At 41.4% G+C, this 144,179-nt stretch overlaps 1 protein-coding gene and 1 long non-coding RNA gene across 2 annotated transcripts; one reads left to right on the forward strand and one right to left on the reverse strand.

Moving 5' to 3' along the window:
• Positions 1-4,844: 4,844 nt before the first annotated feature.
• On the reverse strand, positions 4,845-97,525 carry LOC140126864 (uncharacterized). The gene is made up of 6 exons (XR_011854915.1): positions 97,431-97,525; positions 10,615-10,678; positions 10,120-10,348; positions 8,219-8,281; positions 6,189-6,344; positions 4,845-5,604 (listed from the first exon to the last, which is right to left on the reverse strand). It is a non-coding gene; the product is annotated as an uncharacterized lncRNA (long non-coding RNA).
• Positions 97,092-120,563, forward strand: LRIG3 (leucine rich repeats and immunoglobulin like domains 3). The gene is made up of 19 exons (XM_072146817.1): positions 97,092-97,449; positions 105,741-105,812; positions 106,073-106,147; positions 107,775-107,909; positions 108,042-108,185; positions 108,579-108,722; positions 110,098-110,241; positions 110,447-110,590; positions 112,973-113,053; positions 113,173-113,244; positions 113,391-113,462; positions 113,650-113,813; positions 114,902-115,222; positions 115,317-115,598; positions 115,826-116,278; positions 116,623-116,775; positions 117,047-117,190; positions 117,275-117,517; positions 119,806-120,563. The coding sequence occupies exons 1-19, from the start codon at positions 97,289-97,291 to the stop codon at positions 120,033-120,035; spliced, it is 3,234 nt and encodes a 1,077-aa protein (XP_072002918.1). The 5' UTR covers positions 97,092-97,288; the 3' UTR covers positions 120,036-120,563.
• The last annotated feature ends 23,616 nt before the right edge of the window (positions 120,564-144,179 follow it).

Here is a 144,179-nt window from a genome sequence, read left to right on the forward strand (position 1 = left end):
TTCAGCAGGATAATGCGCCATGTCATAAAGCTGGAATCATCTCAGACTGGCTTCTTGAACATGACAATGAGTTCACTGTACTCAAATGGCCTCCACAGTCACCAGATCTCAATCCAATAGAGCATCTTTGGGATGTGGTGGAACGGGAGATTCGCATCATGGATGTGCAGCCGACAAATCTGCTGCAACTGTGTGATGCCATCATGTCAATATGGACCAAAATCTCTGAGGAATGCTTCCAGCACCTTGTTGAATCTATGCCACGAAGAATTGAGGCAGTTCTGAAGGCAAAAGAGGGTCCAACCCGTTACTAGCATGGTGTACCTAATGAAGTGGCCGCTGAGTGTATATAAATATATATATATGTATATATATATATATATATATATATATATATATAATTTCTTCTTCTGATGCCTCCAGCACCATTGACGAATCATATTCTGTGAATACAACAAACTCCAGTTTCCAAATGCCTTAAGGAGTTCTGCTTCACCTGAGGGTGAAAGTAATGGGCATGCCCATGTTCCCAACTCCTGACTGGTACCAGTATTTTAAGATATATATATATTTTTTGACCACTATTTCCCCATTTATTGTTTTAATTTACATTAGTTTTTTCACATTCAGGGTTCACAGAGAAGCAAAACTAAAAATTAAAAAAAATAGTCAACCTACTAGAGTAACCCAGTCCATGGTAATTTTTCAAAAGGCATACATTTTTTTTTCATTGTCTGGAGGAGAAGATCAGATGAAGAGGATAACGAATCTCTTTATTTCTTAACTGAGTAATTAATCAATTTATTGGGAGCCTGCACCAGTTTTGTGTATAACAAAGCAGAAAATTGTGCATCTAAAGGGGAATGGTGGTGCTTAGTCAGAGTTTGCACCACTTTTATTACTGACATGCGCCACAAAAAAATTGTTGTGCAACATGTTGCACACTTTCAGAGCATTGCAGGTGGTGACACATAATTGAAGACCAAGCAACAGTATTCAATAATGTTTTCACCATACAGGTATAGTAACAATTTTATTTTATTGCACGGGTTGTTACTGACCCGGCATACTAATTAAGTAGTGTTTTGTGATGATTTTCAATTTTTTTAATGTTATGTGTGATTTTTATATTGTATGGGGTATTAGAGGACCCAGTGTGGGACATCTGATCACTTGTTCAGAGTAATATACTGCAATACTGATGTATTGCAACATATTACAATAGTCAGCCTATGTAGATGCATGTTTCACAATCCCAGCTATGAGTGCGGGAGCGCGGCTGTCAGATATAGCTGGGATCCTGTGTTGATCACATGGGCTCTGCTTCTGAGCCTGGGCTATCACCATGACGTAACTACCGTATATTCCGGCGTATAAGACGACCTGGTGTATAAGACGACCCCCCTACTTTCCTGTTAAATATAGAGTTTAAGATATATTCACCGTATAAAGCCCCTTCTACACTGGCGTTTTTCACGCGCGAGTTCTGCGCGTGCATTTGACGCGCAGAACTTGCATTGCACTCTGTCCCATTGTATTCAATGGGTCTTTCTCCATTAGCGTTGTTTTTGACGCGCGTGCTTGCGTTCATTTGCACGCGCGTCAAAATCGCAGCATGCTCTATTTTTGCGAGTCACGCGCAATTTTCACGCCCCATTCAAGTCTATGGAGATGCATCAAGAACGCATTGCACTCGCAATCATTGCAAGTGCAATGCGAGTGCAATGCGTTTTAAACGTAAGGGTTGCTAGGTGACCAGAATAACAGTATTTCCCCTGCTCGCGAACGATCATTTAATTAAAAAAACACAGTGAAGAACAGTGCAGAACACAGTGCAGAATAGATTACAGATGTTCGGCACATCTGCTTACTTGTCGGAAGATACGCGCGGAACGGTGTGGCCAAAATAGCATGTGAAGAACAATATATATGTGTGAAGAACACATTGCAGATGTATTTAAACATCTGCAATTTGTTCTTCACACACATATATATTGTTCTTCACATGCTATTTTGGCCGCACCGTTCCGCGTGTGTTCTGCACTGTGTTTTTCTCTTAAATGATCCTGTGGTCACTGTTTTCACTGTGTTCACTGGTTTTATTCTATTCTTCACTGTTCTTCACATCTGCTAACTTGTCGGGAGATAATATACACGGGGAACAGTGAAGAATAGATTGCAGATGTTTGCAACTTATCAGAAGACATTATTTTTTAATTAAATAACCCATTTTAATCCCAAACCATGGTCCCTTTGAAAAATGCTCGATTCTCCCATTGACTCGCGCGTGAAAAAAACGCAAAAAAACGCAAAAAAAACGCTAACAACACGCGCGTAAAAAACGCAAAAACGCTAATTACTCCAAGGAAAAATGGAACAAAAACGCAGCCAAAAACGTCAGTTTTTCACGCATTGCACCCTGACGTGAAACGCAACGCTAGTGTGGAAGAGGCCTAAGACTACCCTTTTTCCAACGCATACAAAACACCAGTAAAAATTTTTAAAAAACAGATTTGAATTTAACATGGTCCTTTTTTAATTTAAATTCTTATGACATGCAGGTATATAGCAGGAAAACTGTCGCTCATAAACATAAGGCATACAACAACAACATTACCATCGTCCATTTTACTGTAAATGTTACCATACTGTACCTTAAATTTTTATTTTATTAAATATTCCATGCCATGTACTCAGAAGCGGAAAAAAAATTCCAAATGCAATGAAAATGGTGAAAAAACGCATTTGCGCCATTTTCTTGTGGGCTTGGATATTACGTCTTTCACTGAGCGCCCCAAATGACATGTCTACTTTATTCTTTGGATCGGTACGATTAAAGGGATACCAAATTTGTATAGGTTTTATAATGTTTTCACACAAAAATGAAAACCTCCTGTACAAAAATAATTTTTTTGATTTTGCCAACTCCTGGAGCTAATAACTTTTTTATACTTTGGTGTACGGAGCTGTGGGTGATGTCATTTTTTGCAAAATTTGATAATATTTTCAATGATATAATTTTTAGGACTGTACGACCTTTTGATCCCTTTTTATAGATTTTTTTATATTTTTCAAAATGGCAAAAAAGTGCCATTTTCGACTTTGGGCGCTATTTTCCATTACGGGGTTAAACGCATTGAAAAACCGTTATCATATTTTGATAGATCGGGCATTTTCGGATGCGTCGATACCTGATGTGTTTATGATTTTTACTGTTTATTTATATTTATGTCAGTTCTAGGGAAAGGGGGTGATTTGAAATTTTAGGTTTTTTTATTATAATTTTTTTTTAACTTTTTTTAATTTTTATTTATACTATTTTTCAGACTCCCTAGGGTACTTTAACCCTAGGTTGTCTGATCGATCCTATCATATACTGCCATACTACAGTATTGCAGTATATGGGGATTTTCCTCCTCTTTCATTACAATGGGCTATCAGCACATTGTAATGAAGGGGTTAAAACAAAATAGCCTCGGGTCTTCGGAAGACCCGAGGCTACCATGGAGACGGATCGCCGCCCCCGATGACGTCACGGGGAGCGGCGATCCCAGGTAAGATGGTGGCGCCCATGCACCGCTATCTTTTTGAGGCTGCCGGCGGTTTTGCCGGCAGCCACCGCTGTGAAAACACCCGCGATCGGTGCTAGCAATATGCACCCGTGAGACCTCTCCATGCAGCGCGACCCGTTACCGGCGTATAAGACGACCCCAGACCAGACAGAAGATTTTTCTGTCTTCAAAAGTCGTCTTATACGCCGGAATATACAGTAAATAGCAGGGCACCATGACTTACAATTATTTCAAGTTGTGGGGGTTAAAGGGATATTCCTGTTTCACAAAGTAAATGTTATTGTTTAGATTTTTCAAAGTAATTCCATTTTCCAATATACTTTCTGTATCAATCCCAATCCAGTTTTCTAGATCTCTACTTGCTGTCATTCCATAGAAAGCTTCTATGTTTACTTGCAGTGGATAGAAATCTGTCCATGGTCACACAGGTGCACGGCTCGTTATAACACACAGCTCTGATTACTCTTAGTGATTATAATGAGCTTGCACCTGTGTGACATGACCATGGTCAGATTTCTATTCCTAGAAGCAGATATAGAACCTTTCTATGGAATGACAACAAGCAGAGATAATAAAACTGTGAAGAATTGATGTTGGTGTTGGAAAATGGTATAACTCTTCATTACAAAAACAATAATATTTATTTCCTATGATATTTTAATTTAATAATCTAAATAAAAGTCCATGAATATCACAGGTGAGAATATCATGGACTAAATCATGTGCAATATAAAGCCAGCTGTTGTGCTGGAACCGGCTGCCATAAATACCCTATAGTGCACTCACATTTGAATAATGCTTATCTCTATTCACGTCTAGAGATTGTTCCACTTTCTTTGTTAAGCATTCTCCTGGGTTCAATCAGCATATTTGTATAATGTGGCAGCAGAAGTTTTAAACAATCTCATAATTATTTCCAATTTGGAAAAGAGCACTCTTTGTCTTTTTAATGGCAGGAGTATTGCAAGTTTTTGTTAGGAGATATAAATTATTTCATAAAATCGGAATCAGCATTCTTGTTATATAACTAAATGGCTGTGCAATTATTTATTTTATAGCAATTTTTTTATTCTGCTTAATACATATGAAAACTGGATCTTGAAAAATTGTGGAATGTGTTTTGAGGTGTTTGAAGACTCATTTAAAGACAGACTATTATTTTTTTCAACCCAACCTCTTAACAGATATTCAGTTTGGTGCACTGAAAACTTACAGAGCAATCAGATTACAGCTCTCCATATAAGTATATGAAAAGAGGAGGACAAAGAGAAAGAAGCACAAACACAATGCATATACATGGAAATTTATTGGGGAGATGTATTAATTTGTAGGTCTTTAGACCAATCTAGTTTGCTGCACCACAATAATGAATTTTCTGGCTCACAGACTGAATTTTCTAGCGCACAGGCTATTTTATGGTGTGGCCAAACCCCTGTTACAGAGGCCATACCCCTTTTTTGGCCAAAAATAGTCAAAAATCCTCAATAAATATGAAACATGGCATTTTAAGTTCAAATTACTCCAGTATTCTGGTATACACAGCTGGATATATCTTCCCCACTGAGTTTCAATGTGAACTTACATGCTATATTCACATCAATGGTAGTAACACTGTGAGCTGTTGAATAGAGTGCTGGTGTTCTTTTTTGAAAACTTGGTACCTGGTCCCTCCCAGGTGTTTTTTGTCATGATGTTTTTAATCATGACAAAAACTATTCCATCCCCTAGGCAACAGGATGAGTGGGTAATTTAAAGCAGTCTACCATCAGTAAATTTGATGGTAGATGTCCTATAAATAAAATCAATCACTGAACTGAGTATGTTGCATATGGCACTGTATGTATGTGTATATGCACATGAATGTATTTATATGTGTGAGTATACTGATATGTATATTTTTTAAGTGGGAAGGGGGACCTCATGCAGTAGCCTGTCTCTCCTAGTTACGCCACTGCCTATAAAGATTCACCTCCGCTCATCTTCATCTTCATCCCGGTGTTGTCCATCGCAAGTCTTGACACGCCGGGATCACCTAGAAAAGAAAGTTCTAATTAGCATGTTGGAGCTCCAGGCTGCTAATTATGAACACCCCCGCACCTGGATGGGAGAGGGAGGTGACATCACACAAAATTGTTTTTTCCTCAGTGATATGTAATAACACACAGCTCTGATTACTCTCTATGCTACTAACAAGCTATACATCTGTGTGACCATGGTCAGATTTCTGTCCACTGGAAGTAAACATAGAATGAACAAGCAGAGACCCAGAAAACTTGAAGATGATCCAGGCAGAATTGATACAGAAGGTATATTGGAAAATTGTATACATTTTTATCATGCAAACAATAATATTAATTTGCCAAAATGGGCATATACACACACGTATATTTACATACACGAGTACATTTCTACACTCATATACACATGTATGTCTTCTTTTTCCAGGGCCCACTAGCTGCTGATCATTTCGGTGAAGTAGACAGCAGGAATTAAAGATAAGAGACCTGCTGTTCTGTTTTCCCATCCCCTTCCCCAAGCATTTGTTATCTGAGATGCTCAGGTGGGTACTTTAGAAAATGTGCACTTTTATAAACATTTTGGGGCACATTTACTTACCCGGTCCTGTCACGATCCCCGATCCAAACTGACCGACGAGTATGAAGTCCGGGCCGATTCACCAAGATCGTGCTCCTGATATACTGCATGTACCGCTTCCCCGCTGAGGTCCACCGGAGTTCACCTTCTTCTTCCCGGTGTATGTGAGTGGATGTCCTGCAACACAATTTGAATTTCAAATCCTGCGCTTAGTCCAAATCAGTTGGGTTGTCCGACGGCCACGCCCCCCGTTTTGTGTCACATGAAAGTTGACGCAATTGCGCCAAAATCCAATCGCGTGCGCCAAAAACCCCTATTAAATGCGGTGCAAATAGAAATAGTTGGGAAACCCAATGGAAATGCGGTCTGCAGACCCTTAGTAAATTTGCCCCAATATGTGTATAACAGTGTACCTCAGCCATTGTGTAGTGTGGCAGGTCAGGTACAAGGCCCCTTGACACTTTGGGCCCCTGCCATGGCTGCTACCCCAGTTGCTATGCCCCCTGGAAGCTAGTAAGGGCCAATATATCTCTCACATGACTATTCTTCAGTGAAAAATATCTGTAATATATTATGTTTCCAAAAATAATACCTAAAAATAAGCTATAACATGATTTGTTTAGGATTTGGGAAGTGTGATGCAGGCATCCAAGAAAAAGAGGATTCCTCCAGCGAGCCCAACTTTAAACTTTTAAACTTTTATTTCATATCAAGATAAAAACAAAGTGGTGTGCACAGCATCAATAAAAGTTGAAAACTGTTACTGACCTCTAGGAAACAGGCAGCAAGAAGGGTGGCATCTTTTTGTGAACAATGTTAATGCATTTTCACCTTGTATTACTGGATCTTAGCTATTTTTATAGTTTTTTTTAATAATATTTGTTTTTCCACTAAGAAAACTAGACTTCTAGATGTTTACCAATTTGCCAATCCTTGCCATTATCCTTTGGCAGTATGCAAAAGTCCAATAAATAATTTCTAAGGACATCTGGATTATTACTCTCATTGTAGCTTGGTAATTTCAGTTTTGTGGAAAGTGTTTGGAGACTGATTTAAAGCCAGACTATTTTTTTCAGTGCCCAACCTCCTAAAGAGATATTCAGTTTGAAATCTTCACAGGATTCCACTTTGGTGATTTGAAAACTTACAGAGCAATCACATTACAGCTCTCCATAGAAGTATTTGAAAAGAGGAGGAGAAAAAGGAAGAAGCACAGAAACAATGCACATACACGGAAACTTATTGGGGGAGATGTATTAATATTTTGGCCTTTAGACCAATCCAGAGCAGAACTGGACAGAGGGATAACTAGCTTAGTTTGCTGCACCACAATAATGAATTTTTTGGCTCACAGGCTGAATTTTCTAGCGCACAGGCTATTTTGCGGTGCGGCCAACCCCCTTTTATAGAGGCCAGAGGCCAAAAATTGTAAAGAAAGCCTCAATAAATATGATACATGGCATTTAAGTGAAAATTACTCGAGTATTCAAGCACATACAGCTTGATATATCTTCCACATTGAGTTTCAATGTGAACTAACATGTTATATTCACATCAATGGTAATACCACTGTGTGTTGTTGAATAGAGTACTGGTGTTTTCTCTTGAAAACTTGGTACCTGGTCCCTCCCTTCCAGTTGACGTCACAGACAGTCTGCAATACGGGCGGGTGGAACCAGCCTACAGGGGTGCACAGTGCCTCCTTTCACCTTTCCTGTCTGTACAGTTGTCTTCCTCCAAGAATGCAGGCTGTGGCAACATCAACCGGACAGGAGGGACCTGTTACATTAAGAGACTGGCTACATTAAGAGACTGGGGTCTCTGTATATAAGCAAGCCGGAGAGCCATCGGCTTATTTACACATTTGCATAATTTGTATATAATTTCCGAAGAATTCTGATGTTTCTAAACATGACAAAAATGATTCCATTCCCTAGGCAACTGGATGAGCGGGTAATTTAAGGCAGTCTACCATCAGTAAATTTGATGGTAGATGTCCTATAAATGAAATCAATCACTGAAACAACACATCAAAACCTATAAAGATTCACCTCCGCTCATCTTCATCTTGATCCCAGTGTTGTCCATCGCAAGTCTTGACAGGCCGGGATCACCTAGAAAAGAAAGTTCTAATTAGCATGTTGGAGCTCCAGGCTGCTAATTATGCACACCCCCGCACCTGGATGGGAGAGGGAGGTGACATCACACAAAATTGTTTTTTCTTCAGTGATATGTAATAACACACTGATTACTGTCTATGCCACTAACAAGCTGTACATCTGTGTGACCATGGTCAGATTTCTGTCCACTGGAAGTAAACATAGAATGAACAAGCAGAGACCCAGAAAACTTGAAGATGATCCAGGCAGAATTGATACAGAAGGTATATGGAAAATTGTATACATTTTTACCATACAAACAATAATATTAATTTGCCAAAATGGGAATACTGCTTTAACTCACTCTCACTCATTTCTATCTCACTCAGAAATAGCAGCACCATATAGGGTGTTGTAACGAAAGACAGTAATGATGCGAATAAAGCTTTAAAGGGGAATTAAAATGAATGCGGGACTGTTATCTGCACTCATACAGCATATACATAAACACACACAGAGAGCCTATTCACACATACAGCATATACACACACATACATTCATACACACATATACATTTATACACTCATATACACATGTATGTACTCACTGTCAGATAGTCTTCTTTTTCCATGGCCCACTAGCTGCTGATCACTTGGGTGAAGTAGACAGCAGGGAGTAAAGATAAGAGACCTGCTGTTCTGTTTTCCCCTTCCCCAAGCATTTGTTATCTGAAATTCTCAGGTAAGTACTTTAGAAGATGTGCACTGTTATAAACGTATCATGCTGTACATTGTGGCGCATAATATGTGTATAACAGTGCACCTCAGCCATTGTTTAGTGTGGCAGGTCAGGTGCTAGGCCCCTTGACACTCTGAGCCACGTAGAACCTGCTATGGCTGCTATTCCTGTTGCTATGCCTCCTGGAAGCTAGTAAGGGCCAACATATCTCTCACATGACTATTTTTCAGTAACAAAAATCTGTACTGTAAGATGTTTCCAAAAATAACAGCTGCACTGAAAATAAGCCATAGCATGATTTTTTCTGGATTTGTGAAGTAAGAGGGTTCATCCAGCAAGTCCATTAAAAACATTAAACTTTTATTTCATATCGAGATAAAAACAAAGTGGTGTGCACAGGATCAATAAAAGTTTAAAATTGCGACTGACCTCTAGGAAACAGGCAGCAACAAGGGTGGCATCTTTTGGTGAATAATGTTAATGCATTTTCACCTTGTATTACTGGATCTTAGCTATTCTTATTGTTTTTTTCATAATATTTGTTTTTCCACTGAGAAAACTAGACTTCTAGATTTTTACCAATTTGCCAATCCTAGCCATTAGCGTTTGGAAGTATGCAAAATTCCAATATATAATTTCCAAGGATGTCTGGATCATTACTCTCATTATAGCTTGGTAATTTCAGTTTTGTGGAAAGTGTTTGGAGACTTATTTAAATCCAGACTATTCTTTTTTTAGTGCCCAGCCTCCTAAACAGATATTCAGTTTGAAATCTTCATAGGATTCCACTTTGGTGAACTGAAAACTTACCAAGCAATCAGATTACAGCTCTCCATAGAAGTATATGAAAAGAGGAGGAGAAAGAGAAAGAAGCATAGACACAATGCACATACACGGAAACTTATTGGAGGAGATGTATTAATTTGTTGGTCTTTAGACCAATCCAGAGCAGAACTAGACAGAGCAGATTACTAGTCTAGTTTGCTGCACCAAAAATGGTAAAAAATGCTCAATAAATATGACACATGGCATTTTAAGTGCAAATTTATCCAGTATTCTGGCAAAGACAGCTTGATATACAGTATATTCCCCACTGAGTTTCAATGTGAACTTACATGCTATATTCACATGGTAGTACCACTGTGTGCTGTTGAATAGAGTGCTGGTGTTCTTTCTTGAAAACTTGGTCCCTCCCTTACAGTTGACGTCGCAAACAGTCTTCAAGATGGGCGGGTGGGACCAGCCGACAGGGGTGCGCAGTCCCTCCTTCCACCTTCCCTGTCTGCGCGGTTGTTTTCCTCCAAGAATGCAGGCTGCCGGCAATATCATCTGGACAGGAGGGACCTGTTACATTAAGAGACTGGCTACATTAAGAAATAGGGGTCTGCATATATGCAAGCCCGAGCGCCACCGGCTTATTCGCATATTTGTATAATTTGTATATAATTTCAGAAGAATTCTGATGTTTCTAAGCATGACAAAAATGATTCCATTCTCTAGTGGATGAGTGGGTAATTTAAGGCAGTCTACCATCAGTAAATCTGATGGTAGATGTCCTATAAATTAAATTAATCACTGAAAAAAACACATAAAAACCTATAAAGATTCACCTCCACTACATCTTCATCTTCATCCCGGTGTTGTCCATCACAAGTCTTGACACGCCGGGATCACCTAGAAAAGAAAGTTCTAATTAGCATGTTGGAGCTCCAGGCTGCTAATTATGCACACCCCCGCACCTGGATGAGAGAGGGAGGTGACATCACACAAAATTGTTATGTATGTCCTCAGTGATATGTATTAACACACAGCTCTGATTACTCTCTATGCCACTAACAAGCTATACACCTGTGTGACCATGGTCAAATTTCTGTCCACTGGAAGTAAACATAGAATGAACAAGCAGAGACCCAGAAAACTTGAAGATGATCCAGGCAGAATTGATACAGAAGGTATATGGAAAATTGTATACATTTTTATCACACAAACAATAATATTAATATGCCAAAATGGGAATACTGCTTTAACTCACTCTCACTCTTCTATCTCACTCAAAATTAGCAGCACCATACAAGGTATTGTAACGAAATACAGTATTGATGTGAATAAAGCTTTTAAGGGGAAATAAAATGAATGCGGGACTGTTATCTGCACTCATACAGCATATACATAAACACACACAGAGAGCCTATTCACACATACAGCATATACACACACATACATTCATACACACATATACATTTATACACTCATATACACATGTTTGTACTCACTGTCAGATAGTCTTCTTTTTCCAGGGCCCACTAGCTGCTGATCACTTGGGTGAAGTAGACAGCAGGAAGTAAAGATAAGAGACCTGCTGTTCTGTTTTCCCCTTCCCCAAGCATTTGTTATCCGAAATGCTCAGGTGGGTACTTTAGAAGATGTGCACTGTTATGAACGTATTATGCTGTACATTTTGGCGCATAATATGTGTATAACAGTGCACCTCAGCCATTGTTTAGTGTGGCAGGTCAGGTGCTAGGCCCCATGACAATCTGGGCCCCGTAGAACCTGCTATGGCTGCTATCCCTGTTGCTATGCCCCCTGGAAGCTAGTAAGGGCCAACATATCTCTCACATGATGCAGGCATCCAAGAAAAAGAGGGTTAATCCAGCAAGTCCATTAAAAAACATTAAACTTTTATTCCATATTGAGATAATAGTAGTGTGCACAGTATAAATAAAAGTTGACATGTTTCGGACAGAGCACGATCCTTAATCATAACTAGATACAAAGTAAGTGGAACACATTTATACAAACAAAAGGATATGACGTGGAAAGGGGAGGAGAAGAATGGCGGGTTGAAAATACAAGCACAAGTACGTGTACAAAGTAACACAGGTAATACGTCATGAGATGAACATAATAAAATAAAAAAGTAAATATCATCAGCGATGTAATAAATCTGTTTTATAATTTTGGCCGTGAGGGGAGCTGGTATTTGAAGTCATAATCCAGCAACCCTCATGAGATAGAAGAAGTTTTCTCAAATTTCCACCCCTAATAGGACAATTAATTCTTTCTATGGCTTGTACACAATCATGGAGCAGAAAGAGGAAGAATGAACATCATGAAAAGGTTTGGATACACTAGATGTCTTATTCTTGGCCATTGCGTTTAGATCAACGTTTGCATCATTAATATGTTCCATGATTCTTTTTTTCAGTTTATGTATGTTGCTACCGATGTATTGCATATTGGAGGTATTGCAGGGAATCAAGTATACTACATAACTAGTGCTATAGTTAATGTATCTAGTTACAAAATATTCAGATTGACTGGAAGAAGAATAAAAAGACATGCAGTGTATGTGTTTGCACATGCTGCATCTGTTTTCACTGCAGGGAAAATTTCCCTTGTGTTGTAGCCAAGCGTATGCAGGAGGAGATTTAGAAGAGAAAACGATATGCAGCAATTTGTTATCTAAAGTAGTAGCTTGTCTTACATTCTTGAATCTTGGGTCTAGCATTTACATTCATAGATGCTAGTATTTGGGCAGTAATGGTGTCTTGTTTAAGTATAGGTAAACAGTCACGTATAATGGAAACAATTTTATTCTTGTTAAAATCAATCTGAACTTTTTGTAAGTTGATATATTAAGTTGTAAGTTGATACACTACTTATGTAGTATGTTTGAATACCTGCAATATTCAATAGATCGGTAGCAACATACATAATCGGAAAAAAAAGAATCATGAAACATATTAATGGTGCAAACGTTGATCCAAACTCATTGGCCAATAAGACATCTAGTGTATCCAAACAATCCATTTTCATGATGTTCATTCTTCCTCTTTCTGCTCGATGATTGTACAAGGCATAGAAAGAGTTAACTGTCCTATTAGGGATGGAGACTGGAGAAAACTTCTTCTATCTTGTGAGGTTTTCTGGATTATGACTTTAAATACCAGCTCCCCTCATGGCCTAAAAGAGATTTATTATATCTTTATTGATATTTTCCTTTTTATTTTCTTATATTCATCATGTATTACCTGTGTTACTTTGTACACGTATGTACTTGTGCTTGTATTTTCGACCCGCCTTTCTCCTCCTCCCCTTTCCACGTCATATCCTTTTGTTTGTATAAATGTGCTTCATTTACTTTTCATCTAGTTGCGATTAATAAAGGTTTATGTCCATAATGCGGCAACTTTTCTTGATCCTGCACACACCACTTTGATTTTATCTTTATGTTGACTAAACGTTTCATGTTTTTAATGGACTTGCTGGAGCAACCATCTTCTTCTTGGATGCCTGCATCATACACTCAGCATCCACTCTCCATGCAATGGCTTCCATGCCTACAGTCCACATCATCATCTTTACTTGGTGAGCTGTGCCCATTTTTTTGTTTTGGATTTTTGATTTATGAAGTATGTTTGAAATATAAACCCTACTCCAAAAATAAGTGAAAATTATTGTTAATTAAAAAAGCGTTCAAACAACTATACATATCAAACTGTAAATTGAATATAGAAGGAAAGATATAGTAAACTCTTCATCAAGGTAAGCAGATAACCCTAAAATAATTGCAGTCCCCCTAGTAGAATTGCATTCAAATGACCACAGAAATTTGGCTTGGCTAGTTCAACACTCTAACACACAGATCGTGTAATCCCACTTGTATCACTTAATTCCTGAGCATTGTTTCTGGTCACCAGGGGGAGCCATCTGCTACATATGGCTGCAGTAAAACACATAACTGCATAAGGACCCATTCACATGAACGTTTGGGGGACGTATGTATGGCCGCAAGCTCTCGGCTGCATATACGCCCCCCACAGAAAGCAATGGCGCACTGAGCGATACAGTACCGCCTGTAGACAGGGAAAAGATATTACACGTCCTATCTTTCCCTGTATTACTTTGCCATGGAATGTTATTCATTGAAAAAAATAAGACATCCCCAAAAATATTGGAGCCAAAGTTAATATAAGACTTAAGCTTTATGCACACGGCCTGATGGAGGAGGGATCAGGGGTGAGCACAGGTTGAAGCATGTGTGCATACGGGGGCAGGAATTCCCAATGCTGGCCCATTCCCTCGACAGCCATGTCCCTTTCACTCACCTCCATGCCCATTTGTCATGGAGCTGGAGTAAGGGGGTAAATAAGGGCAATTCTGGCCGTGCACCAGGAATTACACCTATTTCAGGGCTTGTACTCCAGATTTCAAGTGTACATATCCTGATAATTCTGACCCTATAAGTTTATATTTAGTGTTCTATATAGATGCAGTACACAATGCTTAGATTTCAAAATAATATTCCATATGTGACATAAAAAAACTTTCACCTCTGCCAGCAGTTTTAGGGAGAAAACTATAGCTTAACTCATATAAATCTTTTTACAGAACTCTGTGTATGATTGTTTGAATAAAACCAGTAACCACAAAGCATCTTATAAAACATCCCGTTTCTTTTAGCACACAGATATAGCATACACCAATGTCATACAGATGCATACAAATGTATGGAAACCACCCCAGGTTAACATCATTGCTATACACAATTTAAAAACTACTGTTGTAATACTTGTTCATGAGGCATTTATTTAGTAATAAGACAAATAATTATATGAAGAATTGAAAAGAAAATCAGTAATAAAATAATAAATACATAAATAAAATGGCAAAAAAACCTGAGCAAGACACACACTGTATATCAGAGTGGTATTCATAAGGCCGGGTTAATATGTCCTTGTTGAATTTCTGATCTCATCTTTGTTCGTTCACACAACTGGCTCACTTTCATCTATATGTATTTTCCTTCTTTCTATTCTGTTGTGCACAGTAACTAGAAATAGGTAAAATATATTTATTTTTATTACAGGAGGCATCAGCTTTGACTTGGCTTGACCCTTGTGCACCTTTGCTTTATATTAACCAGAGATGAATTTGTTCTTGAATAAAATTCCTGTTGTCTTTTTCTTGCTTTCCTAGTGCAGCACATAAAATTTTCAGACACATTTATTTCATCCAATATAATATTTTGGTGCCTGGAGCCTAGGTGGATAGTGACTTTTCCAAGGTCACGCTCAGAATTGGCATGAGATTTGAACAGTCAGAGTCAATACTCTTTGCTAAGATTATTATTATTCTAAAACAGTATTTCAAATATGTAAAAGAAGAAAAAAAACTAAAGAAATGTAAGACAAAAAAGATGTTAACGCAGATAACTATTTGTCTCAGTGCCACATGCAGTACAGTATTTTATTCTCTTGCAAGACAGTAAGTTGCCCAATTATGACTATCCCCGTTCTTATAAAACAAAGGTGGCACCCTGGTTTGGTACAACAAAGTTTTATCTCATGGCTGAAAATACAATAAATGGGCATTACCAGAGCTTCATTATCAAGCAGTAATATTTATTATGTCCATATTTGACAGAACAATATCATTTATCAAATCAAATAAAGACAGTCCAACGAAGATGAAATCCGTAGCTCGTGCGCCAGAGTTCCTGCATCTGTCGCTTCCTTGCCGAGGTCCGCCGGAGTTCACCTTCTTCTTCCCGGTGCTTGTAAGTGCGTGTCTTGCGACACAATTTGAGATGTTAAATCCCGTACGTAGTCCTAATCCGTTCGGTTGTCCTACGTCCCGCCCCCCGATTTATGTCCCGTGTCGCTGATGCACCAAAATCTGATCGCCTGCACCAAAATCCCCTGTTAAATGCGGCGCAATTCGGAAATCATCAGGAAATCCGACGAAAATGCGCTCCGCGGACCCTTAGTAAATGAGCCCCATTCTGTATGCAGGGGACTGTAACAAGTAGGGGGTATTTTATTACATGCTCTTGTAGATAAAACTTGCAGTTATTTGATCATCTAGGATATTGTGAAACCTTCTTAAAGATTTATACCTGACCACTGTATATACCAGACAGGAGTATTTGCTTTGAGCTAAGATGGTTCCCTAATAATTATAACTGGGACAGGCCACTAATATCTTTGAATAACAAATATCCCTTAACAGCAGCAGTTACAGTATGTTTGATGCTGCGGAGCATTCAACGAACATGGAGATGCTAATCTTGCATTTAATTGAAGGTCTATGCCATGGGATGGAAGACCAACTCAACTCTGTACAGTGGTTTTGTTTTGACATCAAAATATTATGGACAGATATCTGAATATTTCAATGGTATCACATTGAGGGAGGTTTATCAATGCTTTTAGGACAGACCTTTATTGGGATATGTCTAGTCTAACTGTGTACTGTGTTTTACCTTACTACATGTTTTATAAATATGCCCCATTGTATTTTGAAAGTGTATTACATTGAATGATGTGAATGAGTCTTCTTTTTGAATGCACCTTTTACTTTATATTCATGTTATTCTTCTTGAAGTATTTAAACCTACTTATATATTTGACACTTAATGTATCGTCCCTTACACACCATTTTAGGGTTGTGCCTGAAGGGGTTGTCACAGATCTCAGATGGACAGGTATTGAGAAAGATTGTAAACCGATCAGGGGGGTGACCATCACAAAAACTATTAAACAGAGAATCCTATTGGATTTTTGTACTAGATACTAGGCAGCCAAGAGGATGAACTCTCATAACGATCTTATTGTATTTATGTATCTATATATCTATGTATTGTAAGGTTATAGCCTATATTCCTCTCATGTTAAGCAAGAATCAGTCTTGGTTTTTAATGGGTTAACATTAGAGATGAGCGAACACTAAAATGCTCGGGTACTCGTTATTCGAGACGAACTTTTCCCGATGCTCGAGTGCTCGTCTCGAATAACGAACCCCATTGAAGTCAATGGGAGACTCGAGCATTTTTCAAGGGGACCAAGGCTCTGCACAGGGAAGCTTGACCAAACACCTGGGAACCTCAGAAAAGGATGGAAACACCACGGAAATGGACAGGAAACAGCAGGGGCAGCATGCATGGATGCCTCTGAGGCTGCATAATCGCACCATTATGCCAAAATTATGGGCAACAGCATGGCCATGACAGAGTGACAGAATGAAGCTAGATAGCATCTAAAACATCCAATAATTGACCCTGACACTATAGGGGACTTCATGCAGAGGCAGCGGCAGCAGCGGCAGGCTAGAGAGTGGCATGGCGACATACCCTAAATGGACTCAGGCTTCAAACCAATGGGTGGCAGAGAGGAACCAAAGGAGGTGAGCAAGAAGCGCTCAAATAATATCGGTACATGATAAAAGTTTGCCAGTATATTTTGTGGATTACACAGCAGGGTGGCGACAAAGTTAACATGGAAGCCATGAAAACAACCCAAAATTCTGCCTGACACAGCTCGTTTGATAAGGGGACCATGTATGGAGGCAGTGAACTAGTAGTAGATTAAAGGTGCTGCAGTTAAAACTATGTTAGTTGGATCTTGGCATGGAGCTGGCGCTCCGCTGCCAGGCGAGCTTTCGCCAATCCAAGCCCCTGTCTCTAGGCTACTCCCCAAACAGCACTTCTAAGAACCTTTTGTATAAGATCAAGTGTAGTAGCGTTCTTATAAGTTTAGGATATGCCGGGTGAGGGGAATGTAAACAGATGCGCAAGAAGCGCTGAAATAATATCCCTAAATGGTAAAAGTTTGCCAGTATATTTTGGGGATTACACAGCAGGGTGGCGACAAAGTTAACAACTTTGATGTGGAATCCATGAAAACAACCCAAATTTCTGCCTGACACACCTCGTTTGATAAAGGGACGATGTATGGAGGCAGCTATATGGACGACTTTTGGAGGTAGCAATGGAGACAACGTGTGGAGGCTGCTATGGAGACAATTTAATTTGGATAGTGCCTGTATGTGGCAGTCCCAAACATTTTTCAAACCAGAGGAGCAGGTAGGTGGCCCTCCAGTAAAATGGGATAGATTGAGTGCCTGTATGTGGCAGTCCCAAAAATGTTTCAAACCAGAGGAGCAGGTAGGTGGCCCTCCAGTAAAATGGAATAGATTGAGTGCCTGTATGTGGCAGTCCCAAAAATTGTTCAAACCAGAGGAGCAGGTAGGTGGCCCTGCAGTAAAATGGAATAGATTGAGTGCCTGTATGTGGCAGTCCCAAAAATTGTTCAAACCAGAGGAGCAGGTAGGTGGCCCTGCAGTAAAATGGAATAGATTGAGTGCCTGTATGTGGCAGTCCCAAAAATTGTTCAAACCAGAGGAGCAGGTAGGTGGCCCTGCAGTAAAATGGAATAGATTGAGTGCCTGTATGTGGCAGTCCCAAAAATTGTTCAAACCAGAGGAGCAGGTAGGTGGCCCTGCAGTAAAATGGAATAGATTGAGTGCCTGTATGTGGCAGTCCCAAAAATTGTTCAAACCAGAGGAGCAGGTAGGTGGCCCTCCAGTAAAATGGAATAGATTGAGTGCCTGTATGTGGCAGTCCCAAAAATTGTTCAAACCAGAGGAGCAGGTAGGTGGCCCTGCAGTAAAATGGAATAGATTGAGTGCCTGTATGTGGCAGTCCCAAAAATTGTTCAAACCAGAGGAGCAGGTAGGTGGCCCTGCAGTAAAATGGAATAGATTGAGTGCCTGTATGTGGCAGTCCCAAAAATTGTTCAAACCAGAGGAGCAGGTAGGTGGCCCTGCAGTAAAATGGAATAGATTGAGTGCCTGTATGTGGCAGTCCCAAAAATTGTTCAAACCAGAGGAGCAGGTAGGTGGCCCTGCAGTAAAATGGAATAGATTGAGTGCCTGTATGTGGCAGTCCCAAAAATTGTTCAAACCAGAGGAGCAGGTAGGTGGCCCTCCAGTAAAATGGAATAGATTGAGTGCCTGTATGTGGCAGTCCCAAAAATTGTTCAAACCAGAGGAGCAGGTAGGTGGCCCTGCAGTAAAATGGAATAGATTGAGTGCCTGTATGTGGCAGTCCCAAAAATTGTTCAAACCAGAGGAGCAGGTAGGTGGCCCTGCAGTAAAATGGAATAGATTGAGTGCCTGTATGTGGCAGTCCCAAAAATTGTTCAAACCAGAGGAGCAGGTAGGTGGCCCTGCAGTAAAATGGAATAGATTGAGTGCCTGTATGTGGCAGTCCCAAAAATTGTTCAAACCAGAGGAGCAGGTAGGTGGCCCTGCAGTAAAATGGAATAGATTGAGTGCCTGTATGTGGCAGTCCCAAAAATTGTTCAAACCAGAGGAGCAGGTAGGTGGCCCTCCAGTAAAATGGAATAGATTGAGTGCCTGTATGTGGCAGTCCCAAAAATTGTTCAAACCAGAGGAGCAGGTAGGTGGCCCTGCAGTAAAATGGAATAGATTGAGTGCCTGTATGTGGCAGTCCCAAAAATTGTTCAAACCAGAGGAGCAGGTAGGTGGCCCTGCAGTAAAATGGAATAGATTGAGTGCCTGTATGTGGCAGTCCCAAAAATTGTTCAAACCAGAGGAGCAGGTAGGTGGCCCTGCAGTAAAATGGAATAGATTGAGTGCCTGTATGTGGCAGTCCCAAAAATTGTTCAAACCAGAGGAGCAGGTAGGTGGCCCTGCAGTAAAATGGAATAGATTGAGTGCCTGTATGTGGCAGTCCCAAAAATTGTTCAAACCAGAGGAGCAGGTAGGTGGCCCTGCAGTAAAATGGAATAGATTGAGTGCCTGTATGTGGCAGTCCCAAAAATGTTTCAAACCAGAGGAGCAGGTAGGTGGCCCTCCAGTAAAATGGAATAGATTGAGTGCCTGTATGTGGCAGTCCCAAAAATTGTTCAAACCAGAGGAGCAGGTAGGTGGCCCTGCAGTAAAATGGAATAGATTGAGTGCCTGTATGTGGCAGTCCCAAAAATTTTTTAAAACAGAGGACCGGGTAGGTGGCCCTCCAGAAAAATGGAATAGATTGAGTGCCTGTATGTGGCACTCACAAAAATTGTTTCAAACAGAGGACCGGGTAGGTGGCCCTCCAGAAAAATTAAATGCATGAAGTACTATAGCAAGAGCCAGTGGGCCCTGTCAAAAAATAGCCATTTTCCTCTGCTTTACTGTACAAAGAGGAGGAGAAGGAGGAAAATGAGGAGGAGGAGGAGGAGTGGATCAATTATTCAGGTTGAGCTTCCTTCACCTGGTGGAGATTGGAAATTCTGAGAAATCCAGCCTTTATTCATTTTAATAAGCGTCAGCCTGTCAGCGCTGTCAGTCGACAGGCGTGTACGCTTATCGGTGATGATGCCACCAGCTGCACTGAAAACCCGCTCGGACAAGACGCTAGCGGCAGGGCAGGCAAGAACCTCCAAGGCGTACAGCGCCAGTTCGTGCCACATGTCCAGCTTTGAAACCCAGTAGTTGTAGGGAGCTGTGTGATCATTTAGGACGATGGTATGGTCAGCTACGTACTCCCTCACCATCTTTCTGTAAAGATCAGCCCTACTCTGCCGAGACTGGGGACAGGTGACAGTGTCTTGCTGGGGTGACATAAAGCTGGCAAAAGCCTTGTAAAGCGTACCCTTGCCAGTGCTGGACAAGCTGCCTGCTCGCCTACTCTCCCTCGCTACTTGTCCCGCAGAACTACGCACTCTGCCGCTAGCGCTGTCAGAAGGGAAATACTGTTTCAGCTTGTGCACCAGGGCCTGCTGGTATTCATGCATTCTCACACTCCTTTCCTCTCCAGGGATGAGAGTGGGAAGATTTTGCTTGTACCGTGGGTCCAGGAGAGTGAACACCCAGTAATCGGTGCTGGAATAAATTCTTTGAACGCGAGGGTCACGGGATAGGCAGCCTAGCATGAAATCTGCCATATGCGCCAGAGTACCAACGCGTAAGAATTCACTCCCCTCACTGGCCTGACTGTCCATTTCCTCCTCCTCCAACTCCTCCAACTCCTCTTCTTCTGCCCATACACGCTGAACAGTGAAGGACTCAACAATGGTCCCCTCTTGTGTCTCGCCAACATTCTCCTCCTCTTCCTCCTCATCCTCCTCCACCTCCACCTCCTCCGATATGCGCTGAGAAACAGACCTCAGGGTGCTTTGGCTATCAACAAGGGAATATTCTTCCCCCGTCTCTTGTGACGAGCGCAAAGCTTCCGACTTCATGCTGACCAGAGAGTTTTTCAACAGGCCAAGCAGCGGGATGGTGAGGCTGATGATGGCGGCATCGCCACTGACCATCTGTGTTGACTCCTCAAAGTTACTCAGCACCTGACAGATATCAGACATCCACGTCCACTCCTCATTGTAGACTTGAGGAAGCTGACTGACCTGACTACCAGTTCTGGTGGAAGTTGACATCTGGCAGTCTACAATCGCTCTGCGCTGCTGGTAAACTCTGGATAACATGGTCAGTGTTGAATTCCACCTCGTGGGCACGTCGCACAACAGTCGGTGAGCGGGCAGTTGGAGGCGGCGCTGCGCTGCCCTGAGAGTGGCAGCATCTGGGCTGGACTTCCTGAAATGCGCACAGATGCGGCGCACCTTCGTGAACAAATCAGACAGATTGGGGTATGTCTTGAGGAAACGCTGCACTATCAGATTTAACACATGGGCCAGGCATGGCACATGTGTCAGTCTGCCGAGTTGCAGAGCCGCCACCAGGTTACGGCCGTTGTCACACACAACCATTCCCGGCTTGAGGTTCAGCGGTGCCAGCCACAGATCAGTCTGCGCCGTGATGCCCTGTAATAGCTCTTGGGCGGTGTGCCTTTTGTCGCCTAGGCTCAGCAGTTTGAGCACCGCCTGCTGTCGCTTAGCGACGGCACTGCTGCTGTGCCTAGAGCTACCGACTGATGGCGCCGTGCCCACGGATGGTAGTTCGGAGGAGGAGGTGGAGGAGGGGTGGGAGGAGGAGGAGGCATAGTAGGCCTGAAACACCTGGACCGAGGTAGGCCCCGCAATCCTCGGCGTCGGCAGTATATGAGCAGCCCCAGGGTCAGACTCGGTCCCAGCCTCCACCAAGTTAACCCAATGTGCCGTCAGCGATATATAGTGGCCCTGCCCGGCAGCACTCGTCCACGTGTCCGTGGTCAGGTGGACCTTGTCAGAAACGGCGTTGGTCAGGGCACGGATGATGTTGTCTGACACGTGCTGGTGCAGGGCTGGGACGGCACATCGGGAAAAGTAGTGGCGGCTGGGGACCGAATACCGAGGGGCGGCCGCCGCCATGAGGTTGCGAAAGGCCTCGGTCTCTACTAGCCTATAGGGCAGCATCTCCAGGCTAAGCAATCTGGAGATGTGCACATTAAGGGCTTGGGCGTGCGGGTGGGTTGCACTATATTTGCGTTTCCGCTCCAGCGTCTGGGGTATGGAGAGCTGAACGCTGGTGGATGCTGTGGAGGATCGTGGAGGCGACGATGGGGTTTTTGTGCCAGGGTCCTGGGCAGGGGGCTGACTAGCAGCTGACACAGGGGAAGGAGCAGTGGTGTGCACGGCCGGAGGTGAACGGGCTTGTTGCCACTGAGTGGGGTGCTTAGCATTCATATGCCTGCGCATACTGGTGGTAGTTAAGCTAGTAGTGGTGGAACCCCTGCTGAGCCTGGTTTGGCAAATGTTGCACACCACAGTCCGTCGGTCATCCGGTGTTTCCTTAAAGAACCTCCACACTTCTGAAGATCTAGCCCTCGCCGCAAGAGCCCTCACCACGGGAGCTTCACTAGTTGACAGTGGCGCTGATGCACCAGCTCTGGCCCTGCCTCTCCGTCTGGCCCCACCACTGCCTCTTCCAACCTGTTCAGGTCGAGGACTCTCCTCCGTCTCAGAAGCACTGTGTTCACCCGGCCTCTCAACCCAGCTTGGGTCTGTCACCTCATCATCCTCCGATCCCTCAGTCTGCTCCCCCCTCGGACTTCCTGCCCTGACAACAACTTCCCCACTGTCTGACAACCGTGTCTCCTCATCGTCGGACACCTCTTTACACACTTCCACTACGTCAAGAAGGTCATCATCACCCACAGACTGTGACTGGTGGAAAACCTGGGCATCGGAAAATTGCTCAGCAGCAACCGGACAAGTGGTTTGTGACTGTGGGAAGGGTCCAGAAAACAGTTCCTCAGAGTATGCCGGTTCAAATGCCAAATTTTCCTGGGAGGGGGCAGACTGGGGGGGAGGAGGCTGAGGTGCAGGAGCTGGAGGAGTGGCGATTTCGGTGACATGGGTGGACTGCGTGGAAGACTGACTGGTGGTGGACAAATTGCTCGAAGCATTGTCAGCAATCCACGACATCACCTGTTCGCACTGTTCTGGCCTCAACAGTGCTCTACCACGAGTCCCAGTAACTTCAGACATGAACCTAGGGAGTGTAGCTCTGCGGCGTTCCCCTGCTCCCTCATCAGCAGGTGGTGTCTCACCCCGCCCAGGACCACGGCCTCTGACCCCTGCAGTAGTTGGACGCCCACGTCCCCGCCCTCGTCCTCTACCCCTAGCCCTCGGGTTAAACATTTTTAAAATGAGAGTTATAACTTTATTTTTTTTTTTACTTTTTTTTGTTTTTTTTTGTGTTTTTTTTTTTTTTTTGTGTTTTTTGTTTTTTTTTGAGTTTTTAAAACCAAACAATGCTATCCTATTGCTATGGCTATTTTCTAGCCAAGTATCAAAGGAAGCACAGTACTATGCCAGATGAGATGACACTGAGTTATTGCCTAATAGAAATCCAACCCCTACTGAATTTTGCCACTTCGGCCTTTGCTATGGATATGTGCGCCACTAAGCGCAGAACACAGCGGTGGCAAGTCCCACTACAAATTGCTCAGAATTGGCAAGTACATGCACTGCAGAAACTACAGCCACCAGCAGATCAACCAGAAATCAAATATATAGAACGCTACTGTAGGCTTCAAGATCAAGAAGCTGTTTGTATTCTCCTATGGCTATTTTCTAGCCAAGTATCAAAGGAAGCACAGTACTATGCCGGATGAGATGACACTGAGTTATTGCCTAATAGAAATCCAACCCCTACTGAATTTTGCCACTTCGGCCTTTGCTATGGATATGTGCGCCACTAAGCGCAGAACACAGCGGTCGCAAGTCCCACTACAAATTGCTCAGAATTGGCAAGTACATGCACTGCAGAAACTACAGCCACCAGCAGATCAACCAGAAATCAAATATATAGAACGCTACTGTAGGCTTCAAGATCAAGAAGCTGTTTGTATTCTCCTATGGCTATTTTCTAGCCAAGTATCAAAGGAAGCACAGTACTATGCCGGATGAGATGACACTGAGTTATTGCCTAATAGAAATCCAACCCCTACTGAATTTTGCCACTTCAGCCTTTGCTATGGATATGTGCGCCACTAAGCGCAGAACACAGCGGTCGCAAGTCCCACTACAAATTGCTCAGAATTGGCAAGTACATGCACTGCAGAAACTACAGCCACCAGCAGATCAACCAGAAATCAAATATATAGAACGCTACTGTAGGCTTCAAGATCAAGAAGCTGTTTGTATTCTCCTATGGCTATTTTCTAGCCAAGTATCAAAGGAAGCACAGTACTATGCCGGATGAGATGACACTGAGTTATTGCCTAATAGAAATCCAACCCCTACTGAATTTTGCCACTTCAGCCTTTGCTATGGATATGTGCGCCACTAAGCGCAGAACACAGCGGTCGCAAGTCTCACTACAAATTGCTCAGAATTGGCAAGTACATGCACTGCAGAAACTACAGCCACCAGCAGATCAACCAGAAATCAAATATATAGAACGCTACTGTAGGCTTCAAGAAGCTGTTTGTATTCTCCTATGGCTATTTTCTAGCCAAGTATCAAAGGAAGCACAGTACTATGCCAGATGAGATGACACTGAGTTATTGCCTAATAGAAATCCAACCCCTACTGAATTTTGCCACTTCAGCCTTTGCTATGGATATGTGCGCCACTAAGCGCAGAACACAGCGGTCGCAAGTCCCACTACAAATTGCTCAGAATTGGCAAGTACATGCACTGCAGAAACTACAGCCACCAGCAGATCAACCAGAAATCAAATATATAGAACGCTACTGTAGGCTTCAAGATCAAGAAGCTGTTTGTATTCTCCTATGGCTATTTTCTAGCCAAGTATCAAAGGAAGCACAGTACTATGCCGGATGAGATGACACTGAGTTATTGCCTAATAGAAATCCAACCCCTACTGAATTTTGCCACTTCAGCCTTTGCTATGGATATGTGCGCCACTAAGCGCAGAACACAGCGGTCGCAAGTCTCACTACAAATTGCTCAGAATTGGCAAGTACATGCACTGCAGAAACTACAGCCACCAGCAGATCAACCAGAAATCAAATATATAGAACGCTACTGTAGGCTTCAAGAAGCTGTTTGTATTCTCCTATGGCTATTTTCTAGCCAAGTATCAAAGGAAGCACAGTACTATGCCAGATGAGATGACACTGAGTTATTGCCTAATAGAAATCCAACCCCTACTGAATTTTGCCACTTCAGCCTTTGCTATGGATATGTGCGCCACTAAGCGCAGAACACAGCGGTCGCAAGTCTCACTACAAATTGCTCAGAATTGGCAAGTACATGCACTGCAGAAACTACAGCCACCAGCAGATCAACCAGAAATCAAATATATAGAACGCTACTGTAGGCTTCAAGAAGCTGTTTGTATTCTCCTATGGCTATTTTCTAGCCAAGTATCAAAGGAAGCACAGTACTATGCCAGATGAGATGACACTGAGTTATTGCCTAATAGAAATCCAACCCCTACTGAATTTTGCCACTTCAGCCTTTGCTATGGATATGTGCGCCACTAAGCGCAGAACACAGCGGTCGCAAGTCTCACTACAAATTGCTCAGAATTGGCAAGTACATGCACTGCAGAAACTACAGCCACCAGCAGATCAACCAGAAATCAAATATATAGAACGCTACTGTAGGCTTCAAGAAGCTGTTTGTATTCTCCTATGGCTATTTTCTAGCCAAGTATCAAAGGAAGCACAGTACTATGCCAGATGAGATGACACTGAGTTATTGCCTAATAGAAATCCAACCCCTACTGAATTTTGCCACTTCAGCCTTTGCTATGGATATGTGCGCCACTAAGCGCAGAACACAGCGGTCGCAAGTCTCACTACAAATTGCTCAGAATTGGCAAGTACATGCACTGCAGAAACTACAGCCACCAGCAGATCAACCAGAAATCAAATATATAGAACGCTACTGTAGGCTTCAAGAAGCTGTTTGTATTCTCCTATGGCTATTTTCTAGCCAAGTATCAAAGGAAGCACAGTACTATGCCAGATGAGATGACACTGAGTTATTGCCTAATAGAAATCCAACCCCTACTGAATTTTGCCACTTCAGCCTTTGCTATGGATATGTGCGCCACTAAGCGCAGAACACAGCGGTCGCAAGTCTCACTACAAATTGCTCAGAATTGGCAAGTACATGCACTGCAGAAACTACAGCCACCAGCAGATCAACCAGAAATCAAATATATAGAACGCTACTGTAGGCTTCAAGAAGCTGTTTGTATTCTCCTATGGCTATTTTCTAGCCAAGTATCAAAGGAAGCACAGTACTATGCCAGATGAGATGACACTGAGTTATTGCCTAATAGAAATCCAACCCCTACTGAATTTTGCCACTTCAGCCTTTGCTATGGATATGTGCGCCACTAAGCGCAGAACACAGCGGTCGCACGTCTCACTACAAATTGCTCAGAATTGGCAAGTACATGCACTGCAGAAACTACAGCCACCAGCAGATCAACCAGAAATCAAATATATAGAACGCTACTGTAGGCTTCAAGAAGCTGTTTGTATTCTCCTATGGCTATTTTCTAGCCAAGTATCAAAGGAAGCACAGTACTATGCCAGATGAGATGACACTGAGTTATTGCCTAATAGAAATCCAACCCCTACTGAATTTTGCCACTTCAGCCTTTGCTATGGATATGTGCGCCACTAAGCGCAGAACACAGCGGTCGCAAGTCTCACTACAAATTGCTCAGAATTGGCAAGTACATGCACTGCAGAAACTACAGCCACCAGCAGATCAACCAGAAATCAAATATATAGAACGCTACTGTAGGCTTCAAGAAGCTGTTTGTATTCTCCTATGGCTATTTTCTAGCCAAGTATCAAAGGAAGCACAGTACTATGCCAGATGAGATGACACTGAGTTATTGCCTAATAGAAATCCAACCCCTACTGAATTTTCCCACTTCGGTCTTTGCTATGGATATGTGTGCCACTAAGAGCTAAACACAACGGTAGCAAGTCCCCCTGCTAATTCCTCACAAAATGGTAAAATATGCAAATTAAAATAAAAAAAGTAGAACGTTATTGTAGCCCTAAGAAGGGCTGTTGGGTTCTTTGAGAATCACTCCTGCCTAACAGTAAGCTAATAGAACACCCTAACGCTTTCCCTGAGCAGCAGCAGCTCTCTCCCTAGCGGCATCCAGAGACAGAATGATCCGAGCAGCGCGGCCAGCGGCTAGTCTATCCCAGGGTCACCTGATCTGGCCAGCCAACCACTGCTATCGACGTGTAAGGGTACCACGTCATGCTGGGTGGAGTGCAGAGTCTCCTGGCTTGTGATTGGCTCTGTTTCTGGCCGCCAAAAAGCAAAACGGCGGGAGCTGCCATTTTCTCGAGCGGGCGAAGTATTCGTCCGAGTAACGAGCAGTTTCGAGTACCCTAATGCTCGACCGAGCATCAAGCTCGGACGAGCATGTTCGCTCATCTCTAGTTAACATTTTTTAGTTGCAAGTTTTCTCCTCTGTCAAAACCATGTGAGATTGATTGGGGGCTTTATTTAAATGGCTCTAGAGAGAAAGTCAGGTTAGATCAGGAATAAGGCTTTCAGCCGAAACGCGTCGGTCATAACCTGTGTTTTACGCGATGTACCATTATGCTGTTTTACGAATAAAGAATCAAATTTTAGAAGATCCAGGAGCCTGCGCTGGAGTTTTTTCTTCTTCTGTTTACTTATATATTTGTAGTATGCAAAATATTTTATGGATATTTATCTTGTATATGTAAATTAGGATTTTTAATACGACAGAAAATGTATCCCACAAATGATCAGTAGATGGCAGCACAGAGCAGCATAAAGGCAATTAAAAGAATTCTTGCCTTACTTCACAGTCATTACTGACCTGGATAACTTTGTTAACTTTGGTTTTTCTGCTTTGCAAGTGTCTATGAGTAGAAACAGCTCAGCTAATAAGTGGTAGACCACACAAGTTTACAAGTATTTCCAAAGTCAGACCTACCTAGTTCATTTTACATCTCCAAACTTATTCTTGATATAACACCAAGACAAGAGCTGTTACTGGAATGAAGCAGCCACATGTATACCTAGGATTGGCAATGACCAGAGTCAAAAGGATTGGCATCAGTCGCACCGCCACTGGAAATGTAAAGTCATACCCAAATTCATAGATGAGCCTGGTTAAAATTGGAGATACACATGGGAGATTTATCAGAAGCATATGAGAGCAAAACTGTTCTAGTTGTTCATGACAGCCAATCAGGTTTCATTTTATATTCTGCTGTGGGAAAATTAAAGTTGAGCTCTGATTGGTTGCCATGAGCAGCGTGAACCATTTCTGAATAAATTCTTCCTTTAAACACTGAAACAATCTTCTTTCTTCAAGAATACAAATGATTGTTGGAAGGATCTCAATAATGGTAATCTGTTATTTTTCTTATATATCCATAAGATACATCTTAGGGGCCATTAAATCCCTAGACTTGTAATATGGAACATATAAAGCATACGTAATATGGCTATGATTTCAGGGTTACATATGTCAGATACATTTGGATACATATGCTTCTATACGTCATGAAAAGACAAAAGGAGTGTTTATACCACATTAGACACTTTCACTGAGACATCCACAATTCCCTGATTTTCTGATGATTGTGGCTGCAAATCCCCTTCTTGTGAGGAGCTTACACTCCCTGAAAATGTATTATCACATAAAAGACAAAGGAGACAATCAAGCACAATGCTGGACTAGAATTGCAGGCTTAATCCTTTGAGGTACTGCTGAGCTTTTATGGATTGTTTCTAACAGTCTCAACATTTCAGAGGACATTTTCATTTGTAAATTAGCAGATAAAGAAGAGCAAAGAATTCTATGCCCTGGCCTCATCCATATGAAAAGGTCTCATGAACTGAAACACTGAGGTAATAATTGGGATCCATAGGAGGCAATTAAGCTTCCTTTACACTTGTACCTTATTTAATGACCAAAGGGCTTACTAAACCCAGGTAAATATTTTCTCCTTTCCTGAGCTTCCCTTCCCCCATGCCTACTTCGGTGTTTGTTCTTTGCACCTTGCCTCAATAGCAGATAATGGTCTAATTTCAGACTGTCACAGCTGAGGTGACCAGAGAGGACAGGTCAACAAAGTCCCTCTCCCCAGGCCCCCCAAACAAAAGGCTTGTCAGGACTATGAGATTCTCGGCTCTCTTGTCATTCTGTTTTCCCAGGTGTCCTTACTGAAATTAACTACTACTTTTTCCTTTGCAGCTGCTGTGTAATGAAAAAAGTTTGCAAAAGGGTAGAAACTGTTGTTTTCTGTCAGCACTTCCTTTTATAACAATTGTGTCGACGAAAAGGTGGGAATTGAGGACTCCTGAAAGAAGCAATAGGGATGGCAAAGTAAAATGAAAACTATATGCTACTCAATGACACAGTTAAGTCATATTTTCCAGCAGTTTAAAAAAATAATAATTCGCATTGGTTTAAACCTTATAAGGGTTTGCCATTTTTTATTGTATGTCTAATAAGACGGTCTTTGAAACCGCCGTAAAGAGAGGTTATTTTTTAGTTTTTAAAGTACTGTGTTTTGATTCAAGTCAAAAGATGGAAGCCACTTCAAAGTTGAGCCGAATATAATATGCTGCAATGTATATACATGTATATACATTGCAGCATATTATATTCGGCTCAACTTTGAAGTGGCTTCCATCTTTTGACTTGAATCAAAACACAGTACTTTAAAAACTAAAAAATAACCTCTCTTTACGGCGGTTTCAAAGACCGTCTTATTAGACAAATACATAAGTGGAAAAGCCAGTCTTAATAATCCTCACCCGGTGCAAAAAATTGGTTGACCTCTTCATACATCCATCACACAAAATCTACGCAGGTCCATCTTTCATATTTCAGATATAACCTGCTCCAGTATTCTGATTGCCATGAGCAACTAGAACAGTCCTTCTCTCAGATACCTATGATAAATCTCCACCATTGTGTCTGTTTTATTCAAAATAACAATGCTATAGTTTGCTCCTTCCGTATAGTCATTAACTCCTAAAGTGCAGTGTAAAGAAGTGAAGTTGTTTTAAAATGAGAAAAGCCGGAATTAAAGAACACCTGTCATCAGGTCTCTGTCACTATTTCTGTCACTACTACCTGTTGGAGCAGCTCACAATGATCCCATCGCAGCCTTTATCTAGTCAATTCATACATTAATTATTATAAAATCATCTTTTCTTTATCATGTAAATGAGGCTGGTCACAAGGTCAGAGGCAGTGATGTCACCCCTGCTACCACTCCCCTCTCCTCCCTCTGCTCATGTCTGTGTGTAATGTATAGTAAAGCATTGCTCGTGTCTGTGCTTTATCTGCTGACATGCTCTCCGTCCTAATTCACATGTGTGAGACACAGACACCCGCTACACGAGTACCTGACATGTTCTGCTATAACATGGCTGCCTGGAGCTGTTGTATCTGTCCTATACAGACACAGGCTGCAGGGGGCGTGGCCACCAGCACCAGGAAACACATGGAGGAGCCATTACACCATTATACCTCACATCATTATACAGGCTTTCAGTCATGTGTATAGGATATACAGAGGCTGCTGGGGCCTCCAGCATCAGGAAGCACATGTAGGAGATATTACACCATTAAGTTTCACATCATTATACAGTCAGTATAGCACTGGGGGTGTGGCTGTGCCTCCCACTCATGAATAAGCTGGACAGCTTGAATATGATAATGACTCATTGGACATCTCACAGGTCATTTGCATTAGGAGCTTTAGGACCTCATTGCTTAAGTTTACAGCCATGTAGAGGGACAATGAAGGGATAAAGGCAATGCTTTCTAATGGCAGTTTATGAAAATATATTTAGTTTAGGGAGTTAATTTGCATGACGATTTTCTTTAAGGGACAGGGATATGGACATGGTGCTGCTGCTGATGGTGATAGAGCTGTTGCTGAATGGAGAGAACATGTTTTGGTGTTATGGTGTGCAATGTTTAGTTGTAGGCCCCAATAGGCCACATAAAGTTGAGGCATTGGTCAATTACATGGGATTATCTTTGCCACGCTCAACCTCTATTGAATGTGCAGAGCCCTCCACCTCACCCCCTTTAAAACAGCAAAGAAAAAGTCATGGAGCAGTCTCTCATGCTGTATGATGACTTTCCTAGCTAGGAGTCTGTGACCCATCCCACTGCATATGCCCCGGTGGCAGACATTGATTGGGTCATTTTTTAGGCCCTTCAAAAGGAAAACTGGCAGTGTTTTTTTCCTTTCTGCGTCTCTTGTGTCTGAATTGTCAGCACCAAAATATTGCTGTTTCCGAACCTCTAGACTTGTTCTATTTCTTTTTCTTCTATTTTTTCAACACATTTTTGGCACAATTAGTGGCGCAAGAAGAGAGCAGCTAAAAACTTACATACCACTGAAAAATATAGCACGGTTCCAGCGCCACCCTATGCCAAAAATAATAGATGCCCCTCACAGTGACAAGATTCCCAAGCAGTGTTGGAGAATGATGGTGTAGATGGTGGACCCTCACAAGAGAAGTACAATAATGAGGAACTGCCAACTGCTTTGGCTTTCTGCGATGTGCAAACTGAGAAGGAGGTTAGCTGTGGGGGCTCATAGGTAGAAAATGGCATGGTTGATGACTTGGTCTTAGACTCAACATCGATCGGAGGTAATGATAGTTCAGATGAAGGTGGTGGTCAGGAAGCCCCCGGCAGCCAGCAGAGCATGCAAAAGATGTCAAGATGCAGCAGTCAGCCCATGTCCAGCATGCCTAGGATTCATACACTAAGGCTGGCCCACAGGGTGTCTGGGGAGTGGCATTTTTTCATCAAGAGTGTAGAAGACAGAACATATGTCATTTGTACACTGTACCACCAAATGATAAGCCAAAGTCTCAGCAACATTAGAACCTTGTGTACGACCAGGCACCTGCAAACTTAAAATGACCTGCAGAGAATAAAACACCAAAAAAGCCTGGAAACACTAGTGGCCCCCTCTGCTTCTTCCCTTAGCGGTGGCTAAACCACCACCTCCCTGTTATAGGTCCACCTGTCTTACAGCAAAGGGAGGATGTGATGCCACCACTAGGTGACTCCAGGTTCCAGTAGGTCCCTGGCGAAAGAGCCTCAGTAGACCCCTTGGCAACGCACTCACGTGGCAGCATTCGAAATTCATAAACTAAAACTCCTCATGTCTCCTGTTCCCTAAAATATTCCCTAGTTTATCATACCAAACAGCCCTCTCATGGTTATATTACATAAAGCCCCCTCCCCCACTATGGATTCTTTATGTACAGCCTACCTTGCCCATGTATGCCCAGTACTGGCGCTGACCCTAGCCACCAACACCACCACTACCACAAGCAGCACCACCAAGCCTGTCCAGACCATACTTTCTGCTTTCTATCCCCTGAATAATGGAGAGAAAATGGAAGTTTTCTCACACAAGCTCTTGTCCTGAATAGGAGCATTTCGAGTATTTCAAAACTGCTGCCCTTTGAAATTATGCTACTGTTTAGACTAGTGGAGATCGACAGCTTTAAAGATCTTATGGCTGCTATCCCACCAATGCAATTTCCAGCCACCAATACTTTTATCGCACTTACAAATACACTGAATTCTTCTTATTTCATCTTTATTCCATTATTAGGGAAATGTACAGGGTAAGGCTCCATTCAAACTGCATATGCTTGCCCTGCAGTAGTCCATAGCGATATACGGGATCCGGATGTACGCATGCCCTATCTTTTCCCCTTACACGGTACAGTACGGTGCCACATGTGTGTGCGCACTGTACCAATGCCAGGTTCCAATGTCCTCTGTGGGGATTTGGGACCGGATATGCTTCCCCACAATGGCTGTGTGAAAGCAGCCTAAGGGATAAATACAAAATAGTGCAAAAAGTGCTGTCCATTTTGAGCGACTAGCGCTTCATCTTGCTTTCATTTATGATCCTTGGGAGTACCTGCCTGTCTGTAAGGCTCCATTCAGACGGCTGTAATTGTGGCCATGATCTGGCTACACATATTGCAGCCACAATATTAGTCAATGGCACCCGGTCACAGTGTGGTGAGCATACAGTGACTTACCATACTATGACCAAGCTAGGCGGTGACACCGCTTGGAGAGTAGGGTCAAGGAGTGCTCATCCTCCCTCACTTCCCCACCTTGCTATGTGATTTTTTTGTGCTATAAGGTTTTTGTTTTGCAGTAGGTATAGGGAAAGATTTGGTGAAGGCAATTTAGTGAGTTTGTGCTATCAGGTCTGCATTGGCTAACCAGCAACATGTGAACCTTGAGTAACCACAACCTTAGAAGACGTTCTCTCCATTAACTATCCTAACATGTATCGTTAAGTTAATACTAGAGATGAGCGAACATACTCGTCCGAGCTTGATGCTCGTTCGAGCATTAGCGTACTCGAAACTGCTCGTTGCTCGGACGAATACTTCGCCCGCTCGAGAAAATGGCATCTCCCGCCGTTTTGCTTTTTGGCGGCCAGAAACAGAGCCAATCACAAGCCAGGAGACTCTGAACTCCACCCAGCATGACGTGGTACCCTTACACGTCGATAGCAGTGGTTGGCTGGCCAGATCAGGTGACCCTGGAATAGACTAGCCCCTGCCTGCGCTGCTCGGATCATTCTGTGTCTGGATGCCGCTAGGGAGAGAGCTGCTGCTGGTCAGGGAAAGCGTTAGGGTGTTCTATTAGAATAGTGTTAGGCAGGAGTGATTCAACAAGAACCCAACAGCCCTTCTTAGGGCTACAATAACGTTATACATTTTTTTGTTTTATTTGCAGCTAGTACCATATTGTGAGGAATTTGCAGTGAGACTTGCGACCGTTGTGTTTAGCGCTTAGTGACGCCCATATCCATCGCAAAGACCGAAGTGGGACAATTTATTAGGGGTTGGATTTCACTTAGGCACAGTCTGCCATTTACTTTTTATTTTACGTTTATTTTTTCATAACTCAGCGTCATCTCATCTGGCATAGCAGTGTGCTTTCATACTTGGCTAGAAAATAGCCATAGGAGAATCCAAACGGCTTACTTAGGCCTACAATAGCGTTATATATTTTATTTCTGGTTGATCTGCTGGTGGCTGGCCTTGCTGTAGTGCATCTACTACCATATTGTGAGGAATTTGCAGTGAGACTTGCGACCGTTGTGTTTAGCGCTTAGTGACGCACATATCCATCGCAAAGACCGAAGTGGGACAATTTATTAGGGGTTGGATTTCAATTAGGCACAGTCTGCCATTTACTTTTTATTTTACGTATATTTTTTCATAACTCAGCGTCATCTCATCTGGCATAGCAGTGTGCTTTCATACTTGGCTAGAAAATAGCCATAGGAGAATCCAAACGGCTTACTTAGGCCTACAATAGCGTTATATATTTTATTTCTGGTTGATCTGCTGGTGGCTGGCCTTGCTGTAGTGCATCTACTACTATATTGTGAGGAATTTGCAGTGAGACTTGCGACCGTTGTGTTTAGCGCTTAGTGACGCACATATCCATCGCAAAGACCGAAGTGGGACAATTTATTAGGGGTTGGATTTCAATTAGGCACAGTCTGCCATTTACTTTTTATTTTACGTTTATTTTTTCATAACTCAGCGTCATCTCATCTGGCATAGCAGTGTGCTTTCATACTTGGCTAGAAAATAGCCATAGGAGAATCCAAACGGCTTACTTAGGCCTACAATAGCGTTATATATTTTATTTCTGGTTGATCTGCTGGTGGCTGGCCTTGCTGTAGTGCATCTACTACTATATTGTGAGGAATTTGCAGTGAGACTTGCGACCGTTGTGTTTAGCGCTTAGTGACGCACATATCCATCGCAAAGACCGAAGTGGGACAATTTATTAGGGGTTGGATTTCAATTAGGCACAGTCTGCTATTTACTTTTTATTTTACGTTTATTTTTTCATAACTCAGCGTCATCTCATCTGGCATAGCAGTGTGCTTTCATACTTGGCTAGAAAATAGCCATAGGAGAATCCAAACGGCTTACTTAGGCCTACAATAGCGTTATATATTTTATTTCTGGTTGATCTGCTGGTGGCTGGCCTTGCTGTAGTGCATCTACTACCATATTGTGAGGAATTTGCAGTGAGACTTGCGACCGTTGTGTTTAGCGCTTAGTGACGCACATATCCATCGCAAAGACCGAAGTGGGACAATTTATTAGGGGTTGGATTTCAATTAGGCACAGTCTGCAATTTACTTTTTATTTTACGTTTATTTTTTCATAACTCAGCGTCATCTCATCTGGCATAGCAGTGTGCTTTCATACTTGGCTAGAAAATAGCCATAGGAGAATCCAAATGGCTTACTTAGGCCTACAATAGCGTTATATATTTTATTTCTGGTTGATCTGCTGGTGGCTGGCCTTGCTGTAGTGCATCTACTACCATATTGTGAGGAATTTGCAGTGAGACTTGCGACCGTTGTGTTTAGCGCTTAGTGACGCACATATCCATCGCAAAGACCGAAGTGGGACAATTTATTAGGGGTTGGATTTCAATTAGGCACAGTCTGCTATTTACTTTTTATTTTACGTTTATTTTTTCATAACTCAGCGTCATCTCATCTGGCATAGCAGTGTGCTTTCATACTTGGCTAGAAAATAGCCATAGGAGAATCCAAATGGCTTACTTAGGCCTACAATAGCGTTATATATTTTATTTCTGGTTGATCTGCTGGTGGCTGGCCTTGCTGTAGTGCATCTACTACCATATTGTGAGGAATTTGCAGGGAGACTTGCGACCGTTGTGTTTAGCGCTTAGTGACGCACATATCCATCGCAAAGACCGAAGTGGGACAATTTATTAGGGGTTGGATTTCAATTAGGCACAGTCTGCCATTTACTTTTTATTTTACGTATATTTTTTCATAACTCAGCGTCATCTCATCTGGCATAGCAGTGTGCTTTCATACTTGGCTAGAAAATAGCCATAGGAGAATCCAAACGGCTTACTTAGGCCTACAATAGCGTTATATATTTTATTTCTGGTTGATCTGCTGGTGGCTGGCCTTGCTGTAGTGCATCTACTACTATATTGTGAGGAATTTGCAGTGAGACTTGCGACCGTTGTGTTTAGCGCTTAGTGACGCACATATCCATCGCAAAGACCGAAGTGGGACAATTTATTAGGGGTTGGATTTCAATTAGGCACAGTCTGCCATTTACTTTTTATTTTACGTTTATTTTTTCATAACTCAGCGTCATCTCATCTGGCATAGCAGTGTGCTTTCATACTTGGCTAGAAAATAGCCATAGGAGAATCCAAACGGCTTACTTAGGCCTACAATAGCGTTATATATTTTATTTCTGGTTGATCTGCTGGTGGCTGGCCTTGCTGTAGTGCATCTACTACTATATTGTGAGGAATTTGCAGTGAGACTTGCGACCGTTGTGTTTAGCGCTTAGTGACGCACATATCCATCGCAAAGACCGAAGTGGGACAATTTATTAGGGGTTGGATTTCAATTAGGCACAGTCTGCTATTTACTTTTTATTTTACGTTTATTTTTTCATAACTCAGCGTCATCTCATCTGGCATAGCAGTGTGCTTTCATACTTGGCTAGAAAATAGCCATAGGAGAATCCAAACGGCTTACTTAGGCCTACAATAGCGTTATATATTTTATTTCTGGTTGATCTGCTGGTGGCTGGCCTTGCTGTAGTGCATCTACTACCATATTGTGAGGAATTTGCAGTGAGACTTGCGACCGTTGTGTTTAGCGCTTAGTGACGCACATATCCATCGCAAAGACCGAAGTGGGACAATTTATTAGGGGTTGGATTTCAATTAGGCACAGTCTGCAATTTACTTTTTATTTTACGTTTATTTTTTCATAACTCAGCGTCATCTCATCTGGCATAGCAGTGTGCTTTCATACTTGGCTAGAAAATAGCCATAGGAGAATCCAAATGGCTTACTTAGGCCTACAATAGCGTTATATATTTTATTTCTGGTTGATCTGCTGGTGGCTGGCCTTGCTGTAGTGCATCTACTACCATATTGTGAGGAATTTGCAGTGAGACTTGCGACCGTTGTGTTTAGCGCTTAGTGACGCACATATCCATCGCAAAGACCGAAGTGGGACAATTTATTAGGGGTTGGATTTCAATTAGGCACAGTCTGCTATTTACTTTTTATTTTACGTTTATTTTTTCATAACTCAGCGTCATCTCATCTGGCATAGCAGTGTGCTTTCATACTTGGCTAGAAAATAGCCATAGGAGAATCCAAATGGCTTACTTAGGCCTACAATAGCGTTATATATTTTATTTCTGGTTGATCTGCTGGTGGCTGGCCTTGCTGTAGTGCATCTACTACCATATTGTGAGGAATTTGCAGGGAGACTTGCGACCGTTGTGTTTAGCGCTTAGTGACGCACATATCCATCGCAAAGACCGAAGTGGGACAATTTATTAGGGGTTGGATTTCAATTAGGCACAGTCTGCAATTTACTTTTTATTTTACGTTTATTTTTTCATAACTCAGCGTCATCTCATCTGGCATAGCAGTGTGCTTTCATAGTTGGCTAGAAAATAGCCATAGCAATAGGATAGCATCGTTTGGTTTTAAAAACTAAAAAACACACAAAAAAAAACACAAAAAAAAGTTAAAAAAAAATTAAAGTTATAACTTTCATTTTCAAAATGTTTAACCCGAGGGCTAGGGGTAGAGGACGAGGGCGGGGACGTGGGCGTCCAACTACTGCAGGGGTCAGAGGCCGTAGTCCTGGGCGGGGTGAGACACCACCTGCTGATGGGAGCAGGGGAACGCCGCAGAGCTACACTCCCTAGGTTCATGTCTGAAGTTACTGGGACTCGTGGTAGAGCACTGTTGAGGCCAGAACAGTGCGAACAGGTGATGTTGTGGACTGCCGACAATGCTTCGAGCAATTTGTCCACCAGTCAGTCTTCCACGCAGTCCACCCATGTCACCGAAATCGGCACTCCTCCAGCTCCTGCACCTCAGCCTCCTCCCCCCCAGTCTGCCCCCTCCCAGGAAAATTTGGCATTTGAACCGGCATACTCTGAGGAACCGTTTTCTGGACCCTTCCCACAGTCACAAACCACTTGTCCGGTTGCTGCTGAGCAATTTTCCGATGCCCAGGTTTTCCACTAGTCGGAGTCTGTGGGTGATGATGACCTTCTTGACGTAGTGGAAGAAGTGCGTAAAGAGGTGTCGGACGATGATTAGACACGGTTGTCAGACAGTGGTGAAGTTGTTGTCAGGGCAGGAAGTCCGAGGGGGGAGCAGACTGAGGGATCGGAGGATGATGAGGTGACAGACCCAAGCTCGGTTGAGAGGCCGGGTAAACAAAGTGCTTCTGAGACGGAGGAGAGTCCTCGACCAGAACAGGTTGGAAGAGGCAGTGGTGGGGCCAGACGGAGAGGCAGGGCCAGAGCTGGTGCATCAGCGCCAAATGTGTCATGTAGTGAAGCTCCCGTGGCGAGGGCTCCCGCGGCGAGGGCTAGATTTTCAGAATTCTGGAGGTTCTTTAAGGAAACACCGGATGACCGACGGACTGTGGTGTGCAACCTTTGCCAAACCAGGATCAGCAGGGGTTCCACCACTACTAGCTTAACTACCACCAGTATGCGCAGGCATATGAATGCTAAACACCCCACTCAGTGGCACCAAGCCCGTTCACCTCCGGCCGTGCACACCACTGCTCCTTCCCCTGTGTCAGCCCCCTGCCCAGGACCCTGGCACAAAAACCCCATCGTCGCCTCCACGATCCTCCACAGCATCCACCAGCGTTCAGCTCTCCATACCCCAGACGCTGGAGCGGAAAAGGAACTATAGTGCAACCCACCCGCACGCCCAAGCCCTTAATGTCCACATCTCCAGATTGCTTAGCCTGGAGATGCTGCCCTATAGGCTAGTAGAGACCGAGGCCTTTCGCACCTCATGGCGGCGGCCGCCCCTCGGTATTCAGTCCCCAGCCGCCACTACTTTTCCCGATGTGCCGTCCCAGCCCTGCACAAGCACGTGTCAGAGAACATCCTCCGTGCCCTGACCAACGCCGTTTCTGACAAGGTCCACCTGACCACGGACACGTGGACGAGTGCTGCCGGGCAGGGCCACTATATGTCGCTGACGACACATTGGGTTAACTTGGTGGAGGCTGGGACCGAGTCTGACCCTGCGGCTGGTCATATACTGCCGAGGCCGAGGATTGCGGGGCCTACCTCGGTCCAGGTCTTTCAGGCCTACTATGCCTCCTCCTCCCACCCCTCCTCCACCTCCTCCTCCGAACAACCATCCGTGGGCATGGCGCCATCAGTCGCTAGCTCTAGGCCCAGCAGCAGTGCCATCGCTAAGCGACAGCAGGCGGTGCTCAAACTGCTGAGCCTAGGCGATAAAAGGCACACCGCCCAAGAACTATTACAGGGCATCACGGCGCAGACTGATCTGTGGCTGGCACCGCTGAACCTGAAGCCTGGCATGGTTGTGTGTGACAACGGCCGTAACCTGGTGGCGGCTCTGCAACTCGGCAGACTGACACATGTACCATGCCTGGCCCATGTGTTAAATCTGATAGTTCAGCGTTTCCTCAAGACATACCCCAATCTGTCTGATTTGCTCACGAAGGTGCGCCGCATCTGTGCGCATTTCAGGAAGTCCAGCACAGATGCTGCCACTCTCAGGGCAGCGCAGCGCCACCTCCAACTGCCCGCTCACCGACTGTTGTGCGACGTGCCCACGAGGTGGAATTCAACATTAACCATGTTATCCAGAGTTTACCAGCAGCACAGAGCGAGTTGGAGGAGTTGGAGGAGGAGGAAATGGGCAGTCAGGCCAGTGAGGGGAGTGAATTCTTGCGCGTTGGGACTCTGGCGCATATGGCAGATTTCATGCTAGGCTGCCTATCCCGTGACCCTCGCGTTCAAAGAATTTATTCCAGCACCGATTACTGGGTATTCACTCTCCTGGACCTACGGTACAAGCAAAATCTTTCCACTCTCATCCCTGGAGAGGAAAGGAGTGTGAGAATGCATGAATACCAGCAGGCCCTGGTGCACAAGCTGAAACAGTATTTCCCTTCTGACAGCGCTAGCGGCAGAGTGCGTAGTTCTGCGGGACAAGTAGCGAGGGAGAGTAGGCGAGCAGGCAGCTTGTCCAGCACTGGTAAGGGTACGCTTTACAAGGCTTTTTGCCAGCTTTATGTCACCCCAGCAAGACACTGTCACCTGTCCCCAGTCTCGGCAGAGTAGGGCTGATCTTTACAGAAAGATGGTGAGGGAGTACGTAGCTGACCATACCATCGTCCTAAATGATCACACAGCTCCCTACAACTACTGGGTTTCAAAGCTGGACATGTGGCACGAACTGGCGCTGTACGCCTTGCCTGCCCTGCCGCTAGCGTGTTGTCCGAGCGGGTTTTCAGTGCAGCTGGTGGCATAATCACCGATAAGCGTACACGCCTGTCGACTGACAGCGCTGACAGGCTGACGCTTATTAAGATGAATAAAGCCTGGATTTCTCATAATTTCCAATCTCCACCAGGTGAAGGAAGCTCAACCTGAATAATTTATGCACTCCCCCTCCTCATTTTCCTCCTTCTCCTCCTCTTTGTACACTAAAGCAGAGGAAACTGGCTATTTTTTGACAGGGCCCACTGGCTCTAGCTATAGTACTTTATGCATTAAATTTTTCTGGAGGGCCACCTACCCGGTCCTCTGTTTTAAACAATTTTAGGGACTGCCACATACAGGCACTCAATCTATTCAATTTTTCTGGAGGGCCACCTACCTGCTCCTCTGGTTTGAAAACTTTTTTGGACTGCCACATACAGGCACTCAATCTATTTCATTTTTCTGGAGGGCCACCTACCTGCTCCTCTGGTTTGAAAACTTTTTTGGACTGCCACATACAGGCACTCAATCTATTTCATTTTTCTGGAGGGCCACCTACCTGCTCCTCTGGTTTGAAAACTTTTTTGGACTGCCACATACAGGCACTCAATCTATTTCATTTTTCTGGAGGGCCACCTACCTGCTCCTCCGGTTTGAAAACTTTTTTGGACTGCCACATACAGGCACTATCCAAATTAAATTGTCTCCATAGCAGCCTCCACACGTTGTCTCCATTGCTACCTCCAAAAGTCGTCCATATAGCTGCCTCCATACATCGTCCCCTTATCAAACGAGGTGTGTCAGGCAGAAATTTGGGTTGTTTTCATGGATTCCACATCAAAGTTGTTAACTTTGTCGCCACCCTGCTGTGTTATCCACAAAATATACTGGCAAACTTTTATGATTAACCGATATTATTTCAGCGCTTCTTGCGCATCTGTTGATTACACTGCTGTGTAATCCACAAAATATACTGCCAAACTTTTACCATTTACGGATATTATTTCAGCGCTTCTTGCGCATCTGTTTACATTCCCCTCACCCGCCATATCCCAAACTTATAAGAACGCTACTACACTTAACTTGGTGGAGGCTGGGACCGAGTCTGACCCTGGGGCTGGTCATATACTGCCGACGCCGAGGATTGCGGGGCCTACCTCGGTCCAGGTCTCAAAGGCCTACTATACCTCCTCCCACCCCTCCTCCACCTCCTCCTCCTCCGAATTACGATCCGTGGGCATGGCGCCATCAGTCTGTAGCTCTAGGCACAGCAGCAGTGCCGTCGCTAAGCGACAGCAGGCGGTGCTCAAACTGCTGAGCCTAGGCGATAAAAGGCACACCGCCCAAGAGCTATTACAGGGCATTCCACATCAAACTTGTTAACTTTGTCGCCACCCTGCTGTGTAATCCACAAAATATACTGGCAAACTTTTATCATTTACCGATATTATTTCAGCGCTTCTTGCGCATCTGTTTACATTCCCCTCACCCGCCATATCCCAAACTTATAAGAACGCTACTACACTTGATCTTATACAAAAGGTTCTTAGAAGTGCTGTTTGGGGAGTAGCCTAGACACAGGGGCTTGGATTGGCGAAAGCTCGCCTGGCAGCGGAGCGCCAGCTCCATCCCAAGATCCAACTAACATAGTTTTAACTGCAGCACCTTTAATCTACTACTAGTTCACTGCCTCCATACATGGTCCCCTTATCAAACGAGCTGTGTCAGGCAGAATTTTCAGGTGTTTCACCACCTACATAGTGGAACTCGGCGCGTCTGTCGCCGCCATGCTGGAGACCTGCAGTTGCAATCATAGAAGCGCAATATGGATGCCCCATGCTGTCGCTCTTAATCATGGAAGTCCTCTCCATGGCTGCCTCCAAATGTCGTCCCCTTATCAAACGAGCTGTGTCAGGCTCATTTTTCGGGTGTTTCACCACATACGTTATGGAACTTGGTCACTATGTCGCCACCATGCTGTGTTATCGACTAAATATACCGTCAACCTTTTGTTCACAGAGGAAATAATTTCAGCGCTTCTTGCTCACCTCCTTTGGTTCCTCTCTGCCACCCATTTAGGGTATGTCGCCATGACACTCTCTAGCCTGCCGCTGCTGCCGCTGCCTCTGCATGCCGTCCCCTATAGTGTCAGGGTCAATTATTGGATGTTTTAGATGCTATCTAGCTTCATTCTGTCACTCTGTCATGGCCATGCTGTTGCCCATAATTTTGGCATAATGGTGCGTTTAAGCAGCCTCAGAGGCATCCATGCATGCTGCCCCTGCTGTTTCCTGTCCATTTCCGTGGTGTTTCCATCCTTTTCTGAGGTTTCCAGGTATTTGGCCAAGCTTCCCTGTGCAGAGCCTTGGTCCCCTTGAAAAATGCTCGAGTCTCCCATTGACTTCAATGGGGCTCGTTATTCGAGACGAGCACTCGAGCATCGGGAAAAGTTTGTCTCGAATAACGAGTACCCGAGCATTTTAGTGCTCGCTCAACTCTAGTTAATACCCTATATCATAACTATGCTGCAATTACAACACTGTTCCCCCTAGAAGGTAGTTTATTAATCGACAACTGGTGGTTAAAGTCACATTTTAAAGGGATAATTCCGTAGACAGTATGTATTCATTAGGAATACATGTCTCTGCAATGTTACATGAATGAACACAACATAAAATTTAATAGAATATTAGTATACTTAAAGGCGTACAGATACAATATCATGTGGGCCTTTGCTAGGTTGTGGGCACTGAGATTTATTACTGTTAATAAAGCCATGATATGGTCATGTGCATGGCAACTATGTCTTTCATAGTCAACTGGAATCGCATACCGCTTACTCTTATGAAACTCCACAGAAGTGAAGATTTATTCTAAAAAAATAATTCTACAGACAATTTGTTACAATGATTCTGAAACAAAACATTACACAATATCAGATTTTTTGTGTGTATGGGAATGACAATACTCTCAGCTCCTGCCACAGAATGGTTCATTATGTGAAATAATGCATGCTTGAAAAATGTAGATAAGAAAGCGTGTCCTTGTGGGGAAAACTCTTTGAGCCATTGTATGGCTATTTAGTTTACATGGTTATTCTTACACATGTACTGATTGGTTTACTATTGTTTAATAAGCATCTAATAAAAATACAGTACGTTTAAATGTTTGTTTGGAATAATTACTCTTATAATGTGTCACATTTACAAGCGAATTCAAGAGCGAAGGGGAACTGACAAGTGCATTAAAAATGTAGGAAGGGCTGCATAACATTTTGTAACTAAATAACCTAGCAGCTTTTGTATATTTGAAGACTTGCCAGCTCGTTTCAAAATGAGCTATTTACTACAAAGGCAGAAGATTTTTTATTTTCCATTGATATGTAAAGCCTCCTCAGTACACAAATGTACTGCATCTTTTATGTCATTGTTTTCAAGATTGAAGACAAGTAAATCTTGTATATCATAATTTTGTGAGAAATAACATTTATTTATCCAGGACAAAGTAGAAGTAAAATATTTTACTGAGTTTTACTAATACCATACATTATTAAACGGCAGCATACTGTGTGGCTTAGTATAATATACATTAAAAGAGATTTATTTATGCTGTTGCTGCTCTATACGGATAGAGCCTCTCTTCCAGTGAATACATGACCTGTTGATCAAATAATGTAGAATAAAAAAACAACAGTTGGGAAAACCTTGACAACTGGGTAGCCCTTGGCATGAAACTGAAGTCCCACACATTTTTTCCAAAATAGTTATGAAGTTTACATTACCAATGGACATTTTAGTCTACTTAGGCTTCATGCACACGAATAGAAGGGGGACATGATTACAGTCCCCATAGACGACTATGGCACCCAGTCATGGGGCGGTGAGAAAGCATGTGCCCGCTGTCACCGAGAAAGGAAAAATATTGGACATGTCCTATATTTGGCCGTATTATGGTGCTGGCCGCTCGGCTTTCAATGGATGGGGAGGGGTGATGAGTGCTCACACCTCCTCTCTCCTTGTGCCATCCATTCATTTGCTTGAGGCCTTAAGGTGAGAGGTATTAAAGTGGATGTAAAACAGACGCAGAGCATATCCTCTTGCAACCAGTTACCATGTAAGCAAGTAAACAACCTGAACAGTCATTATGAGCAATTCTTTTACTCCTTTACTGCATTTGATTTTATCTCAGTCATTAACAGGAGAAATGTATGACTTTTGTTGCACATATCAACCAGTGCTACTTTTCTACACTTCTACACCAGCATACTGGCATGTTCCTCAACAGATCTCCCTACATTCCTCTATGTGCTGGTCCAATTCTAACTGGTGGAAAAGTTTATCTTTATATCCACTACCTCTCCCTACCCTTACAGTGTATTGAATTTTGAAATAATTTTCCATTGTTATTCATATAAAAAATTGGAATCACAACTCTATGTCCTAGATCACATGTTCTTTGTATTCATGGATATTAATGCGCACACTGTTTAGTTACATCCCGAGACTACAATTCACATGAAGACTAGCACAGCAGGCTAGGAATAGTGAGTTCTCCCTTTTCCTCCCTCTCTGCTCTTAAAAATAAAAAACTCCAACACAGGCAGAAGGTTTAAGCATAGGAAAGTGTTTTTCTCTTCACATCAGTCTTGTCAAAAGTTCATCCACTTTGTCTGTTAGGACAATTTAATTTTATGTTTCCATATTGCATACATTGTTCATAGCAAAAATCTATGGACATTTATGCAAAGTTATACATTACACCCATTAAAATAACCAGGTAAACCTCAAAGAACCACCCACACTACAATCAAAAAAAGGTGACAACACCAAAAATAACTGCAAATTGCATTTCTGCAAACAAGAGGTCTTTAGACCAGAATAAAGAAAAATGTGTAAAAATTAACTTTTATTTCTTTTAAGTAATAAAAACAGAACTATGTCTGTGTTGTCAATTATTGAAGATATATGTGCAGAACCGAAAAGTTTTAAAAACTTCCGTGGTGGGAGTGGGTTCTTAATTTTTTATTTTAAAGCACCATGGAGGAAACACATTAGGGTCTATGCTGAGAGTATATGTGTGTGACAACGCTTGTGCCTCTCTTGGAGAGGAAAGTAATCTCTCCAAAGCCAGCTGTGGATTGTATTAGGCTGGTGTGGAGCTCATGTAATGTCACAACAGTCAGTTGTACCTATGGAAGAAACCCAAAAGTTTGGTGGTGAGTTTCGCCTGTCCACTAGTTACCAGCAGTCACACATGCTCAATTTATACCTCTACAGAGGTTTTTTCAGCATCAATCATTGAGCATCAATCATTGAAAATAAAAATAAAAACGTAGCCCTTGGCAATATCCACCATTACGATTTTATATAAATATATCTTATATCAGAGTTAAGACCATACTCGATATGCCAAGAGTCACTAAGATTTCACACCAACTTACGATCTTTGCTTAAGTTGGACTACTTCCCCCACCACCTACTCGCCAATGAGTCATCGAATATAAGAGTTAAAAGCAGATTTAATCTTTTTCAAATAAAGCATATACTTACCAACTGGCACCTAACTCATCAAGCTCCTGAGGCTACAATTTTCAAGTTGGCGCGCATGCGAAAGAAAATGCAACACCTACTCTACCATAGCAGCTAGATCCGCATGATGATGTTCCGGCCAACTATCTAGCGCGCATTCACAAGAAAAATTAACAACTCACGCTACCATAGCAACTAGGCCCACATGATGACGTTCCAGCAAACAGTGTGATGAACCAATGCGGAGTGAGTCTCACATGAATGACGAACTACGCGGCCCCTCCCGGAACCAATCACAAACGGGACACAGCGGCTCGTGATATCAGCTGATGTCTAGAGGCAACTCCTCAGTGGGAGATTGGTCCTCATAGCGCACACCCACCTATGATGATGTCATTGTAGCAAGGTATTATAAGGTGATGCGAACACGCCAAGCGCAACAGTTCAGCCCTGATACCCCCTGAGGACGCCAAGAATATGGCAAAACATGTTGGGGGGGCTGATTGAGCAGCTTATATTTTAAATAGTGGTGAAAAGGAGTGGGATTATCCAGACTAGGCATATGTCAGACTGCAGCGACATATAGCACTAGGATATTTCATTCAATAACAGAGAACCTAGGGATTCGAGCAGATAGAAACTATAAAGACAATCTCCCTATATTCATTATAGGCAACAAAAGTAGTAGATAAAGCAGCCTCAAAAAGACATCGGGGGGAAAATACTCACCCTCCGTTGGCCCCGATGTCCGCGCTGTGCTGTCTTCAGTCTTCCGCGCCGTCTTCTTTCTTCTGCTGGCCGCCGCCATGTCTTTCCCCGGGTCGGCGCCTAGTATGACGTCAGCAGCGGCGCGTCATACTAGGCGCCTGCCAGGGAAGATCAATGGCGGCGCCCGGCAGAAGAAAGAAGACGGCGCGGACATTGGGGGAGCATCGGGGTGAGTATATGTTTATTTTTTTTTTAATGCTGGGCTGTATACTACTGGGGGCAGTGCTGTATACTACTGGGGGCTGTGCTGTATACTACTGGGGGCTGTGCTGTATACTACTGAGGGCTGTGCTGTATACTACTGGGGGCAGTGCTGTATACTACTGGGGGCTTTGCTGTATACTACTGGGGGCAGTGCTGTATACTACTGGGGGCTGTGCTGTATACTACTGGGGGCTGTGCTGTATACTACTGGGGGCTGTGCTGTATACTACTGGGGGCAGTGCTGTATACTACTGGGGGCAGTGCTGTATACTACTGGGGGCTGTGCTGTATACTACTGGGGGCAGTGCTGTATACTACTGGGGGCAGTGCTGTATACTACTGGGGGCAGTGCTGTATACTACTGGGGGCAGGCTGTATACTACTGGGGGCAGTGCTGTATACTACTGGGGGCTGTGCTGTATACTACTGGGGGCAGTGCTGTATACTACTGGGGGCAGGCTGCATACTACTGGGGGCAGTGCTGTATACTACTGGGGGCTGTGCTGTATACTACTGGGGGCAGTGCTGTATACTACTGGGGGCAGTGCTGTATACTACTGGGGGCTGTGCTGTATACTACTGGGGGCTGTGCTGTATACTACTGGGGGCTGTGCTGTATACTACTGGGGGCTGTGCTGTATACTACTGGGGGCAGTGCTGTATACTACTGGGGGCAGTGCTGTATACTACTGGGGGCTGTGCTGTAATGGTAATGTTGTTGTTGTATGCCTTATGTTTATGAGCGACAGTTTTCCTGCTATATACCTGCATGTCATAAGAATTTACATTTAAAAAAGGACCATGTTAAATTCAAATCTGTTTTTTTTTTAATTTTTACCGGTGTTTTGTATGCGTTGGAAAAGGGGTAGTCTTATACGGCAAATATATCTTAAACTCTATATTTTAAACAGGAAAGTAGGGGGGTCGTCTTATACACCAGGTCGTCTTATACGCCGGAATATACGGTACTACGCAATTTGACTCCCAAACAACATTGGCTTTCCAATAAAGTCTTCACAGTGCAGCCTTGGAAATAATACAGTCACCGACAGCACTAGTGTAAGTCTCACCTATCAGATAACAAATATTAATTAACTATTGAGTGGTAGTATTGGTATAGGTTGATAATAATTTTCTTCAGTATTACTGAAACTTGTGCCCGTGTTAAAAAAATTTTGATAATTTGATTTACATGCAAATTTTTAAAATTAGAATTTTAAGAATTGTGTAAAAAGTGTCTGTACAGAGAAATTATTTAATTGTATCTGCAAAAATCCCTGTTGTTGAAAATTGCTATAAGGGGTACAAAGGAAACAGTCCCTACTGAACCATAGTGTTAGAGGGCGCATAAATGTTTATATTACAATTTTTTCAATTTCATTTTGGTTTAAAAAAAACATATTTGCAATAGATTTTCATTAAAAACTATTTTGTTTCATTAGGCTGTGACATGGGTTTATGGGACTATGTAAAAGTAAAGAAGAGAGAAAGGCTGAAAAATAAGCAATCAATGCTTGTAAACAGCATTCTGCTCACGGTTATGTAGTGGAAAATATAACAGCTGTAGAAACAAAATGAAGAAAACTTGTTCACAAAATCCTATTACAAAACAGATTTTATTTATATACATAGGCTTATATATCACCTTCCATTAATTCTACTATAAATGCGGTGCATTCTTTCTACAGGTAAAGTCATGGTTGATAACCTTCTTATACCCCTCTACCTAATGAGAACACATGCACAAGTGTGTAAGCATGCATATACAGTGTATAGAGGGTCGGGGGGGGGGGTCTGCTCTATAACAGAGGATATTATAATTATACTGTGCCCACCATATCAGCATATAACAAATATAAATGATGGCGGATGGAACCAACTGATTTATAATGTGGAATATTGGAGATTAGTTAAAGGGGTATTCCAGGGATAAGCATATTTCAAATTTAAATGAGTCATTAAAATATAAGCTTATATGTTATTAGTTGTTAAATAAAACATATAACAAACATACACTCACCGGCCACTTTATTAGGTACACCTGTCCAACTGCTCGTTAACACTTAATTTCTAATCAGCCAATCACATGGCGGCAACTCAGTGCATTTAGGCATGTAGACATGGTCAAGAAAATCTCCTGCAGTTCAAACCGAGCATCAGTATGGGGAAGAAAGGTGATTTGAGTGCCTTTGAACGTGGCATGGTTGTTGGTGCCAGAAGGGCTGGTCTGGAGTATTTCAGAAACTGCTGATCTACTGGGATTTCCATGCACAACCATCTCTAGGGTTTACAGAGAATGGTCCGAAAAATAAAAAACATCCAGTGAGCGGCAGTTCTGTGGGCGGAAATGCCTTGTTGATGCCAGAGGTCAGAGAAGAGTGGGCAGACTGGTTCGAGCTGATAGAAAGGCAACAGTGACTAAAATCGCCACCCGTTACAACCAAGGTAGGCAGAAGAGCATCTCTGAACGCACAATACGTCGAACTTTGAGGCAGATGGGCTACAGCAGCAGAAGACCACACCGGGTGCCACTCCTTTCAGCTAAGAACAGGAAACTGAGGCTACAATTTGCACAAGCTCATCGAAATTGGACAGTAGAAGATTGGAAAAACGTTGCCTGGTCTGATGAGTCTCGATTTCTGCTGCGACATTCGGATGGTAGGGTCAGAATTTGGCGTCAACAACATTAAAGCATGGATCTATCCTGCCTTGTATCAACGGTTCAGGCTGGTGGTGGTGGTGTCATGGTGTGGGGAATATTTTCTTGGCACTCTTTGGGCCCCTTGGTACCAATTGAGCATCGTTGCAATGCCACAGCCTACCTGAGTATTGTTGCTGACCATGTCCATCCCTTTATGACCACAATGTACCCAACATCTGATGGCTACTTTCAGCAGGATAATGCACCATGTCATAAAGCTGGAATCATCTCAGCCTGGTTTCTTGAACATGACAATGAGTTCACTGTACTCAAATGGCCTCCACAGTCACCAGATCTCAATCCAATAGAGCATCTTTGGGATGTGGTGGAACATCATGGATGTGCAGCCGACAAATCTGCGGCAACTGTGTGATGCCATCATGTCAATATGGACCAAAATCTCTGAGGAATGCTTCCAGCACCTTGTTGAATCTATGCCACGAAGAATTGAGGAAGTTCTGAAGGCAAAAGGGGGTCCAACCCGATACTAGCATGGTGTACCTAATAAAGTGGCCGGTGAGTGTATATGTTGTGAACATACAATATAATGAAGAATTAAAATACCTGTAAAACCTTTAAAATGCTCTTTAATAAGTACGTCGATTTTTCCCCTGTGGAGAAGACACAGATCAGTGGATGGACTCTGGTCACATGTCCACATCACATGTCCTGCACCTGCCTGGGCAGGTCATGTGATCATGAGTATGTTTGGCTGTAGTCAGTTGGTTGCAGTGCATCCAGTATGGCCAGTGTTGTGGTGAGACCCATCTTAGTGAGGTAATGTGCAGTGATGCAGTTAGAACTAGGTCGGAACTAGGTCGGAAATAAGGGTGCTGTCCCACGGTGCATCTTTTGACAGTTCTTGGACAGGTCATGGACCGTTCTTGGTGCGTTTTTAAACACACTGAAAACGCATGCATTTCTGCATGTTTACCATGTGTTGGCTGGTTTGAATCCTTTTTTCTGGCATGCGCCACCTTTCTGTTTAACCTGCCAGGCAACTATGCACTGGAATGTCACTTTCTGTGCACAGGATTGTGTTGCGGTATGCATTCTGTGACACAACACGAGCGCAAACACTTCATAAATACATGTGCATACCATAAACTGGTGAATATACCAATTCACAACTTAAATTTGGGTTTATGAAAACTCTGTGCAAAGCTAGATGGAATTTCAGAGATGGAATTGCTTTGCGTATTCACCTGAACATGAGTGGTTTACCTATACAACTGACAGCAGTATGAGGGAGACTAAGCAGGAAACAAGTTTGTTTATAGTGGCTTTTTTAAGATTGAAATGTTATCTCCAGGAAGTGGAGAAATACACAGACAACACATCTTAGCGATAAAGAAAGCAATGGAAAGTGTTTAGATCTGTTTTACAGAGGATAGACTCTCTCCTGAACACTTTTGGCATTATTATTGTTTGTTTGCTATGGTAACAATATTTGTGCACATACATGTACTTTCAGATGCATTGGTCTCATGAAATCACCTCTAGACTATCACTTTTGTGAATTGCAGTTTTTCTTGTGGATTTCAAAACAAATTGATCACCCTCACCTCAGTTTTGTGGCTATTCAAGGTTGAGAACACACACACACACACATATATATATAAAACAAAAAATAGTAGCGGCACTCAAATAAGAAACTAAGAAAGGTCGGGTGCACGCCCCAGAACACGGAAAAAAGGTCCAAGATACTCAATTCAAAAAAATGGCAGCACTACAAAAATTGTGGAAAAAAAAATAGTTCTCTTTTATTCATGTACCATGTACCAAACAGCTATGTTTCAGCACCAGGCCCAAGGAAGCGAAACATAGCTGTTTGGCACCTGTTGGAATAAAAGAGTACTATTTTTTCACACAATTTTCGGAGTGCTGCCATTTTTTTGAATTGTGTATCTTGGAGGGACCTTTTGTCTGTGTTCTGGGACGTGCACCCGACTTTTCTTATTTTTTATAGTTGAGTGCCGCTACTGTTTTCTCAACCTTGAATTGCCACAAAACTGAGGTGAGGGTGATCAATTTGTTTCGAAATCCTTAAAGGGAACCTGTCACCAGGAGACCCATTTTAGCACTCCCCCAGTCCCCACAGAGCATAGTACATACACTGCCAAAGTGTTTTTGTATTAAAAATTGGTTTTACAGAAAAAAAGATATGTTATATTGTACCTTTCATTAGCATCTGCTGTGTGACTAGGCAGTTGCCTAATGGGAGGGTCTGGAAAGGAGCAGTTCCCCCCACCCTTGGGAAACATGTGACCTTTTCAAATATATGAATAACTCCCCTCACTCAGGATTGGCTGTAGAGGAGCAGGGGGCGTCCCTAAGCCAAGTGATGGGTGTTTTCATATATTTGAAAAGGTCACATGGAGAAGATGTTCCCCAAGGGTGGGGGGGAACTGCTCCTTTCCAGCCCCTCCCAATTGGCAACTGCCTAGTCACACAGCAGATGATAATGAAAGGTACAATACAACATATCTTTTTTTCTGTACATAGCGTATGTACTATGCTCTGTGGGGACTGGAGGAGTGCTAAAAATGGGTCTCCTGGTGACAGGTTCCCTTTAAGAAAAACTTCACCTCACAAAAGTGATAGTCTAGAGCTGATTTCATGAGACCAATGCCCTTAAGGGTGTTTTCTCATGTTTGGAATAGTCCTGTGTCTATAACACTATGGTTGGTGAAGGTACAGAAGCAACCTAATGCTAATGTTCTATGTCTACATGACTCTTATTATGGTGAATTTGAGTTACATAAATGGTGTAGCAGAGCATGTTAAGAAACATGTGCTTCATTGTTTCAATAATTCCAATTAACCTCTATGAAAGTTACAGAAAAAAGCATTTGGCTGCCTCCCTAACTCCAACTGCCTCACCATGACAGGGCTATTCTCATTACAGTTGCAAATTTAACATTCTTCAAAATGCCATGTATGAGGCTTTGTAAAGGGATCCTTTTTTGCAGGATAACCTTTTGTTTTAATTAATACCATTTTCTACAGAAGAAAGGTTTATTAGAATTTCTTTATTAACTTTTTTTTTTACTTTTTTTCAACCCCTTTGGGTGTTTGCTCCCTAGGGGATCAAATTATTCATTCGACATATTTCAATACATATATACAATGCTATACTTTTATACTGTGGAAAACAGTACTGTATATATGCTTCTGAGCCCTCCTCATTCACCTTAAATTGGAAAATGTACTTACAGATCCCTTTTTCTTATTAGAGGAAAGCTTTTCTTAACCACGTTTAACCAGGTGATTTTTGTGTGTTGGTGTTTTTTTTAGACCTTTTTTTTTTACATAAAACTTTATATAGCAATACCTTCTGCAGGGTGCCAAAGGATGACAGAGGGAGCTTTCTCCCTCTACAGCTCCTTAGACACCGTGATCTGTGTCTGTGGTTGTTATAGACAGCGGTCCATTGGTTAAACACCTGGGATCGGAGCTTTTCTGATCCCACATGTTAGTGCCAGGACTGGGCTGAAGCAGGACTATAGATCCTACAGTCTTCTTCTGATGGTTTGCCATAGAAAGGAGTTGCATCAGAAGAAGTACCTTTAATGACCACCGTACTCCTGATCTCCCAGCACTTCCCCCAGCTCTCTGCTTGATGTTCTCTCACTGCTGCAGAGGAAGTTTCACAACACAGTGGGAGGGAAAAGTGTTCCTCAAAACTTAAAAGCCTGTAATAGCATGTGAAGCTACAGCACAGATGGTCTCTGGTAACGCCTAGGAAGCCTGTCTAGCTAAATAGAATAATTTTAAAAGTTGATTTTAGAAGGAAGGATGCTATAGATGATACATATCATTTCTTTATTAACCATAAAAGATGTAATTGTTTTATTTACTATTTGCTCTACACTTTGACAATGTCTTCCAAATGTTTAATTGAGATAATAATGTTGAATCTAATTGTAAAGAATATTGTTAAAGGAAATCTACCATTTGATTTCATGCATTATGAACAAAACATACCTTGAGAATGTTGTAGCTACACTGATGCAGGGACATATATTGTTTAATCACTGAGTTGAGTGGTTTTGCTGAAAAAACAATCATAACATTCAGGGTCTTGGGAAAGCTGGATTGCATTCAGCCTGCCACATTACACGGAACTGTCCAGACAGGACTAAGCAACTTAGTTGCTGGATGACTCATACTCAGCAACTGTGGGATGGTACAGTGATTGATTATTCTGCCTGTCAGGCACAACACAGTAATTACATCATTCTCTCTAGCAGTGCATACTTAATGTGAGAGGAGAAGCACAGGTAGACATAGAGCCTCATTATCATAATTTTATAATTGTTTTATCAGCAAAACCACTCAGCTAAAGGATTCAACAAGATATGTTCCTGCATCAGTATAGCTACAGCCTTCTCCAGGTAGGTTTGGTCCATAATGCATGAAATCAAATGGTAGATTTCCTTTAACTTTCTATGCTCTTCTTTATTTTGATCAGATAGAAACCATTTAGTATTTTTTGTTTTAAAATTTAGAAACAGAATTTTTGGAGTTATAGCCTCATTAAGTTAACCGGTCTCTTGTCTGACAAAGTAATGCCATCAAGTCTTCAGAATTCAATGTACATGATGGATGTCTCATAAGATTCTAACACTCTCTGCTCATAATAAGAAGCTAAATCATGACCTTCAAAAGTAGTCATTCTTTTATATGAAAAGTAAGATTGTGATTTAATGTAAAGGGCTGTGGAGAGAAATACAAATTTAATCAAACTTTCATCTGTCAAAATATAATTGGTTTCACATAAGGTTTGTTCCCCAGGATAGTAGTTTGGAAGAAAAATAGCATTCTGCTACTTGTAGGAATGATCACCTTTCAGACAACAGCATAGTAATAATTTTTACCAACAATATACATGATTTTATTGATATTATAGTAATAACTGGCAGCCAGGTTAACAAATTCTTAAGAACAGGATGTATAGGGCAATATGCAACTGTAGACAAAGGGATAGTGCCACAAAACAAGATCATTATTTGTACACAATTTCTCTCACAACATGATTAAATATCCCAAACTGGTCTTACTCACTTACCCTAAAGATCTAATATAAGTTTTTGATGGGGACCTGAGTGACACAGTTGTGATATGTACTTTTACAGCTGTGTGATATAGGAAATGAAGCAGGGTCGGATTGGTGGACCTAGGGCTGAGAAGTGAAATAGATTCTGGGGACCAACCTACTGCTACAAGGAAATATGAAATGCACATTTTTAGGCCAGCTGAAAGAATGCATTTGCATCAGGCAAAAAGCAGCATTATTAACCCCTTCCCGCGCTGTGTCAGATATATCGGATACAGTGCTGATGCCAGTTCAGCTCGAGATCTAAGCCAAACCGGCATAGGGATACCCTGGGACCTGGCTGTAACTAACAGCCGCCACCCCAGTGTAACACCCGTGGTCAGAGTGGGCTCCGATCATGGGTGTTTGACCCGTAAAAATGCCGCGGTCAGCGCAACCACTGCATTTAAACTGCCTTTGGGGGGTGTTTCCCGCACGTTCGCCCCCCTCCCCACTGCTAATACCCTGCAATACATCAGTATTGCAAAATATTATTATGAACAAGCAATCAGTGATCAAAAAACATATGTACTCCAGAATGATACTGTTGCAAAGCACAACATGTCCTGTAAAAATAAGCCATTAACCAGCTCTTTAGCCAAAAAAGTAAAAAGGTTATGCCACTTGGATGACGGCAATGCAAAAATGATAGATTTTTCCCCACATTAGGGTTTTATTTGGCAAATTTAGTTAAACATAAGAAAAAATATTCAAGTATGGTATCCCCGTAATCGTATCGACCCATAGAATAAAGATAACATGAATATTATATTCATATACAGTGAACACCAAAAAAGGAAAAAATCCAGTACAGAATTGATGCTTTTCTACTCCTGCCCTCAAAAAAAAGTTCCTAAATTTTCAACAATAGGGGATACCAACCCCAAAATGGTAACACTGGAAAAAGCATCTCATCCCCCAGAAAATAATGCCATCACATGGCCCCAATAACAAAAAAGCTGACATTTTATCGCCTACAAACGGGGCCAATTAGAAAACTAAAATCCTGGCAGCTGCAGGGGGCTCCTTCCCTTTTGCGTCTTGCTGTGCGCCCATAAAACGGCCACATGTGGGGGTCTCGGTACAGAGAAATTGCAAAATTGTAAAATGGGTTTTCTCTTTTTATCTTATAGAAATGTGTAAATTGTAGGGCTAAATGAACGTATAACCGACAAAATTTGACCATTCTAAATTTCACCTCCATTTTGATGTAATTATTATGAAGGTCTGAAAGGGTTAATAATCTTCCTCAAAACTGTTTCTGATAGTTTGAGGGGTGCAGATTTGAAAATGGGTTGATTAGGTGACGGGTTTTTGATGTTAAATGTGTAAAATTTCATTCAAAAGAGTATTTATCCCCGAAATAGTAAATTCTGAAAATACGGAAAACCGATATTCAATTTGTAAGCCGCGTGACGTCAAAATAAATTATCCAGACATTTCAAAAATTATGAAAATGTAAAGTAGACATATGGGAAATGTTATTAAGCAACTTATTTGGGTGTTAAGTCTATCTGCCTGAAAATGCAATGAATTTGAATTTTGAAAATGGCAAATTTTTCAAAAAATTCATAATTTTTTTGTAAATAAACCCAAAACCACTAAAATGAAGTACAACATGTGGGGAAAAACAATCTCAATAAGTAACAGTGTTCAAAAGTTATAACCATATAAAGCGACGCATGTCAGAATACAAAAAATGGGGCTGAGCCTTGAGCTACAAAATGGATGCGTCCTTAAGGGGTTAATGATGGTAAAAACACATATGTGTTTTGATTTGCATTTTTCCCGTTGTGTTTGCAATGCATTTTAATGACCAATGCACTGTATAAGTCAGTGTTCACAAGATGCTCCTCAGTTTTGTTTTGAAACACATTATAAGTGCATCTGGAATATCACATAGAAAATGATAGCAAAATTCCAGCACCATAGATAAAACTTCTTATTTTATTTATTTATTTATTAAAAGCATGTTAACCCCTTAATGACCGCCCTATCGGGATTCTACATCGGTCATTAAGGGTACTTCTCCCCAGTTACACATATAATACAAATACAGTATATAAAACACAAAAACACACGAAAAATGTACATATTTGGTATCACCGCGTCCGTATTAATCTGTACAATAAATCTAAATCAATATTGAACCCGCTCGGTGAACGATGAAAAAAAAAACTACAAAAAACTTCCCATAATATACAATTTTTCATCAAACACCATCACAAAAAATGTTCTAAAAAGTGATCGAAAAAAGCTACGTTCCCTAATATGATACAACTGAAAATAACAACTCTTTTCGCAAAAAATAAGCCCTCAACCAGGTCTGACAACATAAAAATACAGAAGTTATGGCCCTAAAAATTTGTCAATAGTAAAAACAATGCGATATTCTCCAATATTGGTTTTGCTCAGGAAAATTGAGCAAAGATAAGAAAAACTATATAAATGAGGTATCACCGCAATCGTAGTGAACCAGAGAATAAAGATAATTATTTTTACATTACGGTGAGCAGGGGAAAAAAAATGCTAAAAATCCTAAATAAAAATTGATGATTTTATTTGTGTCCCCCTTGAAATAGTTAATAAAATCTCATGAATAAGCTATGGACCCCCTAAATGAATTATCTATACATTGTATCTCATTCCGTAAAAAAAATAAGCCCTCATATGTTTGCATTACCAAAAAAAATAAAAATGTATAGGTAGTACAATGTGACAATACAAATCTGCTGTGAATGGTGCCTCCATTCATTCTAAATCGCAGGTCCATATTGTTTTAACCCATGTGAAACACTTAAAGGGTTAATGTACTTAATAGAAGTTGTTTTACATACGTTGAGGGGTGAAGTTTCTATAGTGGGGTAATTTATGGGGTTTTATTATCATATAGGCCTTACAAAGTCACTTGGAAGCTGAGTTTTCCCTCAAAATGTGAGTTTTGACAATTTTCATGAAAATGAGAAAAATCGCACCTAAAGTTCTGCACCTCATAACATCCTAGAAAAGTGAGAGGAAGCATAAAATATCATCTCAACATAAAGCAGACATTCCGTAAATGTAATTTATCAAGCTTTTTGGGTAGTTTTACTTCCTGTCTGGAAAGCAGAACATTTCAAACTTGGAAAATGAAGAATTTTTACAAACTTTTGCCAAATTTTCCCTTTTTTTCAGAACGAATCGCAAAACGTATCACTTAAATTTTATAACTAACATGAAGTACAATGTGTCACGAGAAAACATTCTCAAAATCACCGGGATATGTTAAAGCGTTCCGAAGTTATAACCAATTATCGTGAGACATGTCAGATTTGAAAAATCGAGTCTGGTCATTGAGCTGAAAACTAGTGTCGGTGATAAGGGGTTAAAAGACAAGTCAATATCAACATCCATTTTCCGTATCAGGAAAAACATTTATTTTTTGATTCCCTTATTTTAGGAGTTCCCAAGTGAGCTGTGCAGGTCTATCTTTCTATGCATCTGGCATATCTCCTTCCTGACCATTGTTGCAACTAGACCTATAAGCTTGAGGCCATCAAGTAACAACAAGTGTTTTTTATAATATGACAAAACATGTCGCTAATTACCAAACACAAATGTTTAGGTTTAAACACATCTACATTCAAGGAGAAGTTATTCCGAATGTACTTTAAAATCAAAGTTCAATCACTTCTTGTGAACATGTCCTTAAGGTCTAAAATAAAGCAGGGTCTCTAATTGAAAGTTATTGTGGTCCCTCTCATCTCCCATCATATGGTGGCCCCTGTGATCTCCTTCTCATATCATGTTTCTAGAGATGAGCGAGCACTAAAATGCTCGGGTACTCGTTATTCGAGACGAACTTTTCCCAATGCTCGAGTGCTCGTCTCGAATAACGAGCCCCATTGAAGTCAATGGGAGACTCGAGCATTTTTCAAGGGGACCAAGGCTCTGCACAGGGAAGCTTGGCCAAACACCTGGGAACCTCAGAAAAGGATGGAAACACCACGGAAATGGACAGGAAACAGCAGGGGCAGCATGCATGGATGCCTCTGAGGCTGCTTAATCGCACCATTATGCCAAAACTATGGGCAACAGCATGGCCATGACAGAGTAACAGAATGAAGCTAGATAGCATCTAAAACATCCAATAATTGACCCTGACACTATAGGGGACGGCATGCAGAGGCAGCGGCAGCAGCGGCAGGCTAGAGAGTGGCATGGCGACATACCCTAAATGGACTCAGGCTTCAAACCAATGGGTGGCATAGAGGAACCAAAGGAGGTGAGCAAGAAGCGCTCAAATAATATCGGTACATGATAAAAGTTTGCCAGTATATTTTGTGGATTACACAGCAGGGTGGCGACAAAGTTAACATGGAAGCCATGAAAACAACCCAAAATTCTGCCTGACACAGCTCGTTTGATAAGGGGACCATGTATGGAGGCAGTGAACTAGTAGTAGATTAAAGGTGCTGCAGTTAAAACTATGTTAGTTGGATCTTGGCATGGAGCTGGCGCTCCGCTGCCAGGCGAGCTTTCGCCAATCCAAGCCCGTGTCTCTAGGCTACTCCCCAAACAGCACTTCTAAGAACCTTTTGTATAAGATCAAGTGTAGTAGTGTTCTTATAAGTTTAGGATATGGCGGGTGAGGGGAATGTAAACAGATGCGCAAGAAGCGCTGAAATAATATTGGTAAATGATAAAAGTTTGCCAGTATATTTTGTGGATAACACAGCTGGGTGGCGACAAAGTTAACAACTTTGATGTGGAATCCATGAAAACAACCCAAATTTCTGCCTGACACACCTCGTTTGATAAAGGGACGATGTATGGAGGCAGCTATATGGACGACTTTTGGAGGTAGCAATGGAGACAACGTGTGGAGGCTGCTATGGAGACAATTTAATTTGGATAGTGCCTGTATGTGGCAGTCCAAAAAAGTTTTCAAACCAGAGGAGCAGGTAGGTGGCCCTCCAGAAAAATGAAATAGATTGAGTGCCTGTATGTGGCAGTCCAAAAAAGTTTTCAAACCAGAGGAGCAGGTAGGTGGCCCTCCAGAAAAATGGAATAGATTGAGTGCCTGTATGTGGCAGTCCAAAAAAGTTTTCAAACCAGAGGAGCAGGTTGGTGGCCCTCCAGAAAAATGAAATAGATTGAGTGCCTGTATGTGGCAGTCCAAAAAAGTTTTCAAACCAGAGGAGCAGGTAGGTGGCCCTCCAGAAAAATGGAATAGATTGAGTGCCTGTATGTGGCAGTCCAAAAAAGTTTTCAAACCAGAGGAGCAGGTAGGTGGCCCTCCAGAAAAATGGAATAGATTGAGTGCCTGTATGTGGCAGTCCAAAAAAGTTTTCAAACCAGAGGAGCAGGTAGGTGGCCCTCCAGAAAAATTGAATAGATTGAATGCCTGTATGTGGCAGTCCAAAAAAGTTTTCAAACCAGAGGAGCAGGTAGGTGGCCCTCCAGAAAAATGAAATAGATTGAGTGCCTGTATGTGGCAGTCCAAAAAAGTTTTCAAACAAGAGGAGCAGGTAGGTGGCCCTCCAGAAAAATTGAATAGATTGAGTGCCTGTATGTGGCACTCCCAAAAATTGTTTAAAACAGAGGACCGGGTCGGTGGCCCTCCAGAAAAATTAAATGCATAAAGTACTATAGCTAGAGCCAGTGGGCCCTGTCAAAAAATAGCCAGTTTCCTCTGCTTTACTGTACAAAGAGGAGGAGAAGGAGGAAAATGAGGAGGAGGAGGAGTGGATAAATTATTCAGGTTGAGCTTCCTTCACCTGGTGGAGATTGGAAATTAGGAGAAATCCAGGCTTTATTCATCTTAATAAGCGTCAGCCTGTCAGCGCTGTCAGTCGACAGGCGTGTAAGCTTATCGGTGATGATGCCACCAGCTGCACTGAAAACCCGCTCGGACAAGACGCTAGCGGCAGGGCAGGCAAGAACCTCCAAGGCGTACAGCGCCAGTTCGTGCCACATGTCCAGCTTTGAAACCCAGTAGTTGTAGGGAGCTGTGTGATCATTTAGGACGATGGTATGGTCAGCTACGTACTCCCTCACCATCTTTCTGTAAAGATCAGCCCTACTCTGCCGAGACTGGGGACAGGTGACAGTGTCTTGCTGGGGTGACATAAAGCTGGCAAAAGCCTTGTAAAGCGTACCCTTGCCAGTGCTGGACAAGCTGCCTGCTCGCCTACTCTCCCTCGCTACTTGTCCCGCAGAACTACGCACTCTGCCGCTAGCACTGTCAGAAGGGAAATACTGTTTCAGCTTGTGCACCAGGGCCTGCTGGTATTCATGCATTCTCACACTCCTTTCCTCTCCAGGGATGAGAGTGGAAAGATTTTGCTTGTACCGTGGGTCCAGGAGAGTGAACACCCAGTAATCGGTGCTGGAATAAATTCTTTGAACGCGAGGGTCACGGGATAGGCAGCCTAGCATGAAATCTGCCATATGCGCCAGAGTACCAACGCGTAAGAATTCACTCCCCTCACTGGCCTGACTCTCCATTTCCTCCTCCTCCAACTCCTCCAACTCCTCTTCTTCTGCCCATACACGCTGAACAGTGAAGGACTCAACAATGGTCCCCTCTTGTGTCTCGCCAACATTCTCCTCCTCTTCCTCCTCATCCTCCTCCACCTCCACCTCCTCCGATATGCGCTGAGAAACAGACCTAAGGGTGCTTTGGCTATCAACAAGGGAATCTTCTTCCCCCGTCTCTTGTGACGAGCGCAAAGCTTCCGACTTCATGCTGATCAGAGAGTTTTTCAACAGGCCAAGCAGCGGGATGGTGAGGCTGATGATGGCGGCATCGCCACTGACCATCTGTGTTGACTCCTCAAAGTTACTCAGCACCTGACAGATATCAGACATCCACGTCCACTCCTCATTGTAGACTTGAGGAAGCTGACTGACCTGATTACCAGTTCTGGTGGAAGTTGACATCTGGCAGTCTACAATCGCTCGGCGCTGCTGGTAAACTCTGGATAACATGGTCAGTGTTGAATTCCACCTCGTGGGCACGTCGCACAACAGTCGGTGAGCGGGCAGTTGGAGGCGGCGCTGCGCTGCCCTGAGAGTGGCAGCATCTGTGCTGGACTTCCTGAAATGCGCACAGATGCGGCGCACCTTCGTGAGCAAATCAGACAGATTGGGGTATGTCTTGAGGAAACGCTGAACTATCAGATTTAACACATGGGCCAGGCATGGCACATGTGTCAGTCTGCCGAGTTGCAGAGCCGCCACCAGGTTACGGCCATTGTCACACACAACCATGCCTGGCTTCAGGTTCAGCGGTGCCAGCCACAGATCGGTCTGCGCCGTGACGCCTAGGCTCAGCAGTTTGAGCACCGCCTGCTGTCGCTTAGCGACGGCACTGCTGCTGTGCCTAGAGCTACCGACTGATGGCGCCATGCCTACGGATGGTAGTTCAGAGGAGGAGGTGGAGGAGGGGTGGGAGGAGGAGGAGGCATAGTAGGCCTGAAACACCTGGACCGAGGTAGGCCCCGCAATCCTCGGCGTCGGCAGTATATGACCAGCCGCAGGGTCAGACTCGGTCCCAGCCTCCACCAAGTTAACCCAATGTGCCTTCAGCGATATATAGTGGCCCTGCCCGGCAGCACTCGTCCACGTGTCCGTGGTCAGGTGGACCTTGTCAGAAACGGCGTTGGTCAGGGCACGGATGATGTTGTCTGACACGTGCTGGTGCAGGGCTGGGACGGCACATCGGGAAAAGTAGTGGCGGCTGGGGACCGAATACCGAGGGGCGGCCGCCGCCATGAGGTTGCGAAAGGCCTCGGTCTCTACTAGCCTATAGGGCAGCATCTCCAGGCTAAGCAATCTGGAGATGTGGACATTAAGGGCTTGGGCGTGCGGGTGGGTTGCACTATATTTGCTTTTCCGCTCCAGCGTCTGGGGTATGGAGAGCTGAACGCTGGTGGATGCTGTGGAGGATCGTGGAGGCGACGATGGGGTTTTTGTGGCAGGGTCCTGGGCAGGGGGCTGACTATCAGCTGACACAGGGGAAGGAGCAGTGGTGTGCACGGCCGGAGGTGAACGGGCTTGTTGCCACTGAGTGGGGTGTTTAGCATTCATATGCCTGCGCATACTGGTGGTAGTTAAGCTATTAGTGGTGGAACCCCTGCTGATCCTGGTTTGGCAAATGTTGCACACCACAGTCCGTCGGTCATCCGGTGTTTCCTTAAAGAACCTCCAGACTTCTGAAAATCTAGCCCTCGCCGCAGGAGCCCTCGCCACGGGAGCTTCACTAGTTGACACATTTGGCGCTGATGCACCAGCTCTGGCCCTGCCTCTCCGTCTGGCCCCACCACTGCCTCTTCCAACCTGTTCTGGTCGAGGACTCTCCTCCATCTCAGAAGCACTGTGTTCACCCGGCCTATCAACCCAGCTTGGGTCTGTCACCTCATCATCCTCCGATCCCTCAGTCTGCTCCCCCCTCGGACTTCCTGCCCTGACAACAACTTCCCCACTGTCTGACAACCGTGTCTCCTCATCGTCGGACACCTCTTTACACACTTGTTCCACTACGTCAAGAAGGTCATCATCACCCACAGACTGCGACTGGTGGAAAACCTGGGCATCGGAAAATTGCTCAGCAGCAACCGGACAAGTGGTTTGTGACTGTGGGAAGGGTCCAGAAAACAGTTCCTCAGAGTATGCCGGTTCAAATGCCAAATTTTCCTGGGAGGGGGCAGACTGGGGGGGAGGAGGCTGAGGTGCAGGAGCTGGAGGAGTGCCGATTTCGGTGACATGGGTGGACTGCGTGGAAGACTGACTGGTGGACAAATTGCTCGAAGCATTGTCGGCAATCCACGACATCACCTGTTCGCACTGTTCTGGCCTCAACAGTGCTCTACCACGAGTCCCAGTAACTTCAGACATGAACCTAGGGAGTGTAGCTCTGCGGCGTTCCCCTGCTCCCTCATAAGCAGGTGGTGTCTCACCCCGCCCAGGACCACGGCCTCTGACCCCTGCAGTAGTTGGACGCCCACGTCCCCGCCCTCGTCCTCTACCCCTAGCCCTCGGGTTAAACATTTTGAAAATGAGAGTTATAACTTTAATTTTTTTTTAACTTTTTTTTGTGTTTTTTGTTTTTTTTTGTGTTTTTTAGTTTTTAAAACCAAACGATGATATCCTATTGCTATGGCTATTTTCTAGCCAAGTATGAAAGCACACTGCTATGCCAGATGAGATGACGCTGAGTTATTAAAAAAATAAACGTAAAATAAAAAAGGAAATGGCAGACTCTGCCTAATTGAAATCCAAGCCCTAATAAATTTTCCCACTTCGGTCTTTGCGATGGATATGTGCGTCACTAAGCGCAAAACACAGCGGTCGCAAGTCTCACTACAAATTGCTCACAATTTGCTAGTAGATGCACTGCAGCAAGGACAGCCACCAGCAGATCAACCAGAAATCAAATATATATAACGCTACTGTAGGCGTAAGTAAGCCGTTTGGATTCTCCTATGGCTATTTTCTAGCCAAGTATGAAAGCACACTGCTATGCCAGATGAGATGACGCTGAGTTATTAAAAAAATAAACGTAAAATAAAAAAGGAAATGGCAGACTGTGCCTAATTGAAATCCAACCCCTAATAAATTTTCCCACTTCGGTCTTTGCGATGGATATGTGCGTCACTAAGCGCAAAACACAGCGGTCGCAAGTCTCACTACAAATTGCTCACAATTTGCTAGTAGATGCACTGCAGCAAGGACAGCCACCAGCAGATCAACCAGAAATCAAATATATATAACGCTACTGTAGGCGTAAGTAAGCCGTTTGGATTCTCCTATGGCTATTTTCTAGCCAAGTATGAAAGCACACTGCTATGCCAGATGAGATGACACTGAGTTATTAAAAAAATAAACGTAAAATAAAAAGTAAATGGCAGACTGTGCCTAATTGAAATCAAACCCCTAATAAATTTTCCCACTTTGGTGTTTGAGGTGGATATGTGTGTCACTAAGAGCTAAACACAACGGTAGCAAGTCCCCCTGCAAATTCCTCACAATATGGTACTAGCTGCACTACTAGTGCCAGCAAGCCCAGCCACAAGCAAACAAAAAAAAAAAAGTATAACGTTATTGTAGCCCTAAGAAGGGCTGTTGGGTTCTTGTTGAATCACTCCTGCCTAACACTATTCTAATAGAACACCCTAACGCTTTCCCTGACCAGCAGCAGCTCTCTCCCTAGCGGCATCCAGACACAGAATGATCCGAGCAGCGCGGGCAGCGGCTAGTCTATCCCAGGGTCACCTGATCTGGCCAGCCAACCACTGCTATCGACGTGTAAGGGTACCACGTCATGCTGGGTGGAGTGCAGAGTCTCCTGGCTTGTGATTGGCTCTGTTTCTGGCCGCCAAAAAGCAAAACGGCGGGAGCTGCCATTTTCTCGAGCGGGCGAAGTATTCGTCCGAGCAACGAGCAGTTTCGAGTACGCTAATGCTCGAACGAGCATCAAGCTCGGACGAGTATGTTCGCTCATCTCTACATGTTTCTTCTCATCTCCCTTCATATACAAATAAAGAGTGCTAATTCAGACTATCATTGCAGCTTCTCTCCATGGTCTCTCTGTATAGCAAGAATCGTGGGACCAGTATCTCTTAAGTTGCCTGGGATAGCAGGGAGATTCTTTGAGTCCTGTTTGGTGAGCTCTGGGCTGGGTTGGGTGCCCACAGAGAGGGTTCTGAGTGCCACCACTGACACCTGTGCAATATGTTTGCCACCAATGGCATACAGAATTCTTGGAATTCACTTTTTTTACTTTAATGGAGGGATAGTTTCTGTTGGTAAAAGCAAATAGTGTTAAAAGCAGGAGTGTTACTAAAGCTACCTGCAGAAGTTGTAGTTAGAGGTAGGATCGGTGTAGTGAGTGCCCAACAGCAAAATGGCTTGGGCTTGGCAATGTTCTTGGCACCCAGGTTTTCAGCTCATCTGAAGCACCACCAGGACAAATAGCAGGGGAGCTTCTTGACGGGGTGCAAAGGGTATGGTGGTACTTGAGCCCCCTGCATTCTCGAAAGCCAAAAAGATGTCTCTTTCCTAGGTAATGAGACTACTACGACAAAGATAATCTATAGTTGGGGAGCGGGGTACAGTTTTAACACATTTTAAGTCTGAATTTTGAAATCTTTATAATAAAAGCAATACAGAATATTCATATCTGTTTTTATTTGATCACTTTGATTAACTAAAACCCACTATGCCAAAAAAAATTGAATACCATTGAGTCTCTTTTCCTAGTACATGGCACAATGGGGGTCACTTACTAAGGGCCCGAATTGTGGTTTTCTGTCGCGTTACCCGAATATTTCCGATTTGCGCCGATTTTCCCTGAATTACCCCGGGATGTTGGCACACGCAATCAGATTGTAGCGCATCGGCGCCGACATGCACGTGATGGAAATTGGGGGCGTGGTCGTAAGAAAACTTGACGGATTTTGAAAAACCGCCGTATTTTTTTTAAAAAAGTGTCACTTGACGCACGCTTACCTGCACCCAGCGAAGCTTGGTGAACTTCAGTGAACTCCGACGGAATTCAGCGCAGCAGCGACACATCGGGCGCACTACCTTAGTGAATCGCCGGAAGACACGAATCCTCCACAGAGAACGCGTCACTGGATCGCGATAGGACTGGGTAAGTAAATCTGCCCCCATGTCTTGAAGCACTACTGCATGATTCAATGTGTAAAGAGGAACACAGGGAGTGTTTAATGCTGTCCCCGAATATGTTGGTCTAATAGTGTCATCATATTCTGCTTCACAAATCATAGGGGACATATACAGATAAAATAAGACCTTAAATAGTACAAACAGTCATAAACACTCACCGGCCACTTTATTAGGTACACCATGCTAGTAACGGGTTGGACCCCCTTTTGCCTTCAGAACTGCCTCAATTCTTCGTGGCATAGATTCAACAAGGTGCTGGAAGCATTCCTCAGAGATTTTGCTCCATATTGACATGATGGCATCACACAGTTGCCGCAGATTTGTCGGCTGCACATCCGTGATGCGAATCTCCCGTTCCACCACATCCCAAAGATGCTCTATTGGATTGAGATCTGGTGACTGTGGAGGCCATTTGAGTACAGTGAACTCATTGTCATGTTCAAGAAACCAGTCTGAGATGATTCCAGCTTTGTGACATGGCGCATTATCCTGCTGAAAGTAGCCATCAGATGTTGGGTACATTGTGGTCATAAAGGGATGGACATGGTCAGCAACAATACTCAGGTAGGCTGTGGTGTTGCAACAATGCTCAATTGGTACCTAGGGGCCCAAAGAGTGCCAAGAAAATATTCCCCACACCATGACACCACCAGCCTGAACCGTTGATACAAGGCAGGATGGATCCATGCTTTCATGTTGTTGACGCCAAATTCTGACCCTACCATCCGAATGTCGCAGCAGAAATCGAGACTCATCAGACCAGGCAACGTTTCCTGTTCTTAGCTGAAAGGAGTGGCACCCGTTGTGGTCTTCTGCTGCTGTAGCCCATCTGCCACAAAGTTCGACGTACTGTGCATTCAGAGATGCTCTTCTGCCTACCTTGGTTGTAACGGGTGGCGATTTGAGTCACTGTTGCCTTTCTATCAGCTAGAACCAGTCTGCCCATTCTCCTCTCACCTCTGGCATCAACAAGGCATTTCCGCCCACAGAACTGCCGCTCACCGGATGTTTTTTCTTTTTCGGACCATTCTCTCTAAACCCTAGAGATGGTTGTGCATGAAAATCACAGTAGATCAGCAGTTTCTGAAATACTCAGACCAGCCCTTCTGGCACCAACAACCATGCCACGTTCAAAGGCACTCAAATCACCTTTCTTCCCCATACTGATGCTCGGTTTGAACTGCAGGAGATTGTCTTGACCATGTCTACATGCCTAAATGCACTGAGTTTCCGCCATGTGATTGGCTGATTAGAAATTAAGTGTTAACGAGCAGTTGGACAGGTGTACCTAATAAAGTGGCCGGTGAGTGTAGAACAATAGGCTAATGTTAGGAAATATGATTCCTAACCACATTTCTACTATGTTCAATAAAAAGTAACCTGTATAAAATCATCTTAGTTTTTAATAAACTAAAGAATCAGAAAAAGATTAGGTTAGAATAACATTATTTTATTCTAGGAGGATACATGGGACTGGTGCATTAAATTATTTTACATGTCCATATTTATTTGTTATTACTCAAAAAGTATGAATCATGTTATGGAAGTCTCAAGACACCCCCATCATTACAGTTATTATCGGAGAAATAGAACATAAATATGTAATGGAGGAGCTTATTGCCCACTGTACAAACTCTATATCTCGCTTTAATCACGTATGGTCTAAATGGAAGACTTCTATAGTCGCAGATGAGGCCTATTGCCTAACCCGCACTCCAAATTCCCGTATTTAAATCTGTGGGCACCCACACCGGGAACTACTAAACCCGTATGTATCACAACTTTACACGGTAATATGCTGCAAGCATCTCAGCCTATAGTAACTACCCTATCATTGAACACTTGCTATCTATGTAAAAGTATATATCTGATAATGCAAGGCCTGTATCTTTCGTTGTTATTGTGTTACTTTGTTATCCAAGTTTTATACCCACTATATTAGTGTACCTATGACTTGTATATGCTATACTACTCTAATGGGCGGGTATCCCGTGCCTGGGTTTACCTATCCCTAGACACGGTATGATTGTTATTTTTTGCTAAAAAACTTCAATAAAAAGTTGATGTTAAAAAAAAAACAAAGCATGAACCATATTTTGATCAAGAAGATGCACTCAATACATATTCAATGAAGCATGAGATTCCTTCCAACAACCAATCAATGATGTTAACACAACTGTGCTTTTGTGACTCTTTATTAAAAACGCATGTGACTTGTATAAAAGAAATATTTAGATCTGCAAATTAGGTAGAGATGTGGCTCCAAACCTCACATCTGCCAAGCAAATCATACAGTAAATCTTGAATGCATCTACAAAGCACTTGGAGACAGGGATGGAGTAGGACTGACAACGGAGACAAGACTTTCTGCGTGATCAAGGGAAAGATTTGAATGATCCATGTCTCCCTCTCAGATTCCTGCATTAAACTATGAGATCAGAATGTCACGTGCAGCAGTGAAACCAGCTAATGTTTTAACAGCTGTTTCTCTTTTCCCCTGGTTTGTCTGGAGATCTAATTTCGCTCTGAAGGGGTGGGCTTTACATATCCCAAGAAGCAGCAGGAACTGTTTATTTAGAGAGAAGTCTCTCCTTCTTTCTTCCCAAAGCTGCTTGTGTTCATTAAAAAGTAAAAGGAGAAGAAAATCTTTTCTGCAGAATAAAGGAAAGTCGCCTTGTTTGGTACCGATCCACTCACATCTTATGATGTATGACTTTCCAATGCACTTCGGTGGGCTCTAAGTGGGTAATTTAGTTATTGACTGGAAGATGTATATGGATTTTTTTTGTAGTTTCTTGGTTCTGAAATAAATATACTATTGACATTTCTAGCTATTAGATTTCGAAATGCAAATCCCCCAAAATGAAGAAGGATTTGAAAATTGTGTTATTAAAGTATTACTCCAAAGATCAGTATTTCTTTAACCCTTTACCGCATTTACACAATGTTACAGATGATGGGGATACTGTAGTATGGCAGTATATGGTAGGGCCAATCAGACAACCTAGGTAAAGTACCTTAGGGGGTCTGAAAAATAATTACAAAACAAAACTAAAAATTCAAATAACCCCCATTTCCCTAGAACTGAAATAAATATAAATAAACAGTAAAAATCATAAACATGGTATTGCTGTGTCCCAAAATGTCCAATCTATCACAATATAAAAAGGTTATTCCTGGCATTTAACCCCGTAGTGGAAAATAGCGTCCAAAGTGCAAAATATATTAAAAATTAAAAAGAGATCAAAAGGCCGTACAGTCCTCAAAATGGTAGCATTGAAAACATTATCAGAAGTCACAAAAAATTACACCACCCACAACTCCGTACACTGAAGTTATTAGCGCCAGAAGATGGCAAAATGAAGATTTTTTTTTTTTGTACAGGAGGTTACATTTTTGTAAATGTATGTAAACATTATAAAACCTATACAAATTTGGTATCGCCATTATTGCACCAACCCAAAGAATGAAGTAGACATGTCATTTGGGGCATTCAGTGAAAGCCATAAAATCCAAACCCACAAGAAAAAATTCACTGCATTCAGAATTTTTTCCAACTTCCCAGTACACGGCATGGCATAATAAATACAGTCACCATGAATTGCAATTTGTTTTATGCAGAAAAAAAACAAGAAAACAAATAATTACCTCTCTCATCTGTCTGAGTTCAGTAGAGTGCTTTTTATCACCGTCAAAATCAATTGTTAAATAGTGCTTCCACAGTGATGTCACCTATTACAGTTTAACACAGGTTCCATCAGAAAGGAGGAGAGGTTGAAGATCTTAGTGAGGTTAAAAGTGACTGCTAGGGAGAATGACTGTACAAGATGTGAGCGGATGGGGTCACTGATGCAGGTAGTGGGGCGAGCAGAGGAAAGGAGCCTGGAGACTTCTTCCTCACAGACTCACAGGAATAGAGTAAGCGGAGTGGTGTATCAGAGGGAAGTCGAATAATGGATTTAGGGGATTGAGAAATTATTCATATGAAGAAAAGGATGATAAAGTAGGGACACTCCTCTAAGGAGTTATGGTCGATGGATATTTTGTATGGAAAAGTATTTGAACAGTAAAGTAGCTAAGCAGGAAATAATTCTGTAAATATCTATAAAACTTTATATTCTGTTTAATTGATAAAGGATATTTCGGTGTTTAGGATTTTACATTTTTTATATGGTGCTATATTATACTTTTCTCTCTCCTGGGTCCTGCGTGACCACACACTGTAACCTGTTGGAGTTTTTTGTTCTTTTTTTTATTGTTTAATGAAAAAATTTAATAAAATGAAAAAAAGTGAAAAAGTGAAAAAAAAAGGAACCATATTTTACAACTACAGGCGGTCCCCTACTTAAGGACACCCGACTTACAGACAACCCATAGTTACAGACGGACCCCTCTGCCCACTGTGACCTCTGGTGAAGCTCTCTGGATAATTTAAAATAGTCCCAGATTGCAATAATCAGCTTAAAATTGTCTGCAATGAAGCTTTATTGATAATTCTTGGTCCTATTACAGCAAAAAAATTTGAAACTCCAATTGTCACTGGGGCAAAAAAAAAAAATTGTCGGGAACTACAATGATAAAATATACAGTTTCGACTTACATACAAATTCAACTTAAGAACAAACCTACAGTCCCTATCTTGTATGTAACCCGGGGACTGCCTGTACATCTGACTACATTGTATAAATTGCTGCCTGCAAGGTCTTTTTTTTATAATTCAATAGTAATGAAGTCAAGTAAAGCAAAATTAAATAAATGGTTAACCAAGGATTGTCTATGACATATCCTATTGGTGGGCACTTATTAAAACAGAAGATTTAGTACCTATCTGTAGAAGATTAAAGGTGCAAAGTTCAGTAGTAAATTGTCACCACTGTGAGCTTCTAAAAAATTCCAAGGATTACCTACATAAGAGAAAAGATCAAAGAGCTATTTCTTTTGCGTATTCAATAAGATACAAAGCCAAAGCAAACTGTCATCACTTCTGCATCTGATCCTAAGCCTCAAAAAATAAAATAAAACATGAACCCTGCCTCTAATAACACAGCAACTCTACATTGTCCTCTACAATTCCTAGTAATAGTGGTCAAAATTCATAAAAAAATAAATGAAAATATCCTTTACAGACAATTTGGGAAGATTTAACAGGACTTGTTAAAGGTATGTTTATATTCTGGCTTACAAACCTTGAAATGATGAAAGTTACTGGTGATCCATCATTGCGAATATTTCTGCCTTTACGTTATCTCCACACCAAGTTGGCATGGAGGTGCTTGAAGTGGAGCAGCCGGCAGTGGAGTGGGCCAGCATGGGGCATTGCAAACTTACTATAGGCTGTGATGATGTGATGATGATATTCCAGCACAGTCGACCACTGGATACAACTTTAAGCCAGAGCCTCTTGTTGTATCCAGCACCATCGTAGGGGCATGAACTTAAAGGGAACCTGTCACCAGGAGACCCATTTTTAGCACTCCCCCAGTCCCCACAGAGCATAGTATATACACTGCCAAAGTGTTTTTTTTTTATAAAAAATAGGTTTTACAGAAAAAAAGATATGTTATATTGTACCTTTCATTAGCATCTGCTGTGTGACTAGGCAGTTGCCTAATGGGAGGGGCTGGAAAGGAGCAGTTTCCCCCCACCCTTGGGGAACAGCTTCTCCATGTGACCTTTTCAAATATATGAATAACTCCCCTCACTCGGGATTGGCTGTAGAGGAGCAGGGGGCGTCGCTAAGCCAAGTGATGGGTGTTTTCACATGGAGTAGTTGCTCCCCAAGGGTGGGGGGGAACTGCTCCTTTCCAGACCCTCACATATGGCAACTGCCTAGTCACACAGCACATGCTAATGAAAGGTACAATATAACATATCTTTTTTTCTGTAAAACCAATTTTTAATACTAAAACACTTTGGCAGTGTATGTACTATGCTCTGTGGAGACTGGAGGAGTGCTAAAAATGGGTCTCCTGGTGACAGGTTCCCTTTAATCATATGCCAGCGCACAAGTAATTGCGTATAATAAAAGTCACACCTATGTGTAATATAGGCAGTAACATTTTCTTTAATCCAGTTTTTAATCTGTACCTATCCACTTTTCTGGTATCTATATCCACATCAACTTAATTAGATTTCATTTTGTTATTCTTTGTTAAACTTTATTTATTTATTTTTACAGTTCATTTCTGATAACTGAAACTTTGCATTTTATGGCACAATTCTACACCAGGCAGCGCCTAGCGTTGAACTATATGCTAGCGCTGCCGGAGGGACAGGGACTTCATGAAATGCCAGTGCACGATTGATAAATCACAGTGATAAATATAGCGCAGAAAAAGATAAGTCTTACCTAACTCAGAACTGACATACCATATGACACATTGATGCACTCTACCAAATCTATCTAATCTGCCTTTGTAGTACATAACATATTGTTTCATTGAAACACAATGGGGCAGATTTACTTACCTGGTCCATTCGCGATCCAGTGGCGCGTTCTGTGTGGAGGATTCGGGTCTTCTGGCGATTCACTAAGGTAGTTCCCCCGATGTCCACCAGGTGTCGCTGCTGCGCTGAAGTTCGTCGGAGTGCACTGAAGCTCACCAAGCCAGGCCGGGTGCAGGTAAACGCGTGTCAAGCAACACTTTTTTTTTTATTAAATGCGGCGGTTTTTCCGAATCCATCGGGTTTTAGTACGGCCACGCCCCCTATTTTCTGTCGTGTGCATGCCGGCGCCGATGCGCCACAATCCGATCACGTGCGCCAAAACCCCTGGGCAATTCAGGGAAAATCGGCGCAAAATGATAAAAAATTTACATTTATTTAGGAGGTGAACAAGTGCCTAAATGAACTTATAATTATTAATTAAGAAACAACTTTATAAACCGGAACAAAATATATCACAGCAGTACAAGATCATGCTAAGAAACAACCATCTCAACCTGGACCAGCCAAGGCCACCTGGACTATTCTTCACAAAAACAGCATTTACTACAGTGCAATACATAGCCCAGTAGTTGATGGGTTTTAGACTTTAGATGCAGTGTGAGCTCTGATGTATACAGTTTTATACTATGAGACCACCAATATGCTGTGAACCACCAATATATGATATTCACAAGGTGAACTGAGCAACATTAATTGGGAGAATTTATCATTTGTGATTTTTTTTTTTTTGTATTTTTCTTGTTTCACTTATCCTTGGGCTTTGGTGCTGGATTGGTAAATTTGCTAATTAAAAAAAACACAAACATGCATAGCTCACCCACATTTTTGTGCAGCGCCTCAATAAATTAAGCCTTTTATTATTAAAAAATTGCACTTGTCAGAGCAATAGATGTACATTAATAGTTAGCAAAAATAGAAAAACAGAAAAAACGTAAGGATTAAAGAACTTTGGGACAAATTGTGGTGGGTTGCAGCATTCCAAGGCAAATCACGTTGGATGTTTCTGAAGGCAAAGGAAATCTATCATCAAAATCCATCATAATAAACCAGGGACACTTACTCATAGATCCAGGCACTGTGACTGTGGTAATCGTCTTAAATTTGTAATCCATGGTCTCCTTCCTACTAAAACCAACTTTTAAAATTATGTGTAAGAGCCTTGAAATCTCTGGGGTGTTAACCAGGCCCTTCAGCGCTGCACATTCACAGGCCGTTACAATGTTTCACCCTCTGCTGCTCTCTCCATCCTTTGTTAACTAGGAGCAGCAGGGAATACAGAGAGAAGGGAGACCTGCTGAGCTCATAACAGCCTGTGAAGCTACAGCACTGAGGGACTCTGGAAACACCTACCAGAGGCTAGTCAGCATGGTTCAGGAATAACAAATAGAAGAAGATTACCACAGTCACAGTGTCTGGATCTATGAGTACAGGCAGTCCCCGGGTTACGTACAAGATAGGGTCCGGAGGTTTGTTCTTAAGTTGAATTTGTATTTAAGTAAAAATTTTATATTTTATAATTGTAGATCCAGACAAAAAAAAATTTGTCCCCAGTGACAATTGGAGTTTAAACATTTTTTGCTGTAATGGGACCAAGGATTATCAATAAAGCTTCATTACAGACACTTTACAGCTGATCATTGCAATCTGGGACCATAGTAAAGCATTCAGAATGCTTCACCAGATGTCAGACGGGTCTGTCTGTAACTATGGGTTGTCTGTAGAGATGAGCGAACACACTCGTCCAAGTTTGATGCTCGTTCGAGCATTAGCGTACTCATAACTGCTCGTTGCTCGGATGAATACTTCGCCAGCTCGAGAAAATGGCATCTCCCGCCATCTTGATTTTTGGCGGCCAGAAACAGAGCCAATCACAAGCCAGGAGACTCTGCACTCCACCCAGCATGACGTGGTACCCTTACACGTCGATAGCAGTGGTTGGCTGGCCAGATCAGGTGACCCTGGAATAGATTAGCCCCTGCCTGTGCTGCTCGCGTCATTCTCTGTCTGGATGCCGCTAGGGAGAGAGCTGCTGCTGCAGGGATAGCGTTAGGGTGTTATATTAGCTTACTGTTAGGCAGGAGTGAGTCTACAAGAACCCAACAGCCCTTGTTAGAGCTACAATAGCGTTATACTTTATTTTTTTTGTTTGCTTGTGGCTGGGCTTGCTGGCACTAATAGTGCAGCTAGTACCATATTGTGAGGAATTTGCAGGGAGACTTGCGAACGTTATATTCACACATCTCAAACACCTAAGTGGGACAATTTATTAAGGGTTTGATTGAATTAGGCACAGTCTGACAATTTCTTTTTTTTTCAAAACTTAAAGTGACTTAAAATCCAGTTCTTGTGTGCTGTTAGAAACTAGACATACAAGAACCCAACCGACTTTCTTAGGCCTACAATAGCGTTTTATATATATATATATATATATATATATATATATATAGTTGATTTGCTTGTGGCTGGCCTTGCTGGCACTAGTAGTGCAGCTAGTACCATATTGTGGGGAATTTGCAGAGAGACTTGGGAACGTTCTATTTAGCTCTTAGTGACACACACATCTCAAACACCTAAGTCGGACAATTTATTAGGGGTTTGATTGAATTAGGCACACTCTGCTGATTTTTTTTTTTTTACTTTTATTTTTTTTTATAACTTAAAGTCGACAGGCACAGCACAAAATCCAGTTGTGTGCTGTCAGTGCAGGTTAGAAACTAGCTATAGCAATAGGATAGCATTGTTTTGTAAAAAAAAAAAACACAAATAAAACAAAAACAAAACAAAAAAATCCCAAAAAATTTACAGTTCACACTTTAATTTTGAAAATGTTGAACCCGAGGGCTAGGGGTAAAGGACGAGGGCGTGGACGTGGGAGTCCAACTACTGCAGGGGTCAGAGGCCGTGGTCCTGGGCGGAGTGAGACACCACCTGCTGATGAGGGAGCAGGGGAACGCCGCAGAGCTACACTCCCTAGGTTCATGTCTCAAGTTATTGGGACTCGTGGTAGAGCACTGTTGAGGCCAGAACAATGCAAACAAGTGATGTCGTGCATTGCGGACAATGCTTCTAGCCATTTGTCCACCAGTCAGTCTTCCACGCAGTCCACCCATGTCACCGAAATCAGCACTCCTCCAGCTCCTCCACCTCAGCCTCCTTCCCCCCAGTCTGCCCCCTCCCAGCAAAATTTGGTATTTGAACCGGCGGACTCTGAGGAACTGTTTTCTGAACCCTTCCCATAGTCACAAACCACTTGTCCGGTTGCTGCTGAGCTCTTTTCCGATGCCCAGGTTTTCCACCGGTCGCAGTCTGTGGGTGTTGATGACATTGTTGACGTAGTGGAAGAAGTGTGTAAAGAGGTGTCCGACGATGAGGAGACACGGTTGTCAGACAGTGGTGAAGTTGTTGTCCGGGCAGGAAGTCCGAGGGGGGATCAGACTGAGGGATCGGAGGATGATGAGGTGACAGACCTAAGCTGGGTTGATAGGCCGGGTGAACACAGTGCTTCTGAGACAGAGGCGAGTCCTCGACGAGAATAGGTTGGAAGAGGCAGTGGTGGGGCCAGACGGAGAGGCAGGGCCAGAGCTGGTGCATCAGCGCCAAATGTTTCACGTAGTGAAGCTCCCGTGGAGAGGGCTAGATTTTCGGAAGTCTGGAGGTTCTTTAAAGAAAAACCGGATGACCGACGGACTGTGGTGTGCAACCTGTGCCAAACCAGGATCAGCAGGGGTTCCACCACTACCAGCTTAACCACCACCAGTATGCGCAGGCATATGAATGCTAAACACCCCACCAAATGGAACCAAGTCCGTTCACCTCCGGCCGGGCACACCACTGCTCCTTCCCCTGTGTCACCTGCTGCCTCTGCTAGTCAGCTCCCTGCCCAGGACCCCGGCCAAAACACCTCCCGTGCGAAAACCACACCTTCGTCTCCACGATCCTCCACAGCATCCACCAATGTCTCCATGCGCAGAGTTCAGCTCTCCATACCATAGACGCTGGTGCGCAAGAGGAAGTACAGTGCAACCCACCCACACGCCCAAGCCCTCAACATCCACATCTCCAAACTGCTTAACCTGGAGATGATGCCCTATAGGCTGGTAAAGACCGAGGCCTTTCGCAACCACATGGCCGCAGCCGCCCCTCAGTATTCGGTCCCCAGCCGCCACTACTTTTCCCGATGTGCCGTCCCAGCCCTGCACCAGCACATGTCAGACAACATCATCCGTGCCCTAAACAACGCCGTTTCTGACAAGGTCCACCTGACCACGGACACGTGGACGAGTGCTGCCGGGCAGTGCCACTTTATATCGCTGGAGGGACATTGGGTTAACTTGGTGGAGGCTGGGACCGAGTCTGACCCTGGGGCTGGTCACATACTGCCGACGCCGAGGATTGCGGGGCCTACCTCGGTCCAGGTCTCTCAGGCCTACTGTGCCTCCTCCTCCTCTCACCCCTCCTCCACCTCCTCCTCTGAATTACCATCCGTGGGCATGGCACCATCAGTCGGTAGCTCTAGGCACAGCAGCAGTGCTGTTGCTAAGCGACAGCAGGTGGTGCTCAAACTGCTGAGCCTAGGCGATAAAAGGCACATCGCCCAAGAGCTATTACAGGGCATCACGGCGCAGACTGATCTGTGGCTGGCACCGCTGAACCTGAAGCCAGGCATGGTTGTGTGTGACAATGGCCGTAACCTGGTGGCGGTTCTGCAACTCGGCAGACTGACACATGTGCCATGCCTGGCCCATGTGTTAAATCTCATAGTTCAGCGTTTCCTCAAGTCATACCCCAATCTGTCTGATTTGCTCACGAAGGTGCGCCGCATCTGTGCGCATTTCAGGAAGTTCAGCACAGATGCTGCCACTCTCAGGGCAGCGTAGCGCCGCCTCCAACTGCCCGCTCACCGACTGTTGTGCGACATGCCCACGAGGTGGAATTCAACATTAACCATGTTATCCAGAGTTTACCAGCAGCGCAGAGCGATTGTAGACTGCCAGATGTCAGCTTTCACCAGAACTGGTAGTCAGGTCAGTCAGCTTCCTCAAGTCTACAATGAGGAGTGGACGTGGATGTCTGATATCTGTCAGGTGCTGAGTAACTTTGAGGAGTCAACACAGATGGTCAGTGGCGATGCCGCCATCATCAGCCTCACCATCCTGCTGCTTGTTATGTTGAAAAACTCTCTGGTCAGCATGAAGTCGGATGCTTTGCGCTCGTCACAAGAGCGCAATCATAGAAGCAATATGGATGCCCCATACTGTCACTCTTAATCATGGAAGTCGTCTCCATGGCTGCCTCCACATGTCGTCCCCTTATCAAACGAGCTGTGTCAGGCTCATTTTTCGAGCGTTTCACCAGATACGTTATGGAACTTGGTCACTATGTCGCCACCATGCTGTGTTATCGACTAAATATGCCGTCAACCTTTTGTTCACATAGGAAATCATTTCAGCGCTTCTTGCTCACCTGCTTTGGTTCCTCTCTGCCACCCATTGGTTTGAAGCCTGAGTCCATTTAGGGTATGTTGCCATGACACTCTCTAGCCTGCCGCTGCTGCCGCTGCCTCTGCATGCCGTCCCCTATAGTGTCAGGGTCAATTATTGCATGTTTTAGATGCTATCTAGCCTCATTCGGTCACTCTGTCATGGCCATGCTATTGCCCATAATTTTGGCATAACGGTGCGATTAAGCAGCCTCAGAGGCATCCATGCATGCTGCCCCTGCTGTTTCCTGTCCATTTCCGTGGTGTTTACATCATTTTCTGAGGTTTCCAGGTGTTTGGCCAAGCTTCCCTGTGCGGACCCTTGGTCCCCTTGAAAAATGCTCGAGTCTCCCATTGACTTCAATGGGGCTCGTTATTCGAGACGAGCACTCGAGCATCAGGAAAAGTTTGTCTCGAATAACGAGCACCCAAGCATTTTAGTGCTCGCTCATCTATAGTTGTCTGTAAGTCTGGTGTCCTTAAGTAGGGGACCACCTGTAAGTGTTCCTGGCTTATCTTGATGGATTTTCATAGTAGATTTCCTTTAAGTATTAAGTACATTTTTGCTCTGTGGGGCCCCTTAACTTTGATGATCATAAGGTTAAATATAACTACCTTTAATTATTAATCCAGAAAGCATAGAGGATGTAGGAACCATTGCAATTGGTTGCATTAAAAAAATTATCATAAAAATGAATAGAGAGATGCACCTAGGGGGATGTCATGTTTTCCACCTCTACCAATCAACTTCTTAAGGATCCATATAGTTCCTATGTGTTTATATATATTCAGTTTTCTCTAAAATTTCTAAGTAACTGCAAAATCATTTTTATATCCTAGTACATTTTTCAAGTTACAAAGTTCAGACAATAGCAGAACAGAAAGACTATATTGTACATAGTCACTGACACAAGATGATAGATTAATTAGAGTGGGTCAAGGACTTAAGGATGGGGCTTTCACAGAAGGCATATACGAAGATACTTGAAATGCCAAGTAGGATTTAAATGCTTTCCAGGTGTATATTATGAGATTTAGGACACAAAAGTAAATTCTTTGCAAAAAGTAAAAGAGCCATTTTGATATTTGTCTGTGTGTAAAGAAAGATGGAGAGAATGTTTAAATGAAGAAATAACCAATGCAGAATATTGCATTTTCCATAAAAAGTTAAAAATTAAATAAGATAAAAATAATTACAAAAATTACCCCAACCAATAACTCACTCAGTGCATACTGTGATCCTTATTTTACCTCTTCCATTGCCTACAAACATTCTACTATAGGTCTCTAGGTCTGGTTATCCCGGCCATCTCCTAAGAACAGTTTACAATCCAGTAACTGTAAATGTAAAATATTAAAGCAGTTATCCGAGGTAATAAAAAACCCCCTTGGTGACCGGGATGGGGCAGGTTTAAAAGAATTAACATGTACTGACCTCCTGGCACCCTCCCGGCCTCCAGCGCTGCAATCACTCCGCTCAGTACCCCATGTAAAAAAACAGGGGAATGGAAGTGGCGCTGCACTCAGCTTGCGTTTGGCCAAGGTGGCCGGCCACACCCAGCCATCCCACATCATACAGCACTGAGAATGGGAGCGGGTGGGTTTGGCCAGCCACGTTGGCCTGCCAGAAGCTGAGCATGGCGCTGGCGGCCAGGAGGGACAGCAGAGGTAAGTTCATGATTATTTTTTTAAACCGCCCCATCCCTGCCACCGATGGGTTTCTTATACCCTCGAATAACCCCGTTAAGTTAACTCATAGGTCTAAGCTCCTAAAAAAGAACTGTATATGAAACCTTTAATAATAATGCAGCAACGTGTTCCAGGGCATAGAATGGATTACTGTGGGTTATAAATGAAAAAAATGATGACTACAATATCATTAGGACAGGAGAAGAATTAAAAGCTGACAATGCACAGGACCTACTTTAATAAGCAATCATAATAGAGAATCGGTCATAGCTATGGACACTATGGCACTGGTGTATTAAGACTAAACCATCTTCCTCGCTGGCATGAGATGTGCCTGTGGATTCTCAGTAATACTAGTGTACCACAATGGACGTCTAGTTTTTGTCTATAGCCTGCACCTTTTTCAGGTATTTGTAATAATGCATTTTGTTGGGCATGAAACCAACCCGTCCACCTTGATCTCCAACTCACTCTGCCCAACAGCGCAATGTGCAGCAATAGCATGCACCAAAAAATTTACTTGTAACAAGCAATCTTTTGATTTTACAAATATTTACGATGATGACACATTACGAAATTAGAGAATGTATTTGTTTTATGGGCAATAATAAAATATTGGGGTATCTTATTGTTTAAGATAACACTGAGAAGACCTCTATTCAGATGAAAATAAATCATTCCATTCTGGTCATAAATTAATGAAATTAGGATATATGGTTGCAAAAAAAATTTATTATTTATTAATTATATTATGGTTAATTATAATATATAATATAGTATATACTATTAAGTATAATATAATATTACATAATATATAATATAATTTAAGTGGATTTTTAAGTGGGTTGTCATATTTCCTTATTTCATAGGAAGATCCACAGGTAGGAGAATGACTGCAATTAACCTCAGTAAAATTTTAAAAACTTTGTGGTTACAAAACGATCTGCTACATTTCTAACAATTGCATGCTAATTTCTCTAGCTATTTGCAAGGGTTTCAGATAATTATATGGAAACTTATGAAGATAGGGGAACAGGAAAACAATCGGGGGACAAGCTCAGGAACAATGTAAAGGCTCTGAAACAGGGTTCAGAGTAGAGGTTTAGGGTTCCATATCAGGTAGGACACAAGGTTCTGGGTTCTGGATCAGGTTGAGGTTTAAGGATTCTGGATACAGGATTCCAGGTCAGGGTTCCAGTTATTGTTGGGGTTTCAGATGGGAAACAGCGCTCCGGATTAGACAGGAAACAGGATGTATATCAGCTCAAATTCAGGTTCCAGTTTAGACTGGGGTTCAGAATACTGGCTCAGGTGAATACCTGCGAATATAGAGGTTCCAGTTCAGACTGGGGTTGAGAGTACCAGATCAGGCTGGATAGAAGCTGTGACCTACATGGAGACAGTCATATACCATGTCAAATTTATCATCCAGCATCATACACTGTGATAAATTTTGTTAGGTATAATTATTTCTGCCTCTCTGTTTGTTTCTGGTCCTGTATCAATATGCTAATTTTAGTTCCGGTCCTGTGTCTATGTGGTAAGGCTGGTTCCGGTGTTGTTTGTATGTTGTAGGCTAACATGTCTATTCACTAACAAGAGCGTAACTTGAAGCTGATGGGCCCTAGTGTAAAGTCTGAGCCAGGCCACCAACTATAATGTATGGTCTTCTCATATGGGAAAATGACACCTTATGGACCCCCCTGAGCCTTTTGGGCCCAGTTGTGACCATACCTTCTGCACCCCTTCAAGTTATGCCCATGTCAATAGTCTTGTTTTTTTTCTCTGGGGTTGCCTTGGTTCTTGTTCTTCATCCATGTAGTAAACTTGCTTTTGGTGCTGTAAATATGTAGTAATTTTGATTCTGGTTCTGTATCTAAGTAGTAATCTTCTTTCCGGTAACTATAGTAGTCTTGGTAACATATCTATGTAGTAATCTTGGTTATGGTAATGTGTCCATGTTCTAGTTCTGGTACAATGCAGGTACAGTTACCTACCTAGTGATTGGTTAAGGTTCCTCACCTAGTATTTTCTGTGGACCTCAGAGACGTCAGGAAAGTGCAGTGCTTTGGAACTGCCAAAGCACAAAAGATCATGGGGTACATCAAAGGGGCATGGGGGCACATAACACAAATACAGTTCTGCCACTTAACAAATCACAAGTCAATTGAGAAACAGGAATGTCCCAGGGATAGTGAGGGGAAGAATAGAGCTTTAATAATTTCATAATTGTTTGAGAAGGCTGTGCGGGAAAGATAGAAATAATTGCCCTTTTCAGCGTAGTGTAAAGAAGTGAGATAACTTTATTACATCATCATCATCAATTAGAGAAATAGCAGCATTCCTGCTGATACAGTGCATACCTAAATTGCAGACTTGCTATTCACTGCATCCATGTCCATTTCAAAATTGCAGTGCCAGTGTTTGCCAGTGTCAGTGCCAGTGCCTGTATTTCTCCAAATTGCAGAATCTGTATTCACTGAATCCCTGTTTTTCAAAATACCAGTGGCAGTGTTTGATAAATCTATATATTCTGAAATTGCCAAGTCCGTATACACTGCATCTGTGTTTTTCAAAATAGCTGTGCTACTGTTTGCTAAATCAGTACATTCTTAAATTGCAGACTTCATTATTACTGCATGTCTATTTTTTAGAATAGCATTTCTTGGGTTTGCTAAATCTATATATTCCTAAATTGTAGACTCTGTATTCACCAATAATCAGCACTGAGCGCTATGGGAAGAGGCATACCTCGGGCCCAGCAGCTACATCATTAACCTAGTGGCCAGTTAAAGAGATGTAACAATCCTGCCCATGCTTACTTGTCCATGTCAATTGTGATGTGCACCTTGTGACTGATGGCATTGTGAAATGCACATAGGGGACATATACAAATATAATATTACATTACAGAGTACAAACAGTCATAGGGAACAATAGGAGTGAGGGCCCTGCTCACAAGAGCTTACAGTCTATGAGGAGGAGGGGGTGACACACGAGGTATAAGAGCTTGTAAAATGGTCCCGCCATTCTTTATAAGGGTAAATAGTAAAACCTGCTTGAACCAGCCATCAGCCACCATATTATATACAGAGTCCAAGGTCAAAGGGACTGCAGAGAAGCCTGCAGCTTGGTATCTGGTGTTTGCTGCATAACAGATGGGAGGAGGACACAGGATGGGTTAGCAAAGAGATAGTTGACATTTCATGCAGTTAGCGAGTGTGATAGGCTTGCCTCACCATATCAGCAAGCATCAACATTATAAAAAGTGAGATATGGAGACAATAACAAATTATCATAAATTTCTAAAGATATAGACCAACAACATTGTACTATAAACTTGAGTATATTGCTAGGAGTTGTAACAGGTGGCAATGCAAAACAGGTAGAACAGCAGGCAAACAGGAGATAGGAGGTCAATCATAAGCTCATCATATGTTACATAATCATCATTGTATGTGCCAGAGTTCGTAATCCAAAAAATTCTGCGGCATCCTTTACATGATCCCTATGTTGCACAGGGTCAATGGCCTCCTAGAACTGTATTACCCTTTTCAACCTTATACAACCTACCCCAGCACTTTAGAATTAAAACTTTCCTCTGCTGACTTAGTGATAAAGTAGATCTTGGATAATCTGGCTACAAGAGTTAAATTGGGTAGCACCAAATTTTTTTGTAATTTTTTGGTGCCACACTGCATTTTTGTTTGTCTACATGGCTGTCTATGGGCTGCCTGCCTTTTATCCCACTTTTGTAAAATTTGTCTTGGTCACATTAACCTTTAGGCCTTTTACATTGCGCCAATCCACACAATGGCAAAAACACTCATTGATATTGAATTTTGTTTGCTCATATGTGTCACGGATGCTCCCGCGACCCATCTCCCGTGCTCCTCCCCGCAGCTCCAGTCCCGCTTCCCCGGTGAGTCCCTTACCTCGCCGTGTTCCCTAGGGCGCGCGCGCCACCTTCAGTAAGTTTAAAGGGCCACTGCCCCATTAATTGGAGCTGGCCATTTTCAGGAATTTACTTAAGCCTGCCTCTCCCTACACTCCCTTCCGGATCTTTGTGCCCCACAGCCTGAGAGAAAGCTCTATAGCGATTTTCCTGCGTTACAGTGTCTCCTGCGTTCCTATGCTTCCTGCGTTCCTGTGTCTCCGGCATTCCTGAGTCCCTCCGTGTTCCTGTGTCTACCTGAGCCCCTCCGTGTTCCTGTGTGCCAGTGTTCCTCCGTCCTGCTGTTCCTGTGTATCAGTGTTCCTCCGTGTTGCTGTCCTGTGTGCTGTGTTCCCGCACCCATCTGCTTGGACCTCCTGTTGCTGACCCCGGATTGGACTCTGACGTTGCATTGCTGCCGCCTGCCCTGACCCTGTGCTTGGACCTGACCTCGAGATTGCCTGCCGTTCCTGCCGGGTACCACTTAGACTACGGTCCCAGGTAGTGGCTTGTGCCATCGTCTGCAGTGGTCCAGAGGATCCACAACCCTCAAGCCTGACAATATGTATATGTACAATAATCTTTCAGTGGTTAAAATTTGTCAGACTGTAGCTACAGAGTACTATAATTGCCTGTTACAGTCTGTTGACGATATGAACGCAGAACAGTTAAAGCAAATCTGTCACCAGGAATGTAATTTTTAGCTGGTGACATGTTACAAGAGCCTATGGCAGTAGCGGCTGAGTGCCCAAACTGCAACCCAAAACACCCCTTATTGAGGTAAGGTGCCAACCAAAAATTAAAGCAGTAACTTATTGCAGTAACTTTCAATCACATTGGCCTCCTGAGGACAGCAACACAGTAGAAAAAAAGATGGAAAATTAGCATCATTTTAGCTTCTTTCCAGTGTCCCTCTGTACACAGAGAATCGTGGAGCCAGCAAAAGGGCCTCCAAAGAAGGTCCTCCATCTTCCTACAGTCCCAAGTAGCGAAGTAAGTATCACTTTAATATATGACTGAAAGCCGCATCTTTTAAGTTGCTTGGAACTGCAGGAAGATTCTTTGAGTCCTGTCTGGTGCAATGGCCTGGGTGATCACAGAAAAGGCTCTGAGTGCTGCCTCTGGCACCCGTGCCATAAGTTCGCCACCACTGGCCTATGGCATGCTGATTTTAAAAATACCTTTGTTGGCATTCTGAATCATTACAGTACTTTATAAAACTTTTTTTCAAATTACCTGGCGCCCTTATGTAAATATTACATTCATGATGACAGGTTTGCTTGATACTTTTTTAATTCTAAATTATGAATTGTATTATCGTAGTGTCGTATTGTTTTGCTGCAATATTTTATGCTACAAATCTAAATGAATTTTCGATTATAATGTTGTTTCCTGTGGGATCTGTCAGTAGTCATCCAGAAAAGAGAGAGAACAATACACTCCTCGTTTACTTGTAAATAAGCTTTCCCCTTACTCTACATCAGAAAGACATTCCTATAAGCCAGTGAGCCTTACAGAAAATTCTTAACCTCCATGAGGTATAATATCCTCTTGTGTCTAATGCAATCCTCTCTGCAAGGAGCCCTTAGACCACCTACAGGAGCTTTTATTGTTCATCCAATCACAATACTAAAGATAGAATATTCCTAGTACACTATGCAATATCCTTAACATATTTTACTTGATAGATAAATAGATTTATTGTAGTTTTTTTGAGAGCTGGAAACCCTGGTTGCATGGGCCAAAAAAGGTACTAAATGAGGACCGAGAGGCAAAATATTTTGAGGAATGATTCCCAGGGACACCTGGAGCAGAATTATGTATTTTAGTTTTTTTTTTGTTTAGAATGACGGTTACACTTTAAGGTTGTTACTAAATACTAATTTATGGAATACAATAGTTTAGATAAAATAAATATCCAATAGAAAATTCCCAGCACCACATTAAGCAGAGATGAGAATGATGATAAAAACTGTTTTATTTTAATAAAAGCTGATACTACAAGAAACACAGTGAGTGCCATGTCTAAGACTGAATAAGTTGAAGCATGTCAATTGTTCCACTGAGTTATGTGCTGTATTTACTTTTATTGATGCTCAAGAAAGCTCTCTCATTCTCATATCTGCTTATGGACTATGTGGTGCTGGAAATGTTGTATTGGAGTCCTTTACCTGTTTGGCTTTGGGATTACAACTGCACACCTGGCATTAACAAGCAGAGCCTTCACTGGGTGAGCTAGACAGAATGGATATTTACAGTTTATACACTTTGATGCCCATGTTATTCCATACTGTGCATCTTTGCTATACCAATTTGTATATAAGAATCCTGTATTTAAAGGGAAACTGTCAGCAGATATTGACCCAATAAACCACTATCAGTAAATTCTGATGCCTATTAACAGCTTCCAGATAATATTTTCATGAAGGCAGAGAGTTCAGCACTGAAGTCAAGCTCTCCCTGCCTCATAACTCTTCCCCTTTGCTCTGTTCAACATTACGCACCAGACTTCTGGAGGCTGGAACAGTACCTGGATGCAGGACCATCAGGAAGTGCTCATTGTTTTTAGGTTTTAAGTTTTTAGGAAACGGGTTGGAAGGTGAAATAGTGTAACAGCCAGATGAAAGAGGAGCTAGGGTAGGATAATTAGCATAATTTCAAAAGATGATTTTTAGAAGGGAGGAGGCCATGGATAACAAATATAATAAGATTACCACAGAAACTGTGCCTGGATCTAAAAGTAACTGTCCCGTTTTTTTTTTCATGCTCGATTTTGATGGTAGATTTTCTTTAAATAAAAGATGAATTAAACTTTCTATTTTAGATATAAATAAGTAAAGACTCATTTATCTATTTCTGCATTGGTTTAAACTCCTTTAATATTCAATCTGCTGTAAGCTGTACCCAGATATGTAACTTTCCACAAGATGTGAACCTAATGGATCTAATGTGAACAGTTACATCAATTTGAGAATAAAACCCTGGTAAAAGGCAAGGGAATGGTAAAGAGTGAAAACAGTTAGAGAAGACTGGTGATGCATCTGCATAACTGTTAGCCAATACATTTTTCAATGCTGTCAGCTGATTCCTAGCCAGAAAATTGAAATGAAATGTAAAGCTTAATATTAAACAAATAACCTTGTGAGATCAGCCCCAGCAGCTGAAGTCATACAGGAACCAATTCAGTGGCCACCCAATTTGAGGAGTTCAGTTAATATTTGTGTAAGTATGAAAAACTATTTTGGCATAAGATAACTTAATATTTTCATGGAGTGAATACATGCTTAATCAGCGGAGATTTCCTGAGATGTTTATCCAAGTCTTAAAATGAAGGTGAGCCGCCTTCTAGTTCAGACACATAACTGTGGATAAGGTTTCCCTCTTTGTGTAAATGAATATGACACCTTACACAAAAGAATCCCATTAAAGGTGTCTGTGCTTTCCTTTAATGACAGGTGTGAAATACTTTTCCAATGATTTGTTCCTGTTATGCTTCATTTCAAACCATTGTGATTTTTTTAGGAAGTGACATCCTGAACAATGCCCGGGTGAATGTCAGTAATCTTTGTCATTATATTATTTTCAGAAATACTAATGACCAAGTCTTTTCTACTTGCTAAGGTCCATTTTAAACTAAAACTTCTCATTGTTCTCTTTAAATTTTCACAGATATGTTCTACTGGTGCATCAGGAACTTATATTCAGGAACGAGACTGAGATAAAATTAAATCTTGACCGTAAAGAATTTCAACTTTAGGCTGAGGTCACAGGAGACCAAAACACTGCTAAATATCCACAGGGGAAATATTCTCCACTGTAAAACTTTTTAGAAAAAATCAAATGGAAAGGTTGAAATTTACAGGTCAGCCCCAGAGCTATACTTGACTTTCTAAATTTTTCAAATTTATGGCACAAGTTACTTTCAGTGGCAAGTTTAAAAAAAAAAAAAAAAGCTTTGGAATTGGCTTTGGTAATCCCACCTACTATGCTGTCCATGATAATTTCTGTAATCTGGCAGCAATTATGCTGTGTGTCCCCACATCTGTCTATAGCTTGTTTCTGCTAACACAGTATAGCCCAACTGGGTCTAAGCTGTAATGCCAGACACAAGCCAAAGATAAGTGTAGTGCTCTTTCTGAAAGAAAATAAGCATTGGGATATAGCTTTTAAGAAGCAGTAATAGGTGGCATACTATAAAAAGCTAAAGAATAAGTAATCTATCTTTAAAAGGTTTTGCACTCTTAAAAGTGATAGCACTACACTAGGATGCTATCAGTGGGATGCCAGGAATCTCACCAATCTCACCAGAAAGAAAAAGTCTCATTGCTAGTCTTGTGCCTTTGAAGTTTTTCCGAGAAGAACAGCTCTCATTGAATGAAACTCAATTGCAGTTCCCCGCACAGTTGGTGGTCAGCAAGGCTTCTGAGAGGGGAAATGCCCAGAGGTTTCCCCCTTCTAGCTCCTTGTGTATATCTTTCAAAATTGCATAGATATACTTTTACAAAAGTATTTCTATGATAAGGTACATGTGGACCCCAAAGGCTTTTCTGCTTCATAAGAAAACACCAATAATACATAAGTTGCTTGGTAGGCATGGGCCCTAATATAAATTTTAGCATCCGCATAAATTTTTGAATATGACATATATGTTCCTGATTTCCAGGTCCATTATCAGAAATAACATGGTATTTTTGCACAGTGTTTTGTACTGTAAATAATAATAACGGTGATAATAAAAGTGTCCTACTTAAAAACAGTTGGGCTTTCCTTTCAGTGAATGAGCATTGTCTGCCAACAGAATCCATTACTTTCTATCCACTCACCTGGGCACAGATCTACTCTAGTCTTTTGTTCCTATGTACTAAAGCTAAATGGTATTCATTTAACATTTCAATAAAGTGACCTTTCACAGCTCCCCCTCTTATTCAATCAGCACCACTTAATGGAAAGAACTACTTACGAATGAATTCTTAAGACTACAGGAACTCGTTTTGGGCAACATGCTGATTAACTCATTTGCTTTATAAAAGTTTGCAAGCCTTTCTAGGAGACATATTACAGATAAATGGATTCTAGCTTGACAATGTTACCTAATCTACTTAGCTTCAGGAGAATGGAGTATATTTGCCAGGCATGTAGTTTGAGTCTGGTTCACTTTAACGCTATATTATAAGTACTATAAATCAAGGTATAGTCTACTATGTCCATGGGCTGTTCTGCATCAAGTGATTTGCTATTCACATTCTTACTACTTCTAGACCAGTATATGGTCTTCCACCATGCTGGGCCTATGCTTTCACAATAACCAGATGTAGATTATCGCACCTATAGGTTCACACTAGTAGGAGCTTAGGATAAGATCCATACTACTTCAATGCAGCTTTATGACATACAGGCATTCCCCGGGTTACGTACAAGATAGGTTCTGTAGGTTTGTTCTTAAGCTGAATTTGTATGTAAGTCGGAACTGTATATTTTATCATTGTAACCCCAGCAAATTTTTTTTTGTCTCTTTGACAATTGGATTTTAAAAATGTTGGGTTGTCATCAGAACCAGGATTAACAGTAAGGCTGAATTGCAGACACCTTTGATAAAGGTTATAGCTGTTTATTGTAGCTGTTTATTGGGCTAAAGTACAGTAAATTAACAACATCCAGAGGTCCGTTTGTAACTAGGGGTCGTATGTAAGTCGGGTGTTCTTAAGTAGGGGACCGCCTGTATTATAATAGATTTTGCAGGAAATTAGAAATCATTCTGTGTAAAATATTGTAATTATTAATAGAATCTTGTGAGGAAGGGGGCAAATTCTTTTCCATAACTCTGTAGACATTAGCCCGATCATGTTGTTTATTCCACATTTGCTAAGTAAAATGTCTTTGAGACTATAATTTAAAATAAAATAGTGGTGATCAAGGAGTCTTCACAGAAGAATACCAGTAAGGTTAAATTTAATATCTGGTCTAGATGTAGTCTTTGTAGAGCTCTCAATGCTAATATATACATAAACCCATAAACTATGTGATATATATACTATATGAATAAGTATTAAGTATTAAGTATCTTAGAGGGGTTGTACCAAGTTGTCAAGTTATCCCCTATCCACAGGTTGCTGAGACCCCCAGCAAATTTGTGTACCAATTTTGAGGAGAGGAGCTGCATGATGCATGGTCAATGAAATGCACAAACAAGCTGACCTGTGAGGGTCTGACTTTTGGGACATGCACCAATCACAAGAACTCCCAGCAAACCTGTAGATTGGGGATCTTTTTGTCATGTGTATTGTGACAGCAATTCTAAGGTCGGGAAGTAAGAGTCACAAGCCTCTCACTCAGACAGACCAGCCCCTTATGCTGTACTGAGGAGACCCAACCAGGTCAAAACAGTTCCATCTACAGTTGGGAATCTGTTCCTTACGGAATAAGTATACAGTACCGGTTTGGTTTAATCCCGCATCATGTCATAAGGCTTCTTGAAGGTCATGCTTGATGTCAAGGGAGCTGCCTTACAAGGTAGCTAAAAGAGGTGTATTTTTTCTTTTCCCATGCTGAAAATATTATTTTCCCAGCAATTCTAACACATTCCTATACTATTGAATTGAGTGGTAGGATGTATGCTTGGCCTGATGCTCTAACCATTACTGACAATGGTATCCCCATTTCTAGTTATGTCAGGTGTCCCTGTGATGGTTGGGGGTCCCAGAAATCAAACTCTCACCAGCCAGGTTGTTATGCTCTATTCTGTGGATAGGGCATAACTTGTTAACTTGGTACGACCCCTTCAAGAGGTTGAGCCACATGTGAATAGGGGAGATAAGACTGACTCAGAAGTTTTGGTGTATCTGATCACTAGTGTTAAGGTGAACTGCCTTGATCCTAGTTTTATTTACCTGTACACATTTATTCTAAAAGAAGAGTTTACTGAAATGATGTCTAGGCTAAATCCTAAATAGCTTATGTGTCTCAACATGTGTATTACCTGTGCTGTTGTAAGGGCTGTTAACACATGAATATATGAAAGGGAAGTGCTAATTATAAGGCAATGACTCAACAGTGATAATTAATAGCAACTGACAACCCATTGTGTGTTTGTTTGTCCCAAGCCAATTTCCATCTGTGATTGAATCAGTAATGGCCAGGATTATTAAACTATTATTACTACATTAGGTTTCTTCACCAACACAATGTAACGCACTCATGTGCAAGAGTGTCCCTTTAATAAAGGGTTTTTTTAATAAAAAAAAACAATTATTGTTATTTATTAGTGGCAAGAGATTAAGACTAAGTCATGGAGTGAAAAGAGAATATATAGTTAGAGTGACCTTTGTGATTGTTAATAAAAGAAACTCTAGTTCTTGTTTGAATATATTAAGTTATTTCAGCCTGGATATTACTTAATATTTGATGACATGTTGGTACTACAGTCACTGGGTAGGGGTAGTTATCATGACATTGGGGTCATTTATCTTAGGATTTTCCCTTTATTTCTCTTATTTTTTGCGACTTTTTAGCACATTTGATATATTTGTGCATAAATTTAAAACTTTTTCACTCGCCTAGAAAAGTTAGCCGCACAAGAATTTTTCAGTGTTACATCTGATATATTTTTAAAATCCAGACGTGAACGCATTACAAGTCACAATTTTGCCTCAAATCATGTTGAAAAGTCACAAATCAACTCTAGTTCTGACCAGACATAAGAAAAACTTAAGAAGAATTTGCAGAAAAGCTTGAGACTTTTGTGAGACTTTTTCTTAAAAAAGTCGCAAAAAAAACATGGGCTCAGCTGCCCTAAAAAATAAATCAAAGAAGTCCAAAAGCCGAACTGTTGCAGTTGTAACTTTTTTTGCATTACAAATAGTACAAAAAATCTCAAAAAGTAGTACACTTCTGCCTGACCTACCATAAGGTTGTTTCGGCCTACCTAAGATTCCTCTAATACTCTTGTGGGTCATCCTGACACTGAATCTCTTTCAAATATATAAATAAAAAATAGTGATCCCTTGTTGTCAGCACAATTAACTTTTATCACCCCTGCACCTGGTGAAGCAGCCATTGGTTTTGGATAATTTTATACCTCCCTCTAAAATTTTAGAGCTCCTAATATGTTGCCACTCATTTCCTCACCTAGAAGTGGCAACCAGCTTTGGAGATAAGTGTAGGTGTCATACCCTATGGAAATGCCATAAGTGTCTGTAATGGAAAAAAAAACCCCTTTAAATATCTGTACTCCGTAATAATAGCCACTTGTAGAGCAGAGACCTATTCAGCAAGTTTCTAGTCATCTCTCTATACTTGCTACTCTATCTTCATCATTAACCTTTTTTTGGCCAGAGAAGTTGGCATCTCAGAGAGTCTATTGTTCAATGTTTAGACCCTAGTTATGTGAATTCGAATACACAACTGCCTGGACAATAGAATCTTGTTCACTACCTTACAATGTCATAATCTGCAGTACTCAAATAACAACAACCTGTTTACACATGTAAATATGTATATGTCCAAATCCATTAGTAGTACCCATATTGAGGCGAACATGTATACTTTGGTGAATGTCTTTGAGGTCACCAATGAGTATCACATTGCTAAACATTAAAATAAAACATCAATACTAATCATGAGGTTAGTTATATTAGCCATAGAGCCCATTGTCTTTTTACATGGTTATTGTGTTATCATTGATTATATTTTTATTAGTAGAAATAGTATAGACAATTTTAGATTTTTTTTCTGAGCAATATCACTTTTTTTTTGCTTGCTAGAAGTACAAACGCGGTGAAGATTATGATAGTCTAAACATTTTAATTGCCCCTAGGGAGTCACGCTCAGTCACTGGAACATATTGCTCACAGCTGTGCAGAAATAGCCATCCATGAGCCTCACAGTCCCTTAATTCTACCGCAATTAAATTGTTTAAGATAATTTAATTATTATTTACATGTCAAGCAGCGACTATTTACATTCTCCAATTATCCCTATTAATTAGCCAGGCGGTAAATTGGAGTCTCACGCAAATATGTTAATTCAGTTTATTTTCTATATTGGAAAATAAGTATGTAATTTAGGTAAATAAATTCATATTACAGTGCATTAGCATATCAAAAGATGATTGGAATTTACCATAAGTTTTCCATAACTGCATATATGAGGATTAATGTGCATATAATGGTCAGGGCATAGGGATCAATATTACGGATGCATTGTAACGCTTTAAACTGCTTTAGGTTGACGTGTTTAATATGATTTCAGAGTTGAATGGCATAAAAAATGGCATCATATGGAATCTGCAAGACAGAAAATCCCTATGTTCAGAATGGGCTATAGAATTGTATGTGTTGTTTTATACGGATTTGTACCCTACAGTAATGTAGTATACGCTTCAAATACTGGTGCAGAAATTTAGAACAACTAAAATAAACATTTTATTTTAACCCCATAGACCCTTTATTTTATTTGGATACATAAATGAAATCCATTTTCTAGATGGCTAAGGAGAACTAAATTTTCACTTAGGTAACGTAGCACAAAGTGTTCATATGGTTGTGTTTGTTGTAATCAGTGGACTGAAATTATGCCTAATTTGCTCTCCATGGTTGTGAGTCCAAGATCACATAGAGTCAAGAATAATTACTACCAAGATGGGGATGTGTACATGCACCTTGGGATACCCAACATGTACTTATAACAGAAGAAAAAAAGATCTAAAATTACTAGGAAATTACTTAACTACACTTTGTTTGCCTTGGAGGCATAAAGATTAACAATGACTAATAGCAGGAACTCCTACAAGGAGAGTGGAGAGCTCTTTGTTTAGAAGGCAAATGTATTGCCTCAAATATCTTCTCCAGCACATAATTCACACAGTTCAGAGAAATCACAGTTTATAATCCATGTTGTGACATTGCCTTAGTAAACTTAAAATGTAGTAACAATAAAGCTCACAGTTGTCAATACATATCTGACTCTCTAAAATTAACGTATAAGAGATTAAAAAAATTACAATATATGATAATCTCGATAAAATATTTTAAAAATTATCTATTTTTGAATTAATTGCATTGAATAACAGCTTATACTGAAACAACCTTTGAAGATGTGAGTGATGTTCCAGTGTATTTGTAGGACTGCTATTCAATTTCCTTGCATGGGTCTGTTGGTAGGTGACCTAAATCAACCCCTTACAAAATTTTTGGTCTCCCATTCTCCTTATTACTGGGTGATATGTCACTTCTCTTTTTTCATGTGAATAGGGGATAAGTAACTTTCACTGGGCAACTACTTTAAAGGAAATCAAGCATACAATTCTAGCCTCCCAAATGGAGAGAACGTTTTTCTAGGTCCTACACTCGCTTATGCAGAGTACCTTTTGATTCAATACCAGAATACTTTATTCTCCTGAAAAAGGGTTTTAAAGTATGCTACTGCTTTGTGGGCGTTAGCAGAGCCTCTTCAGGTTTTGGTTCTAGCACCTTATATATGATCCCCAAAGTACTTCAGGTCACCCACTGCATACTACGATCTATCCAGTGCCTGCGCAGTGGTTCTTGTAGTCTGATGGCTTATTCTGTCCATTGAGCATATAGAATGTACATCCAGAAGAAGCCTCTGAGATCTTAGTGCGGGATCATGTGAGCCAGAATTGTAACCTTGCCAAGTGTAGGATGGATCGTAGCAGGCAGTGGGATGTGCATTAGGAAAGCCTTTATCTCAGATTGGGGGGTTAAAATTGCATGACTGAGTTCCTTTAAATGAAATCTACCACCATAATCAAGGATTGTAAACCAAAAACACTTACCTGCTGGTATGTACCTGCTTTGCCTGGATCTGCTCTTCTATAAGCTTCCTATGCCTTAATGATTATGCAAATGAGCCTGAGGGGCTCCAAGGTCCATTAACACCTAGGCAGCCCTGAGTCATTCAGGCTCCTTTGCATAATTTTAAAAGGCCTTTTTTTGTAAAAACCAGGGAATAAGAAACTAAAAGAAGAGCAGATCCTGCCAGTGTGGGCACACACCAGCATGTCAGTGTGCTTGTTTTAGAATTATTGATCTTGGTGGTAGATGTCCTTTAAGGAACAATCTTGAAACTAAATAGCAACCGAACCCAGGTTAAGACCCCATGCACACAAAGGCTCGCCCCCAGTTCTCTCCATAGAAAATAGTAGCCGCACGGTTGCAGATATGGCCAAATATAGTGCATACTCTTTTTGCGGCTATGGCTCCGAATGGTGAGTGCTTGTTGCGCTCACTGTACCAAGCCCGTGCGCCATAGCTGTCTATGTATGCATGTATGCAAGATTGCGGCCGTACATACTTTGCCCCGATGGTCATGTGCATGGGGCCTAAGTCTATTTTCTCGATTCTCGCTACATTTCAGCTAACTATTTAAGACACATGAAAAATTTCCCATGTTTGCTCATTATAAATTGAGAGGAAAAAGGATGTAGTATTTTTTGCTAGCAGTTGCATAACCCCCTTCTGCAAATAAAAATATATGCATTAAGTATATGGATACCTTCTACACAGTGATCCTCTCGTTAGAAGCCGAAATCTGATGTTTTCTCTAGGACTGTACTTTCACTGCAGACAATACTGTATGTCTATAATAAAGCTATACAGAATCTTCTCTCACCTGACAAGATGTTGAAAGAGGCAGCTTATCTATCCCGTCTTATCTTTGAGTTGCTTGCCCTTGCCAACACTTTAGATAAGACAAGTTCACACATTCCTCACTGCGCTACAAATTAAATATCCAGTGCATGGTTGAAAATATGTCCTTTTTCAGACCACAAAAAATACAAACATCCTCTTGCGCACTGGAATTCTATAGCAATGTGTACAAAGGATAACATTTCATATATGTATAAATGTGGCTGCTTCCTGTTCTCCTGTCACACCATCAGCTATGATGGAGGTAACTACATTTAAATAATGGGTTGATAAGATAAGGCTCCTTGAAGAGATGTCTGAGCAAGCCCTGGAGACATTTGTCACCCCTTAACAATTAGTTAATGACAATGATGCTGGTGGATCTCAGGCAATACCCAGACCAGTGATCGAAGCTACATTTTATAAATGGGTCAGAAGTCCAGGTGGGCTCCTGCACTGATGACAATAGAAAAGACTTTGCGATTCTAAAACACAGGCAGTAGTAGCGCTTCCTCTATGATAATTTGCAGCACAGGGATGGGGCCATGGAAACCACAGCCATGTGTATGAGCCCATTGAAAATAATTAGATCAATGGATATCACTTAGACAAATTCTTCATTTGCGTAACCTAAGGCAAGCTGCACCCAACTGTGGCGAGTCCATGACAAACAGACTACTCACTGGCTAGATTTTACTGACCAAAAATTGATGAATTATAATCATGATTCCTGTACAGCCCTGTAAGAAGGGCTCCTTGCATCATATATCACTTTGATGCATAGAGTACTGTTACCCTACACTGTGGTTGGCGTGTGAAATCCGGCCAGTGCACGGATCGTTTTCACGGACCAACAAGGGTTGTGCATAGCCGGCTTTAATAGGATTTACCACCTAGAGATACCGGTGACCTGTCCCTAGAATAGGTCATCAGTATAAAATTGGTGGGGACTGAAACAATCAGCTTATATTAGATTGCAAATATTTATGTTGTATCTTTTAGTAACATCATCATTATTTAAAAGGTGGGTGATAAAAAGACATTAAAGTTTTTATTTACTGACAGAGATCTTGAAAACATAGACCTCTAAAACCCTTCAGTGCTTGTCACTATAATAAGTCTAACATGTCATCCTCAGATATTAGAGTAATCATGTTCCTGTCTTTACTAGGTGACTACCACAAGACACCAGTGCGGACTCTATTGTCCTGTAATGAGCAGTTATCAGCCCTGGGTGTAATCTAGTGATTGAGAGGTGTGAGGTGGAGGACTGTAATCTCTGCTCTTCACTCTCTCCCCCTCCCCCACACAGAACTTGTTTTCATCACGTGATGGGGGAAGGGGGGCTGTGCCAGCCAATAGGAGCAGAGCCCAGCACCCTTCCTGGCCCGGCAGCTGGGGGACTCGAGGGGGAAAGTTTCCTCACACAAGTTGTACTTTTCTTGTGCTTCGGCTCCAGGTTTGCGCACTGCTCCATTGTGGGCACCGGGCGAGGTATGCCAGTCACCTGGCCAGGACTAAGGAGTTAGACACCCGGATTATTACTGCTAGCGGACACCATGAGGCTCCTGATCCTGCTGTTATTGGAATGTGCACTGGGATTGGGGGCTGAGCGGGGGTCGTGCCCTGCTCCCTGTCGATGCTTCGGGGATCTGCTGGATTGTAGCCGAGGGGATCTGCACACAATTCCGGATAACCTACCTGCATGGGCCATACAGCTGTAAGTAGCAGAGTGCGATGTGGTGCGGCCAGAATGGGAGGCATCGTGTAGGGGCTCCTGGGCAGGGGCTGCCAGCCTGCTAGTGCCAGCTATTCACATAGGATTTTGTGTTGGCAGGAGACTCTTTTTACTTGTTACAATTGTAGGATGTTCTAGATATTGTACTAGAGCTGCACCTAAAAGAACTTGGCTTTTATCCTTAGCCTGTGCTGGGGGGAGGATGTTAGAAGCATGGAATATGTTGGCTGATGCTATGAACATATTTGAAATGTGTGTGTGTGTGTATAAATATTTAAATCTTTTAACAATGTGAAATGACTAGAGTGAACTAGTACAGTCTGCATCAGATGCCCGTGTTTACCTAGAACATAAGCAATGTGTAAATAATGTGATTGCCAGGAGTAATTACTGAGGGACACTTATGTATAGACAGATATGGATAGGTTAGAGTGACCTAGTGCATTCAGCAAAGGAGGCCTTTCTTATCCTAAACAGAATCAATGTTTAATATGTTATTTCCCTGAGGAGTTACTTGAGTTACTATGAATATTATAATGAGATGTGGATTGGCTGGAATGAGGTAGTGCGGTCTATATGAAAAGCCTAATTTTTCCCAAAACATAATCCTAATTGAAATGTGATTGCCAAGAGGATTTACTAAGGGACCTATATGTTTACAGGCTTTTAAGTATCTTGTTCAACCGCAGCCTGATGTCAAAATTTAGGTATTACTGTCTGTTAGTTTCTGATATGTTTTAGTAGTAATTTTTCCTTCCTCAATGTAAACAGTTGTCTATATATTTATAGTAGTCTTAATTGTCAGTAAAATTCTGCAAAAATGATTTTTATTTAAATTTTCTATAAAAAAAAGAGGAAGAGGGATTCTTCCTCTTCAGTCCAGATTAAAAATCGCATCATCTATGAATCATTCCCATAGGGCCAGATTTGGGACAAGATGTCCTTCCTTGAAGATGATAGGGTCCACCCACTTTCCAACATAAAGGTTTGTGAAAGTGAACGTGAATCTAGTCCCCATTGCGGTACCTGATTTCTATAAAAAGAAAACATTTTATTTTTTAAAACAACTAGGGCCCAGTATAAAAGTGATACATTCAAATTTGAATCTGGTTTGTTTAAGCACCTGGAGACTTTAACAGCAAAGTTTATACTGCAGGATCTTGTAACATTCAACCTTTCATTTTTCTCATTCTTGGTCATTTTGCATTGTCGATCTACTATACAATGTGTAGGGTTCGTAACCACTGTATAGGGTTTGACAGACTGCACATAGATGGGTCCCTATACCTTTACACATATAGGTCCCTCATTTATTGATCATGTTTAAGGAAAACACAGGCCTTTCATAAGGACTGCACTAGCTGACTCCAGACGATACATTTATTATATTTATAAAATCTATTAACAATTCCCTTAGTGACTCTTCATGGAAATTACATTTTTACATACAAATTCTGGTTTAGGATTATGGTCTCATTTGCAGAGTGCACTAGGCCACTCTAACTCCTCTATATAAGACTATCATAATTATATACATGGAGGACCCTCAGTAATTCCTCTTGGTAATTCTTCATGTTTTCCTAGAATTGGACACTCTGCTTATCCTGAGGAAGGCAGCCAGGACTGCTGAAATGTGCAGGACTTTAGTTGGTCCTTTATTTGGCCCTGTAACTTTCTTGATATATTGTTAGGCAGTTCCACTTTTGAAGCATTCAGAGTCAAGCTGCTATCTGGGACTACTCTGCTCTGTCTAAGGTGTCACATCTCTATTTATGCTGAAAAAAGGTTTTACTTGCCTCAGATACACACTACGGCAAAAAATCTGTCTTTTTAGTCTTTTTTAATGGACGCCACACAGCTGTTCTTAAAGCAATAGTTGTTATTGGATCAGTGCTTTGGCCGTTGTTTTACAGGGGTTGTCCCAACTTGGGAATTTATCCCCAATCCAAAGGATAAGGCATGACTAGCTGATCGGGAAGGGCCTAACAGCTAGGGACCCCCAGTAATTAGGAGAACAGGGATTTCATTTTCACAAATGGATGGAACGGCGGGTGATGGGTGGAGCCGCAGGTGCCATCAGTGGACCCATTCTCTTAGTTGCTTGGGGCACTGCTCTCATTATTGATGGGGGGGGTCCCAGCTAGTTATCCGCTATCCTGTGACCAAAGAAAATGTGAGTGTTTCATATCAGAGATTAAGCAAGTTTTTTTTTTCTGCAGGAAGCCTTACAGTATAATGCCCTAAAAACAACAATTTTTGTTATAGAATTGAATGTACCAACTGACATCCCACAAAAAGGTAGCTGAAAATTGTATTTAAAATAAAAAATAAATCTGCTAAATACTAAAGATTTACTCCACTGACTAAACGTGCGAGCTCTGCTGATGCTTTTCAGCCAAGGGTCTTAATGTACTGGAACAAACTTGACCATTCCAAAAAAATAAATAAAAATCCTGGGCCTAGCCAAAAAGCAATTTGTCAAGCAAATTCTTACCACACCTTAATAGTGTAACCCAATCCTCCCCAGCTCTGGGAGCCCAGCATTCCTGCTACACATCTACAGCTGTGTTGTTATTTTCACGTAACGAAGTTCCATATTCATAAAGCAGATGTTTTATTTACATCACAGTCAGATAATTTTATTTTTTACTATTTGGATAACATTTTAATTTGTTTGTAAACGCGTCTTGAACCTGCTCTTACTGAATCCTACTCACAGAAATAGTTTCTTTTCTTCTGGTGACAGGACAGGAGTTAAGAACTCTATGAGGGTTTTTATTGTTGTTGAAACAAATGAAGGTTTCAGCATTTACTAGCAGGAGGGGTTTTGGGTTTTTAGTGGTTAGGCTTGCTGTACCATGGAGGGCCCATTTCTATACAATTTACTTTCCATATATGCATTTAGTGCTGGTTTACATATCTTTTCATCATTTCTACATTTATCTAGTGTCTCTAGATCGGCTGAGCATACATGTTGCAGCAATCACATAGTAGGTTGTGCAGCCTTTGACCATTATGGGTGTGCAGGATTTGGGCTGCTTTCTGCCATGACAGTATAGAAACATTGTACAATCCTTTATTGAACATCAATATTGATACTGTATATTTGTACTGTATATAAACTTTTTATCATTTGAGAGTTTTACTTTCGCGACTGCCAAGAGACGGCCAGTTTTATGACAGACTGTATCTGTTGGAGTTTCAGGTTGTACTTCCAAAATGAATTTTGAAAGTAACCTACAGTTTAATATCCCATTACATAAGACAGCATTTATCTAGAGTCATTTAATTTATTACTTATGACTTCATGCATATTGAAAATGGGTTTAATGTACTGTTGCTCTAGTGAGATGGCAAGGTTGGCATGGTCTGCCACATACGAAGATAATGTCGAATACATGTATTTTAGTGGTTTCTAATTGTAAAATATAGATAAGGCTTGAAATCAGATGTGGCTAATTGTTCTCAATGACATCATCTGGAGGCCACGCTGTCCTCATCTGGGAGGCTTTATTGACAACATATGGAAAAGCACATTCCATTGCAATTGGATGATGAAGAGCTTTTGATTGTGATGCAGTCCAGAGGGCAAGCATCCGCTGTGTGAGTTTTAAAAGCAGAAAATGCAAAAAAAACTTTTTCACCAGGTATATTTTATTTGTACTTATAATCTAAAGCCCTCTGTATAGTCAAGTTTGATAATGCAGTATAAGCAGAAAGTAACAGTGTGGATGGCATGTGCCTTTATATCCGGAGATTATGGAATTTAGATTTATACAATTCCCTAATCTGAGAAGACAAAAGCAGCCATATTGTAGAACATTGAGGTCAGGAGGATCATGGACATGAGTAGGCATTTGCACAAGGTAGAAGCTGGGTAAGAGCAACCACAATGTAAGCATTTTTAATCTAACTCTTTCCAACTATAAAAACCTCCCCCTCGCTGGCTGGGTGGTCAAGAACATGGGCAGAGAAGGCATATGACAGAGCCAAAAGTGTAGTCTGGTTTCCTGCCAATAAAGTTTGGTGGCAACCTGCCTATAGGCTGTGGACAAAGCTCCCACAAACCCATTGCAGCAGCCAGACCGCCTCTATTTACTACTTTACGGTCTTTCTCTACTTCTGATATACATTTTTTGGGTATTTCATACTGCCATAGCATCTTCCTTTTGTATAATAAAAGTTTAAGTGTTCTTCCTGTGTATTGGCTATTCCCTATAATAGTACTGGGAGACCATGTCTCCCTAGTAGCAGTCTGTTTCACATTTGGCAGGTCGCAGATGTGTGCGCATACATATAGCAGTGGACAGAACCTGTATGACTCCATTAATATAAAACTACACCTCCCCCTCTATTTTTCTGTGCTGCTCTCCTGTGTTTGTGTGTCCACTTATGGCCGGCAGGGGAAGTGCCTTTGGCCCACCATTTTCTTTCAGGAAATTGCTTCTAATCGTTCCCACATGTCTGTAAATAGAAAAGAGGTCCAGGTAGTTAGACATCCCTAAAGGCAGAGAAAAACGGATAATAATAACAATAATAATGCACATGATCAAATCTACGCATCATTTGTTTTATGTAATAAAACATGAGTATCACATCCACGGACAGAAATGGCTTGATTTTGTATTCTATGTTTGTAAAATGTTTTATCACAAATTGGATCTCTTATATAGTTTTCATTAAAAACATTGTCTGAAGCAAATGCTGTGTATGTATAAAGGATTTTTTTTCTTAATTTTTTTACTTTGTTCCAAAGGGTTAACCAGCACATTTGCTGTTTACTTAGCTGCAAACTTGAATATGTGTCAAATAAACACACATCTCACAGGCAGATTCAGTTCTGTTGTTCTTTTCAAGTGAACATTCCTAAAATTCATTCAGGAACATTGCATCTGTGTAAATAAGCCCAGAGTTGAAGACAGAAACCCTACTGTGTTTACTCAATTAACAGCTGTGACATTTGGCCCTGGAGTCCCAGGCCTACATCTCTGTAGGTGTGAGGGACACATGTGGTCAAGCTGCTCTACTAGCAGCCTTCACTTTGTGCAATAAAAAAACGTGTCGGATGAACTTTTCTAAATGTGTCTTTAGATATGGACAAGGGGTTCAGATACTGGGCCCACCATACTTATTCCCCTGATGGCAGGGCCTCAAGTCATCACAAGAACTGAAGTCCATGAGCATCACAGTAAATATGTGACCATTGCTGGGTGTTCCATTCATTCTATAATTATTGGCGTTCAGAACACCAGAGATCACATATTACCTAACCTTCTCTTCTGGAGTTGTGGGTTTATTGGGATATAATGGCAGTCCTAAAACTGAAATTATCTTGCAAAATGTGGAGTCCTGAACTACTTTGAAACCTTTATAGTTGATGTGTTTGCTATTTTGTAGAAGCTTTCACAGCTCAGCCACTTGCCTTAATCATCTGGATCCCATTGATTTGACCGATGCTCGAGACCAGCCTGCCTGGATCATAGGCAAAAATATGTAGACGGGCTCTGTTAAAAATAAAAAACTTTCCTTTTTTTGAACATATTAAAAAAAACAGCAACATGACTATCTGTACTAAACAGCTGACGTGTTTTGGGCAAAAGAAAAGGACACATGCCCTTAGTCATAGCTAGATGGCTACTATACCAATCCCCAGGTAGCCACACTTTGTCTTTAGAGTTTTTTTTTTTTTTTTTTTTAGACCGAAAGGAAATGTAGGAGACATTTTTTTGTTCAAAAAGGATTAACCTTATGTCCCGAGAAATTAGTTGTGAGCATTGGTGGACACCAGTATTTTTTTTTTACTTTTGTTTCCACGCTTTGAAACCAATTCAATAGAATTCTGGACTGCATAGTGGCATAGACCAATCACATTGCAAAGGTCGGGACTCCAAGTTTCATAGTTATATATGATACAAGGAGTCCCTTCACCCCCTCTCCCCCAGCAGCACCAAGGTGTAACCATGATTATATATCACTGAGTTGAGCGCACGGACCGACCATCCTCCTCTAAAGGAGCCCTGATACTTTACAATTTTTAGAATTTCACAATGTATAAAATTGCACTGGGTATTCAAAAAAATAAGCATATTGATGTACTAATTTATTGACAATATTTTTATTTTCGGGGTTTGTTGTTCATGTAATGTTAAAATAACTATATTTTCAAAATGTGTTAATCCCATCTGCCGTCTAAGGTTCCCCAGCCATCACCCTCCCGCTCCAGCTCATTTTTCAGAAAAACATTTTCCCCTTGCGCAGCCATTCGCCTTGCATTTATAGCTGACAGATTGTGGTTACAGCTGCTGGTGTATTTGGAGGTATATGGCGTAAAAACTGAAAACATGTTCCAGCGAGACCACCGCTGTAGGAGACTTTTCAAATAATGACTTTTACAGATCCAGGTGCATTGTGCTGGGGTGTCTGCTTTTTGCAGAATTAACCAGTTATTCCAGTGAATAAGGGACTCGTGGTGTGCGTTTTTATATTCTAGAGTGTTTTAGATTGTTCTCAATCTTGGTGTCCGTGACAAAGGTTTGTTTTAGCCTCTCAATTCTGCACAGTTGTAAAACCTTTCTAGTGATCTCCCTTTTGTGTCTGCTTGATTCCTGTACAAAAAACAAGAAGGCTGTACATATTTTATTATTATTCAGTGTTTAAAATACCATAGCCTGTTTGATTCATGGTGGAAGTTGTTACGCTTGTGGCTGCAGTGATGGAATCCAGATGGACGGGGGCTTGAGATTGGAGTGAAAGTGTCTGGCTCCACTGTGGTCCATCATGCCGGATTTTAATAGTTTTAAAGCTCTGCTCTTTTGTGTTTGAGCCTAATCCCATGAGAACAGATTTTATCACCTTTTCATGTGCTATATGAAAAGCAAAAGGTGTTTTTTATTGGCAATTTTTTTCTCCCCTTTTAAGAAGGTGCTTAAAATGTAGTTTTCCAGCATCTTTTACTATTTTCTTATCTTTGTCTTCGGGTAAAAAGACATTTAACTTGTTCTGAAGACTATCTGTATGTATGGGTTGGACTGTGTGGTTTCGTCAAAGTGTTCTGTGCAGAGCTTTCTGTTAAACTGATTAGCATTTTTTTCTGCCTTTTACGTGGGTCAGATGTTTAATAAATTCCAAATCATAGTCTCATTGACTGTCTCTTGCTTCATCTGGATTTCATTAATAGCTGGCATTCTACAATGGAATAGGACTAAAAAATTCCATACACTATCAAAAGGCAGCACTATGATGTAATGTGCTTGGAAAAAAAAGGTTGTTTTTTTTTGTTTAATGTAATGCTGAGTCATTTTTATAATTGTTACATTTTTATTAAGTATTCTATTGAATACTTGTATGCAGTGTTAGGGTATGGTTCCATTGGCCTACCTGGGGCTCACCTTTTATCATCCCATCTGAGACAAACCCCAGTAGTCTCCAAGATAAGCTGTCTTCTTCTCCATCTCTGGGGTTATCATTGGGTTAGAGCCCCCTGAGGTCACATTAGATGGTCAAGCTTCTATTCTTTGTTTGGAAAGGAACAGTTGAGGCATATTTAGATATTCAAGTTTTTAATGCAATTTTGGAAGCTACAACAGACTAATGATATATGAACTACACCTAGATATAAAGGCCTTCATAAACATGAAAGGGCAAACCTTAACTTTTACAAATTGCATATGTAATACCATGTACAGGCGGTCCCCTACTTAAGGACACCCGACTTACAGACAACTCATAGTTACAGACGGACCCCTCTGCCCACTGTGATCTCTGGTGAAGCTCTCTGGATGCTTTACTATAGTCCCAGACTGCAATGATCAGCTGTAAGATGTCTGTAATGAAGCTTTATTGATAATTCTTGGTCCAATTACACCAAAAATTTTGAAACTCCAATTGTCACTGGGGCAAAAGAAAAAAAATTGTCTAGAACTTCCATTATAAAATATACAGTTTCGACTTACATACAAATTCAACTTAAGAACAAACCTCCAGACCCTATCTTGTATGTAACCCGGGGACTGCCTGTAATGTAATGACTGTACTTGTGCTCAAACTTGCATAAAAAATTATTGTATTCTTTCTTGCAGAAAGAATTGCAGATTTCTGTCCAAGCTTATATTTAATAAATGCTGCAATTAAAAGTGATTTGGAACAGGCATAGACCAAAATTGTAATTTGTATCTGTATTTAAAAAAAAATGTAATGCTGTTTTCAGTCCTTTAGCTGACTTGGTTCACAGAATATTCATAACTAATGAACTATATAATATTTTTTCTTTAAAGGGACTTAAGCCAGAACAAACTTACTTCAATCAAAGCTAGCTCACTGAGTCACCTCCATAATCTACGTGAATTGTAAGTTTGTTTGTTTTTTTGTTTTTTGTTTTTGTTTTTTGTTTTTTTTTTTGCATTTTTCTTAAGTGTTTATTACACTGTGTCAAATCGGTCCGTTTCAGCTGGACTGGGTGTCCATTATAAATGGTATGGGGATGCCGGGAGAAAAATATATATCGTTTATGAAAGTGGTTGCTGGCATGATCTTTTCTTGTTTGATATATACAATGTAAAGCTTCTATACATGTACAGATCATAAACAATGTGTTATCTCTTCACAGGAGACTTAATAGAAATGACTTGAAGATGATACCTGATCTTGGCCCTTTGTCAGCAAATATTACACTTCTTTCCTTGTAAGTCTTTATTTTTTTAAACAAATTTTTAATTGGTTGTTCCATGTGTAGGGAACCTATAACTTGGTGATTTAACAGTTCTTTGGGTTATGTAAGAGTTGACTTCCCCTATCCTTATTAAAGGACTATAAACTATGTGTTGATCCTCAAAGGGTTGTCTAGTTTCAGCAAGTGATTCAAGCAATTCGTGATGTTTTCTAGATCTCTGCTGTCATTCAGTGTTTACTTCCAGAAAACTGTCTATGGTCATGTGATGCCACGCACCTGTGTGACATTGCGTGACCATGGGCAAGTTTATATCCACAGAAGGTAAAATTACTTCACTGTGGTTGCTAAGGGAAATAAATTGTCATCCACTAGATCTCGTGACAGCCCTATCAAAACGTTTTCTCTCCACTTGCAGAGGGTGCCTTTTTTTTTTTTTTTTTTTTTTTGTTCTCCACTAATTGATTTTACAGCAACTTTGAGTTTTAAAGCAATTTGCATAGGTCTAACAAGCCAGGCACTTATTTCTTATTAAACACTGTGGTATGGGGACATTTGTCCATGTCAACTTTTAGGCAATAACTTCACATTCTATATAAGGGATGAATTTGCTCAGATTTCATGGATGTATATATTTATTTAGTACAAATCCTAGAAAAGGAAGCAGGATGGCTTTTTGTATAAATATAAACCTATTCTCATTTAATTTAAGCCCATAAGGCCCTGTTTAATTTTTTTTTTTTTTTTTTTTTGTGATACAGAATCCATTATTCATTCAGCCATAACAAATATCTGTGTTATAATGAATGCTGTGCACAAAGGCATCCCTGTGCAGCAGCCTGGATTACAACTAAACACTTTAAGGCTGCAATTTAGAGGGTGTGCAGTTCAGGAAATTGCTGGCCCCTGCCGTAACAAGCCGTGCTGCAGAGGAGAGTTTATCACTCCAGTAATTTATGGCTTTAACACCTTGTTAGTAATTACCTTCTTAATAATCCAGTATTGTACCCTGCTGCTTTTGCACATTACTTGTTTGAGAAGCTACACCTGTATCATTTATTACGCTAGCCAACATTGCTCTTAATTACGGTGTTAAAATAATAGTAATATGCCATCTGTATCAGTGTGCTTTTTCCTAAACTCTGAAACGCTCCTGCGTGATGTCGGTTAAATATTTCCATTCCAAAAAATGAGAATTACTCAACACAGAGCTGCGTCAGCCAGATGTATGCCCTTTTAGAGTTTTTAAAGGGACTCTTGTGTAATTTGGATGCTTTATAATATAAAGTTGTACCTTTTTAATATGTACATAATAAACTTACAGAACTTGGAATAACTTTCTCCTTGCCTGTACTATGTAAGGCCCCTTGCACACGAAGGTTTTTTTACAGCTGTGTTATACGCGAACCGTAATATGGGTAACATTCACTTGATTAGACAATAAGGTCATCCATTTGAATGTCCATGTTGCCCACTGTACCGTGCCGGATCCGCCCGGCTTCCTATTGAGATGGGAGGGGTGAGGAGTGCTCATGCTATAACCATGAATGGCCCGGGTGAGCACAGGGCTGTGTGCAAGGGTGCTAAGAGGTGAAAATTGCAACAACCACTAATCTGTTTATTCTTTTAACTGTTATTTCAGAACAAACAACAGGATTGATTCCCTCTTGCCTGAACACCTAGAACCTTACCATTTACTGGAAACCTTAGATTTGAGTAATAATCTTATTACCCAGCTTAAAACACCATCATTCCCTGTACTGAGGCTCAAATACCTGTAAGTAACAACAACTGTAAACAAAACACATATTTTTGTTAATTACCATTTGACTCATTGTTTTTGTATTTGAATTCAATAATTTTCTTTAGAATTGTCTTAAGAACTGTTTTATTTTACATTGAATTATAGGTATATAAATAAAAACCTTATATCCTCTATGGAATCCGGTGCCTTTGACAATTTATCCGCTACACTTCAAGTATTGAAACTCAATAAGAACCGCATTGGCCACATCCCACCAAAAATGTTTAAACTTTCCAATCTCCAGCATCTGTAAGTATAATTTTTTTTTATTTTTTTTTTTTATTCTTGCTTTAAATCCCATATCAAATTATTACATTTCAGACCTAATAAGGTAAATCAGAATAATCTCTGATGCACCTGGCAACTGTGCATAGCTTCAATGAAGCCGGCGTAGCACACCTACTGCAAACGCACCATGAAACCAGAGGGCACTACGCCAGCTTCCATGAATGACCATGCATGCAGTTGCAGTAACAAATGAATGTACAGGAAGTATTTTTTATTTATTGCTGGCCTCGCAATAAATATTATAGGGCAACTTGGGACAGGCCTGATTTCACAGCAAAAACTGCCATTTTTGTTTCTCTTCTGAAATATTTGTATACATTGTACTGTAGCAGGTGCATATATTTTCTGTTATAGGGAGCTGAAACGTAACCGCATAAAACACATAGATGGACTCACTTTCCAAGGCCTAGATGCATTAAAGTATCTGACTATTCAGAGAAATGGGATCACCAGACTTATGGATGGAGCCTTCTGGGGACTTGGTAACATGGAAGTTTTGTAAGTCTATCATTTTCAGTTACTATATTACTTAATGGTAGAACAACTACAAGCTAAATTTTCTGTGGGTAACAATAAGTAGGTTTTTCATGTAACGTCATAAAATTTGTATCTTCTAGAACATAAATCTTATGTGCATGGTAATACTGTTTGCAAAATCTGTAATGGCTATAGAAAAGGTAACAGTTTAATACCTACCTCCATGTAAATATGACCAATGATCGCTTCCCAAACAATCAAACAAGGTCAGGTAACTGACCGCATGTAAACTGTGTGGGGATTTATTACAAAATTATAATAAATGTACATAAATTTTAGTTGACAAGTGCTGATTGACCTGTGTAAAAGTTACCCTTCCAAATGTTCTCTCCTGAACCTATAAATCATTGTTCTATGTACTGTACTGGTGTGGAAGCTGATTCAAATTAAAGGAAATCTACCATTTGATTTTATGCTTTATGAAGCAAACATACCTTGAGAATGCAGAAGTTACACTGATTCGGAAACCTATATTGTTTAATCAATGAGCTGAGTGGTTTTGCTGAAAAACAATTATATCATTCAGGCCCTTGGGTAAGCTCGATAGCATCTGACTGCTATTGATAAACACATTACACAGAGTTTTCTGAACTCTCCAGACAGGATTAATCAACCTGAGCTGGATCACTCATACACAGCAGCTGGGGGATGGTGCAATGATTGATTACTGCTGCCTGTCGGGCACAACACAGTGCTTACATCAGTTGCAGAGCAGTGCATACTTAATGTGAGAGGAGAAGCGCTGGAGCCAGGCACAGAAGCGACATTATCCTGAATTTTATCATTGTTTTTTGAACCAAATCACTCTGCTCAGGGATTAAACAAGATATGTTTCTGCATTAGTGTAGCTACAGCATTCTCAAGGTATGTTTGCTTCATAATGCATGAAATCAAATAGTAGATTTTCTTTTAAAGCAGTTCTCCAGTGACAAACAAGTTAGCTCCTATCCAGAGGGTAGTGGCTAACTTGTGGATTGGTGGGGGTCTTAGTGATGGGCTCCCACCATGGATGACGTGAATGGTGGAACGTTGTACCCCAAGATGAAGAGAGCAGCCTGCTGTGCATGCACCAGCTTCCACATTCATCTCTATAGCGCTGACGTAAATAGTAGTGCGCTGTGGGAGTGTTTTGGTTCCTCAATCTCCCGATTTACTTAGTTGTTTCAGCAGTCTATTCCTAATAGTTACCACAAGCAAAGGAGAAATTCATTGTGACCCAAAGCAAATTGTAATTTTTTTTTAGTTTCCAACATGCCATGACAAAGTCTCATATTTTTCTTTTGTGCGTTTAACATCTTCATGTATGTGATTACATTTGCATTCTTCCATTTTTAAGGCTTCTGGATCATAACAATATCACTGAGATTAGTCGAGGATGGTTGTATGGCTTGCTTATGTTGCAGCAGCTCCATCTCAGCCAGAATGCCATCAGAAGGATCAGCCCCGATGCCTGGGAGTTTTGCCAAAAACTCAGCGAGCTGTAAGTTACTTTTATTTAGTTCCAACTTTTTGTACAGATTCTTTGCCAAAACATGAGTCTCTTACCACAGATTTGTACTTCTCAGAACCACGTTACTAAGGCATTTTTTTTTCTGTCTGCACATTGACTTATTTATCTTCTACACCAAATTGTGAGAGCAATTTGTGTATTCACGCTAACAGTTTTTTAAAATTTTATTTTGCAGAGATTTAACCTTCAATGAACTGACAAGATTAGATGAGTCAAGTTTTATGGGATTAAACCTGCTCGGTAGACTATTTATAGGCAACAACCAAATTAGTAATATTGCTGATGGTGCGTTTCATGGACTGTCCAGTTTAAGCACACTGTAAGTAGCCATGTATCTATTTTGAAACATTTCTGCATTCTTCTTGTTGTGGTGTGCCAGTTCAATTGGTTTACGTGGGCATGAAGTTTAGTAATTTTATGTATGCCTTGTGCAATAGTGAGTTTGCTGGAAGCTATTGTGAACAGTAAAAGCTGTAGATCAATGGAAAGATCCTGGTGTTCACTTTTGTGTACATCTTTACTTGTAAATCAGGATGGACACCCACTAGGCTCTATATTTAACTTTTGAATGGTCTGAACCTCTGTATAGGTAGAAGGTATTCTTTGAATATGTCTATTGTTCTTTGGCCCCTCTCTCTCTCTTTACTATCCACAGATAGCCTAGAGCATGTACATTGGAAAAATGAGCATGTTGTGTCCCTTAAAGGAAACCTACCATTTAGAATGGCAGGGGTAAGCTGTAAGTACCGAGCACCAGCTCAGGATGAGCTGGTGCCGGTACTTACTTTTGTTAGTGTTATAAACCGCGGTATCGCGGTTTTAACACTTTTTAAACTTTAGAGCAGGAGAGGCTTCAGTGCTGCGCGCGACCGTGCGCGCGCAACATCTCCACTATTTCCTATGTAGGCGCGTGCACATGCACGCAGAGCCGAAGCCTGTTCTGCTCTAGAGTTTAAAAAGTGTTAAAACCGCGATACCGCGGTTTATAACGCTAACGAAAGTAAGTACCGGCACCAGCTCACCCTGAGCTGGTGCTCAGTACTTACAGCTTACCCCTGCCATTCTAAATGGTAGGTTTCCTTTAAGAATATAGGAAGGGTGCATTGGAAAATGTGATACATGTAGATTTTTACCACCCCTGTTAAGCTCTTCAGTAATTCACCTTCCTTTCCTTAAAAGCTTACAAGTAGGGTGACTCTATTCCATCATGTATCTATTAAGTTTTACAACAAAACACTGACTAATGCACTATTTTTGCAATTGTAAATAAAAGAATAGCGTGACGAAAATGTACATTTCGGTACTTTTAGTTTTATGTACTACATTTTAGGTAACCAATATGTATGTTGTAATGTAAATCCAAATGTGGTTGCTTTTCCTCTCGCCTAGGCCTGATATAAATATATTTTATAAATGATTTGGGAAGATTATTTATTTTGATCTTTATCAGAAAAATTTCTCAGATGCACACACATTTCTGTTTTGAGACCATTGGAAATTTGCAATAAGGAATTCACATGTTATAGTGAAATCATTGTGAACCTTCATTGTTACGGATCAGTTTGGGGGTAAATCTTGGGTAGTGTACACAACTATAAGTCAGAAAAATCCAACCAATTTTCTCTTTGAAACCTAAGCCAAAAAGCAGATCCTCAGATTCAGTTAAGGACCAAACCATTTTCGTTTTTTGCGTTTCTATAACCTGTTTCTTTACAGAGAAGTATCAGGGCTTGTTTTCTGTGTAACAAATTGTATTTCCCAGTGATTTAGCATGGCGATCCAACCAAAGATGACGGCAGGCACACACCGCCAGCTTTGTTGGTGGTCAGTGGTGGGTGTTGGATGCATAATGCAGCCAACACCCACCATTTATGAAGAGGGCTCAGCCTGTGAGCCATCTTCATACATCCTTAACACATTACGGCATTAAGTCCCATAAACCCCTTAATGCATATCTGTTTGGCCACCCATCATGGTTTCAGAGCCTAAAATGTGGCCAGAATGAATATTTTCTTTCTTGTGAAACATGAATTAAATCTTGCATTCAGAAAATTTTACCTAAACTACGACACTGTTTTCCAGTGAGAATAATGGGAGGCAGTAGACATTTATCCATGCCAATTCTGACATGTGCCAAATAATAAAAAAATCCCCTTATAGAGAAGTCCCAAAGGATAAACTTCAACTCACTTAAATTATGTTAATGTGTAAAGTTTACTGCCCTTTTTTAACATAAAGTTCTCACCAATTCTGTGAGGTGCCAGGTTTTAATAAGCATTTAGTATTTTTCATTAAAAGTTTTAAAGTGAGTTTTCTCTTTAGTCAGTCTTTATATACATTCAGATCTTACAGGGGAACAAAGTTTTTAAAAGGAGGTTTGTTAAATACTTGGATTGTGAATTGTACTATACCCCCTAAGAACTCACCATGGGATGCCATGGACAGTGCCTATTGTTATGAAGAAAAGGTCATCTGAAGGCTAATGCTGGCCTGTCCTAGGGTTGACTGATTGTTATCAGTGCCTTAGGTTATGCAGCCTCACCTCTTACAATTGGAGGAAGAATACTTGAGGATTCAATTCCAATGGACCTTTACAACTTAGAAAGATTATGCTTTCCTGCCTTTTTGTAGTGATTTATGTGACTTTTTGTGACCTTAACAAAATGTGGTTTATTAAAAGTTTTATATTTTGATTTTACAGGGATCTGAAGAATAATGAAATTTCTTGGACTATTGAAGATATGAATGGAGCATTTTCTGGGCTTGAAAAATTAAAAAGGCTGTAAGTAAATTTTATTACCGTGGCAATCGGAAATTAATTTAACCCTGGAGTGTTTCTACAATAGTATTTAGCATTCATTAAAATTTAGCCTTTAACCTGCTCTGATATTTCTCTTGTAGGATGCTACAAGGCAATCGGATCGGATCAATTACAAAAAAGGCATTTTCTTGGTTGGAAGCCCTTGAATACTTGTAAGTATATGATCTTCGTGTTGGGTTCTTAATAATAGTGTATTTTATTATTATTATTATTATTATTATTATTATTATTATTTTTTTGTTGATATGGTGAGAACTTTTCTAAATAATTCTCCCCTCCCTTTTCTCTTCACATACAGGGATCTAAGTAACAATGCCATTGTGTCAATGCAGAGTAATGCATTCTCGCAGATGAAGAGGCTTCAGCAATTGTAAGTGTTTTTTTTTTTGTTTTTTTTCTCTTGGCTTTTTTAAAGTGTGTTTGCTATTACTCAAAGTTAGTTAACCCCTGTATGGATTTCTGTGTGAATGAACATTGACTGCCTTGATTTTTGTCTTGCTGCCTAAAGTGCTTTAAAACTATTTTGTCATTTACCGTAAGTTTGTGTTGTTACACAGGCATCTCAACACATCAAGCCTTTTGTGCGATTGTCAGCTGAAATGGCTACCTCACTGGCTAACCGAAAATAGGTTGCAAACATTTGTAAATGCAAATTGTGCACATCCCCAAAGTCTAAAAGGCAAAAGTATCTTTTCAGTGAGCTCTGATGGATTTGTGTGTGGTAAGTTCAGAGAATGCTTTTGTCTTTGTTTGTTTTATTCTTGACCGTTTGTTTTTTGATGTGGTGAGATTAAGGCAGCTTCACACCTCAGTATTTGACCAGTGGTTAATCCAAAGTGGGTCCTAGACCAAAGAAAAAAAAATGATGCAAACTTTTAGGCCTCATGTAGATGGACATATGGAGGCTGGTGATACAGCCATATCACAGCCCCCATAGACTTCTATGGTATCCAGTGTCTCTCCGCACCGTGGCCGAGCCAGGAGCAGCCTCTCTTCACCCCTCCTTCACCCAGTTGTTTACACGCCCGGGCCGCATACATTTTGTGCGTTGTTAAGAATACTGCTCAAATACTGAAGTGTGCATATTCCAAATGTTTGTAGAACATTTTTAATAAGAGGCCTTTTGCTTTCATTAAGTATTAAAGGAAATCTACCTTGGATTCTCCTTTTAACCATTCATGCTGCTGGGTATACAGGAATATGTTTATTAGGATTGTTCTGCCAGTATGTTACTTATAAAATCAACTCCAATCTCTATTTAAATAAAGCAGTGTTTTGGGTGACAGCCCCTCTGTTTCGCACTTGTGACTGCCTCTCTTGCTTGTGAGATTTCAGCAGATGGGTCAAGGGTGACTGCTACGGCTGCAGGGAAGCATTTACAAGGGCTTTGGAGGAACTAGTAAGATCCATAGACCCCAAAGTCCAGGGGGTTCTTGTGACACCCTAGAAGTTCGCAATGGCTCAGCTGATTTGTGTTTTAATACGAACCCCTTATTGAAGTGACAGCACCATTGAATTATGGGTGCTCTATAAATATTATCAATATTATAAGAAAAACCTATTAACGCAAAATATGGAATAGATTTGTGCCGTAAATTCCAGCAATGTTGCTATAATACAAATAGGGCACCGACAACATACAAATTGCTAAGCTCAGAAAACAAACACAGGACTTTGCCTTTGCCTAGGCAGTATCAATATTATTACTATTGATACTGCCTGTGGTTATATCTAACTGTAGTTTACACTAACCCAACTCAGCTGCTTGAATAATAAAAATTTCTTATTTTTTTCCTTTTTATTTTATAGATGATTTTCCAAAGCCCCAGATTACTGTCCAGCCAGAAACCCAGTCGGCAATAAAAGGTTCCAATGTGACCTTTATATGTTCAGCAGCTAGCAGCAGTGACTCCCTAATGACTTTTTCTTGGAAAAAAGATAATGAAATTCTACACAATGCCGAGATGGAAAGTTATGCTCACCAGCGAGTACAAGGTGGTGATGTGATGGAGTACACAACTATTCTGAGGCTGCGCAATGTGGAGTTCATCAGTGAAGGAAAATACCAGTGTGTCATTTCCAATCATTTTGGAACTACCTACTCTGTGAAGGCCAGGTTAACTGTTAACAGTATGTATCATTTGAACTAGTATTTTGTGGGATTTTTCTGATAATTTAAAATGGTATGATGCTTATATATATATTTTTTTTCATTTTATTACAGTGCTTCCCTCATTTACAAAAATGCCCATTGACCTTACGATACGTGCTGGGTCCACTGCTCGACTTGAGTGTGCTGCAGTTGGTCATCCAACACCCCAGATAGCATGGCAGAAAAATGGTGGCACAGATTTTCCTGCAGCCCGAGAGAGAAGGATGCATGTTATGCCAGAAGATGATGTGTTTTTTATTGTAAATGCAAAAATTGGAGATACTGGAGTATACAGCTGTACAGCCCAGAATAGTGCAGGCAGCATTTCAGCAAATGCTACACTGACTGTGCTAGGTAAACTTCTTTCATTCAAATATTGTAGTTTCAGTGGCTCTTGTCATCTTTTGAAGCACTATTTCAATAAGAGGACAGAGGTTGTTTGTTTTTTTTGGGGGGGGGGGTTGGTCCCTTAGTCTATGGTAGAGCACATGTATAGTGGGCTGCACTACTATACATTTGAAATATGCTTTGCTGGTGCAGGATATTCAGTAAATGTATTCTGTTTTCTTTCTTAACATCAGAAACCCCATCATTTCTACGACCTTTAGTAGATCGAACTGTATCTAAAGGAGAAACTACAGTCCTTCAATGCATAGCAGGAGGAAACCCAACTCCAAAAGTGAATTGGACAAAGGATGATAAACCATTGACTGTAACAGAGAGGCATTTCTTTGCTGCTGGGAATCAGCTTCTTATTCTTGTGGACACAGACTTTGAAGATGCTGGCAAATATACTTGTGAAATGTCCAATATTCTTGGAACTGAGAGGGGAAATATACATCTTTCTGTGATTCCCAATCCAACGTGTGATTCCCCTGCAAATGCCACACCTTCGTTAGAGGATGATGGATGGGCCACAGTGGGGGTGGTGATTATAGCCGTGGTTTGCTGTGTAGTGGGAACATCCCTTGTGTGGGTGGTCATCATATACCACACACGAAGAAGGAATGAGGATTGCAGTGTTACAAACACAGGTGGGTATGGCTCTAGAACAAGCCAGGAAATAAGAGCTGTTACTTTTTCATTTTGGTTAATCAAATTACCATTCATCAGTGGTTAGTGGGACACAAAAGTCTGAAGAACATATGTTGGGCAGGAGACTTTTTATGGCAGAAATTCTCTATGGTTTTTATATGTACCACAGATTATAGTAGATCATTTCCTTTAACCTCTGAATTTTTTAGGCATATGTTTTAACACAAACGTATATAATGACATTGTAATTGACATACAATTTGTGTATTCTATCCGTGGAGAAATTTTGAAATTGTGTTGCCCATATTTACTTGTATTAAATACAGTGCTATCCTTTTTACAGATGAGACAAACCTACCTGTGGACACTCCAAGCTATTTGTCCTCCCAGGGAACTCTTGCAGAGAGGCAAGATGGATACATCTCTGAAAATGGGAGCCATCATTTCATTACATCTTCCATGAGTGGTTATTTCATGCAGCCAAGAGACAGCAATGGTATTTTAGGCTTCCTTTCTTCTTTTGTCTTTTAATATTTTTGGATATAGGATTTGTTTTTTTGTGGCTTATCTGACTGATTTCATAATTTAAAAAAGACTCACAAAATGATTTAACCAATAGCAAGTCCCTATTTACTGGGCCATAAGCAAGAGCTTAGTAGTAAAGTCATCTTGTTTTCATATACAGCTTTTTATATACCTTTTGGAATGGTTTCATATGATTTATTGTTTAATATTATAATATAAAAATAATTTCTGTTTGGTTATAGGAATTTGCCATTTGGACAATGGAAGTGAAGCTGATTTAGAAACTGGAAATGATCCACTTCACTATCACTATATTGGACAGCAGAGCTCATTATATCTGAAAGGAAGCCTATACAACCCTGAAGCATGTGAAGTCTATCATACAGGTCAGTGGGCAGCTAGGCAAACTACCTTTAGTGTATAAGACTGATTAGTACAGATAGATCTAACTGTTATTTTTATCCATTTAGATCAAAGATCTGTAAATCTCAACGCCTATGAACCAGATTATTTAGCACAAAAGGACTCTGCTTCCTCATATACGCAACAGAAGGACAGCCAGTTCATCAATAATTCAGATGTGCAGGGACTCTTTCCTGTGATTTACACTTTTCCAGGCTCTGTCTGTGATCAGAGTGAAGATAGAGTTAAATCGAATTCAGAGATGGACCTTTATGGCTTGAAGAACAATGCAGACAGAACTCCTCACATGGGTAAGCTTATTGAATTCTTTGTAACTTTGTGGCAAAGCTCTAACAAAAGTGTCTGAAAGCATCTTTATCCTCATTCCAGCTGAATAAAGAAGGCAAGTGTATAAGGGGATGTTTGCGGACTATACTTTAGAAGTAATATGCAGATGGGATAATAATGTGGGTTTTTTTACATTTTATTTTCATGGCTTGGAATTTACAATGGACGTGTGCAAGTTATTTAATTACCGTATTTTTCCGACTAGAAGACGCTTCTTACTATAGGACGCACCCCAGATTTGGGCTTCCAAAAAAAGGAAAAATATATTTTACACCAATTAAAATATTCCTGTTGGTCGCACTAAAGCACAGCACACACAGACATACATTTACACACTCAGCACTGCACCATCCTTCCACATACACAGAACCATACACATACATACTTCTCCCATTCCCCTTCTTCTTACCCTGTCCCAGGGCAGCATGTCCCCATTCTCAGCAGTATCTGGTGATGTAAGAAGCATGTGATCAGTCACATGATTCTGAGATCACCACAGGTCCTGTAGGCCACCCTGGAGAGGGGAGAGCAGTGCCGAGGCTCATCTCTGGGAGATCGGGTGCAGCTCTATATCAGGTCATCACCCAATCTCCATTACAGGGTCAGGAGAGTCTGGCAGTGCTGGATCCTCCTGACCTCCGGTCTATAAGACGCAGGCACTTTTTAGCAAGATTTTTTCTTGCTAAAAAGTTCTTCTTATAGTCCAGAAAATACAGTAAATACGTTAAGGTAAAATGACTTGTTTTATTCAATTAATTTTAAGAGCTGTTGTTTGATACGAGTATAGCATTGTGAATTAATCGCCACCACCCACACCATTGACTTGGAACTAGAGGTCTGTCCTATTTACCACAAGTTCATTCACATGGGTTACTTGGGAACCTCTGTTTTTGTGTTCTCTGGGGAACCAAGTGGGTGGACTAAACTTGGCATAACATATATAACTTGGCTTAACAACAGCAGCAAATAATGGATGCAAAGAGGTAGTGAAGGGTCATCTTTAAAGGTGTCATATCACCTTGAATTTTTATTGCCTCTCCATAGGATAAGGGATAATTGGCTAATATTGGGGGGGATAGGCATTCTAACTGCTGGGATCCCCAGCAATCACAAGAATTGGGGTCAGTCTCACTAATTGATGGATCGGCAAGTTGAGTGTGCGACCTGCTACCCATTAAATAATATTGAGCACATCACTTGGGTATGTCTGCCAATTATTTTGTCAGTGGCTATGTTGGCGATAGCCAAGTTCTTTGCAATTTCCAGGGCTTATATAGTATTGAATGAAGTATTCTCAACTAGCTGTTCCATCCGTTAGTAAGAATTATACCAGGGACATTTACTTATAGTTCCAGGCATTGTGACTGCAGTAAGCTTCTTATATTTGTTATCTATGGCCTCCTTCTTTCTAAAATCAACTTTTAAATATATGGCAATGAGCCTGTGTCAGGATCGGAGTTAGTGGATCCCCTGGAACACCTGGGATCGGAGTCTAAGTGGTACCCGGTTTTCACTAGAACCCGCCACAAACTCGTGGTCTGGAACAGGCAGGAGGTAGAGACGGGTAGCACAGGATCGGAGTCAGGGACGTAGCAGAAGGTCAGGACAGGCAGCACAGGAGCGAGGTCAGGAACGGAATAGAGGTCACAATGTGAAATCAGTATAATGGCACAGGGCATCAGGAAAGCTTTCTCTAAGTCTAAGAGGGACAAGATCCGGCAGGGTGTGTGGGGAGAGGCTAGGTTAAATAGAATTCCGGAAAAGGCCAGCGCCAATCTTTTGAAGCCCAGGAGCAGGGACGGGTAAGTGGGTGAGCCCGTGACCCAAGACATGGGTCGCGGGACCACCCGTGAAAGCCTGATGGGCTACCCTAGCCTCTCTGCGATGTAGCTTTACAGACTGTTGCGCTGTCTCACCCCTTCCTTCTGTTTCCAGCAAGGGGGGCGGGGGGGGGGGTTGATAAAGTGTAACATCTTGTAAAGCCAGATCATAAAGAGGTAGGGTAGCCCCTGGGGCTCATTAGCATAATTTTTAAAGTTGATTTTAGAAGAAAGGAGGACATTTATAACAAATATAAGAAGTTTACCACAGTCACAGTGCCTGAATCTATGGTAAAGGGTACCTGGTTTATCAAGCTTTATTTTGATGGTAGATCCTTGAAGGACAGTCTTGACTGAAGGTCAACCTTGTCACATCCCTTTAGATTTGGTGGCTCTAAACAAACTAAATTTTATTTATTTTTTAATTCCAGGCACATTTGGAAAGTCTGTGTGGAAGCCTCCTAATGAACCTTTTCAGAAGACAGTGGGATATGTTACTGCAAACTGTAATGATCACTTGTCATTAGATTTACATTTGGAGTATGATAAAGAGCCATCACAAATAGCTTTCACAGAGGAGACTGGGAAAGAATCCTACAATCAAAAGATTTCTGAAGATCATAGGACTCCTATATTTTATTGCTATGACATAGATACATAGCGTATTTAACAGTATTTGCATTTTTTTTTTTATCCAAAGACTTTTACACTCTACCTCAGCAAGAACTTTGCCCAAAGGGAAAAGATAATGGACTTTTGAGCGCATGCAAAGTCACAACGATGGAGTTCAGCAGAGAAAGACTTTGCACAAAATATCTGCTTATTTTTAAAGCTTTGTTTTATATAAAAGCTAGACATAATTTAAAACTGTAAATATGGATTATAAATATTTTTTTTATTTTTATATGAGATTTTCTATGGAAAATGAATAATTATATATACTAAAATTGTCAGAGGTTTTTGGCATTGTATATTTGCACAGTATGTTGAATTAATAAAAAGGTGCTCTAATCTTTAATTAATGAAGGGTAAGGGTGAATATGTAAATGTGCTATACGGTTAGCTGAAATGTGTGTAGATGATTATTGGACCATATCCCTGAAGAAAGTAACAAATTATTTATTCTTTTGGACAGCACCTTTAATTCCCTGGCCTTTAGCTGATTTATGACCAAATGAAACTTTAAACATATACTTTCAAAGAATTATGGATTTTGGATGAAATTTCTAGATGAACCTAAAATGCACTCTAAGCTTTACAGGTGAACTTAATGTGACCTCTAATATTTTGGATGCACATGTCCAGTTGTTTAGTTTCATTACATGTTGAGAATTTAGCTGTTATGCCCAACAAGTGTTTGATCCATAAATCACCGCAACAATACCATTCTTCTAAGAGATTTGAACAGTCCTCCTCATCATGCTGTTCACTTCACAAGACCAAGATAACCCATAAAAATCGAAGAGTCACAGAAAGGCATTGAAGTAGACATCCCATAACCACATATCACATTGCTGAATTGTAAGCAATTCCCTTTAGACACACATGATGAATGCCACACAACTCCAGGCACATTTAAAGAATGTAGAATGTCTGACCTTATACTTTGGAGAATCTAAACTGTTTACTTGGGTGTGGTCTGCACGCTAGATGACCAGCAAGGGTACCACATCACAATCATCTTTCATGAGCCAGTTGGTATCTACTCTGAATGGGGGATCAGTGGGTGCTGTTCACTGATGACATTCAATTCAAGCTGAAAAAAATAAGGGTGCCTACTGTGTCATTAAGGAGAGTGATGTGCAACAGCCACTCAAGTCGTTTGGAGTTGGTGTTACAGTATGGGCAAGAGTGTCTATTCAATACAGAACTTCACCAAACTTTGAATGTTACAGCGCCATACTACTGGAAAAACTGCATAAAACCATTCATTGTGACTGCATGAGAAACACCGGCCTAATTGCATCTTTATGGATGACCATTGTGCCTGCTCATTATGGCCGCATCCTTGTGGATCGGTTGCTGGAGACTGAAGTATAGCAAGAGAGGCCTGTACTGTCACCAGACCTAAATTACATTGTAATTTAATTAATTGCATATGTCTACACCAGAACCACAGTGAGCTTTGTGCCGCCCTCCATGCCATGCCTCAGCAGACATTTAGTCAACATGCATTCAGTATCATCATTGTCAAACTGATTTGATGCTCAAGTTGTCGAGACATTGACCTTTTTCTGGAGGTACCATTGTTGGGTTTTATTTAAATACATTGATTAACATGAGGAAATTACAAATAAAATTACATTTTTGAGTAAAGGCCCTTCTTTCATGATATAATACTTCAGTGTGTATTTTTGTATGTTTTCCATAAATTACACCCGAAAGCAAAATTGCTAACTTGTCAGCAGTGTACAAAACGATGATAAAAAAGGATCCTTTTATTGCAAGTGTCAGATACACCTTACTTATTAGAATAATGCTAATATACAGTTCCCACATATTAAAGCATTCACAGGAGGAATAAAAGAGATGGTAAACAATTTATTACACAATTCCTACAATTATACATGTCCTGACATAGCTGCTGTATCTTGAATTAAACCTGTGCTTTGAATCTAAGCAGCTACTAAAATGGTGATAAACTGTCATTTCTTGCCACATTGGTATATTATTAACTTACAAAAAAACTTCTTTGCAAAAGATAAAACTGAATGTTAAGTGCTTTTGCACCATTTTCCAAATTGAAGGAGTTGCATGTGTTGCTGACGAGGAGACAATAATTATGCCAGTCATTATGAGATGGTACCTACCTCTTGGATCTCGGGTGTTTACTCTTATTGTCAGTAAAAATTTCTCCAGGAAAAAGTAATAAAATAAAAACAAGTGACTTATTTGTTCCCATGATCATGAATAGATGTTCAGATTTAGTGACAATTTCTGCTATAACAGGTTTTGTTTGCTGATTGACAGAAGCAATAATGATAAGACAGCTAAAATTAAAGGGATTAGGAACATGACAGCACAGCTTGAGAAAAACATCTTTATTGTTACTATTTTCTTACCGTTTTATCAGAACTGAATTGAAAAATGCTTTCCTTGGTCTCAATGCCAATATGATCAGTATGGTTGGAGCATGTAGTACTGTTGGTGCATACATATTCATGTATCTTAAATAGTTTTTTTTTTTTTTTTTTAAATACCATTATTATAGTTCTTTTACTCAAATGTATCTATGTCATGTATAGGTATACAAACCCGGGTGTGTACAACTATATCTTTAAGAGCTAATAATAATACTAATCCCTTTATTTACCGTATATACTCGAGTATAAACCGAGACCCCTAATTTTGACACACAAAAAAATGGAAAAACCTATTGACTCGAGTATAAGCCGAGGGTGGGAAATGCATTGGTCACAGCCCCCCCAGTATATAGCTGCCAGCCCCCTGGAATATATAGGCTGCCTGCCTGCCCCCTCAAGTATATAGCCTGCCCCCTCGAGTATATAGCCTGCCTGCCCCTCCTGGTTCATCGCAGACTCCATGACGTCAGCCGCAAGCTGACATCATAGTGTGTGCCGACGCGGCTGACTGATGAAGGACCCGATGTCGCAGCCGCAATGGATGCTGGGGAGCGTCTGAAGGTGAGTTCACTTTTAGTTGTTTTCCTTGACTCGAGTATAAGCCGAGTTAGGGTTTTTCAGCACATTTTTTGTGCTGAAAAGCTCGGCTAATACTCGAGTATATATATATATATATATATATATATATATATATACATACATACACACTCACCGGCCACTTTATTAGGTACACCTGTCCAACTGCTCGTTAACACTTAATTTCTAATCAGCCAATCACATGGCGGCAACTCAGTGCATTTAGGCATGTAGACATGGTCAAGACAATCTGCAGTTCAAACCGAGCATCGGTATGGGGAAGAAAGGTGGTTTGAGTGCCTTTGAACGTGGCATGGTTGTTGGTGCCAGAAGGGCTGGTCTGAGTATTTCAGAAACTGCTGATCTACTGGGATTTTCACGCACAACCATCTCTAGGGTTTACAGAAAAAGAAAAAACATCCAGTGAGCGCAGTTCTGTGGGCGGAAATGCCTTGTTGATGCCAGAGGTCAGAGGAGAATGGGCAGACTGGTTCGAGCTGATAGAAAGGCAACAGTCTGAACGCACAGTACGTCGAACTTTGAGGCAGATGGGCTACAGCAGCAGAAGACCACACCGGGTGCCACTCCTTTCAGCTAAGAACAGGAAACTGAGGCTACAATTTGCACAAGCTCATCGAAATTGGACAGTAGAAGATTGAAAAAACGTTGCCTGCTCTGATGAGTCTCGATTTCTGCTGCGACATTCGGATGGTAGGGTCAGAATTTGGCGTCAACAACATGAAAGCATGGATCCATCCTGCCTTGTATCAACGGTTCAGGCTGGTGGTGGTGTCATGGTGTGGGGAATATTTTCTTGGCACTCTTTGGGCCCCTTGGTACCAATTGAGCATCGTTGCAACGAGTATTTAGTATTGTTGCTGACCATGTCCATCCCTTTATGAGCACAATGTACCCAACATCTGATGGCTACTTTCATCAGGATAATGCGCCATGTCATAAAGCTGGAATCATCTCAGACTGGTTTCTTGAACATGACAATGAGTTCACTGTACTCAAATGGCCTCCACAGTCACCAGATCTCAATCCAATAGAGCATCTTTGGGATGTGGTGGAACGGGAGATTCGCACCATGGATGTGCAGCCGACAAATCTGCGGCAACTGTGTGATGCCATCATGTCAATATGGACCAAAATCTCTGAGGAATGCTTCCAGCACCTTGTTGAATCTATGCCACAAAGAATAGAGGCAGTTCTGAAGGCAAAAGGGGGTCCAACCAGTTACTAGCATGGTGTACCTAATAAAGTGGCCGGTGAGTGTATATATATAGTGCACACAGGTTACACAGCGCTACACAGAAGTTGCCAAATCGGTCCCTGTCCCCAATAGGGCTCACAATCTAATCAACCTACCAGTATGTTTTGGAGTGTGGGAGGAAACCGGAGGACCAGTTACCTCATAATTATAGATGTATACAATATTAATTGAAAATAACTCTTCATATATAAGCCAGGGGTAGAGCTAACTGACATAATTGAATTGGAAAATGAGGAGGGAAAGAGATGGGAAGCCAAAAACAGCCAAAATATGTTACAGGCTTTCTCAACAGAATGTGGATTGGATTTGTATAAATCCCATCCATTATGTTGTGAACTGAAATCCCTGTGGATCAACCACAAATATTCCAGTGCAGTTTATATCAATAGAAAAAGTTAGTCCAGCATCGGAATTGAAGAGAAGTTCATCGTTAATCCATGGTTAAAACTCCACTTTTATTAGAAAAAATACTTTAAAACATATAAGACGTCTTATGGCATGGCAAGTCTGATGCGTTTTGGACTTCTCTAGTCCTTAGTCGTAGCCTAATAGTTTGCTCCTGCACAGAGTATTTAAGCATGCTGCCTGCTAAATGGAAGTACACGCCTATGTTCTCACATTATTATTCAAACAGTGAAACAAGCAAACAAATTACATTATGGTGCATATGTTAATAAATGTATCAGATCGTTTCTATAATTCAGACCTAGGGTATAGCGTGACTTTAAAACCAGTATCCAGAAGGCTTCTCATGATTTTAATGCCTTAGTCCAATCCCCTCTTCTTTTGGGGCGGAACACTTTCTCTATAGGAATAATTTTCAAATGTGAAGTATCTCCTTTATGAACTTCGTGTAGATGTTTTGAGAGCCCCGATATGTTGGTTTGTATTGCATTGATCTGACTGTTATGTTTTTTAGCTGCCGATATGTGTTCTGCAATTCTTATTTTTAGTTTTCTTGTCGTGCAGCCAACATATTGTTTGTTGCATAGAGTACAAGTAGCTAGATATACTACATGGTCGCTGTTACAGATTTTGTCTTTCTCTTATGGAAGTATTCTGCTCTTGGTTTAGCACTGACATCTGTCTCTATTCTTTTTAAGTGTTTTTTATTGTACCCCCGATCTTGTAATCGTTTTGATATGTTTGTGGCTGCAGTGGTGTACATAGTGTTATTGGAACAAATGTGTTTCGCCCTTATGTATTCTCCTTTTGGGAGGTTACGGATTACATGTGGTGGATGACAACTGGATGCATGTAAAAGAGTGTTACCTGATATATGTATATATATCCAAAAGGAGAATACATAAGGGCAAAACGCATTTGTTCCAATAACACTATGTACACCACTGCAGCCACAAACATATCAAAACGATTACAAGATCGGGGGTACAATAAAAAACACTTAAAAAGAATAGAGACAGATGTCAGTGCTAAACCAAGAGCAGAATACTTCCATAAGAGAAAGACAAAATCTGACACAAAAAATAATGAGGTGATAACATTTAGCACCACATACAGCAAACAATATAAACAGGTTATACGTACTGTAAAAAAACACTTACCAATTCTGTACCAAGACGAAAAGTTGTGCCAGATACTTGATAAAGGCATAAGATTTGTGTCTAGAAATGCATCTAATTTAGGCAACTTATTATCTCCTAATTTATTTGTTACACAAACACAAACACAAGAAACATGGCTAAAATACAAAGGTAGTGCAAAATGTGGAGGGATTCGTTGCAATCTATGCATTAATATACAGAAAACTACAACCTTTATATCCACAGTCACTTCCAAAGAATATTCAATAAATCATATGTCAACTGTAACAGCGACCATGTAGTATATCTAGCTACTTGTACTCTATGCAGCAAACAATATGTTGGCTGCAAGAAAACTAAAAATAAGAATTGCAGAACACATATTGGCAGCTAAAAAACATAACAGTCAGATCAATGCAATACAAACCAACATATCGGGGCTCTCAAAACATCTACACGAAGGTCATAAAGGAGATACTTCACATTTGAAAATCATTCCTATAGAGAAAGTGTTCCGCCCCAAAAGAGGAGGGGATTGGACTAAGGCATTAAAATCACGAGAAGCCTTCTGGATACTGGTTTTAAAGTCACTCTATCCCCTAGGTCTGAATTATAGAAACGATCTGCTATACATTTATTAACAGATGCACAATAATGTAATTTGTTTGCTTGTTTCACTGTTTGAATAATAATGTGAGAACATAGGCGTGTACTTCCATTTAGCAGGCAGCATGCTTAAATACTCTGTGCAGGAGCAAACTATTAGGCTACGACTAAGGACTAGAGAAGTCCAAAACGCATCAGACTTGCCATGCCATAAGACGTCTTATATGTTTTTTAAAGTATTTTTTCTAATAAAAGTGGAGTTTTAACCATGGATTAACGATGAACTTCTCTTCAATTCCGATGCTGGACTAACTTTTTCTATTGATATAAGCTACTTCTGGTCCCCGCCCAGCACGTCCGTGCATCGGCACGAAGAAGCAATACGGATATACAATGAGTGGTGAGCTGAACTATTTTTCTCTTATTCCAGTGCAGTGATTATGGCCAGTGTATTCACAGCCTTCAAGGAGTTTTCCCCCTTTAGAAATGTCTTGTATCACTAAGATATGATGACTTTTTCAATTTAGGAGTTTGGTCCATGTGATTCCAGCAATCAGCAGGCTGAATACCCCTTAGCTTTTTTGTGATTAATATGATGATCAGCTGTTGGAGAGCTGGGTCATGATAGCACATGACATGTTTCAGAATTGAAGTTGTAAATTTATAGTTGGCTCTGTTTTTTTCATTAGTAAATGAGGAAAAGCAGTTCAAAGAGCTAGAGGTGGTAGGCATAGTTTGATGAAAGAGAGTGAGAAAAGGTTTTTTCATGTTCTGGTAAAGGTTGTGACGGTATGGTGCACAGTTGGACCGTCCAACACATCATGCAGTGTCCTACAGAATTGTGTTGCATACTCTATGTTGAAACTGCACAAAAAAAAAAAAAAGTTGGTGCCCTCTGTCGGAGCAGTGTAGGGTGCGCCAGGTTCATGAGGAACATGCGCCTTTTTTTCTCAATAAAAGGAGAGTGCTTTCAGGCTCTTTGTATATCCTGCCCTCTGCTGCTCATCAGTTATTAAAACAAGAATGCTAATATGTTGTAAAATATGCAAATATGTTTTCCTAGATGGGACAGGAAAAAACACACCTCTTTTGTTACATCATAAGTGAGGCCCTTTACCATCAAGCATGACTTTCAGGAAGCCTAATTATATGATGTGAGATAATAGCCAAATCAGTATACCTTTTCCAGAAGGAACTGACTCTTTAAGTGCAGACAGCGCTGTTTGGGAGTGGTTGTGTCTCTTCAGTACAGTGCAGGGAACTGGTTGGGCTGAGAGAGGTTTTTCTTATGGAGACTACCAATCGAGGCTGCCTTGTAGGTGTGTGGAGACTTATAGCCATTGATGAGACAAGGAAAACCATGCATTGGACTTTCAGAAGGCAAGAGGGCAGTCTTACAAGGTAGCAAAAGAGGCGTGTTTTTCCATGTGCCTTATAGGTGAATATTTAGGTGAAGCTTTATTACAGACAACTTACAGCTGATCATTGCAGCCTGGGACTAAATTAAAGCATCCAGAGGTCACCAGAAGTCACATTAGACAGAGAGGTCCTTCTGTAAGTCGGATGTCCTTAAGTTGGGGACCGCCTGTATCAGGGATAATGACAATTCTTATTAACATTAGGTATGAATATTTTTCAATCATCAAAAAAAAAGCTCTCAGTATGGAAAAATACAAACCAGTAACCCTCACAGAGATGTATTAATACATTAATCAGCAAGTCTTTTAACATTTTTAATATAAAATGGAAACATACTTATCAATTACTATTTGGTTTCTAAAATAAAAGGTAGCCATTTACCTGGCAAGTGTATTTTGTGTGGATACAATTAAAATATTCCTGTCAGGTTATATCTTTGAAATACATCACAGTTATGTGAAGTACAAAGACTGGAAAATTAAATTCTTGTACATTTTGGGAAATCTTGCTAGCAGCTGCAGTTTTTCAAAACAACATAGAAAAGTTGAAAGAGGCAAAGTTAGAATAGGAAACAATGAAATTTTAAGCCAAGGAAAGAATGTCTACTGATGAAAAGATTTTATGGAGACTAAACTTTGGAACAAAAATAAATACAAAATCAGGATTAAACATATGGGCTTCCAAAATTATATCACTCCCATTGTCTATTTAGTTCTTCTCTATACAAATCATGACTACTACCTAATTTTCTTTATCATATGTTATATGGGATATACCATGTGAATAATGTCTACTGTATGTATAGCACTAGAATAAACACCAATATCAGCCATTGGACAGAAGAGCACATCTGGCAGACATTGAAGATAGCCATAACCAGTCCAAAGTTCTGTATGTAATAACACATTGAAAAAAGCTCTAGATAATGATAAGCAAGTACCACATTTTCACATACATAATTGTCTACCCACAGTTTTGATAATCCCAAACTGCAGACAATGTTAGTGGTCTTATAAACATATGATTATACAGTTCTCTAGGGCTGCTATCTATCACTGTTCCCACATTTGTATGTTCAAAACTGCTGGTAGGTTTCTTTAAAGGTGTTTTTAGACTTATAATTCAAACTTATTTTGCTTAACTATTTCTTTAATGCCAAAGGGCTTTATTCAGAGAATATATAATATCTACTATTAGTAATATGTGATGTGGAGGTCACAAAGGTGGCCAGTTGTTTAGATCATGTATTATGAGAAGCATAGTTGTTATCCAGGGGACAGTATACTGCAATGAGTATTTTCAGAAGTGCAGTGTGGAGATGTGCTGCAAGTTGCTAAATACAGCTGTGGAGTAAACTCTGTAGTGATTAGTCATGTCTGGGAGAAGTCTTCGTTCTATACCGGTTACAGAAGAATTGTCACCTGTGAAGAATCCATCAAGAAAAGACAGCAGCTGCCTCTGATTTATACAGTAAGTGATGTCTACCTCTGCCCAATGCAGCCCCGGTATAGAGTAAATGTATTGCTACTGTATATTTGTGGTATATTCACTGCTGGTGCATTATATTCATTTCTGACATATATTTATGTGAGTGGTAAAACTCATTGTTAGTATCATTTATTTAATGTAGGCTTAATGGAGAAGTTGAAGAAGTTGAAGATGAAGAAGTTTGGATTGGGGCCCATTGGTGTCTTGTGTCACAATTGGAGGTAGACATAAGAAAGGCCTACATGACCACCAATTACAAGACCAACTAATGAAATTTATAAACAAATGTGGAATATGTCTCACTGATAGTGAATTAATTTGGATAAATATATTTTTTAAGTTTATGATAAATAAGAAAGGGATATTGGTATCAATATGTAGGGTATACACATAAAATGATTACACTGCAGACATTTCGCTGCTAAAATTACCATTACACAATTACTCCTGAAATAGGTCAGTTTTAGAGTAGACCTGTGAACCTCTCTGTACCTCCCAACTGAGAATTTCAAAACTTGCATTGCAAAGGTTAAAATCTGCCGAATAAATTAGTATTTCAACTCTAAGGCACATGTCACTTTATACTCTAGATCTTTTCTATGGGAATTACATTCCATGTGGCCCACTGTTAGTAATTTGGATCTGCATGTAGTTGGTAAATCCCTCAGTGTTTCTGTGGGTGTTGACTGGCTTCTTTGGTTTCTCCATTTGTTGGCTTTTTATGTTATTAATCTTATGTGACTGTAACAAGGAAATAGGATTCTGAGGCTTGTTGGAGACAAGGGCTGATGTAAGTGATGGCACATTCAGAATGGTGGTGCTGAATAGTGGGAAGAAATAATATAAGGTCATTGCTCATACTACCAGTAAACATTTGCATCACAGCTTTTTCCTTTTTTTATGTAGACTCGACATCTGTTTATGAAATTGTTGCATAATACATTAAGAAAATGGAACCACACATTAAAAAAGAATATTCTCAAAGCTCATTCACAAAGAAGTAAACACTTAGCTAAATTTGACATTCAGACATTTCCAAAATCAATCATTCCAGAAAGGGCTGACATGTCTATTGCCTGTAAGCATGAGCTAACTTCATAAAAATAAACACATCCAGTGCTTGGTGTTGAATTGAAATACTGAAAATACTGGTGAAGTAAGGCGTCTTGGCTCAATTTTCTGAACAAATGCTAATGAAGAGATGTTTTGTATATTATTCTACACCTGGGAGGCAAGTATAATTATGTGGTTTACCAAGGTAAAGCCTAATAAAGAAATTTTCCTCTCGTAATGAACTTGCGTGGAGTGTGAATGCAGTGCTTGTGAAACATACCAGGTTATGGATTATGGAAAGTAATCTGTAATAAATACATCATGGGAAGTCTAGGCCATAATATCTCACACATTAACTATGGTTTTGGCTATGCAATCTCAGAATTCCCTGCTAAATGATTCCTCATTCAGTGGATACTTCAGTTAAAATGAAGTTATACACATAATATACATTATGTAGCTATTAGTGACCTATGTGCTCATTATACTAGCTAATGTCAGGCAGGTGGTGTCAGACTGTCTATTCACACCCAGAAATGCCCACCTGACAGTACAGTACCTAAAATGTGTTTGCCCTGAATTAGAAAAAAAGAAAACCAATTGGTGGCCATTGAAGGATGCAAAGAATTGAAGTAGTAATAAGTAGTGAGCTCACTGGTTTGATGCATGCAGGTGTAGTCAGCGCAAAGGATCCCTCCTGGACATGAGGTAGTAACTCCAACATACTTTCCATTTCTTGATCATCTGGACAAAAAAGATGAAGGTAGCATGATGAAGGACGCATCATGCATTTGAAACGCGTTGCTTTAATCTTTTAAACTGTCACTGTAAAGAGTTTGTTGGAATAACGGTCCCTCAGTAAAGCATCAAGCATTGTTCTTAGCAAACCTGGAGAATTTTTGTCCAGTCGCTGGACTGGAAAACGGAAAGTGTGTTAAAGAACTTAAGTTGGCTGGGGTAGTGACAGTTTTTAAGAGATTACAGCATTTAGATAAATAGTGTGGCATCCTCATTGCGCACCAAGCACAGTGCTATAAATTGTGTAGGGACTGTGCTTTGTATTGCAGCTCAGCCATATTTAAATGAGTACAAATGAGCAGAAAAACAAGTCATGTGACCGATAAAGGTCAATTTGGTTTTGAGCAGCTGATTCAAATATGTTTGTTGGAAAATAAGTTTAATATACATTGGAGGTCATTGGAAAATTCACTGTGATCTGATTAGTTGCTAGTGTCCTCCGTTCTAAATGTAAGATGCATAAAAACCCCATAATTGTACATAATAGCCTTTCAAACAGACCACATGGAATTATAAAAATGTATATATGAAGGGTCCCCTACTTAAGGACACCCAACTTGCAGACGACCCCTAGTTACAGATGGACCTCTCTTCCCACTGTGACTTCTGGTGAAGTTCTCTGGATGCTTTTCTTTAGGCTGCATTCACATGTCTGTAGGGGGACGTATATATATAAGCTTGTAGCCGTACATATGTCCCCCAAAGGCCGTCAATGGGCACACAGAGTGGCACCGTACCACTCCATACATGTCCTATCTTTCCCCGTGTTACGGCTCCCCTCCTCCTCTCCATCACAGATAACATATTCATGTGAATGTGGCCTTAGTCCTAGGCGCCAATGATCAGCTGTAAGGTGTCTGTAATGAAGCTTTATTGATATTCCTTGGTCCCATCGCAGCATTTTGAAAATCCATTTGTCACTGGGACAAAAAAAAATTTGGCTCGAGCTACACTATAATATAGTGTAAATGATAAATATATAAATTATCCAGTTCTGACTTACAACAAATTCAAGTTAAGAACAAAACTGAAAATCCATCCTGTATGTAACCCGGGGACTGTATTAAAGTATTCTACACTTAGAAAAGGGACATTTATAACATATTTTGTTCCATTCTGACATAAAATAGTTGATATCATTAAAAAAACTTGTGACCTTTAGTGGCTCTATACCACACATGCTATTTTTATCCCAAAAATTTGAGTGCCAAGGGTGGGGCTTAATGCAAAGGGAATGTCCTGCTGTGGCCCCCAAACAATTCCATATATCACACCAGAAAGTAGTGGAAATTATGGCAGATCTATTCTTCTGACTGCGCCAGTTTTCTGTTTGACTTTGCACTAGAAAGAACATCTTTGGCGTTTGCACATGTATTTATTAGGTGTTTGCGCCAGCTTGTTTGAGGCGGCTGCAGTGTGCCAACAAAACAGAAAAAAAATTTCACCTAAAGGGGTGTGGTGGTGCTTAATCTGAGTTTGCAATACATTAACCCCTTAACACTCTGCGCCGTAGCTCTACGGCGCAGAGGTATAAGGGATGTATGAAGAGGGCTCACGGGCTGAGTCCTCTTCATACAAAGGTGGGGGTTTTTGCATAATGCATAAAACCCCCACCGCTAATAACCGAGGTCGGTGCTAGCACCGATCGCGGCTATTAACCCCCCCGTTGCCGCCGGCAAAGTCGCCGGCTCGCCGCCATCTTTTTTTCGATCGCCACGCCCCCGAACGTCATCGGGGGGCAGCGATCGGTTGCCATGATAGCCTCGTGTCTTCTTTTGACACGAGGCTATCTGGCAGCTGCAGATTCGTTACAATGAGCCAGTGGCTCATTGTAATGAATGTGCTGCAAAAATGCCATATATTGCAATACAGAAGTATTGCAGTATATGGTAGCAGCGATCTGACCATCTAGGGTTAATGTACCCTAGATGGGCTAAAAGATAGTGAAAAAAAAAAGAAAAAAAAAAGTTTAAAAAATAAAAAAAATTAATAAAATATTAAAAGTTCAAATCACCCCCCTTTCCCTAGAACGGATATAAAACATAATAAACAGTAAAAATCACAAACATATTAGGTATCGCCGCGTCCCAAAATGCCCGATCTATCAAAATATAAAAACAGTTACAGGCGGCGGTGACCTCCGAGGCGGGAAATGGCGCCCAAATGTCCGAAATGCGACTTTTACACCTTTTTACATAACATAAAAAATGAAATAAAAAATGATCAAAATGTCGCACAGACCTCAAAATGGTAGCAATGAAAACGTCGCCTCATTTCGCAAAAAATAACCCCTCACACATCTCCGTGCGCCAAAGTATGAAAAAGTTATTAGCGTCAGAAGATGGCAAAATTTTTTTTTTCGTTTTTGTACACATTCGTTTAATTTTTGAAAATGTATTAAAACACAATAAAACCTATATAAATTTGGTATCACCGCGATCGCACCGAACCAAAGAATAAAGTAGGCATGTTATTTGAAGCGAAGAGTGAAAGTCGTAAAAACTGAGCCCACAAGAACGTGGCGCCCTCAGGGGAAGCGTGGGCGAAACGCGCGTTGGGGCGTCTGGGTGTTGTTCCTACTTACACTACATCATGGGTAAGACACTGTTCTTATATTTAAAGTTTCACCAAGGCCAAAATACTGTATTTAAGAAGGTGTTCTCCAGGCATATATGCACTATATCTACCTACTGGGGAAACAAGCAATAACTGTGATAGATTTATGGTGAACATACCCTCTTGTTAGTGTGGTAGGCAATTAACTCAGACCAATATTTTTTGGATATCCTCCATTTAACATCCATTGTAATTAATTTTTAACATATTAATGAAATAAAAACTTTATGCAATTTTATTGGAGAATTGAGAAACTTATTTTTCTTGTGGTATTTAATGTGTTTGGGAGCAATTCCGTAGTCTGAGGGTGGAGGGCTTGATGCCTGGTCCCACTATGTAGCAAAATGAAGATGTGGTTTCTGATAAACCAATGATCTAGCTTGGAAATCCTCAGTGCAGCTCTGATATACTGATAATATCATTTTAGGATACTAAAGGTTGTTTTGTAAAGCATTGATAAATCATTATGCAATTCTGGATTGGTATGTTTTCTTTAATATAAGAATTGACTGTACATTGTGTCTAATATTCTGGACCTCTATTTACCAAATAGAAAGAATATTACTGTACATGTATTTTACAGCTCTTGGTACTAATCAGTTAGGTTCTTCCTTTCTCATTATTTTCTTTCAGCAAATAATCATTTCTTTTGATTCTTTTGATTTTTTTTGTTTTATGCTGATGAGAAATGAGGTTAGGTCACAGCATGCTGATTTCTAGTTTCCAGCTATTTAATAATACATGTTTGAGCAATTATCCTACATCCATATATTTTACTTGTGCTGAAGTGATTACTATTAACAGTCTTTTCTTTGAGGTGGTGCCTCATTACCTACCTGTGGAATAACATTTGAAGAAATTCATAGCATGAAGTAGAATTTGTATTTTAATTCTAAAATGAACATAAAAGGGTCATTATTGCAAAAATATTGCAGTGTTATATAATGCTGATTTGTTCAATGACTATGTTGGGAATGGAGCAACATTCAATAGAATACATACAATGCCCTACGCCAAACATGATTTCTGTTCACTCAAACTAAAATAATACTATGATAATCAGTAGCGGTGATCATAATTACTGATGATACAGACATAGAAACAAAACCTAGTGATGCAGCCGCCATGCTGAGAAACAATATGATATCAGAGCCAAAGAAACGGCAGGAGATGAGGAATATAAAACTCTTGTTTAGGTTCATGCTGGGAAAAGGTGGTGTCCTACAATCTTCCCTGTCATATTGTAGCTGACTGTTCCAAAACGGCGATTCTTTGGTTAAACAGAAAACATCAATAATGTTTTAGGTCAATTACACAAAATCTCATTTACATTCGGAAAATGTTCAAGAACATGATGACAAATTCACCTGGGTTTCATACAGAGAATAATATGCATATGAAATGTTTTACTTGAATGGATGAAGTCATAGACTGAGCAAATAAACACTTATAATAGGTTATATATTACAAATAGCCAGTGTAAATGAACTATAGACAATTAAGGCATTTTGAAAAGTCATAAGTAATTGATTTCCATGGCATCAGGTAATACATCAACAAGAAATGACATGCAAAGAAAAGAAATAAAGTAGTAGAATACCGATGCTCTTCATTATAGTGTTTATATCTTTTGATTTTATAAATTATTATGATAGTGAGATTTCTTATAGTTGCCATTAGAGACGTGCAAATCTTCCAACAAAATTCGATTTGACTCAAATCAAGGAGAATCATGTTAAAAACAGGTATTTCCTGGCTGTAGAGAGCCTGTAAGGGTGTTGTAGAACGTTGTGCCAAATATGCATATGCATATTTGCAAATATGCATAGGGAGCGTGGTTTGGTCTTCAAACAATGCTGTGTTTTAGCATGACACACACCTGACAACCGCTGCTCTTAGAATCGCTTCACTCTTCAATTCCATGGGCACTTACAGAGGCCAACTTCACCAAATAAGTGAAGCTGGAACGCTGCCTGACAAGGTAATGTCTGTGTCAGCTCAAAAGGACTGAGCTGAGGGCCAGGATCCCACTATAACATCAAAGAGTGCACTCTTTTTACACTGACATCAGATGATTCCATAGATTACGACAGAACCTGTTCTGTTAAACGCGGATACATGTGGAAAGCCCCCCAAAAGAGTGCAGAGGATGTCGGCAGTAATTTTGCATTGACGTCACTGATCATTTTGCCCTTCTTTTCACGTGTCAGTGTCCTCTTTCAATCGGTCAATAATCCATCAGTATTGCTAAAGCCAAAAACAAACAGGAATTGATCCAGAATAGAGATGAGCAGCAAATGGGATACTTGCATGTCCTCTGTGTTCTGTATCCACTCCTGCTTTTGGCTATCAATCCTGAAGCTTTTCATCCTTCTGACAGATGAAATGAAGGGGAAAACCAAACATAGTGGCCACGTCATAGAGTGATGGAGGGTGAAAACAGCATTATGGAAATCACAGGGTGTTCCAGGGAGACAGCGGTCAGTTGGCAGCAGCATCATAGGTCAGAGAGTGGCACGATGACAAATTCTGGAGCTGTCAGCAACCTGGTAGGCCACAGTGTGGCACAATGATAGAGAGTGAAGGTGGCAGCAGCAGCAGCAGGAGGTCAGAGAGTGGCACAATGACAAATTCTAGAGCTGGCAGCAACATGGTAGGCCACAGTGTGGCACAATGAGTGTGGAGGTGGCAGCTGCAGCATGAAGTCAGAGAGTGGCATAATGACAAATTTTGGTGGTGGCAGCAACATGGTATGCCACAGTGTGCAGGGCCGGATTAAGGTTGGTGGGGCCCCTGGGCGCAAAATCTGGTGGAGGCCCCCACTGTGTGCAGCGTGCATACACGTCTTCCTGCTCACTATCCACACAGTAACACCGCTACATACAGCCGCCTGATCACCAGTAATACATCTATATACAGCCGCCTCGCCCCCAGTAACACAGCTACATACAGCCGCCTGATCCCCAGTAATACATCTATATACAGCCGCCTCGCCCCCAGTAACACAGCTACATACAGTCGCCTCGCCCCCAGTAACACAGCTACATACAGCCACCTTATTCCCAGTAACAGCTACATACAGCCGCCTCACCCCCAGTAACACAGCTACATACAGCCGCCTCACCCCCAGTCACTCAGCTACATACAGCCACCTCACCCCCAGTAACACAGCTACATACAGCTGCCTCACCCCCAGTAACACAGCTACATACAGACGCCTCATCCTCAGTAACACAGCTACATACAGCCGCCTCATCCCAAGTAACACAGCTACATACAGCCGCCTCATCCGTAGTAACACAGCTACATACAGCCGCTTCATCCGTAGTAACACATCTACATACAGCCGCCTCACCCCCAGTAACACAGCTACATACAGCCGCCTCACCCCCAGTAACACAGCTAAATACAGACACAACGCCCCCAGTAACACAGCTACATACAGCCGCCTCACCCCGAGTAACACAGCTACATACAGCCGCATCACCCCCAGTAACACAGCTACATACAGCCGCATCACCCCCAGTAACACAGCTACATACAGCCGCCTCATCCCCAGTAACACATCTACATACAGCCGCATCAACCCCAGTAACACACCTACATACAGCCGCCTCACCCCCAGTAACACAGCTAAATACAGACGCAACGCCCCCAGTAACACAGCTACATACAGCCGCCTCACCCCGAGTAACACAGCTACATACAGCCGCATCACCCCCAGTAACACAGCTACATACAGTTGCATCACTCCCAGTAACACAGCTACATACAGCCGCATCACCCCCAGTAACACAGCTACATACAGCCGCCTCGCCCCCAGTAACACAGCTACATACAGCCACCTCGCCCCCAGTAACACACCTACATACAGCCGCCTCGCCCCCAGTAACACAGCTACATACAGCCACCTCGCCCCCAGTAACACACCTACATACAGCCGCCTCGCCCCCAGTAACACAGCTACATACAGCCGCATCACCAGTAACACAGCTACATACAGCCGCCTCATGCCCAGTAACACATCTACATACAGCCGCCTCGCCCCCAGTAACACAGCTACATACAGCCGCCTCACCCCCAGTAACACAGCTACATACAGCCGCCTCTCCCCAAGTAACACAGCTACATACAGCCACCTCACCAGTAACACAGCTACATACAGCCGCCTCACCCCCCAGTAACACCGCTACATACACATGCCTCTCCAGTAACACAGCTACATACAGCCGCCTCATCCCCAGTAACACCGCTACATACACATGCCTCTCCAGTAACACACCTACATACAGCCGCCTCGCCCCCAATATACACACATACAGCAAATACACACACATTCAGTATATACAGCATTTTCACAGACATACGGGAAATACACACACATTCAGTATACGGAGCATATACATACATACCATATACACAGCATATAAACATAAACATACATCATATATATATATATTTAAATCTGCACATATATATGCTTATACAAATATATGCGTGTATAAAAACAGTAGATGCGGAGGACGTCCGCTTGTTCCGCCGGGGGGTTAAGGAGCGGAGGGCAGCCGCTTGTTCCGCCGGGGGGGGGGGGGGGGGTAGGGAGAGCGGAGGGCGATCGCTGCTTCTTGTTCCGCCGGGGGGGGGAGGAGGAGCAGAGGATGAACGCTTCTTACAGGGGGGGGGGGGGGGCCGCTTCATCCACCGCTGGAGGGGGGGGTGCGAGGAGCGGAGGACACCCGCTTGTTCCGCCGCTGGGGCGGAGGACGGCCGCTTTTCGGGCGTTGTTGGGGAGCGGAGGAAGGCCGATTGTTACGCTGGTGGTGGTGGGGGGGGGGGAGCGGAGGACAGCCGCATTTCTGGGGGGGTTGGGGAGCGGAGGACAGCCACATTTCTGGGGGGGTTGGGGAGCGGAGGGCGACCGCTTGTTCAGGCGGGGGAGGGGGGCTGCGGAGGGCGGCCGCTTGTTCGGGCTGGGGAGGACGAGCGTGAGCGGGGTTACGAGCGGGCGGGGAGGCCTAGCCATGCAGCGAGTTGGGCGGGCAGGGAGGTGGGAACCTGTGCGGGGGGCGGACGCCTCGGCCATGCAGGGGGTTATGCGGGGAGGCGGTCACCTGTGCCGTGATCGGGCGGACAGCTCTGGGAGGTGGCGGCAGAGGAGCCACGGCCCAGGGGGCATGATCTGGTGGGGGCCCCCTGGGGGGGGCAAGATGGTGGGGGCCCCGGGGCTCGAGCCCCGGGAGCCCCGCCTATAACCCGGCCCTGACAGTGTGGCACAATGACAGAGCCTGGAGGTGGCGGCAGCAGCAGCAAGAGGTCAGAGAGTAGTACAATGAGAAATTGTGGAGGCGGCAGCAACATGGTAGCACATGCAGTGTGAAATGACGGGATTGAAAATGGTTGTCTGTTTTATAGGGCTGTGACATCGCATGCTAGATTAATGAAGTGTCTGAAATAGCGCCGTGAGACTTTTTAGCAGTGAAAAGTCCCAAAAAACATCAATGCAACTTCTGAGACTTTTTTATGCCAAAATTACCCAAGGAAAGCCACTGATAAATAAACCTCCTTATCTTGTGTGTACACAGTATTTTCCAACCTTTTAAACCCAAAAAATAATAGTGCCCTCTTTATTCCCCTTCTGAGCCCTTAGTAATACCCCAAATTTGCTGAAAATCAGTATCAGTTCCAACTTAATAAAAAAGGCCACCTGTTACCTGCCCTATTTATAAATCTTCCTCCAAACGTGTAAGCCCATGAACCTTTATAATATATTTTTCCTTACCCCAGTAGGTTTAGTGCCTATTGTACCATCTGTGCTAGGATTCATATGTGCCATGCACTGACATAGTGACTTTGGGGATCTGGACTGTAACTGGAGCTCTCTGTCAGGCTTCAGCATCTTGGAGCTCCAAGATCATTTGTCACTTCAGCCAGAGGTGTATAAGCATGCACCCTGCCACCCATAAGTCTATGGAGATGATGGAAACTAATCATATTCCCTACATACATGACTGGGTGGTTTTATGGGAGATTAGATTTCCCCCCTTAATTTAGTCCATTCTGACTTTTCATTGGTTTATTACCCCCTTCATAAGGTTTTTAAGTATCCCTTCCCTGTCACCTGTTATGGTTAGTACCCCCTCTATTGTACCATCTGTGCTAGGATTCATATGTGCCATGCACTGACATAGTGACTTTGGGGATCTGGACTGTAACCGGAGCTCTCTGTCAGGCTTCAGCACCTTGGAGCTCCAATGGTAATCCGGTTGGCCAGCCAAAAGTTTTCCTCCAATTCAAGTTGCACTGGGAGAACAGTGCCCATCCCCGAAGCCATTCTTACAATCGAGCCCTCAGTCTACAAATACGTCTTCTTTACACAATGTACATAAGTACTTCCAATACCTGTCTCTGATGGTTGAGCATGTGTTTTTGCTAAAGGGAATGTGAAAAGAGTAGATGCAAAGTATACCCGACATATTTAACATCAACAAGATTGAAACATGTTACCCGTTATCAGTAGATGTCAGCAAGCAGTGAGACTACATCCATAAGCATTAGATTGATGTGACATCATTTGTCACTTCAGCCAGAGGTGTATAAGCAAGCACCCTGCCACCCATAAGTCTATGGAGATGATGGAAACTAATCATATTCCCTACATACATGACTGGGTGGTTTTATGGGAGATTAGTATTACCTATATTAATTTAATTACATTTTCTTCAGTAAATCATCATGATATTTTAGGTATATACAAAAAAGTACAAATAAGCACAAAGTAATAAGTACCGTAAATCTTCCTACCTTTAAAATGAATTTATTTAAAACAATTCCAAGCCTTTCTAATCATCTGGAAATGTTCCTAAATATTAGGTTGACAGATGTGTATTTTTTTGAACCATTACACTTTGTAAGGTCTAGCTTTTTAGCTTTCAATGCAGTTGTATTACAATATCTAATGGTTTTAATGCCAACCTGTATGCGTAAGGTCATTAATTTCTTATGGCTATAATTACAACAGTGCATGTTAGAACTCCTGGTAGTTTGCCATTTATTTATAGAAATATGTACATAGTCTACAATTGTTATATATATGCCCTAAAGTTTTAAAACTCAAAGTTTATGACATTCACCTAACATTTTATATATACTCCCCATTAAAAATATCCATGTGCAAACTATGGAAATTAATTACATTTTTCCATTACCCAATGGTAAGAGTAATCAAGGCAGTGATCTAATAAGGGGGGGGGGGGGTACACATAGCTGTTTTAGGACATTCTTCTAGTGATTTAAAAATCCCTAATGGTTTACTTAAAAAAATATTTTCTACACCTGAAAAAAGATATTCATACTGATATACAAATATTTATGCCATAAGTCATTGTTGCATAAGTCAGTGAGTCTTTCATACTCTGATTGCATGAGAATGTGGCCTGAAAGTGGATTTTACTTCTACTTAATAAGGAAAGTAAAGGAGATAAATGTATTGTTGTTGTATTATTCTTGCTTTTAGTATTGGGACACTGTCTTTAGTTCCTGTAAAGTGTTAAATGGATCCAAGCTGCAAAGTTTGGGTTTCTACCGGTCCACTGGTCCATGAACTTCCCTGATGACGTCAATGCATAGCCACAGTGAGTTAAATGTGACTGGGGGCTTTGCCTGTACCATCTAAACAGTTTACACCTGCAATCAATACCAGCATTGATCGCGCATGTTACTGTTGGGGGTTCAGTACCCAAACTGATTTTAAAAATTTTAATAAGTCTGCTCATCACTACTCTCGTATCATGGTACTTTGGGCATAGTTAAGGAAGCATTGTAAATGGGTATGTTTTGGTAACAATGAATTTTATGGGGGCACTTTAACCCCTTCCCGATGAGCACTGTAATAGTAAGGCGCGTGTCAGGTGTGGGTGCCCTCTCCATCTCCAACTACATGGTTAGATAAAGCAACTCCACAGGGCAACTTTCCATGTCACCACTGTAATTTTTGTAATTTCCATTTGAGGGACAAGACCCTCCGTATAGGAGGGGTCACAATCACAGTGAAACAGTTCATTAGTTGCAAAACGGACTATGTAGTCTATGTCATCTTCTGTGCATGTAGACGGTTTTATATAGGCAAAACTATCCGCCCCCTTTTTATTAGATTTAGGGAGCATCACCGCTCGGTGATCACAGGAAAAGGCTCCCCAAGACTGATACAGCACATACACACAGTGCATGCAGGTAATCCAGATGTACTATCCTTTGCAGGGATCGAAAGGATATTGGTGAACACTAACGGAGGAGATAGGCCAGGTGGATCCTTAAAACAGAAGCGGAAGGTCCCGCGGGATTAAATGACAAAAATGATATGGCAGTGTTCCTGTAGCTCTGTAAAAACATAGGATTAAATATATTTGATGAACTTGTCCCCTATAACCTCTCCGTAAGTCACACTGCGATGAAGTTGCTTTTATAAAGATGTGATGTTAGTAGGATGTGGTGTAATTTACTGTTTGTTCTTTTCCCCTTACCTTCTAAAGTTGTAGTCCGGACGACCGCACCCGTCGGCTGTATCTTTAGCGGGACTGGTCAGCTGACGGTGCTGCATGAGTACCGCCTACACCCATTTACACACCCCCTTTCTCCTGGTCACATGACTTTCCCTATGAGTGACGTCAGAGGGAGGACGGATATAAGCCCGTCTCCGGGTACGAGACGTAGGGTGCCATGCGCCCATTGCTGTCTGTAGGGGAAGTATATTGGCTGTACGTCATGAGGCAGCTTTTCTGTGAGTTTTTTGGGGTACTGTGTTTTCAAAGTTATGTTTCTGCAGCAAGACCTGCTATGTAAACACGATGACAAGGTAAGAGAAACCCCAAAATTCTGCTCTCCTTTAATCTAGTGCATAAAAACCAACCTTCTAAGTAAGAAGACCATGTAAAGATCATGGTCCTTCCCATTGCATAATATTAGAATGTGCTCATCTAGCTCCCAGCTTTGACTTGGGCTGTTAACCTTGTGTCTAAGAAGAAGCCTGCCTTTTCCCCCTCTAAATAATAATAATTTCTTTATTTATATAGTGCATACAGATTACACAGCGCTGCACAGATCAGTCCCTGTCCCCATTGGGCTCATAATCTAATCAACCTATATGTATGTTTTGGAGGAAACCCACGCAAACATGAATAGAACATACAAACTCTTTGCAGATGTTGACCTTGAGACTTGAACCCAGGTCCCCAGCGCTGCAAGGCTGTATTGTCAACCACTAAGCCACTGTGTTGCTCTAGGAGGTTTAGGGTTCCAGGAAGGTAAGGAATCCTATGGTGACATACATATGTGACATATGGGGTATAGGACAATATGAGGGGCTTTCTAAAAAGGAACTGCAGACATTTTTTAGAAAGTAAAGTTTTTAGGGCATAATAAAAGAACCTAGAAAATGGCTTCCATGCCTAGAGCATTGCTCTGTAATAAAGGCTCATATGCAGGGTAAACAATTCAGTAGTCACCTCGAGGTGGCACCCTCTACCAGTATCGAATATAAAAAAATATAAAAAAGGTGTAAGAACTGTAATAGAGTACATGAAATGTAAGTTTTATTAAAAACTCCTTAAATATGCGTCTCCCCGTTAATAAATTTCCTTTTACAACAATCAACTGGTGTAAAAAAAGGGTGTAATTTGGTCCGTGATCAGAGACACAGCTGCTGAAGTGGTTTTACCTGATGCCTAAATGACAAAGATATTGTATTTATTGTTATGTAGAATGTTGTGAGATACTCATGAAACATTTTGATGCTGTCTATAGTTCTAGCTCATTCCGATGTATGAGACTAATAACAAACCTCCAAAGCTTCAAACGTGCTCTTAGAACCCATTTTTTAGGCAGTCCTATTACATTACCTAACTGCATGCAACTTTAACTCTATAGCAAGCGCCACGTACCGAGCTAAAGGCTTCTCTGCAGTTCCATTAACCTTGAACTTTGTATATGATAATGTATAAGATGGCGGCTGGTTCAAGCAGCAGTATTTTTATTTATTAAATTATTTATTTATTTCCCAATAATCTGTAAAGTGGGACAGAATTTGATGGAGCTCCCCTGTTCACCACTTCTGTAAGTAAATGCATATACTACAATAAAGGAAGAAGAGAACTTTATTGAAGACCGGTGAGTGCCGTCCATTTTCTTGTTTGTGGTGGATTGTGAATGAACTGTGTATTCCTAGGACTGAGCACCACCTGAAAAACATGCTTACTTACTAAAATGTGGATCTCAAGAACCATATAGTTGGACTGACTGTAGGTGACTAACAGACACAGGTAGTGCCACCACGAGCCTTCGTTTTGAGGTGT

This window comes from Engystomops pustulosus, chromosome 4, assembly GCF_040894005.1.
Source record: "Engystomops pustulosus chromosome 4, aEngPut4.maternal, whole genome shotgun sequence".
Taxonomy (NCBI): Eukaryota; Metazoa; Chordata; class Amphibia; order Anura; family Leptodactylidae; genus Engystomops; species Engystomops pustulosus.

Coding starts and splice junctions, on each gene's coding strand:
- LRIG3 (XM_072146817.1), top strand. CDS start 97,289: ATGAGGCTCCTGATCCTGCTGTTATTGGAATGTGCACTGGGATTGGGG. Junction 113,054..113,172: donor CTTGAAAAATTAAAAAGGCT/GTAAGTAAATTT, acceptor TTTCTCTTGTAG/GATGCTACAAGGCAATCGGA. Junction 115,223..115,316: donor GGCCAGGTTAACTGTTAACA/GTATGTATCATT, acceptor ATTTTATTACAG/TGCTTCCCTCATTTACAAAA.